Genomic DNA, 121,896 nt, shown 5'->3' with positions numbered 1-121,896 from the left:
TAAGGGAAGAGAAGCTATTTCCTTAACATCACATTCTTTTTTTTTTTTTAATTCCCCTCAACACCTAAGAACTTCTGGAGTGAGCTTGTTTAGGGAACCCAGCTGGACTCAGCTTGCTACATGAGAAAGCTGGGGGACCTATGGAGATCAGGTTGGGTGTCTTGAGCTGCTTGGCTTTCAAGCTGATGTTTTAGCAACTTTTTCTGATCACAATTAGACTAGGAAAAAAAAACATGCCTGAGAAAAGCTGGAGATGTTTGTTTTATATTTTTCCCAAAAGATTTCTTTGAAAGGGAAGCAGCCTGACACGATAAAAAGAACACTGAAATTGATTTTTAAGGATGTAGGTTCTACTGCAGATTGCCATGAAGTGCCTTTGTAATTCTATAAACTAGGCTCTTTTCCAGGGCACTCTTAAGATGGAGGAGTCTCCAAAAAGCCCTTCCAGCTCTGAACTTGTGACCTGCTATTTCAAACAATTGGACTTGTCAGGTATCATGGGAGCTTCTAGCCCTTAGATCTCCATTTGCCAGCTATCCAGGCAAATAGAGCCTCTCAATTTTGAATTTCCTACCTGGAATAGATGTTTTTAATTTATTTGTGAAACAGCTTGGCTGGATTTGTACAATGGTACATTCAGTCCATTTGAAATTGGAGCTGACTTTCAAGAGCTTATCTTTTCTCATGTTGGGCACTTTTATTTGGAGTATCACCTACTCTTGTATCTTTACTCTTTCAGATTTTTTTTTTTTAACTATTCCCCTGTATAAGAAAGTAGGAGCAACTGATTTCACCATCAGGCGATGATCCGGCTCCCTTGTCTGTTGTTTCCTTTGGTTGTGAGGCAGCCAGCCCCATGCGCTGCTGTGTGTCATGGCCCACCTCCTCTTCCCCTTCACTTTGGTCCCTTATCTAAGTACTCAGTGCCTCACTGTCAGGGCCATGGATACTTTATATCATGTGGTCCGTCGAGATCTGCGCTTTAGGGAAGGCCTGTTTACTTAGATCTTTGAAAGGGAAACAAAAAAACAAAACATAGCATTGTATCACCCAAAGTGTCTTAAAGCAGTGTCATTCTTGACCACTTCCTCCTGGGTATCAGCTAGCTAGCACATACCCTTTGTAGGGAGTGGAACTCTGTCTGAGATGAGATACTTAGAAAATATAGCTCTTCCAAGTGCCTAAAATGAGAAGCCTTGCAAGGTCCATTGGGTAAGCTATATAACAAATGAAATGGGAGGGCATAGCCTGACACATGTTATGATTTAGGACACTAGGTCCTCCTTAAGACAAATCTAAACTTACTTCTCAGAAACTGCATTTACCCAGCTTTCATTGCACATGTATTAGACAATTTGGCATTTCAGTAGGAATGATTTTCAGGTTGTGCTATTTAACAGAAATGCCTTCACTAGACTGGGAAGGACTTGCAGCAGGTGGGGTAGAATATACTTCCTCCAGAAAGGTGGTCTTGCCAATCTCCATGAATTGACAGATAAAGCAGCAAGCCAGCTGTTGTGACTTTTAATAGATAAGTGACTTGTTTGGAATAGAACTAATGATCCTTACAATTCTCTACCTCATTGGAAGGGGGATATAGGAAAGTTTATGAACTAGCAGTGGCCTTAAGGAATATAGAGTTTTCTCAGAGCTACTTAGATGAATAATACTTGCAGCATTTCTCTACCTAGAAACTTGTTACTTTAAAGCCAGGGCTCACCCCATGGGATTTGACTACAGGAAGCTGTCATACTAGGGGAAGGTTTTCTTAGGTCTCTGCCTGACATACTGCTTCTCTCATGGCTATATCTCAACTAAAGAGATCATGTGTGATGCTTTATCTTTTATTGAGTGTTTGCTCTGTTCCAGGCACCTTGAAGAGCTCCAGAAGTATTAAAGAAAAATAGAGAGGGTGGGCCAGAAAACAATGGCTATTTAAACTTGGCTGGGATGTTAATGTTCCAATGGAGAAGTAGCTTAAGGCCAGTCTTTGGGTGAAGGCTAGGGGACTCTCATATTCTTTCTGGTTCTCTCCTTTTAAAATCTTGAGTCTCATGTTGAAGTTTCTGAGCTGATCTAGATCTTAATCCTGAACCCAGAGGTTAAGTCTGGCATAAAATCTCCCTCTGAGACTCATAGTCTGTTGGCTCTCTCCAAATAAGGGACTATTAATCATTGATTTTCTGTCCCTTCTGTCCCATTCTTTTAGGGGGAATTCTCCTGTGGCTAGGGACAAGAGTAACTTTGGCATTTCTTTCTAAACTTCAGTGATTATTACACATCTTGGCTAAGAGAATAGCAGAATCATGCCAGATGAAATAAAATTTATGTGATTCTTTTTTATACACTAGTAGTGAGCTTCAGCAGCTATGTAATGACCCTAAATTCTTTCTCCCTGAGGTAGCTATAAGACTTGTATAAGCTTGATTTCCTCTTTCCTGTCCATTATGATAGGAAGCACAACACATTCTCACTTCTGATTTTTATGTTGTTTTGGACATATGTCCTCCCCCATTTAAATTATCAGCATATCTAGTATCACTCAGGGGATTTCATTTCTTGGATTCATTTCTTTTGTATTTTATAACAGGTCATGGTCATCCTTTTCAGTGTTTGCCATATTGTATGACCTTGGGCAGAATCACTCACCTCAGTCTTTTCATCATTAAAAGGCAGGGGTTGGACTAAGAGTCCTTCCAGGACCTTCCCAGCTTTAGATCTCTGCGCCTATGAGCCCATTCCTGCATCGGCTTCTCAGCTTCCCGGCATCCACTGCTATTGTCAACGTCAGCCACCAAAAATGCCAAGGTCCTAGTTCTTTCCCATCATCTAGGCGACCTCCCTTCTCAAGGTCCTCGTCTGAACTCATCAGACTCATATTATACATATTCAAGGTCGTGGCCCTTTATTTAAGCCCTGCATGAAATAATGACATTCCCAATTTTGCTAGCCAATTTATCTAGCCATTCCTGGCCTTTTAGTAATTGCTTAACTTCACCTTTTTGTTTTATATCTTCTTCTCTTCTCCCCCCAAAACAAAATAAAACCCAAACCATTCTTTGCATCTAGAGTATTGTTTTTCTTGAACAGCTAGCTACTCTAAAATTCTCACACTTCAATTTGGGGAACCCCCCCCTCATTTACTTTTTCATATGTGGTTAGAGATGGAGGGAGAAAGGGAGTGGGTTTAGAAATATTTATTCCAATCCCTGTACCCTATGAAATGATACTTTGTATTGTAAACACTTAAGCTATTAGCAATTTTACCAAATAAAAGGGGAAACCGGGAAGCAAACTACAAACAAGTTAATGAAAACACAATAAACGTGAAATAATCATAAATGAATGTATCTTTTGTTTCTTCAGAATTTGTGAGCTGTTTGAGGGTAGAGACTACTTAGCTCCTTAGCAAAATGTGGGTTTGCACTAGTTTCATGGCGATAAAGAAAAAACCTGTTGGAAAAAAAATCTCCACAGTACACAGTGGGAGATAATGTCTCCTCTCTAGTTTGGTCTGTGAGCTGATAATTTGGGTCACCTTCTCTGTAAGTCAATCAGAAGACTAACATCATAATCTTTTAATACCAGCTTTTATTGCTCCCTCAACCAGAACAGGAAACTGAGCACTCTTGTACATGGGTATGTTTATTTAGGGATTTTAGACCAGAGCTTCATATTCGTTTTTTGTCTCACCCTTTCTCAGGATGTTCTATTAAAAACAAGTCCACAGACTTCGTAGAAGACAAATAAACCAGAATCCTCACTTTTAGCCATTTAGAGTAGCAGTACGTACCAGAAGAGTTCTGTGTGGGCCCATCTCCAGCACCAAAGCCAGAAGTATAGTGTGAGCTGACTAACTCAGGCCTTACATTGAAATTTTATTTGAATTACATGAGGAACTGAAGCATAAGTAGGTTTTTAGTCTGTTAAACAGATCTTTGTCTCGGCTCTCTCCTTTCAGGCCTGGCCTACATACACTGCTCTGGTCTTTGGCTAAAGTAAGCTGTTCTTGGGCCCTGAAACCTCTCACTAATAGCCATCCAATAGAAAGAGAACCATCCTAGAAGGGCACTCTCCTACCTCGTCCTTTTGTCTAAGTTGCTTAGTGGGGTTGAACAGGAATAAGATTTTTTAAATTTTCTCTCAAAATCTCCATCACCAGCATCATTCTAGGCTTGGAAATTGAGGTCATTCTTCCCTGGAACATGACCCAGATAAGCCTGTTTGAGCTCCGGTGGCATTTGGCAGTTTGGGGAACGCTGTTGAAAGCCTGTGGGCATCCTAAAGGCATCGTTTCTCCTCCGGGGAAGCAGCACCCCCTCAATCAGTCCTGCTACCTTCCCTCAGCTCCTGTGCTGTTACACTGCAATTCTGCTCCTCTCTGATGTCCGTTAAGAAGTGAGAAACCAAGAAGACACTTTAAAATTGAGGGGATGAGGTTTTAATACCACCTTTTTTCAAATGACACTATAGAAAGCTGCTACATGAACTAATGAACAGTACAATTCATGAGGGGGCGGTCACAGAGGGGTGAATGATGTGTCGGGTCCTGCTCTAGCTGCCTTCACCTGATAAAAGTTGAAAACCAAACAACGTGAGAAATTGGTTTTTATTGGGTTGGTCAGGTATCACATTGCTCAGTATCTTGACCCACTGGCATGATTACTTGGCTGTACTAGTATCCCAGTGGTGGAATAGGTAGAGGAAAAAATGGTCCTTTTTTATGGGAATTTGGGGAAGTGAATTTCTCCACATTCTAACGGGGCTGCTTTTTTGGGGGAGAGGGGGAGTAATTCAAAGATTACAGCAGGCTGATGGCATACTTGTTGAATGCAGTGGATAGTTTCCATCTTAACAGATTCTTAGTTTGTAGCTAGAGCTCATGGTAAGGGAAGAGCAGAACACAGGCAGGGGTATTCCGGCCAGCCGAAGGAAGCCTCTGGTGGTGGGCACACGCCAGTGTGAGAGAGAGGTGCCGGTACATCTGCCGACTGGCGACACGCCAAACTACTGAGCATGTGGGAAGTGCTCCTGAAATCGGGCCCTCGGCTTTCTCCCATCCCTGGCATATCCAGGAAGCGCAAGGGCAGGAACCAGGGCTACTTCTTGCTTGCTGTTCCCACAGTAGTTAGCATAGCGCCCTGCACCTACAGGTGTTCAGAGATTTGATTCCACCTGTTGGAAGAACCTATTGTGTATCTGTACCAGGAGCTTAAATGGAAACAGGAAAATGGTGGATGGTCCCCATGGTCTATGGTTCAAGTGAAAAAGTGAGTTTGGATCCTGTTTTAAAACCATTCTTTGACACGGTATCAATCCTTGGTGCCAGTCTGTAACCCTGTTTCCATGACGTTTGATACAAAGGAATTTGAATATTGTAGCGGTCAAGAAGAAGCCTCTTTCAATGGAAGAGATCTCAGCTCTTCAGCACTTCTAGGTTATTTCCCCCCTCTCCTAAACCGCAGCTGGCGAGAAACTTATCTTGAAAGTCCATCCTCTGGGCAGACCCAGAAGCCACCGCTGGGAAAAGTGGTCCCTGCTTCTTTGGGGGACACCAAGCCAGACAGAACCTTATGGAGGCCAGCGGCCTGGGGGCAGGGGAGAGGCAGCCGCAGGCTCAAAGCTACTTTAGGTACCATGTGTTTATGTGAGATTAACTAGAGATGAGGACTGGAAATCCATGTTATGAAAATAACCCCTTAAGGAGGTTGTGGGGGTGGGAAGGGGGAGCCTCTCGTGAGCCTCTTTTCCTCCCCCCACCTTAGTCGTTTCAGGGAGGGGCCGTGGTTCCGTAGGCAGTTTTGGCATTATTTGGTGTTCTGAGCAAGGTAGGAAATAGAAGAGTCCCCTCAGCCTTCAGGTGGCCGAGGGAAAGCCCGGCCCAGGGGTCACAAAGGGTCTAGGTGACAAAGCTGGTCCAGCACTCGGCTCTCCAAGGAAGGGCTTTGGGGGTGGATGGGTGGGAGGAGAAAACAGGAGCAGAAGAGTGGCGAGAATTAGGTGGGTGTGGACGTCTTCAGAAGCCAATTCCCTGCCCTTGGCAGCCTCCAAAGGGCCAGCACAGAGGCAGCTTCCCTTCGCTACTAATGGAAACGCTCAGGATTCTGAACTCAGCCACTTGTGGGGGAAATGGGGACCTCAAGGCCACCCATTTCGCCTAGAGATAAACAGGTAAAGTGAGTGTTACCAGTGAACTGGCTCCTGCTCTTCAGCCTTTCCCAGGACCATTTTAGAGCTGGACAGCACCAGTTCTGAAAAGGGGAACTTTCCAGAAGTGTTTAAAGCAGAGAATCTGGGTCCCTTTAACCGGCACACGGATGTCGGAGAAGTGGCCACCATTAGCGTCCCTCCCACCCCTGACCCCTGTAACCCCCGGGGACCCTTCCAGAGTTTGCTGGGGTTTTGCTGGGTGCCAGGCAGACCCCCATTGAGAGCTAAGCTTCTGATCAGGCGAGAGGTACAGTTAGTGTCCCGGTGTCTGAGCGATAGAATCCCACAGGAGACGCAGGTCTTGATCCCATGCACAGAGAAGAAGATGGAAGGCCACTGGAAAGGAAACTGTGCTTATTCTAAAGATGGCAGAAGAAGCCCCGTGCCGGGCGGTGCTTTGTCTCATAGCACTGGCTTAGAAGACTTCCTTCCTCTCCTCCGACATCTCTCCAGAATGTGGGGTTCAAGGCAAATGTGGCCTACACCTTCTCCGGCAATGACTGCGGCCCAGTGGGCGGAGCAAGGAGTGCTCAAGCTGCCGAGATTCCTGCCACTTCCTTCCAACCCACCCTTCTCCTGGCACCCTGGCAGCCTGAGGGATCGTGGCAAGCTGGCGCCGCCTCTGGGAAATGGGACTGAAGGAAGCAAAGCAGTTGGGGCAGAGATGAAGGAGGGGCTCGGTCATGAACTTTGACCCACGGGGCATTGCCGAGTCTCTCAGGTCAAGGTTATTGTCAGCATCACAAACCGGCTGAATCTGTGATTAGTGCAACTGTGGCCGTCCCGTCTTGTCCCTCGACGGCTCCCCGGGCAGGCTGCAGGAGAAGCTAGTTCTCCTTGGGCCTCTCTATTGTGAGAAAAGTGTCCACGATCCCAGCCTGCAGCTCGGAGTCACTGAGGTGCTTTTTTTCTCTGTTTTGTTCAGCTTTGGTTCGGGTCCAGGATGGGGAGCGCAGGTAGCCGGCCCGGGGGAGCGGGTGTGTGTGCAAACCTGGCAGAGAGAGGAGGGAACAGAGCGGGGTCAGTGAGCTGCCAGTGAGAGCCCCTGCTAGGGGCTGGGGCTGGGAGCCGCTGCTGCTACCCGAGAGGCAATTCAGACAATGAATGGGGGGGAGGGGAGAGACAGAGAGAGGAAGGGAGAGAGGGAGAGAGACAGAGAGACAGAGAGAAGAGAGGAAGAGAGAGGGAGAGAGAGACAGAGAGACAGAGAGAGAGAGAGAGAGAGAGAGAGAGAGAGAGAGAGAGAGACAGAGAGAGAGAGGACAGAGAGACAGAGAGACAGAGAGAGAGTGTGACAGAGAGACAGAGAGAGGAAGGGAGAGAGGGAGAGAGACAGAGAGACAGAGAGACAGAGAGAGAGAGAGAGAGAGAGAGAGAGAGAGAGAGACAGAGAGACAGAGAGACAGAGAGAGAGAGAGAGACAGAGAGAGAGAGAGAGAGAGAGAGAGAGAGAGAGAGAGAAGAGAGGAAGAGAGAGAGAGAGAGACAGAGACAGAGAGAGGAAGGGAGAGAGAGAGACAGAGAGAGGAAGGAGAGAGAGGGAGAGAGACAGAGAGAGAGACAGAGAGAGAGAGAGAGAGACAGAGAGAGAGACAGAGAGAGGAAGGGAGAGAGGGAGAGAGACAGAGACAGAGAGAGAGAGAGACAGAGAGAGAGACAGAGAGAGGAAGGGAGAGAGGAGAGAGAGACAGAGAGAGAGACAGAGAGAGAGAGAGAGGAAGGAGAGAGGGAGAGAGAGGGAGGGAGAGAGAGAGAGAGAGAGAGAGAGAGAGAGAGAGAGAGAGAGAGAGAGAGAGAGAGAGAGAGAGAGAGAGAAAGAGAGAGAGAGAGAGAAAGAGAGAAAGAGAGAGAGAAGAGAGAGAGAGAGAGAGAGAGAGAGAGAGAGAGAGAGAGAGAGAGAGGGAGAGAGACAGAAAGACAGAGAGAAGAGAGGAAGAGAGAGAGAGAGAGAGAGAGAGAGAGACAGAGACAGAGACAGAGACAGAGAGAGACAGAGAGAGGAAGAGAGAGAGGGAGAGAGACAGAAAGACAGAGAGAGAGAGAGGAAGAGAGAGAGAGAGAGACAGAGAGAGAGAGAGAGAGAGAGAGAGAGAGAGAGAGACAGAGAGAGACAGAGAGAGACAGAGAGACAGTGAGAGAGACAGAGACAGAGACAGAGAGAGACAGAGAGAGGAAGAGAGAGAGGGAGAGAGACAGAAAGACAGAGAGAAGAGAGAAGAGGAGAGAGAGAGAGACAGAGAGAGAGAGAGAGAGGAGAGAGAGGAGAGAGAGAGAGACAGAGAGACAGAGAGAGACAGAGAGAGGAAGAGAGAGAGACAGAGACAGAGAGAGAGGAGAGGAAGAGAGAGAGACAGAGACAAGAGAGACAGAGAGGAGAGAGAGAGCAGAGAGAGATCAGAGACAGAGAGAGGAAGGGAAAAAGGGAGAGAGAAAGAGACAGAGACAGAGACAGAGAGACAGAGAGAGGAAGGAAGAGGGAAGAGACAGAGACAGAGAGAGAGAAGAGAGGAAGAGAGAGAGACAGAGACAGACAGAGACAGAGAGAGGAAGGGAAAGAGGGAGAGAGACAGAGGACAGAGAGAGGAAGGAAGAGGAGGGAGAGAGAGAGAGAGAGACAGAAGCAGAGACAGAGACAGAGAGACAGAGAGAGGAAGGGAGAGGGAGAGAGAGGAGGGAGAGAGACAGAGAGAGAGGGAGGAGAGACAGAGAGAGAGAGAAAAGAGGACAGAGAGACAGAGAGAGAGAGAGAGACAGAGAGAGAGAGACAGAGACAGAGACAGAGACAGAGAGACAGACACAGAGAGAGAGGAGACAGAGTGTGTATATGTGTGTGTGCGTGTTTGTGGGGGGAGTGGTGGGGGGGGAGTGTGGGGTACAGTGTGTATGTGTGTATGTGTCCCGGTCATGCTCAGGTTTGTCCTGCACAAGCTCCAAGGTGATCTCTCTGTAACCTCAGTTCCATGGGAACTGATTGATGCTTCCCTAGAGGGGAAACCAGGCGCCCTGGGCACTGACCTCCTAACCCGAGACCACAGCCAGAGAATCCCCCTGCCCCCGGGCCTTTTGCTGGAGCTGGAAGGGGGAGGGGCCGCATCAGACTCATGCACAGACAAGGGGCGGCGCCCGCCTGGCCGCAGAGAGACCCGCAGCCCCTGCCCCGGGTTGGGAACCTGCTGGTTCCGGAGCCGGCCCTTCCCTGCAGCCTCTCATTTGAGGACACTCCCGAGAGCAGCTCATCATTTATACGGAGCACACGGCGGCTCCTGGGAGGGATGCATTTACATACTTATTCTATTGGATCCACCAGTGAGTGCAGCAGACTGGCTAGGCCATGGGGGTGGGGGGTGGGGAGAACCGCACCATCCACAAGCCAGATTAATCAAAGCCGTGTCAAACCCGAAGGCTGCTTTGCTACCTGAAGGCCGGAGGAGCGGGAGAAGGGGGAGCTGGGCGGGTTTCCCAGGGCCGGCCCCCCTCCTGTGGCTAACTGCTCCCCACAGCCCAGCCGCGGCTAAAAGCTTTCTCACACCTTGAGGGAATGTGTGTGTGTTACTTGGTGTGAATCAAAGGAGACATGCCCCCCCCCATCCTGACCCCTCTCCGGAGCTCCTGAGGAGTAAAGTCAAGGCTCCGTGCGCCCACAGCCCCCCTCCAGAAGGCGGCCCCTGTTCCACAGCCCTGCGTGACTGGGTCATTGTCTCTGCTTCCTGGCCTGACCCCACCCGAGCTTGGACGTCCCAAGGACCACAAAAAGCGCAGACTGGGAGCGGTTTGTCCCTTTTTGAGCTCCCTGTCAGGCGTGATTGATTCCTGCCAGGGCTGTTGCCCTTAATGAGGCCCCTGGGGGGCCCCAATCAGCAGAACCCAGCTCTACAGCCCCTAATAGGAACATGGCAAGAGAAGGGGTGGGAGGGAGGGAGAAGGCCCTGAGGGGCTGGCTGGGGGGAGGGAGGCTGGATTCTCTGGAGAAAAAAAAAAAGCTCATTTTGGCTCTCCCTGTAGGGTTCTCTGCAGCCCCCCCCCCCCCACAGCTTCAGAGGCCCCCGGAGACCACGGCTGGTACCATAGAGGGGTCCTCACTGTTGAGGGTCAGTTTGGAAGGTGCGTGAATGGGGGGGGCAAGTAGAAAAGTCCCCACCCATAGGCAGGCAGAGCCGGGACACCCTGCCTGACTGCTCCAAGCAGGCCATCCCGTGGTCAGGGCAGTAAGGAGCTGGCCTTGCACATAAGGGCCAAAACCTTACCTGCGCAGGAATGTCCCCCAGGAGCCCTAGGAACTGAAGAATGAGTGAGATTTGTTTTTACTGCTCATGAAGCAAAAACGGTTTCTTTTCCTTGGCAAGAACCTTCTCTGAAGTCCAGTATAACTCAAGCTCTAACACTTGAAGTCTTGGGGACCTGAAATTTAGCCCATCTAGTCCTATCACCTCATTTAACAAGTAGGGAAACCGAGGCCCAGAGAAATCCAGTGTTTTGCTGATTTGTCGATGGTTCTATAAATAGTAACAGTTACAACTTTGGAAACAGGATTCTCAAGCTCCAGACCTTTCACTATATTATCCTTCCATTACATATCAATAAGCAAATCCTTAAGTAATTATGGATCCATTGATTCATAAATGGCCAAAGGAGAAGCAGCAGCAAAAATAGGCCTTTGGGATCTCCCATCACTCAACAGTGCTTCTTCGAGGGCCTTTAATGCCGGGCAAGAGAACAAATCAAGTCACGGTGATCACCAAATCATGACTCCAGGGAAATCCCCCTCCTCCCCTGCTTTCCAGGGTCATTATGCTTCTGGAGGAAGCTAGACTCCCTGTTTCCTGAAATCCTATTCCTCTTACCTGCTGGAGACTCATTTGCCGCATTCTCATCATCCGAGTCTGCAAAGACTTCAGCCAGTTCTTGGTCAGACATATCTGTCAGTTCCGTAAGGTCCAGGAGATCGAAATGGACCTCCAGTGAGGAGACGCTGCTCAGAGGTTCTAGGAGAAAGACAGAGAGGAAACAGAGATGGCAGAGCTCGTGGTCTCCCTGCCCTGCCCTGGCTGAAACTGTCTCTGGGAACAGCATGAAGTCCAGACTCAAGCTGACCTTCCTCGGCCAAGGACTGAGCAGGATGAAAACTAGACAAGGAGCCGGGATCACGGGAAAACCCCATGGTCAGAATCCTGACACCAGCCATCCTCCTCCTCCCTGATGACCAGATTATTACTTCAAAGGGCTACGGTTCTGTCAGCGTGGGCCCTCCCACCTTGGCCACGGAGCACTTGTCCCCTTCCCCCTTATCATTTAAGGTTGCTGCTGGCACCAGAAATTTCATTCTCCTGCAGCCAAGCTGGCGATAAGTCTTTCCAGATCTGGCTAGCTTGGCGGGATCACAGATGGTGAGTCTGGCACTAGGTCTGTCCTTGAAGTCTTTCCTAGTGTCAAGGCTGAAGGGCCTGGGGGAGCCTACGTCTTTCCAATATAGTCTGCAAGAGGATTTTAACGGAGGCGACTGGTGCTTCCTGGTAGCTCGGGCCTTGGCCGAGGATGCCTCCTGGCTGAGTCTATAATAGAAATTGAAGAATTGTTTGGAGTTACCGAGTTTCCCGTTTTACAGACGGGAGAAATCCCAGAGCCCCATAAGAATCACTCCTGCTGAGTCAGTCAGGGAGAACCAAACTTGAGTTTACTAATTCTTAACCCAATGCCAGATTTGCCACGTCACCCACGTCGTTCAGCAGTCTGTGTAATGAGCGATCCCAGGAGTCTAAAATGCGCTGGGCCCAAGACTGAGACCAGGGAGGCCTTATGACAACTTGCTAGAGAAGCAAGAACCGTTCCATACTCACGCCTTCTCTCGGTGACCTGCAGCAGCCCAGGGGCAGGGATGGGAATCCCTCCCTCCTCCTCTTCTCCCAGGGAAGTGCTGGAGCCTTCTCCCGTCCCATGGCCCGGCACTACCAGAGCTGTCTGTGGTGACTGGATTTCTTTAGACAGTTCTGAAATCAAAGGCATCCAAAGGCATTAAACCGAGAACCAAAGCAACGCTGAGCTGCCCACACCTGAATCCTTATATAGCCAGAGACCCAAGGGTGGTGAGGAACTGGAACTAAGAGCCAGTGTCCTTTCTGAATAGGGCTGGAAGTAACCATCATCATCATCATCCCCATCACCACCGTCATCATCCTCATCATCATCACAGTAATAGCTCCCATTTCTGTAACACCTTGAAGGTTTGAAGAGCACTTTGCCTATGTTTGTTATTTCCTTTGATCCTCACAATTCCCTATGTTGCTGTTGAAGATATCCAGGCCAGGAGCTGGCTGGGAAGTGTCTGAGGATCGCAATTCTTGCTTTCCCAAGTCCAGCCCTGTACTCACAGCACCCGTAAGGGCCCAAGAGACCCAGAGGCTGGATTCCCAGCCTACTTCAGACTCCTTCTAGTAGTCACAAAGTCTTTGAAGAAATAGCTTCAATGGGGTAGTCATACGTCTCCCTCCAGTTCTTTGTATTTCCCCTTTTTTTTTTTTTCCCTCAAGATTCACAAAATTGGTCACTTCTTTCCCAGTCTCCTCCCTTCATCCCTGGGAGTTGGGCAGGGCAATAAGACACCACAAGGGTTCGGGGCAGGGCCTAAAACTTAAGGACCAGAGGAAGATGAGTTATCCAGGAAGGGCTCTGGGTGAGCCAAGAAGGGCTAGGGTCAAACGCTCAGGCCATGTGATGTCTTCTCAGCTCGTTAAAGAAAAGTTACCAGTCCCCGAGGGGCAGGAATCAGCTGGGACCGGCCAGTGGTGAGAGCCAAACTTGCACTTGGGGGCATCTTGCCTCAAAAATGCATTTTACCTCTCTCTGCCTCAATTTCAAAATGGCAGCATGACATGTCACAATACAACCACAACACTTGCCAGAGGAGTTGAGAGGATCAAAAGTGATAAAATCTCTAAATCTCTGCAAACCTGAAATATAAATGTTAGCAATTATTACTGACTTTAGTTATGGGTGATTCTTAATATACAGTTAGATCAAGGACCTAGTGGCTGTCAGCCTCTGGCCCTTGGGTTCCTCCAGACTCAGATCACTCCACGGGCTGCTAGGACCTCTGGTCCTAGAGTTGCTAGAGTTTGGGGAATGAGAAGCTGCCCTCTCCACCTGGCCCCTTGGAATCCATGCCCTTGGAGGTTCTTCCAGGCCCACTGCCCATCCCCACCAGACAGAGCCCTCACAGGCCCCTCCCGGGGTCACCTTATTCGCTGACTCCATCTCCAGAACCCGCCCCCCAAAATGGAGAGGAATGGACTCCCCAAGAACATCCGGTTGCTGACTTCTCCCTGAAAAAGGACTCTGCAGGTTGGTTCTCAGAATTCATTTTCAAACCCAAGGAGTCAATCTCTGCCTCCAACACTGTGCCCCAGGCCACCCTCCTCCCCCTCACTATTCCTCCAGTCTGCTTTCAGTTGCCTTAGCAATGTCTGTCAATCTGAAGCTTCAGGGCAAACAACCTGGTTGGGTCTGGAAGGAAAATTAATGGGTAGGAGATGAGATGTGGGGGTGAACAAGTACTTTACTAACCAGGCAGAGCCTCCTGCTTTGGGGCAAACCATAACAGGGCCTGCTCCAGGGTAACAAGAGGACACTGAAAGGGGAGAGGGCTATCCTTGGATTGGGAAGGATCAGGGTACGAATTCTGCTCAAGCTGTATGATCCTGCAAGTCACTTGATCTGTTTCCTCTCTTATAAGATGGGGGTGATGATCACGCCCATCAAATGAGATGAATCCGTGTAAAGTCCCTTGTAACTCTTTTAGAAAATTACACTAAATATTAACTGTTCATAAGGAAAGGGCGTAGATTTGGAAACTTTTGTGCACAGTCATCTCCCTCTCCCCCAGAGGAACAATCATCCTGGTGAGCAGATCTGAGTTTGACACATTCCCATGAATGGGCCAGAATAAGAAGAACCAGGCCCCACTATGTGGAGCATATTTCACAATTCATAGTGGAATGGGGCAGGTGTTTGCACAGCACGGAGTTCAGTTCTTGTGATCAGTCACAGAATTGAAAAGGGTGTTGAGGTGTCTAACCTGTAACTGAACAAAAATCTTCTCCATACCCTCTGCCTAAAGAGCTCCCCCAGGGACCCTGCACTGCCCCCCAAGGCAGCTCGACAGCTCCAACCCTGAGGAAGAGAGCCCTCACCCGAAGCAAAAATCTGCCCCTGCTCTGCCCTCCAGACACAAGCAGGATAAATGGAGCTCTTCTCCTCTAGGACAACCTCGAAGTCAGCTGGGCATCCCATCCCTTACCCATCTACTCTCCTTCCCTTCTTCCTACTTCCTTCTGCTAGGCTCTGCTCTGGGCTCCATACACGGCCATAAGCCTCCTCCCCTTGGAAGTTTTTCCTTTCTTTCTTTTTTCCTTCCTTCTTTCACTCTCTCCTTCCTCCTTTCCTCCCTCCCTTCTTTCCTTTGTCCCTTCTTTTTTTCCCCTCCCTTTCTTCCCTCCCTCCTTCTTTCATTTTCCTTTCTTTCTTCTCTTCTTTCTTCCTTCTTCCCTTCCTCCTTTCTTCCTTTTTTCTTTCCTTCCTTCTTTCTTCCCTTCTTGCATCTCTTTTCTTCTTTCTTTCCTTCCTTCCTTCTTTCTTTTTTTTCCCTTACTTCTTTCTTTCTTCTCTCTTTCTTTCTTCCTCTTTTCTTTCTTTCCTTCCTTCCTGCTTCCCTCTTTCTTTTCTTTCTTTCCCTTCTCTCTTTCCATCTTTCTTTCCTCATTATAAGGGATAACTTTCTGGGACAAGGGAAGAGAAGGGATATAAGGAGGAAATCTAAGCAATGTAGAAAAGGGGTATTAATAGAAAGATATTTAAATAGAAATGTATTTATTAAATAAAAAGGACAGGATCCAAGTGAAAACTGTCTCAAACCTTAACTCCCCGAGTACCATTATGCCTGCCCTTTGTGTGAACAAAGAAAGCAGAGGTATAAATGAGTGCAGCCTGAAAGGGAGCTTTGCCTGGGCGGTATGGCCTTTCCCAAGATAGCTCAAAGAAATCCCTAGGAATCCAAGCTCATCTCCCCTGACCATGGAGTGAGGATTTCAGCCCTCCCTCCCTCCCTCTCCATCTCACCCTCCCCCAGCTGCTACAGCATCAAGTAAAAGTAGACTTCACAGAGGTGTATTGGCCATCCTCCCCTCCCCATGAGGTTAGCTTTCTGGTGCCCTGGCAGCTGTGCCCACTGGGCAGGCTGCTGCCAGATGCCAGGCCCCTCTCCTCACCAGAAGGGCCTGGCAATCACAGAGGGGAGACTGGGGGAGCATGTTTCAGATCCAGGGACACAGGGACCATTTGTGCTTCCGGAGGCACTGACGTTCCCTCGTGATTTTCAATGATACCCTCACCTGGGAGCATTTGTGAGACACCTTGCACACACAGGCAAGTGCACATGTGTAAAAGCCTGCACCCTGCTGGGGGAGGGGACAAAGAATATTTTTAGCAGCCCCGAGCTGGTTAATAATTAAATACTCTGGGTGTGAACAGAGACCCATTATGAGCAGCTGCCAGATACACCCGGTCTGAAAGAGACAAATGCACATCTGGTGTTTCCCAGACAGCCCCCCCACCATGCTGGAACATCCCAGAGCCGGTCCTTGGAGCTGCATCAGCTAGCCAGAGGTACACAGCTGTCTCCTGAAGCGTCTCTTTGGATTTCCTTAGCATTATCTTAAACGGTCGGCAGGTCCTTTAAAACGGGCCCCTTTGGCAGAGTACGGCTTTCAGATCCCAAAAGGCCCAACATTTGCCCAAAAGGCCCAACATTTGCCCAAGAGGGCACACATTTGGACTGTGACTTTTTCAGTGGCGGGCCCAGCTCCCAATGCTCCATACCCATGCACAGCTAATAAGATCAATACCAACTCCTATTGTTGCCTGGGAAACTTTACCCATGGCATGGAGGAGCTAGCCATATGAGGACCCAGCTCCCTTCCCTCTTTTGAATGTCTGAATCTCAGGATTGTTGCATTAGAGAAATGGAGGAGGGAAAGCAGGTTGGGATAAGTCTCAGACAGAAGCCCTATTGCAAAATCACCCAGCCGGAGAAACCCAAAAGGTGAAGGGAAAACTGGAGGAAGAGTGGGGCTGAGAGTGCAGATAGGGCAGGAAGAGGCAACATATGTGTCTATTTGGGGAAGAATGAGATTCTGTTATTAAAAAATCATGGCACTAAAGGACTGTTAACTTTTTCTTTTTTAGTATGGTCAATTTTAATTAAATTTAGGAAATCATACTTAGCAAGGGGGAAATTGGGATGTGAATTGAGGGTAACAGATAAGAAAAATGGTTTCTTCTTTGGCTTCCCCTAGTCTCCTGGGTATTTTAGAATATGAGATGCAGAAAGTTCGACAGTGTAGAATTACCCCCAAACAGGCTATGTAGGCGACCGGCCAGCCAGGGACACCTTTCAGTGTGAAGGGCAGGGAGAGCCAGGAGGAGAATACGGCTGCAGAGGAGTGCTTTGTTCACCCTTGCTTGTTAGGGTACCCTCTCCGGATGATAATAGCTTCATAGATCTGGAGCTGGAGGAACCATCTAGTACAACCCCTTCAGTTACAGATGGAGAAACTGAGCCTCAGGGAGGAAAGTGTCTTGCCCAAAGACATCTGGGTAGGCATGGGATAGGATAGGGACCCAGGTCATTTGACATTAGAGTTGGCATTGGGCCACACTGCCTCCCTCACTATCATCATTAATGAAACTTAAGGTCTTCCTTTTCAATTTGTTTCCCCAACGCCTAACACATTGCCTGGGATGTGGAAAAGGCTTACTAGATGTTTATTGACTGATTGGCTGATCAAAAATCAGTATCCAAAAATGAGTGGATGTCCATCAATTGGAGAATGGTTGAGTAAATTATGGTATATGAATGTTATGGAATATTATTGTTCTGTAAGAAATGGCCAGCTGGAGGAATACAGAGAGGTTTGGAGAGACTTACATGACCTGATGCTGAGTGAAATGAGCAGAACCAGGAGATCATTATACACTTCAACAGCAATACTGTATGAGGATGTATTCTGATGGAAGTGGATTTCTTCAACATAGAGAAGAGCTAATCCAATTCCAATTGATCAATTTCTTTAGTTTTCTTGGCACTGTTCTGTCTATCTCTGTCTTTGTCTCTGTCTCTCCTTGTTTTTTTCCAGTATCTCTGACTCTGTGCCTTTTTCTCTTTCTCCCCTTCCACCCCCCCATCTGCATACTCCTTTTCATTCTCCTTTGCTGGACATTGATTCATGTCCCACCCCTGAACCACAGGTATCCCTCAAGGTTCTTTGCTGAATCCCTTTCTCTCGAAGAACTCAACTCTCATATTCAATGATTATGATCCCACCGATGGGACCCTTGCATCCATATATTGGGTCTCACATCACCAACACTAAACATTTCAAACAGGAGACCCCACAGACATCTCAAACTCAAAGTGTCCAAAATAGGACTTGACCTTTCCCCCCGACCTCTTCCTCTCCTATTTCTATTTTCCCACTTATTGTGTCCATCCTTCTACAGAATGTCAATCAATCACAACATCCGACCTCTTCCTCTCCTATTTCTATTTTCCCACTTATTGTGTCCATCCTTCTACAGAATGTCAATCACAACATCTAACTTTCATTCACTCCATATATCCAATCAGTTGTCAAGTCTTATTGAATCTGCCTCTCCCATACCTCTCTCATCTGTTCTCTTTTCCTCCACCTAATTCAAGTCTTCATGAACTCTTCCCTAACTATTGCAATGGCCTTCTAAGTGGTCATTCTATCTCCAAGGTCTCCATTCTCCAATCCACTCTCTCCATGTGGCCACCAAATTGATATTCTGAAAGCACAAGCCTGACCAAGGAAGTCTCCTCCCTCAGAAAGATTCAGTGGCTCTTTATCAGACTCCTGTTGGCATGGAAAACTCTTCCAAATTTGGCTCTAGCCTATGTTTCAGAACTAATTTCACATCACTTGCCTTCACACACTCTTTGCTCCAAACAAACTGATATACATAGTGTATCCTCCTACACAAAAACCCCACCTCCAAGACTTTGCCCAAGTTGTCCTCCATGCCTGAAATGCTCTCTTCCCTCATTGTCACCTTTTAGAATCCCTAACTTCCTTCAAGCCTCAGTTTAAATATTGCCTCATAAACATGGTCTTTCCTGCAATTGCTAGCTGTTCCCCTCCCCATGGTCATTTCCAGTTGCTTCATCCATAGTTTGCATTGACCATGTACATATATGTCTTTTTTTAAATTAATTATAGTTTTTATTTACCAAATATATTCATGGGTAATTTTACAGCATTGACAATTGCCAAACCTTTTGTTCCAATTTTTCCCCTCCTTCCCCCACCCCAGATGTCAGGTTGACCAATACATGTTAAATATGTTAAAGTGTAAATTAAATACAATATATGTATATATGTCCAAACAGTTGTTTGCTGTACAAAAAGAATCGGACTTTGAAACAGTGTCATGTACATATATTCTACCCTAGTAGAATATAAGTTCTTTGAGGACAGGGGCTATTTTATTTTTTGTCTGTATTCCCACGCAAAGAGCTGGCAAGTAATGGGTATTTAAATGCTTAACAGATGAATTTATGAAAAGAAGCCCTTTCCATGCCTAAGACAGGCATGATGGGGGAAGGGTGGACATCAGCTGTGTTAAATAATCCCTGCCTCCAAGGAGCCAGAGAGGAGATACAGCAGAATATTCTGCCCCTCCCTTTAAAAAAAAAAAAAAAAAGATTTTCCTGGAGCAAATATCTAAGAGTCTAATGCCCTTGTCTCTAACAATATTTTATTTGTGGCAGACAGCTCCCTGAAGGTCAGGGTCAGCAAGCTAATATAAGATTCTTTCTTTCTCCCCTTTCCCCTTCGCCTATGATAGCTCTCACAGACTCAAACCGTAATCAGGGTTGGCATTTTTTCAAAGCACATTATTGTCCAAAGATCAGGGCAGGGGACCAGAGGGCATGAAACAACCATTTCAAGTGACTCCCTGAGCCTGGAGATGTTCAAGGCCCTGATTATAAGGGATTCTAGCCTATAAAAAAACTGTTCCTTCTTTAGAAAAGATCCAAACAATGAGCTGGATTCAGTTGGCCTTCCTGGGTTCCAATCCCAGTTCTGACTCCAGCTGGGTAATGGTGAGCGAGTCACTTGACTTTTGCTTTTGCTCCTCTAAAAATTAATTTTTATGCTATCTGCATAAAGTGGCCATGGTACAGAGGAAAGAGCATTGACTTAGAGGAAATGAACTCAGCACCTGGGGAGGATGACAGTTGAGGAGTTAAATCTCACCAGGGATGTTCCTCATCATCCGTATGATTTTGAGCAAGTGCCTTAACCTTTCCTGGACTCAGTATTATAATCTGTAAAATGAGAGAGTCAGACAAGATGACATCTGAGCTCCCTCCTTGTTCTTGATCTATGATCCAAGACCTTAAAACACTACAGACATATTACAATGCTATTAACTGACACTATTTGGACATTCCACTTGCCATAATATAAATGGCTAGCGTCCTGGGGATTCTTCACGTTGTTAGTGAGGAGCTGGTAATAACCCTGGTTTCTCCTTACTAAATATAGAGCTCCTGAGCTGTGGTCATAACGCAAGTTATTATACAGGCAGATAATAATAGCTGACATTCATATAGGTGGAAGGGAGAAGGAAACAAGCATTTGTTAAGCGTCTACTACGAGCCCAGTACTGTGCTAAGTGATTGATAAATATCTTATTTGATCCTCACAACAACCCTGGGAGTTAAATGTCATTATTATTCCCATTTTACAACTGTGGAAACTGAGGCTGGCAGCATTAAGTGACTGCCCAGGGTCACACATTGAGGCAGAATTTGAATTCAAGTCTTCTTGACTCAGGACCTGACATTCTATCTATCTGCTATGCCACTTAAATGCCATTATAGTTCTAATGCTCCCCATTGTGTTATTAAAAACAATAATAAAGACACAATTCCTCTATTAGACATTTTAAAACCTTTCTGATCTGACTCCAACCCACCTTTCCGGATTTATACCCATCTCTCCCCTCCATGCACTCTGTATTCTGGATAAGCTGCTCCCATGCTAGCATTCTCTGTGTTTTTCCTGGCTTCCAAGGCTCAGGTTGTCCCTTACAGCTAAAATGCCACTTCTTCCTCACATCTGTGTTTTCTCTGTGTTTTTCCTGGCTTTCAAGACTCAGGTTGTCCCTTACAGCTGAAACGGCACTTCTTCCTCACATCAGCCTCCAAGAATTTCAAGCTTCTTTCAAAGCTTGTACCTCTTACAAGGAGAAAGTCTTGGATGTTTCCCCCTCCAGCTGCCATGTTACTTTGTATTTACTTTACTTTGCTTTGTGTTTGCTTTACACAGATTGTATAGATTTGTATACAAACATACATATGTGAGAGAGGGAAGGAGATAGAGGAAAAAAGATGGAGAGGAGAGTCAGAGAAAGAGATGGAGAACGAGGAGAAAGAGAGGAAGGGGGGAGGGAAAAGGAGAGGAGGGAGAGAAGGGAAAAGGGGGAGACAAGAGACAGAAAGAGAGAGGTAGAGATGGGGAAGGAAGGAGGAGGAGGAGGAAGGGAGAGACAGAGGGAAAAGGGAGAGACAGACAGATACAGACAGAGAGACAGAGACAGAGAGAAATAGACAGTTTATTCATCTAGGATCTTCTAGACCAAGCAAGATCCTCTAGAACCATACACTTAGGACCAGAGCAGCCTCTGAGAGGGTAACGTTTGGAATGAAGCTGTCAGGCACACTCTACCCACTGTGGGACTTCACAGAATATCTTCCCCATCAGCCCTGGAGACATATTTTCCATTTTAGATGAGGTGAGTGAGATGTGAGAGTCTCACCTTTCTCTGATGAAAGGAGAAAGCTTTCTATGTGGGCAATGGCGGAGCAGGGAGACCCCGAACAGGAAATTCATACTTGAAGCCCCTGGCTATCTGCAGCCCCTCTGGTTGCATTATGGCCGCGTCTCTGGAGCTTTGTGCACCATCGGTAAGGCTGGAAGCCAAGGCTTCCCCCCTCCCCGCCAGCTCCTCATTAACACCCCACTCAGTCTCACCAGCAGCACTTGGAGAGCTGCAGACACAAGCCCTTTGAGAGAAGAGCTAGCGGCTGGTTTCTCAGGGTTGGGGCTTGTTTTTGCCCATCCTACCCAGTTAATGGGATAGAAAGGAAGTTAACTGCGCAAAGAGGGACATCTGGAGAAACTGATTCTGAAAATACAGAGAAGAGGGGGGCTGGGAAGTGACCCCAGGCGATTAACACCAGAAAGGGATAGCAGAAGGAAGGGAGGAATTCAGGGTAGTGGAACAAAAGCAGAAACGGTGCCTGAACCACTGGGAAATGGATCCTAAAGCGAAAATAAGCAAGTCTTACTGGGGGAGGGAGCTGGGAAATGGAAGTGTTGGGGGAAGGAAGCACCAGACTGACCAGGCTTCCTTCCCGCTTCAAACCTTCAAACCAAAGGCCCCCTCCTTGCCAGCACAGGGTTTGAAGAATATACTAATGCAATAAACTATAATTAGTGGCAACTGTGGGCTGAGCACTGGGCCAGGCGCTGGGAGAGACACCAAGTTGAGAAAAGATAAGATCTTAGAGCCTTACTCTAGCACTTACTCTCACAGGCTGCACAGAGAGAGACTGGTTGGTTATCAGTGGTTCAGGGTCAACCATGATGAAAGTTCCTCCTCCTTTTTGCCACCCTGAGCTGGGAAACCCAGCTAGACTGGGGGGAAACAAAACTCTTCCTGTCCAAAGAGTCTGAAGTTTCTTTGAATTGAATAGTTTTCCCCGAGGCTTCCCAGGCTCATTCATCTGCACTCCCCCACCCCAGGATTTGGCTTTCTGGAGGAGGACTTACTAGGGCTCTGTCCTAAAAGTGAAGCTTTCAGCAAAACAAAGATCCATCAATAGGAAAGAGGTTCCTGCTTTGACAGTAGGGTCATAGCAACGAAGATAGGTTTAGAGCTACAAAAGAACTTTAAAGGTCAATTAATCCTTGTTCCTCATTTTACTGAAGAAGAAACAGAGGGAGGGAGGCAAAAGGATTTTCTCAGGGTCATGCAGGAATCAAGTGGCAGAATCAAGACTTAAAACCAGTCTCTGAATTCATATTTGTCACTCTTTGCACTGCGGGGGAGAGCAGTAATAATTCAGGTCCATGTCATAGCATTCTAGAAAGGGCCCCCATCCCCATTTGCCAATGACCATTCTTTATCCTTAGACCAAACTAAGATCATTAGACTTCCTCCTGGCCCGTTCTGTCACCAAAAAAGCATTCCCAAGCATTATTTCTCAGTCACAAAACCTTATTCCTGTAGTCCTCTGTAAAGAGGCAAGCTTTGTAGAGACTTTTTGAACCCTGGTCTTTACCCCTGTTGTTGGAAGAGAAATTACCCAAGTTCAAGGACAGCGCTGAAGGAGTAGGGCTGAAAGCCTCTTTGCTCAACTATTTTGCTGATTTCAGAGCCATTTAAGTCAGAGGACCATCTCGTAGGAAGCAGCAAGCACCTTCTTCTAAATCCAGCACAATCGCCCACCCTCCGGTCTATGCAAATAGAAGAAGAAGGAAGAGCTGTTTCATGGGCCAGACAGCCACCCTGGGCGGCTCCCAACTTGGTGCTCTGTGCTGACAAAAATGCTTTCCATCGCCAACCATCCTCAGCCTCTGGGGAGGAGGCCGGGGAAGAGATAGATTTCACCAGAGGCTTGATTTCTGATAGGAACGTATTAGTTACATTTGTGCCCGTGACGCTGTCCTATTTTCTGTGTCCTCTGTGCCGGGGTGGAAGGGGACAGGGGCCAGCTGGGTTGGCCACTTAGGAACATCACGGTTTTGTGGAGAGGGAGGTGGTCTTAAGAAAGAACCTTTTGAGGTGGAAGCTGTAAACATCATTACACAAGAAGAATTAAGAAGAAGATTCCTTTTCCAAGGGCTATCTCCTATATTCAGGTCAACAGGCATTCTCACCCACATCTTCAGCCTCCTCCTCCCTTTTGCCAGGGAGGAGGCCTGGGAAACCCAGCTAGAAGAGGGGAAAATGAAAGTCTTCCTGTCCAATTCTCTCTGTTATTAGATTCTCATTTCTTCTTGTCTTTCCAATTAGACTAAAAGCTTCCTGAGAGCAAGAATAGTATCCTAGACTAAGGTCAGGACCAATTACAGGCACATAACTGATGCTCCCTATACCTACTTCATGGGTACATGATATTTAGGCATTTATTGAATGCTTATTAGACACTGCACTAGAAAAGGTTTTAAAGAATCTAGTCCTAGTCCAGATGAGGGAACTGAGACCAAAGCTACACAAGCAGGATGGATTCTAGCCTGGAGCCTCATGATTGCCGATCCCGTGATCTTTCTATTTCACTTTTCCCTAACTCCCTTAACCTTTCCCTGGCCCTCCACTTCCCACCTCTCCACTTTTACTGATGTTGTTCTCATCTGAATTATGCCCCCTTGTCCTCTCCCCCTTCTCGAAGGTGCCAAATACAAAGAAGGAGACACAGTTCTGCTTTCAGGGAGTTTATAGTCTAAGAAAGAGATCATGATAGGTTGTCACAAATTAGCAGATACACGCTAGAATAGATAAGGGCAAAGGAGAAATCCAGACAAAATACACCAAAGAAACTTGAATAGATCACTGTCTTTTCTACCTAGCTAGACTTTGTTGAGGCAGGGACTATGCCTTCTTCTTCCTTGTATCCCTTAGCAATGCCTAGAGAACACTTACACACACACACACACACACACAAGCTGTTGATTTGACAGATGGGAGAGGTCAGCGTTATGGCCAGTTGCTGAAAAGTACCCAACCTTTGCCCTTGGTAGTAATCTGGAGCCATGAACAAGTGAGGGGTGATGAACAGCCTTTCAAGACTGGCCTTGCTCTTTCTTCCAGACTACATGATCCCGTGAGTCATTTGAGGAATGCAAAGGATACAGTGGATAGGGTTGGACTGGGGAGAAATATCTCTTATTAGCTGTGTAACCCTGGCCAAGTCAGCCTCAGTTTCTTCATCTGTAAAAATTAGGCATGATGATGGCAACTCATTCATAGGGTAGTGGTGAGGATCAAATGAGATAACTTAAGAGAAGTGCTTCATTAGCTTTAAAATGCTATATAAATTCTAGCTATTGTTATGGTCAAACCTGGACCTGAGGCACTGTAGAGAGGCATATGGGGGACTGGGAATTTTGAGCAATGCCCACAGTCCAGTGACCATCTCTCCCCTACCCCTTTGGGTCCTAAAGAAAGCTACTTTTAAATAATACATCAGTCACAGGTACATCCAGGGCACAGCAAAGATGAAAAGGATTTCTAACCACAGTCTCTCCCATCACCTCAAGATACCTGGTGGCTTTATGGGATGGGATCTCAAAGATATTCATCTTTTACCTATGGAACCAGGCAGACCTGAATCCAAGCTTCTCAAAGTGAGACTGAACACAACTTCCAACCCGAGGCTAAGGGTTCACAGACGTAAAATAGAGAGCTCTTTTTAAGCCACAGAAGCTTCCACCCTCCCACCCACCCACCCACTTTGGAACATGCCAGTGGATGCCTTATGGTACCAAAAGCTGCCAGACTTAGGTTGGGGTGGGGAGAGGGTACACAGATGCGTCCTAGATGATGTTAAGCCCCCGGGGTCTGAAGTAGTTAATAAATCCTAAATTTGAGGGGACTAAGCTTTTGTGGGAGGTGTATTCTTCTGCAACTTCCCAACTTTTCAGAAGGCCAGAGGGCCAGGCTGTCCTCCTTTGGCCTCCCTGTGGGAGCTCTGGGGGCACCCGCTTTTTCTCCCTGAGCCCCACCCTGTGCTCATGCACCTCCCCCAGAACAGACACATGGGAAAGTAGTAGTCACCCTCGAGGCCTACCTGAGCCTACAAATTCCTCCCCCCACACACACACACACATACTCTGAAGGCCCAAAACACAAGCAGGGTCCTGGCACTGGAGATCCAACCAGGTCCTTTCCCCTTCGCTTGGGAGAGTCTCTTTCCAGCCTGTCAATATGGTTTCTAAGCAGCTAATGGGCTCCAGAGCTTTTTCCCTCACCCTTTCCTCTTCCCCAAGGCTTCTTGCTCTGCTCTGTCGAGTTGAAAATAAAACAGCCGATGGGAAGGGGAGCTGTCAAGTTTGGCAGCTTTGCCCAGCAGACCTTGAAGGCCCCTGACGTCCCAGTGGCCCTTCCTGCCAGGACTCTCGTCCAGCCCCGCCAGCTCTCCCTTGCCCATACTGAGCACCAGACAGGCCCATCAAAGATTTGTGAATTCCCTGATGAACAACCTGGAGATGGAGGAAAGGGTCCCCAACTCCCCGGCCACTGGATACTAGGTGGGTCTGGGGTACCAACATCGCGGCTCTGCCTGAGCTTCGCCCTGCAAGCTGCCCAGGTCTTGCGGGGAGAGGGCGGAAGAGTCGGGAAGTCGCAGAAGCGGCAGCGGGCTTGCTCGGGGCCTCGGAGTCCCTGGTCCAAGCATCGTCCCTGTCTCGTGTCCCGAGGGCCACGTAGTTAGAGACGGGCTAATTTCACACCTGGGGGCGGGGGGGAGCTTTGGAGTATGATTCAGTGAAAGCAGAGCAAGGCAGCACAGGACGGACCTACCTAGAGGAAAATGGCATTGTCCTTGGAAGCAGGGTGGCCTCTGACCACATTCCCAGGCACGTCGCCCCCACCCTGGACACTCGGCCAGCCGGGGTGGGAGCCCGGCCCCGCGTGCTCTCCAGGCTGGGCGGGTCACCACCTCCCTGCGGGGGGACGAAGGGATGCGGGGAAGGAATGGATGCCGGGGGAAAGCGCTGGGGGAAAGAACCCGTCCCGGGCCACGGGGAGGGCGGAGGAGAAGGACCGCCCGTCCGGCCCCAGCCGGGCTCTGCGCTCCCTGCGGCACCACCGCGGGCTCCGGGCGAGTTGCCCCGCAGAGGCAGAACTTTTGGGAGCTGCGGGTGCTGCCTCGGGCGGGGAAGCCCTGCCCCAGCCGTCTCCCTCCGGAGCATCCGGGCCGCGGGCCGGCGCCGGCCGAGCGGCGAAGTGCGGAGCCCCGCGCACTCACCTAGGATGCCGGCCCCGTCTTGCGCCTCCATTCGGCCGGCCGGTGTGGGGATGGGTTCCGCCCCTCGGCTCTAACTCAGCGGCAGGAGGAGCCCAGGGCGGCGGCAGCGGCGGCTCGAGCCTCCTCCCTCGGGCGGCCGGCCCCAGCCTCCGCGTCCCTGCAGCGGGCGGCGACTGCGCCAGCGGCAGGAGCGCACATCGCCGTGCCCAAGGAGACGGAGCGCGGCCGGCCGATCACTCTCCGGCTCCTCCGCGGCAAAGTAAGCATCGCATTGCAAATGAGCTAGGCGCGGTGCTGGGGAGCGAGCCCGAGCTCGCGAGCCGGAGCGGAGACACTGCGGAGACGGCGGAGAGCGGGGCGCCGCGAGCGAGAGAAAGTGAGAGGGACGGGGGTGTGCGTGCGGGGCTGGCGCGCGCGCGCGCGTGGCTGGGAGCGCGCGGGAGACGGCCACGTTGGCAGGCTGCCCGGGCGGGGGGCGGAGGGGACGGCGGCAGCCCCGCGCCGGGCCCTTCCCCTGGTTGCTAGGACTGGCGTAACCCGGCCCCCAGAGCGGCGGGGGAGAGCGCGCTCAGCCCCTGGAGACAGGTGGCGGCTGCAGGTGGAGAGGCCCGGAGCGCCGGCCCCGCCGCCCTCCTCTCTGCGAGCGAGCGTAAGGAGACCAAGCCGGCCCGGCTGCCGCACCGGCCGGCCGGCTCTGGGCAGCGGCCTCGGCCCTAAGCCCTGGGCGCTTCTCACCCGTTTTGCAGCCCCCACCCACCTTTGCAGTTCTCCCAGGGCCGTCTTCATAGCTCCCAGCTCCTAGCCGGTTCCCCTCTTAAAACCCGGTCCTCCTCCCCTCCCTCTCCCCTTTCTCCCACAGCCTCCTTGTTTTTGCACATGGAAGGCAGTTCTGTGGCCGGCTCGGACCGTCCGGACCAATCCTGGGAGGCAGCACATAGTGGAGGAGAGGCAGAAGAGCATGGCTGCCCTGGTGTGTGTCTGGGCCCGTGGTTCAGGCTGCGCTGGCAGAAGCTGCTGAGGGGAGAGGGGGCTGGGGAGGCAGAGGGCAGGTGCCCGGCGGAACCCGAGCAGGAGATAGCAGAGGCACAGGGAAGCCTGGCATGGGCTCCCCCGGATTACGAGAGCTGTTAGAAGTGCACCTTTCCTCCCTGCCCCCCCTTGGAGTCCAGAACCGAGGGCTCTGGTCTCTGCCATCCCTGGTGCCAGTCACGCAGTTGTTGCATGCTTCATAACACCCTCTGGAAATATAGCGATTCCATATATTGTATCTAGGTTATACTGTAACACATGTAAAATGTATGGGATTGCCTGTCATCTAGGGGAGGGAATAGAGGGAGGGAGGGGAAAATTTGGAAAAATGAATACAAGGGAGAATGTTGTAAAAAAAAAAAAATTACTCATGCATATGTACTGTCAAAATTTTTATAATTATAAAATTAAAAAAAATAATAAAATAAAAAAAAAAAAAGGAAATATAGTGATTCTCTCACGCCTTGGATTCAAATGGGAGCAAGAAAGGATATTATGTATAATCCAAGACTGAATGGAGGGAGGGAGAGAAGGAGGGAAAGAGAGAGAAAAAAACAGAGGAGCGGGGTGGATAGATAAATGGATGAATAGACAGACATACAGACAGGATGATAGATAGTACCAAGTTCTGTGCTGGTGTAGGATTCCAAGTCAGAGAGCTTGGTTTTTGGTCTAATTACAACTAGGCCATATACTGGTCACTCTGGTCAAATTACCTTCTCTGAGCCTCATTTTTCTCATCTATAAATGGGATAGTAATTCCTGCCCTATCTGGAAAGTTTCAAAGAGGCAAAATATAGACTTGAATTCAGAAAAATTTCCTAACAATTACAACTTCCTCGAAGTGGAATGGGTTGCCTAGAGATGTGATCAGTTTCCCCTTCTTGAAGGTCTTAAGGCAGAAGTTGTAGAATCACATTTCAGTGTGTTATAGCATATTTATTCCTTCTGTGTACAGGTCGGGTCTAGATGCCCTCTGAGGTTAATTCCAGCTCTTCAGTTCTATAAAACTGTCCCCTTCTCTCTTCCTCCTGCCCCCTCTAAAAATGTCCCTAGGGCAGAATTACTTTAATAAATAAAGGTCATGTCAGAGAGCAAGGTCCTTGGGGAAAACTACAGAATTTGATGTGAAATGAGGACAAGTAGGAAAGGAATAGAAGAGCAAGAAAGTATATTCTAGATTTCCTAAATTCCTGCTCTAGTTCAGGAAACATCCTGTAGTATCTTCTTAGGTGGAAACCAGAGTCTAAAAGCAAATCCCTGTGTACTAGATAGACCAGCTGCTGGTAAGGTGCTTTTCCTTCTTTTCACATGCTCTGTGAAACCTAACCCTAAATGCACCTTCTTGTGCGATCTCCTCCCTTTTTCTTCCCTCTTGGGGTCATCCTTGACATTCATTTCATTTTGATTTCATTAGGATACACATGTTAGGATCCACTCAATGTACCACACCCATTCACCAGGAAGGTCCCGACTGCTGCTGACAACATCCCCAAAGAGAACCACATATCAAGTGATCTTTAGCACTGGGTTCCAACTACCCAGCCAAAAACTTCTCAGGTTTTACCAGGCGTTCCACAAAAGGAGGGAACTGTTTTCTTTTACTCAATAGTATTTCATTTTTTGAATTAGTAGAAATAGTTTTCAACATTCATTTTTGTTAGATTTTAAATTCCAAATATTTTCTCCCTCCTATCCTTACTTTCCCCCCTCCCCAATCAGGAAAGCAATCTTATATAGGTTATGCATATACAATCATTTTAAACATATTTTCATATTATGTTGTGAAAGAAAAATCAGAACAAAAGGGGAAAATCATGAAAAAGAAAAAGCAAACACAAAATTGAAAACAGAATACTTCTATCTGTATTCAGTCACTATAGTTCTCCCTCTGGACAAATATATATATATGGATATTTTTCATTCCAAGTCTGTTGGAATTGTGTTGGATCATTATATTACTAAGAAGAGCTAAGAATATCATAGTTGATCATCACATAACCTTTCTGTTATTATGTACAGTATTTTCTTGGTTCTGCTCACTTCACTCAGTATCCATTCATGTTAAGTCTTTCCAGGCTTTTCTGAAATCATACTGCTTATCATTTTTATAGAACAATAATGTTCCATTACTTTCATATACTATAATTTATTCAACCCTTCCTCAATTGATGGGCATCCACTCAATTGCCAGTTCCTTGCCACAGAAAAAAAAGTTGCTACAGGCATTTTTGCACATATGGGCCTTTTTAAAAGGAGGGAATTTTTGATGAGTTGTGGACTGTACAAGACCTTCTTGGAACCTTTCTATTATTCTGAAATTGTGCCTCACCAGGACAAATGTGGCCAGGAAGAAACCTTACCTTTCACAGGTACATATCCTTTACCTGGGTGCAGCAATAGCAGCTAACAAAGTTAAGGAAAATCCAGTGCTTCTGAAACTCCCTAACTTCTGTCTCCCATGCCTGAAATATAATCTCTCTTTATCAATCCATCAGATTAGATTTTGTATCCTTCCTCCTTCAAGGTTCAGGTTGGGTCCGTTTCTTCTATGAAACCTTCCTTAAAGTTCTTCCTCTTCAAGTTCTTGGTGCGTTCTTCATTCTCAGATTATTTCTATATTCCCAGTAATTTAAAAGCTTCTTGAGAATGGAGAAATGTTCATTTTTGTCCTTGAACTTCCAGTTCCTTGCATAGTACCCTGCACAAAATAGGTATGGAAATGTTTGTGGAAATGAATTTTTTAATAAAGGAAGAAAACTGGCCATGCTAGGAAATCCCAGTTCCTGGGATACTGGAGGCATCCAGGAACAACCACCATGCTGTCACAGTTGGGAAGGGGATGGGCAGTAAAATAAGACTTTAAATCCACAGTTCCTCTGAGTTTAAAGATGTCTAAAGCTGGGCTCTTATTTATCTTAGTAAATTTATTCTAAGGTTTCTGTGCCCCCCCCCCAATTCAACATTCTACAACAGAGATGAATATTTAGCTAGTTTGGTTCTTGGACAATAGATTCACTCAACCAGAGTACAGTAATCAAACCTTTTTTAGGCTGACAAGACTTGCCAGAATTTATCCTTCAAGGATCCAAGGAATAGCAAGAAGGCCAGTGCCTCTGGATCACAGAGGATATGGGGGATGCGGTATTAATGTATAAGAAGTATGGAAAGGTGGGAGGAAGACAGGTTGTGAAGGAATTTGAATACCATTAGAGGTTTTTATATTTGATCCTGGAGGTTTATAGGGAACTACTTGAGTTTATGGAAAATATTTCTGCTCTCAATAAAACAAATATTTGTTTACTGTGTTTTGTGCAAAGCCCTGGACCAGGCTCTAAGGCATAAAAATGACACAAAATACACACACACACACACACACACACACACACACACACACACACCCCCCAAACCTATAGTCTAGTGTGTGCTGAAATACCTTTACTTCAGTAAGGATCAATAATTTTATCAGTGTTGATACTCCTTCCAGTAGCTCAGACCCTAGTCTCCCTCTAGTTCAATAGACGGGTATTCTAAGGTTTCTGTGCCCCCAAAATTCATCATTCTGCAACAGAGATGAATATTTAGCTAGTTTGGTTCTTGGACAATAGATTCACTCAACCAAAGTACAGTAATCAAAGCTTTTCTAGGCTGACAAGACTTGCCAGAATTTACCTTTCAAGGATCCAGGATCACTTCATTATGATAAGGTATCACAAGAGGCAGTTAGTTGGTACTGTGGATAGAGCAATGAACCTAGACTCAGGAAGAGATGAATTCAAATCTCCCCTTATATATTTATGAGCTATATGATCCTGGGCAAGTCATATAACCACTAACTGCCTCAGTTTCCTCATCTGTAAATTGGGAATGATAATAGTATCCACCATCCAGGGTTATTGTGAGGACAAGATCATATATATACATATATATATATATATATATATATATATATATATATGTAATATATGGATCTGTCCAGTGAGTTTTTGTTTTTTAGTTATATTTATAGATTTTTACCATATAGAAATAAAAGCTATTTTTGGATTTGTAGATCCTCTGAAAGAGAGACTCCTGGGATCCATACCACTCTGGCTATCCTGCTTTTCCTATCCCCAATCTCTTTCCAGTTCTTTTACTAGATGTAAGTGAAGCAGAAGAGATGTGGTCACAAAACCCCAGTATGACAGAGGGAGTAGTTTTCCTCTGTGTCAGAAACTAAGCCAGACAGAGGACATCTAAGAAATGGATGGAGTGTCTGGCCTGAGGGATTGAGAAACAAGCTAACTGGTTTGTGTGCTTTTATTTCATTCATGTTGTCTCTTAGTGAGTTTTTTTTTAATCTTTGTAGCCTATTCTTAGCACATAAGTAGGTATGTAATAAATGTGTCCTGATTTGAATGGAATTGAAATAGGAAAATTTGGCATTTATGTGGATTTCTGGACACTAATGTGTAATCATCCCAGTTATATTCTAAATAAAATTTCCTGATCTCTACAAGTATGGATAGTGTTTCTTTAACATTCTGAACCAAAATCCAATATTAAAAGCAGAGAGGTCCCTGTGGGATCCCCATCTGCATCCAAGGGGAACCTCAGAGCTAGGCTTGCCTAAACTCCTTGATATAATAATCTCTATAATCCACATTGATATTAACAAAATAAACCTCTCCAACTGTTCTATGATAACATTAATTCAGAACGCTAGCTTTCCTGAAGCTGAAGAGTCAGTTATCATAGGATGAACGGGTGGGGGGGGGGGTTATTTTTCATTGTCCTTATCATTTAAATAGGGACTACAAAGGCAGATTTTTTGAAACAAAAAGCCAATTCTTTGTACATCAGTCTCAAAGCACCTAACACATTGTGGATGCTAAGTCAGTGTTAAATAATAATAATAATTAGCTCCCTGAGATTTCCAGCTGCACCATCTCTCTTGCCACCAATCCTCCAGAGAGAGGGAGCTACTCCCTTTACCGTGCCAAGTAGACCCTGGCATCCAGAAGTTGGCACAGTGACAGCCCCTTGTTTAGGTTTCTGACTGCATAAGACATAGTGACACGATCAGACATCACAAAGACCAAGTTGCCCCTTATAAATGAATCACTACTGCTTAAAAGGGGACCCATCAGGGTGAAACTACATGAATAAAGCCAGTTTGACTGATATAACCTTTCCAACTAACTCCTCCTCTTTTTTCTCCTCTACCTCCTCCTCCCCCCCTTTTCTCCTCCTTCTCCTCCCCCCTCTTTCAAGGCTAAGCTTTCAGATCAATGTTTAGAAGGGAGAACAGAAGACTGATTTTTAGATCCATCGCATTTTAGATCCATCGCACTCACTTACCAAAGGCCCAGCTTTAGTTTGGCAACTCTGCCCTTAAAAAAAAGCATTTCTCTGAGCATACACTGGAGGACTACCAACCCCAACTCTCAGGTGGTGAAGAACCCAGTATTTGTCCAAAGTGCTTTTATGACTCAGTAGTAGGGTCAACTAACCAGAGGATCTCCTTCCAAGCCATGATTGAAGAGCACACCAAAGAAGATCACAAATGGTGTGTACACACACTTGCCTATTTTTCATGGGAATGATTTGGTTTGTGATGAAATCCAGTTAGCTGGCACATTGTATTTCTCTGTGATATGTACAATGTGTTGTTGCTCCTGGAGTCCTAAAGAACTTGGTTCACATTCTGTCTCTGACACTTCTTAGCTGTGTAACCATGGGCAAGTCAAGTTAGAGATGGAGTTATTTGGGTGGAGGGAGTTCCCACCACTGATAAAATCATAGATCTGGTTTGTCAGTTAATCAATTCTAACAAGCATTTATTAATCACCTGCTATGTTCCAGGCACAGTGCTAAATACTGGGAATATAAAGGCAAAAGACATTCTGTGCTTTCACAGAGTTTATAATATGCAAGCCAAAATATACAGACAAGCTATAGAAAAGATAAATTGCAGGATAAATTGGAGATAATCATCAAAAGAAATCCATTCTGATTTGAGAGGATCAGGAAAGGCTTATTATAGAAAGGATTATTGGTATTGAAGGAAGTCAGAGAAGCCAGGAGCTGGAGGGGAGGAGGGGAGAATCCATGCATGAAGGACAGCCAGTGAAAAAAATTCATTGAATTGGGAAATGGAACATCTTGTTTAAGGAATAGCAAGAAGGCCAGTGCCTCTGGATCACAGAGGATATGGGGGAATGTGGTATTAATGTATAAGAAGTCTGGAAAGGTGGGAGGAAGACAGGTTGTGAAGGATTTTGAATACCATTAGAGGTTTTTATATTTGATCCTGGAGGTTTATAGGGAACCACTTGAGTTTATGGAAAATATTTCTGCTCTTAAGAAGTTTTCAGTTTAAGAGGGGAGACAAGATGTTAACCATATATATGTACAAATCATAAACAGGATAAATTGTAGAGTTGTTAGTCAAAGAGAAGGCCCTAACATTAAAGGAGAGCCAGAAAGCTTTGCTTTAGAAGGTGGCATTTTAACTGGGTCTTGAGAAATCCAGGATAAAGATGAAGAGAACAGAAAATGATCTAGGGTTGAGGGGAGGTAGTTTAGAAAAATACCCAGTATTAAGAATGGGGGGGTATGTCCCATCTATCACCCAGGGGTGCCATAGGGATTTGATATGAGCTTTGGAAATTTAGTTCTGGTCCAAATAAAGATGTTTATGCTGCACAGTGTCACATGCCAATGCCATGGTTGGTGCACTGTAATGTAAAAAGAACACACCCCCTCCCATTGAGAGCAGCTTATTTTGCCTTACCCAAGTGAGCCACCAGCAGAGTTTGGGTCAACGTGATATCGCTTTGCTGACGTCTCCCGATTGGTGACATTTGCCTTCTGAGCCGTCCCTGCTGGGCTGTCCTTTTGACAGTTGGTAGAATGAGGGTAACTTTAGGCCTGATATCAGGAAAAGAGAATTTCTGATTTAAAATCTAGGTCAGACACCAGAAGCAAGGAAAGAGAATTTCTGATTCCAAGTATCAGGGGAGACTAATTAGGGATGATGAGGATATGCTGTTTTTTTTTTTTTTTTAAAGACACATAGACCCCCTTACTTAGATGTTACAGTAGGTCTTCTGGCTCTTTCCATCATCTCTCTGATTTAATTCTGTGACAGCCACAGGCACGAATCTTCAAAGAACGAGCAGGGTTATTTATCATCTCATTGTGTTCTGGAGAAAAGGAAAGCAGATCCTTGTGTCAGCCTTCAAGTTATATAACAGGCAGCTGTCTGCAGGTGAGCAGAGCCAAGACTTTAGATCTAATTTGAGGAACTATCTCTGGCCTGTCATCATTTATAATGTGACCGGGCTAACCAACCTCAGGGGAATGGTGCAAACTGGTCCACAAAATGCTAGGGTCCTCAAGGGCAATTACCCCTCCAGACTCACACAGAGACATTATATATATACATAGCAAATTTTGGAGCAGAAAGATTATTATTAGATCTAGAGAGTCAGAAGACCTGGATTTGAGTCTTGGCTTTGTCACTTTTTAGCTCTACGATGTTGGGCAAAATACTTAAGCTTTTGGAGTCTCAGTTTCCCCCACTGTAAAATGGAAAAGGAAACTCGAGATAGCGGCAAGTGCACTACCGGGTTGGGTTTTGCTTGTGTTTTACCCCGGGGGAGTCAATTAATTCACAAGCATTTAATTCTATGTTAAGCACGGACGGGACCTGGGCATGCAAGTATAGAGAATGAAAACACTCCCCATTCCCAAGGAGTTGAGATTGAGATCATTTCTTGCCCCGAGTTTTTTTTTCCACTCTACAAAATGACTTGGTTGGACTATCCAAGGCCCCTTCCAGATCTGTGTTCCTTCTGGGCTTGCATTTTATTGGACCATGTATCTCACATGGTTTTGAAGTTCAAAGGAAACCATAGAAAAGACTGTAAGCCAGAAAGTGCACCGGGGCAGACATTCCCCCAGAGGCAGCCATGCCAGCCCTGATAAGTCACCTGCGGTCCTGGCAGGGCTTGGACCCAAATCTCGGGATCTCAGGCCTCTTGGACCCCCTGCACGGCAGGGGCGCCCTTAGCGCGACATGCAACGAATCCGTTTGGAGAGGGGCGCTGGGCGAGAGCAGTGAGAGCCGCTGAGTTTGAATCCGGATTCTGGCACCTGGAGCCAAATAACAGCCCGCTGCTCTCGGTGAGGTGAGGGTCCTGGCAGTGACTGGAGGACTTAAATCTCGAGTTCCGTTCATGTATGAACATCGTTTTGTGGTGCCCCCCAAACCTTAGCAATTTACTCCGTGAGTCTGGGGACGCCCGGAATATGGACTCAATTTCAAGCTATTACATGTGCATTTCTTTGTGTGAATATCATGGGGACCCCTGAAATAGATCATATCAATGCACATATACGGGGACAAAGGAAGTCCTAAGGCGGCGTCCCCCTCAGCCCCCACTCCCGCCACCAAGAACGTCGGCGAGCAGCCCCGGACCCCTCGGAGGGAGGCGCAGGGGTCTTGCATGGGGTCTGCGAGAGCAGCTTCCGCGTGGACCGCAGGCGGCCGCTCGCCCGTCGTCAGGCCACGCCCAGTCTCAGGCCTCCGTTGTTAGGGACTCGATCTCAGGCGTTGCCAGGGCCGCCTCCTCCTGGGAGTCGCTGGGGCTAGGAGGAGGGAGGCACGAGAGAGATCTCGCGAATTCCGGCGAGATCTCGGAGGGCGACTCCGGCGGCGGTTGCTAGGAGACGGAATTCATTTTCCAGGCGGGGAGCGGAGGACCGGGGTGGATTTTGCGCGTGTGTGACCGCGGGGGGGCCGATTCGGAAGCAAGATGGTAAGGATGGAATCGGGTGGGGAGCCGGGGAGAAGAGGAAGAGCCCCGAAGAGGGGCAGGCCCAGAGCCAGGTGGGGGGAGCAGGCGAGACTCGAACCCCAGGCCTTCTCCCTCCCATGTGACACCCCCATCCCCCGCCGGAAGCCTACTCTCGCGCTCGAGTAGACAATAATTAAAGTTGTCCAGCCGCCCTCTAGATGGCGCTTTGTTTCCTCCGATGTCCTGGGGAGAGGGGCTGGAGCATTCCCCAAGTGTAACTGACGAGGAAACCGAGGCACGGAGGGGTCACGCGGCTGAGGAGGCCCAGGAGGCAGGATCCGAGGCGGGCTGTTCCTGGGCCCTGCAGCCGTCCGGCGCAGTCCCGGGCCACGGATAATTATCCATCCACATGTCCTCGTAAATATCAATACGCTCACAGGCAACTCTGCTCTTAGCACCCACCCGTGCGTGTGTATATCTAAATATGCTCATGCGCAAATGGACATATATGCACTCATGTACACGCATGTAAATAAAATGTCCTCAGCGAACTGACACAGCTAAATGCCCAGGTGCACGTGCCCTCACGTGGGCACACGATATATACATATAGATTATATGTGGTATGTTGTGTGTACATGTCCATGTATTGTGTGTGCACGTGTACACTATATGTATATCTATAGATAGGTATATCTCTCCATAGATATATCAATCTATACATCTAATCTCTAGATACTAGAGAGATGATACAGACAGATCTCGAGATATAACTAGATATAGAGATGTATATAGCTTCAGATATACGTACTAAGATAATAGGAATCTAAATGTAGATATATCTAGTTAAAGAGATGTATAGATTTAAATATATGTAAATATTTAGCTGTAGATACACATAAGTGTGTGGCATTTAGATAGCTATAGATAGATGGATGAAAAGAAAGAAAGAATGAATGAAAGAAAAAGAGAGAAAGAAAGAAAGAAAAAGAGAGAAAGAAAGAGAAAAAGAAAGAGAAAGGGAAAGAAAGAAAGAAACAGAAAGAAAGAAAGATAGATGGAAAGAAAGAAGGATGGATGGATGGATGGATAGATAGAAAGATAAAAGAAAAAGATATACCTATAGATATCTATTGAGATATGTGGATATATAGCTGTAGAAATACACACGAGTATATGATATGACATCTAGATAGAAGCAGATCTGTATTTCTAGATATCTATGTAACATAGCCATAGATATACACTGTATATAATATGAAATCTAAATATAGAGATAGCTAGATAGAAATAGAGATAGATATATCTTACTATATATATAGCTATAGTTATACATATTTATATGAAATTATAGCTAGAGAGGAATAGAGACAGATATGTATCCCTACCTAGATAAATATAGCCATAGATATATACATATGTATATAATGACATTTAGATAGACATAGATAAAGCAGTTAAATTTCTATAACTAGATATCTATATGACTGAATACACATGTAGATAATATGACATTTAGATAGAATTAGACAGATATATAAACATAATATGACATCGAAATAGATATGGATTATAGCTAGATAGAGATAGACACATTTTATTATATACATCTTTGCCCGTTAGGAGTCAGAGGGCTGTCCCCTGTCACATCATCTTCTCTGTCAGCAGCATCACTTCTGGGGCAAGGGACACTCTGGGCTTGATTGGGTTCTTAGGCATCCTCAGATGAATGACAGACTCCAGAAAAATCCCCAAGTCACTAGCATCTCAGACCGAGGTTCAGGGTATCCAGGACCTGCCACCACCTTTTTAAACAAAGACGTATTGTAGAAGTCTTCCCGAATTTGTCACTGGATTCAGAATCAAAAACATTTTTCCTATCTTGGCTTTACCTCTGATCCAGCTCAGAGACCCGGGGTCAGATGAGGTCATTCCCTTCAGCCTTAACTTTCTGTGACTCTTTGGTACCCTAAGTGGAATAGACACAATGAGGAATTCAAAAGAGGGAGACAGTAATTGAGGTGAAGGGAACTTCTGTGGTGTTTAAGAGATAGACTATAAGCACCTTCCAAGGAAGCAGGTTTGAATTCAGTGGAAGCAAGTTTAAAAAAAAAAAAAAAAAAAAAAGGAAAGAGATCCCATTCTTCTGTTATTTAAATCATTGATAAACTCTGGTTTTCCTGACATTATGCTATGGGTGATAATCTACCAGTTCTAGAGGTCTGTCATTTCCTTCAGATTCAACAAGTGAAGTCAACAGACTTTTATTATGTAGTTACTATGTATCTCTGATATTCATGGCACTTGTGGGGGCCCAGGGGATTGGAGACATAAAATTTAGATACAGAGTTTGCAATGTAATAGGAGAATAAGACACATTCTTTCATAGGTAACCTTGTGTCAAAATGTTGCAAAACAAATTACTTTCTAAGTTCTAAACTTCTTCAGAGTAGTACTCTTAGAATCTCTTTTAATAGTTGTTCTCCCTTTCTTTTCTTTGGAGAAGTAGAGTGATCCTAGATACAGAGTATTGCATTTACTTTGTGATTTGCATTATATTGTTAGATGAGCCTGTTAGGTTTTGTTTGTTATCATTTTAATATTGCCTTTTCCTTGACCTATTAAAATTCCTCTTGCAGTTTTCCTGCCTTGGTAACCAAGCTTTCTATGCTCATTAACTCTTCCTGGTAGTGATTACTCAAAGTGAATTAGTTGTTAGGTCCTCAAGCATAACTTTGCACTGATTCCAGATAGACATTTGCCATCCATCATGGCCCCAGTCTGGAGTCACTCTCCTTTCATTGGTTCTCACACTTGGCTGTTATATTTATAACAATAAGATCATTGTCTTCCTGTCTAAAAGCAGACTTCTCAATATTTGCTCATGATTTCCTTATTAAAATCATAATGCATTTCTGCTTTATGTGCTTCTGAAATTAACAATGATCACTTAGTCTTCAAATCAAATCCTTTTTTTTCCCAAAAAAATTCTTAGTTTTTTGTTATTCTGAACTTAAAATACTGACAAATATCACAAACTCACATAAATTTAGAATGTTTAGAATTTAAAATGCAACAACAAAAAAAAATTTTTTTTAATTGTAACAAATAAGCAAAGACAAGTAAAACGACAGTCCCGACAATTGGCCAGGCCCCAAATGTTCTATTCTGTACTTCACTAAGTCCATCACTTTTCTTTTGGGAGGCAGGTAGCATCACTGGTCTGCTGGAGTTATAGTTGGTAATGCTGTATTCATCAAAATTTGGAAGTCTTTACAGTGTTGTAATTATCGTATACATTGTTCTTCTGGTTCTACTTACTTCAATCTCTTGTCATACAAGATTTCCCAGGTTTCTCTGAAATTGTCCCTTTCATCATTTCTGATGGCACAATAATATATTCTCTTACATCCATGTGACATTAATTTGATTCATGTCCCTACTGATGGGCACCTCTTCTATCACCTCTCTGTCAGCAGTGGGTAATACATTTCATCATGAATACCTTGGAACTGTAGTTTGGCCATTCAAAATTATTTGTCTTTACCATATTGCTGTCTTTGGATAAATTGTTCTTTTCCATTCACTTCCTTTTGCATCAGTTCATACAAGTCTTCATAAGTTTCACTGAAACTACCGGTTGTTTTTTACAGCATGAATGGTATTCTATCACATTTATGTACCATGACTTTTCAGCCATTCCCCAATTTATAGGAACCCTTTTAGATTAACATACTTTCCTATCTCAAAAGATACATATACACACATCTACATCTATATCTTTATATACCTATATACATATATCAGTAGAGTTTATTTTGCCTAGGATGAATCCCTCCCTTAATTTACCTTCCCTTTCCCCACTTCCTCCTATTTTCCTAATAAGTGAAAATAATTTTTGACTCTATCTCTTTGTGTGTATTCTTCCCTCTTTTGATCTATTAAGATGAGAATGAGGTTCAAGTATTAGCCACTCCCCCACTGAAGTAAGGTTGGAAGGATGTCATTGACTTCTTTTTGGTCCATTTTAATTTTCAGGGAGTTTGTTGTTTGGATAAGGTTTTGTACCTGTTGTGCCATGCTGATAATTCAGTTTCCGATTCCTTCTTCCATAGCTCTCATTTCTAATATTCTCATTTATAAGAATATTTTTAAACTTTAAAAAAAAAAGTTCTGTTTTATCTGTTCTAGGAATTCTAATTTAATTCATGCCCAAATTGTTTTTGTTTTGAGGCTTTCCTTGCAGATATTTTGGAGTCATTCTCTTCCTCTGAGTTTGTCTTGAGTAATCCTATCTCATCATAGTTGTTTTGTTTTGTTTTGTTTTTTATCATAGGACTCCTTTTTTTTTGTTTGCTAATTCTTCCAGTCTTATTTCCTGACTTCACACTTGATGTTAAGACTGAGTTCTATGTACTCATCTAGGGAAAGTCTGGTCTGTTTTCATTTGCTCCTTTCTTAGAGCATTGAGTGTTCTACTGTTCCACAATCCCAGGGACATATCTGGCTTGGGATCTGCAAGCTTTCAGTGTTCCCAGACCAGAGTGGTCAATCCCAAGGTAAAGTCTGATTGCTGCCTCTGGTCTCAGTTTTGCAAATTATCAACAGTAGACTGCTGCTGGACTCAACCTCAACCAAGCCTGTTGAAATGCTTTCCTAATTCAGATTTCCAGGTCCCACTTTGGTGTAGGATTACCTCTCTAGGAATTCTTCTGCAGGGCTTAAGACCTCCAATGATGGAGGAAGGAAGGGAGCAACAGATCCTCTTTCAGTCTACCCTGAGCTGTGGGCATCAATACTGTCACTTTACATCCATCCCCATTGTTGTACCTGCTGCAGAATAAGTCTGTCATTATCTCATATGGGGTTGGGACCACCTCTCCCAGGTTTCCAGCCCTTCTCTGGGCCCTGTTGTGATCTGGAGGGTATAGAGGGCAATAACACCATAAGGCTGGAAAGATAGCTTGGGGCCAAGTTGTATAAGGAGATCAAGTGAGAGGGAGCAGGAATAAGATCTGGAAACTTAAGTGGACATTTGAGATGACTGCAAGAGTAAAGATGAAGATGATTGAGGTTGTGGACCATGATAATTAGAAGGATGGTGGTATCCTCCACAGAAACATGGGAGGTCAGAAGTGGAGGGAGTCTGGGAGGAAGATAAATTAATTCTGGTTTAGAAGTATTGAGCTTGAGGTAGCCATGGAACATATGATTTGAAAAAGAACTCAGAAGAAAGACTAGGGCTGGATCTGGGAATCATCTACCTAAAAATTATCATTAAACTAAAGGAAGTTGACAAGATTACAGAAAATATGGAGAGGAATGGAGAGGGGAGGGCAATGGAAGGGAGAAGAGAAGAGGGGAGGGGACTGGAAGGATAAGGAGAAGAAAGGAGGGAAGAGGAGAGGAAAGGAGGGAAAAGGAGAGGGAAGAGGAAAAGAGAAAAGGAGAGGAGGGAAGAGGTGAGAAAAGGAAAGGGGAGAGGAGAAAAGAGGAGGGAAGAGAAAGAAGAGGAGAGGGAAAGGAGGGGAGGAAAGAGGAAAGGCAAGGAAGGGAAGAGGAGAAAAAAGAAGGGGAGGGAAGAGGAAAAGAAAGGGGGGAAGCAAGAGAAGAAAAAAGGAGGTGAGGGAAGAAGAAAGGGGAAGGAGGAGAGGGAAATTAGGGAAAAGGAGAAGAGGGAAGAAAAGAGTAGAGGAAAGGAGAGGAGAAATGGGGAGAGAAAAAAGGAGGGAAGAGCAGAGGAGAAAAGAGAAGGACAAGAGAAAAGGAGGGGAAGAAAGAAAAGGAGGGAAGAGGAGAGGAGAGGAGAGGTTTAGGGAACCTTTTATGTCTTGGGACATACCCATGGTGAAAGGATATGACATGGATGGAAATTGGAAAGCTAGCAAAAGATAATTAAAAAGTCAGGTAGAAAGAAAACCAAAAGAGAGCAGTGTCACAAAAAAAGAAACCCAAAATAAAACAAAAAAACAAAAACAAAAACAAAACAAAACAAAGAGAAGAAAATATAAAGGGAGAGCAAATGGTTTCACTCCCCCTCCCTTCCCCCCTTTTCCTTCCCCCCTTTTCCTCTCCTCTTTTCTTCCCTTCCTCTCTTCTCTCTCTCCTTTCTCCATCCCTGGCTGCCAGAGCCCCTCTTTCTTTTTGTATCTCCTTTCTAAAACCATATTCTGCAGAGACAGGGATGGGTGTCTGATGCCTCCCCTCACAGAATAGACTGCTGGTTCCTTGAAGGACAGGCCCTTTTCCCTTATTGCCTTTTTATCCCACATGCCTGGCACACGGTAATGGGTTAATAAATGCGTGATTGATTAAGTGGCCCCATACATGTGATGAAGTATTTGGAATTGGCAGAATATTGTGTCAAATAACACTTGAAGTAGTCCATTCCTGGAGTGGACATTTCTTTTGGGAAGAAGGACAGCCTCAGTTCTGAGTAAGTGGATATCACCTTTCTCTTTGTGCCATATCAGAAAGCCTTTCCCTATATGTATGAATATATATATATGTATGAATCTATAGAACTTTTACCTTCAGTAGCATGACTGCCAATGATTTTTTTTTATGATTTATGATTTGTTTTGATATTTAATGGTCTTCTGTTTATTTCAGGCGCCCAAAAAGAAGGGAGGAGGAGGAGGAGGAAAGAAGGGGAAAGTCAAAGCTTCCCCCATTGTAGACGGCATTCCACCAGAAGAAATGAACAAGGAACAGGTAGGAGAGCTGGTCTTGGGCTGTCCTCCCCAGCCTCATCTGTGATTCCAGGGTTTGTGTGGGTGTTTGAGTCTCCCAAAAGTCTAGTGTGGAAGACAAAGCTCTAAACTCATTTAAAAATGGAACCTTTTTCCAAAACTCAGGGTATTTCTGCTCGTGCATTGTGAAATACAATGTCCTCATTGTATTTCATGCCAGCGAGCCAGGAAATCTCTGCTATTCTTCTCTTGAACCTTACTTCCTCACCTTGTTTGATTCTACAGGTGGAGGAGCACATTTTGCGAATCAGAGAGGAGCTGGACAGGGAAAGAGAGGAACGCAACTACTTTCAGCTGGAGCGAGACAAGATCCACACGTTCTGGGACATCACCCGGAGGCAGCTGGAGGAGAAGAAGGCTGAGCTACGGAACAAGGACCGAGAAATGGAGGAGGCTGAGGAGAGGCATCAAGTGGAGATTAAAGTGAGAGATGGCCCAGACTGCTTGTGCTTGGCTCCTATGTATCAGGAGCACTACCTCCAGGGGGTGGGGGAGGAGCCCTCCTCAGGGTGAGACCATGGCTCTCCTTCCTGGGCCAGAGAGAGCACTGCCCCCTGGGAGTTTAAATGCAAAGAGAAATGTCAAGGAGGGTTATTTTTGGGGTGTAGCCCAAGTATCCTCTGGAAGGGATCTTAGAGAGAGAGAGACAGACAGAGACAGAGAGACACGGAGAGACACAAGAGACAGAGACAGAGAGGAGAGACAGACAGACAAAAGGAAAAGAGGAGAAAAGAGGATTGGAGAAGGGGGAGAGAGGAGAAGAAAGAACGAATGTGGTCTTTGAAGGAGAAGCTCTTTGGCCATTCTTGGTCTATCTTTCTATCTTTGTAGGGCATAGAGAGCCCATGGGCCTGTGTTTTTCTCTGCATTTTATTTTAGGTTTACAAACAGAAAGTAAAGCACTTGCTGTATGAGCACCAGAACAACCTGACGGAGATGAAAGCTGAGGGAACCGTGTCCTTAAAGCTGGCTCAGAAGGAGCACCGGACACAGGAGAATGAGATGCGTAAGAACATGCGTTGTCTCAAGGTGGAGCTCAAGGAGCAGGAGCTGGCCAATGAGGTGGTGATGAAAAACCTGCGCCTGGTACGTGCAAAGGCTGGGATGCTGGAACGAGGGGAAAGTGTGAGTGGGCTGGGGACAGCTCCGAAGCTCCCAGTCTCTTCTTCCTCCAAACACTCTTTCCTTTCAGAAAAGAATAACAGGATGTGGCCAATGTGGGGAAGGCCAGTGCACGAGACCTGGCTTCTGAGTTTCTGCTGATAGGCATTTGATAGCATTTTTCTTTTGAGATTGTGGGTGGAGAAAGAGGGGGATAGGAAGTGTTCCTGTTTCAGACCTTTCTTGTTTGTGAGATGAAGGGTGTGTGGCAGTGGTGGTCCCTCTGATGGGTCTCCGGCCCACTTGAGGAGATGCAGGATGTGGCCTTTGTTAGAAAGGGCATTTCCTGTGGAACTGGACAGCTCCTCAGGAGGACTCACAGAGTGTCCATCCTACTACATCCATAAGCACACTCGATAACATTTTAAATCGCTGCCACTGGTGATTCTGAAGCGACATAGTGTGTGCAGGGTCAGAGCTGTAGTCAGGAGACAGGTTCTAATTTTGCCAGTGATGATTTTTAGCAGTGAAATAATAGGCAAGTCACTGAAATTCTTCTTAGAGTTAAGAAGAGCCTCAGTGTCTTTATCTGAAGCACAAATAATAACAAAGATTGCCCTCCCCTACCTCACAGAGCTGTCATGAGGAAAGCAATTTAGACCCCTTCAAATGCAGTCTGTGGAAGTGATTCACTGCAGCCAGATAGAGTGGAGGAGTATGATAAGGTCACTTGACACAGCATGTCATTTTATCACCACAGTTCTTGATTCTCTTAAAAGCATCCTATGGCACGTTGATGTAGAGTGGATTTTAGAATCCAGATCATGGACCTGATGTGACTGCAATCATCGCTTTGTAAATGGAGTCACGGGTCACCATGGGGTTTTCCAGGCAGCACAGGTGCCCAGTTGGCCTGTGTGTACCCACCCTGCACTGAGCGTCGGTTTTTTAGTGCTCTCATAACACTGTCATTCTTCTTGACAGAAACATGATGAGGAGATTACTCGGATGAGAAATGACTTTGAGAGACAAGTCCGAGGTTTGTATATTTTTGTAGCTCTCTACTCCTGCTGGGCCAAACCGTCCCAGCTACCCCAACTTCCCGCCTGTCCCGGGGGCGCCAAGCTTGTCATGAGCCACAGGGTGGGTTACATCTATGGCTATAAAACAATATGGAGACCTTGGGAGAAGCCAGAGGCCTCTGCGTTTGTGGCTGCGAGGTCCTTTTCCAGAGGCCTCAGACAGACTCCATAGAAGGTCCTCCTGCCCTTGGCCCTTTGCTTAGCTCGCTGACAAGGCTCCTGACCCAGTTCTCTGGGTGTGTCTGCATGACATTCAGTGCCGCCCATCTTGGCAGGAGCAGAGGGCCATGGGCCTGGTGTTCTGGAGTCCAGAAGAACCTCATGAGGCCTGGGCCATTGACTCCAATGCAGGCTGCTAACCTGCTCTGTGCACTGTGTCCTTTCAGAGATCGAGTCCAAATATGATAAGAAAATGAAAATGCTGAGAGATGAGCTGGATCTTCGGAGGAAGACAGAAATCCATGAGGTTGAGGAGAGAAAGAATGGGCAGATCAACACACTGATGAAGAACCACGAGAAGGCCTTCAGCGACATCAAGAACTACTACAATGACATCACCCTGAACAATCTGGCCCTCATTAACTCTCTCAAGGTAAGCTGCCCCCAGTAGCCACGAGCCCTCCCTGCCTCTGGTGAGCCTCCTTTGCTCCTGCCGGGAAAGTTGCCTTCAGAGTTGCCAGTCCTGAGCCCGAACTGAGCGTCATGGATGGGGAACTGAGCCTCATGGGCGGGACGCTGAGCCTGTCTTTGAGGGGTGCTGGGTAGCCTGGCAGTGCCGGCTTAGGGGGCCTTCAAGCCCCCAGCTCTGCAGCTGTGAATAGAAATCCTGATGCTGGCGCCCCCACAGGGGAGGAGCCATGGCTACAAAGTGCTGCTTGTGCACATTGAGGGCTTGATTTCTGCAGGCCAGCCCAGATCGCTGCCTCCCCTCTGTGGTGGTATGTCCGAGGCCAATCTCGGAGCCCAGCCCGAGGTGGCCTTTGTTGCCACGTGTTCAATACCACCCTGCCATGCCAGGCTATCTCTAGGCTTCCCCGCACACATCAGGGTTGAGACACCCAGTCAGAGGAGCAGTGAGTTCCCTCAAAGGTGCAGGCTGATTGGAAACATTTCACCTGGAAACAGATGCTTCTTTCCTGCATCTGCCCTCCATGCCATTCTTTTCTCTTGTTATCTGCAGGAGCAAATGGAGGACATGAAAAACAAGGAAGACCATTTAGAAAAAGAGATGGCGGAAGTGATGCTCCAGAATAAGAGGCTGGCGGAGCCACTGCAGAAGGCCCGAGAGGAGCTGATGGACCTCCACAAGAAACTAGTCAACTATGAGAAGGACCGACAGGCCCTGGCTGTGAGTGTCCTTCCAGGCTCGGAGTCCGGGGACCCCCCGTGATCCTAGGAGGTTCCCCAGAAAAGTGACCAGGAACCGGGCTGAGCCTAGGGCATGGCCCCCACGTGGGCTCCTCAAAGCTTGTGGATGAAGAGGAGGAGGGAAGCTGGGGATCCCCGGGCGCCCTTGAGGGGCCAGGAAGGAAGTCTGGGCATTATCTCAGGGACTTGAGGGGAAAAGCACTCCTGCCCTTCTCTGGCAGAGCTGCCTCGCCAGAGCTTCAGCTGCCCCAGCTTTGAGCCTTGATGCCAAGGGCCTGCTCTGCCCCTTCTCTTCTCCCAGAATACAAAAGCTCGCCTGAAAATCACCGAGAAAGAATTAAAAGACTTGCAGTGGGAGCATGAAGTGTTAGAGCAGCGGTTCATCAAGGTGAGAGAGTGTGGGTATGGGATGGTACGTGTGTCCTCAGGGACAGGGGAGGACCACAAGAGGGAGATCCAGAAGAGAAGAGGCCCAGGGGAGGACCAGAAGAGGGAGGCCTACAAAAGGGAAGACCAAGGGAGGATTGCAAGAGGGAAACCCAAAAGAGGGAGGCCCAGGGAGGGACTAGAAGAGGGAGGCACAACCTCTGGGTGGACTCAGCCTCAGCCTCACGGCTGTCAGGTAGCTGCCCTTTGTGTCTCCTCCCTCCCCATGCATCCATGGTTGTCTGGTCATGAATTAACCTCATGGGGGCTCTCCCTTGACCCATGCTAAGATGCTAAGTGGCTCTTACATTCCCTGAATGTGGCCTGGGTGGGGCTTGATGTGGGGCACTAGGCAGGAGCCATCAGGCCTCAGTCTCTCCATTTGTGGACCTGTTCCTCTGTAGATGCGCCCAATATTCAGAGATAGTTTCTTTCTCTCTCTCTCTGTATATATATATATGTGATGTTCTCTATAGAGTTCTCTATATTATATATATATATATATATATATATATATATATATATATATATATATATATGAGAAACTGTGGAGGGCCCTGAAAGTCCAAAGTATGCAGCAAATACTTGTGGTAGATGTTGTTGCTCAGTTGCTTAAATTGTGTCCAACTCTTTCTGATCTATTTGGGGTTTTTTTGGCAGAGATACAGGAGTGGTTTGTTATTCCCGTTTCCAGTCCATTTTACAGAGGAGGAAACTGGGGTAAACAGGGTGAAGTGACTGGCCCAGAGTCACTCAGCTAGGAAGTATCTGAGGCCAGATTTGAACTCCTAATTCCAGGCCCCATACTGTATATACTATGGCACCTCTGAGCTGCCCCATGGTTGAAATGATGTTCTGGTTCTGATGTTAGCTGGGAAATAAGGTATGGGACTGTCCACTGACTAGTCCAAAACATATCTAAACAGTGGTGAAGACTCCACGTCTTCTCTGAGATAGGGCCTAGGCCCCCATTCCCCTTTGCCACTTGTCTTTTCAGTGTGGTTCTGTTGGTTTTCACCATCTTGTTCTTTTCACAATGTCCATGTGAAAGAGAAGGACTTCCTGCTGATTCTCTGTGTTAGAAACTACTATATATATATCCTACCTCAAAGGCAGTTGGGTGTCATTGGCAACTAAACACTGGGATGAAATCTAAGATTTGGTTAGCATGTTTACAATTAGAAACTATGAGTCATCTGGTTTGCTATAGTCATCACCCATTATCATTAGAGAGGTGACAAAAATATATGTCATTCTCTCTCCATCAAATCATTTTGTGAGTCTTGTTAATGAAATTTCCTTGAGAAATGACTTGGTTTCTCCCCATGTCCCTTTCTCCTGAGCCAGGTTCAAGAAGAACGAGATGATTTATATTCCAAATTTAGCAAGGCCATCCTAGAAGTGCAGCAGAAAACAGGCTTTAAGAATTTGCTCCTGGAACGCAAGCTGATGACCCTCTCAAATGTGATGGAGAGGAAGGAGGTGCAGATGAACGAGATCCTTTCTGCCTCCAACCTTGACCCTGAAGCCCTTGCGGTGGTCTCCCGAAAGCTGGAGGTACAGGCTCTTCAGAAGGGTTTCTTGTTAATATAGCAGGACACGGGTTCGATCATTGTGCTTTCCCCTAAGATTGGGGAATTTAGGCAATCTAATAGCAATTCCCGTGGCCCTGTTTTTGAGGGCTCTAACTCAGTCCTGCTCTAGGTATTGTTTTCCTGATCGTATCCATGGGAACTTCTTAACCAACTGTGCCTTTTTGACAGTTAGAAAAGAAGGTCTTAAAAGTCTCTTTGATGATCTGCTTTTTTCTTGGCTCCACCATGGACAGGCACCAGGTCTTGGTACATAACTAGTGCCTGGAGAAGAGAGCTGTCAACTGGCTTTCTGTTAGGTTCAGTGCCCCATCTGTGCCATATTGGCGTGGTGAGCTGATCACACAACTAGCCACATAGTGAGACAGCAAATGACATGACTCAGATAGGAGTCTAAGGAAACCCAGTGTCCGGCTTGCTGCTGAGCAGGCTCATGGCACTGTGGGAAAAATCGAGGTGGGCAGCAAGCTGACAGCTTAGCAACAGCTGCCACAATCCATGTAGGGCATTCATTACAGGGTTTGGTCTTGAGTTTCGAGTTGCTTATCCCAGAGGTAGATCCAGAACGAGAAGCAGAAGAGTAGTGACTTTCCCTGCACGTCTTCCCACACTTGACACTTTGAATTTGTATTGCTTCCCATGAATACAGAAGAAGCCTTTACTCCTTTGTGGAGGTGCTTTTCTGTCATCATAACCCTTAGAGTTTCCATTTTAGGGTCACTCCTTGATGTAAAATTAACTTGCATGTGTTTGTTTAACTTTAGTATTCTGTGGGTTTGCTGCTGTGAAAAATGCCCTCAATTTCCTCTGTGGTTACCTACAAGTGGGCAGGATATCTGCCGTCTTCCTGTACTCATGTACTTTCCACTAGCCTTGCCCTTGAACCTTTGAAGCTTCCAAAAGTGATGAAGGCAGAGGAAGACTCAGCATATTGATCATTATTCTATGGGTCTCATTTGCTGGTCTCTCTCTGCCTCTTCACAAGCTTTACCAACTGTGCATAAGGCTAAACAACGTTTGCATTGGGTTAGCTGAGTAACATGCAGGACAAGAGGAGAACTTTCCCCTCTGGAGGACATGTTCTGGCTCCTTTCCATGTTTAGAAAGCAGAATGGAGCTGGTTCTGATGGGAACTTAGAGGCCCTGTGTAGAGCAAAACTATTTGTTTCCTTTGGAATCGATATAAAACATATCTGACTAAATAGATTCTAATGTTTGATCCTAATCCATTTATTGATAAAGATAGCCCTGTGTGATGAAAATCTGAATGGAGGCAGAAAAGGGCAATGTACCTCTATTGAAACTCTACTCAGAAAACCTGGAATATACTAAGTAACAGAGGAAGGAGGAACCTCAAGGGATTAATTGATTATTCCTCACCCTCCAGGGATTAGGTTGGTGCTTTATTATCATTTGAGAGAAGAACCATTTTGAAATGATTTGTCTAAACTCTATTATTCAATTCAATGCCTTGAACCTAGAACAGTTCTGCACTTTCCATTTTCAGGACTCCTTTCCTGGCCCATGCTACTCTCAAAGTGAAGAGAGCTGGTGGACTAATTAGCTAAAGGAAGCTATCAGAAATAGCATTAGACCAACAAGTGTTGGTATGTAGAGCACATTTACATTTCTGTCTCAGAGAGGAATACAAGCAAGAGGCAAGTGCTGTTCTTGCTAGGACAAGAAAGACACCACCCCCTCCTCTTTATTCTGAAACCAATAAACTCAGTCACAGCAGCTGTGGGCCAGAGGACAGAGGCTTCCTAGGCATTGCCCGCTGTTCTTGATTGCCCATCCATGTCCAAAGCTCTCTTTTTAGTGTATATTTGGGGCTTAGCAGCTCTCCGCTTGTCTCAAGTCTCATCGTGGACTTCTTTGATTTCTCTCTTCAGGATGTCCTGGATTCTAAAAACAGCACTATCAAGGACCTGCAGTATGAGCTCGCCCGTGTTTGCAAGGTGAGATAGTGACTGGTAAGGGCCTTGGGCAAACAGGAGGGAAGGGACTTGAGTGCTGACTGGCTATAAAGCATTTGGACCTTCTCAGCTGGTACCTTCCCATACTTCCTTCTTAGTCTTACCCAGAATTAGGACTGAGAGCCCTGGTGCCCATGGAGGGCATGCTTACAGGGTCTTTGCACACTTCCCATGCCACTTTTTGTGTAGGTACTCTGACTTCAGACTATAGGTCTTGTCATTTAATAATACCTGGATGACTCCAGGCAAGTCACATGGCCCATGGGGAAGCATTCTCCTTGTCTAGATCCATCACTTCCCTTTCACTTTCACATGACCTTCCCTTTCAGGGAGATGTGTATCATATCTGCTAAAACTCTATGGTCTCCATGTACTTATGGGATGGTCACTTGCTCTCCTTGAGAGGGGGGGACCAGTTCTTCTGGAGTCTCATTTGTGGCCAGTGGCCCTCTAGAGGCCCTTTTGCCAAAAGAGATTTACCAGAAATGGACGATTTTTAATTTTTTGGATTGTAGTAAGTGTCATTTATCTATTAATCTTTATTTCCAAGTTTTGTCTAGTTGCCTCATGCACAGAGATATCAGTAAATAATGATTTAAAATAATCATTTTTATAGGGTTCTGTGTCATTTTCCTTCTGACTAATCAGCTCCCATGAGAGATTCTTCATCTCATCCACATCATTGATTTGGGCTTCTTTGGTGCCTACCTTAATTAAGTTTCTGGATTTTCTTTTACTTCTACTGCCTCAGTCAGGATGTCCTGGCTTATGGTCATGTCTCTAGGGGACCTTTATCCTTTGGTTTTTCTTTTGGAAATGTGCTCTTTAAACCTTATCACCTTTGATTCTCTTCCTGGTCACTTCGGGCCTTAAGCTCTCTCTTCAGGTCATATCCAAATTTGGGGTCTTCTTCCATATCACACTTTAGGAATTGCTCTAGACTTAAAATAATTGGATACAGCTGCTCCAGATGCTTTTAACCACTGTTAGTTGGTCCACCGTTTTTTCTAACTCTGTTCTTTAGCAGTCAGTGACTTAAGCCCTGGAAATACCAGGCTCAGGGGGTTGCCTCCTTGCAGCTATGATGGGAGAGTAGCCTACAGAAGTAATTTAGCTCAGATTAAATGCTTAATTCTCTTGGAGCGATGGTGACAGAGGGAGCTTCCCTCTTCTGGGGTTTGTATGACACCCAATGAAACAACAAATTATAGAAACAATTGATAATTTCATCCAAGAGAATGACAATAATGAGAGAATATACTGAAACTTATGAGATGCAGCCAAATAGTTCTTAGAGGAAATTTTATATCTTTAGATGCTTACATTAATGAGATTAGAGAAAGAGAAGATCAATGATTTGGACATGCAACTAAAAAGGCTAGGAAAAAAGAACAAATTAAAAGCCCCCAATTAAATACCAAATTAGAAATTCTGAAAGTCAAAGAGATTGATAAAACTGAAAGTAAGAAAACTATTGAATTAATAAATGAAACTAAGAGTTGGTTTTATGAAAAGACTAACAACATAGATAAGTCTGAACCAAATTTGATTAAAAAAAGAAAAGAAAACCAACTTACTAGTATCAAAAATGAAAAAGATGAATATGGCACCAATGAAGAGGAAATTAAAGCAATAATTAAGAGCTATTTTCCCCAACTGTATGCCAATAAATCTGATAATTAAATGAAATTAATTCCAGTACCATATAAATTATTTGGAAAAATAGGTAAAAGAGGAGTCCTGCCAAATTATTTTTATAACCCAGGTAAGGTGCTGATACCTAAACCAGGAAGGGCCAAAACAGAGAAAGAAAATTGTAGACCAATTTCTCTCATGAATATTGGTGCAAAAATCTTAAATAAAATCTTAACAAAGAGATTACAGCAACTTATTACTAGGATAATACATTATGACCAAGTGGGATTTATACCAGGAATGCAGAGCTGGTTCAATATCAGGAAAACTATTGGCATAATTGATTATATCAATAACTAAACTAACAAATCATATGATTATATTAATAGATGCAGAAAAAGCATTTGACAAAATAACATCCATTCCTATTAAAAAGACTAGAGAGCATAGGAGTAATTGGCATTTCCTTTAAAATGATAAGTAGCTTCTGTCTAATGGGTATAAATTAGAAGCATTCCCAGTAAGATCAGGGGCGAAACAAAATTGTCTCCTATCATCATTACTGTTTAAAATTGTGCTAGACATGATAGTTTTAGTAATAAGAAAAAAAAAAAGAAATTAAAAGAATTAGAGTAAGTAATGAGGAAACAAAATGATCACTCTTTGCAGATATGATGATATACTTAGAGAATCCTAGAGAGTCAATTAATAAGCCCACATAAATCATCAGCATTTCTAAATATTGTATGACACCCACTGGGTATGACCTTGTCATGATGTTTAAAGGACTCTTGTGGGGTTAAAATGGGCACCAGCATCCGAGTGCAGCATGAGAAGTCTTTGCTCAGGCATTAGTCCCCCAGAGTTAGAAAGTCTTGGTTTAAAAGCGTGTGATGGAGAGTGTGTCTGATGTGTGAGGACCATCCTGGATCAATCAGAGAGGCCCATGACCTTTGTACCTTTGGGAGGGCTTGCAGTCTGAACTGATGAAGGCAGTTAACCACATCGATGGAATCTTAGGCCCTAGACATGAAGTCGAAGTGCCCCATGCCAGCCTTTTCCCCTGCCATAATTGGGGCTGCACTTGCTGGCTCATTCCCTGCCAGATCCCTCTCATGCCCGCCTTGGTTTTGCCAGTTCTGTGCTCACATTGCTTCTGTATCTATGGCTCCATCTCAGCCTTCTTTCTTTGCCCCCATTCTAACCTCTTTGCCCACCATAGCACTACCAGCCACGGTCTTTATTCTCCCAAACCCTTTTCTCAGCCCCTAATGTTTCCCTGACCCTTTCTTTGTCTTTGTGCATATGCACTTGATTATCAAACTGTGTCACTTTGGGTAGGTAAGGGCCAGTGGGTCTAGCTTGGTCCCTGGAAGCTCCCACTCTATCTTGACCTTGAGGTCTCATTCCTTAAGGCCACATTGTACATAAATCCAAAGGGAAACTTGGGGGGAAATCTGGAACAATCATGTTCTAATGAAGCTGGAGAGCCACTGCTCCTCCTTAGTTCCTCCATTTTGGCCACGTCATCCTTCACTTTCTCCATGCCCCAAGTACCCCTAAGACCTGGGGGAAAATAAGATAAACATCTACATGAGATTTTTTGACAATCTGATAAAAAGTGCAGTAGAGAGAAGGTTGGAATACTGACCAGGGTTTGGGATTACCTGGATTTCAATAATCCAACCTTCCTGTCACATGAGCATTGACAAATGAACATTAGCTCTGTTGCGTTTGAGAGCACGCCATCCCTGGTTGAAACAGAAATGTCAGAAATGCCAGTTGACAACAACTATATGAACAAATATTCCAAGTCACTCATAATAAGAGAGATGTCAGTGGAAACAGTTCAGAGATGTCTCCTCTTCCCCAGAGGTGACAAAAGCTGGAAATAGGCACATTGTAGGGACTGTGGGGAGATGGAAACAATACTCAGGACCGGTGGCACTGTGAATTGGGCCTCCATTCCAGAAAATGATTTTAAAATGGCCCTGAACCACACACACCACTGCTGGGAAAAGACCTCAAGGGGGATTAGAGATGGAAAGGCCAATACATACAAAAGTCTTGATAGGAGCACATTGGGAGTAAGTGATTTGGAAAGGCCAATACATACAAAAGTCTTGACAGCAGCACATTGGGAGTAAGTGATTTGGAAAGGCCAATACATACAAAAGTCTTGACAGCAGCACATTGGGAGTAAGTGATTTGCCCAAGGACACACAGCTAGTGTGTGTGTGTGTGAAGTGTCTGAGGCTGGATTGAACTCAGGTCCTCCTGATCCCAGCCTGTCATTCAGCTGTCTCAGCACATCCTAGAGTAGCAAAAAATTGGGGCAAAAGTGAGTATCCGAGGAATAAATTGTGGTGATTGAATATAATGGAATATTAGTGCAACAGATGGAGTCTGCTTTGCTTGGCTAAGTATCTTTGAAACAAGGGTTTTTCTTTTTTTTCTTTAAATGGGTGTGGGGGTGAGAGGATGAGAAAGTACATCTTTGTCAAATGAAAATTAATATTGAAGCAGAAGCATCTGGAGAATTCAGAGAAACTTGGAAAGGTTTGTCTGAACTGTTGTAAAGTGAAGTTAGAACGGCTTGTGTGATATCCTTAATAACGTAAAGAAAACAGTAAAAAAGGAAAAAGGTTTTTGCAAATTAAAAAAAAGGAGTTCCTAGCTGCTCAGTGCAGTCCCTGACAGTAACTCTGTCCCTGGCCTGGGAGACAGAGGGGCAGGAGATGGCGGGAGCTCGGCACAAGAGCTGCTTCTTCAGGCTGGGCCCGGTACCCGGGGGACCCGAGGGAGGGTTCTTTTAGGTTGGGATGGAGGAGCCATTGAGAGCAGAGAGTAATGTTTAAACAGAGAGGAATGACGGGTTGGTGCCGGCCTCCCCGGGCCATTCTGGGCCTTCTGCTGACCTCCTCCTCTGCCTTTCCTTCCCTGTAGGCACACAATGACTTGCTGAGAACCTATGAAGCCAAGCTCACAGCCTTTGGGATCCCCCTGGACAACATGGGGTTCAGACCTCTGGAGACCTCGGTTATAGGACAGACCCTGGGGCATGGCCCCGCCGGGCTGGTCTCCATGCCAACGTAACCTGGACGGAGCACGGCCTGCCCTCCCCTCCCCCCCTCCACCACAGACCCAGGGGCTGAGGCCTGGCAACACCTCCAGAGACGATGGCGTTAGAGCACACCCCTTTCATAAACTTAAGGTCGGTTATTTTTCTAAAACTGTGTCCTCAGCAGATGAAAAGTTTTTAACTTGTCTCTGTCTGCCTTGTTCTGTCTCAAGGCTGCATTAAAGTGGGCCTGGGTATGGGAGTGAAACCATGCTGCGTGTTCTTGTGCCTGCCCCTGCCCCAGGGTCTGCCCCCTCAGACTCACCTCAGACCCCCCCAGTGCCAGGAGAGCCTGGCCGGCCTGCCGCCCCCCTTCTCTGTGACTGTGCCCCAACCCCAGGATCCTGGCCCTCCACAGCCCCCATCTGCCCACGGCGGGCCCGTCTTCAGGGGCACTGTGGGCAGTTTTCGGCTCCCTGGGGAGGCAGTGAAGGAACAAGCGGCCCCTGCCGAGAGAGCAGCACAGAATTTATTGATATGTTGGGTCGCCCGCTCTCAGCGGCTCGTTGGCAGGGAGGCGGACGGCTTCGGACAGAGCTGGGCCTCCCCGGCTCACTCTGGTGCTTGGCTGTCTAGCTTCCTCTGTAGGTGGTGTAGGAGAATGGACTCAGCAGCAGGGGCACGTGGAGCTTGTGGGCCTCGTTTGTGATGGTGAAAACAACCTGAGAGACAGAAGCAGTGGGCGGGCGGGACTCAGGCAGGTGAGTGAGCCCAGGCCCCCAGAGGGCAGATCCTGAGAGATCGCAGCCCCCCCAGGGAGCAGGAAGCTCCCTCCGGAAAGCTCCGGACATGGAGAACCCTTCTCACGAGGAGGGAGGATTTTGATGGGCTCTGGGTAATCAGGAGCGGGCCCTAGACAGCTGGAGGCAGGCCAGGGGGCAGTCTGGGCTCTGCCCTGCATAGGGGAGTAAGAGGTAGAGCAACCCCCAGAAGACTAGGGCGTGGAGAATCAGGTTATCTCCATGGGGGGAGGGAGGGGGCACCCCGCCTAACTGTAGCTCAGCGTCCCGGCCTCTGCCTTTCTTCTGGGAGTTCAGAGGCAGACAGGCTTTTAAATGCCCCTCTGGCAGATTTTTTCCTTTTTCCAGTCTGCCAAGGGAAAGTAAGGCAGGCTTCCAGTCCATGAGGTACTTTTGGACAAGGGTCACTGGGGGCAGGAAAGTCTGGAGAGCTCCAGGGGTTTTTAGAGTCATGCAGGGGATGCTGTGAGGCCTGGAGTCAGGGAAATGAATTCTAGACTAACCAGCAGATCCCCGGGCAAGTCCCTGCCTCAGTTCCTTCATCTGTAAAATGGGTATGATAAGAGCCCCTAGCTGCTGGGGTGATCATGAGGATAAGGTGAGATTTAAGGGCCGCATGAGTGACAGCAACTCCACAATTGCAGGACCGAGCTTGGCGCCCACCAGCAACTCCCCCCCAGCCCGACCCCTGCTCCTTTCACCTTCCCCATCAGCCCTTACCTCCACATAGGGGTAGAAGCTGGTTTGCCCCATCTTTTTCCAATAACCTTCCGTGTCAAAGAAGAGCTTGTAGGTGCCGGCCGTCATTTGTTCAGGAGTCAGAAGCCCAGGGCAGCGGCCATCAGCATTGGTGTAACTAGGGAAGGGAGAGCAGGAGGGCTCAGAAAAGGCAGGGGCTCCCGCCGGGCTCAGGCCGAGGCTCTCCCCCTCCAGCAGGGACCCTGGGGAGGGGCCCTGAGGGCAGTGGGCAGAGACCAGCCTCCCGGCCCCAGGGGGAGGGGGGAAGCTGTCTGAAGTGGCACACACTGTCACACCTCCCCTGGCACCCCAAGCAGCAGCGTTAGCCACACCAACCCCCCAGAAACGGTCATGGATGCTTCAGCCCTTAATGGTTGACACCTGACCCAAAAAATAATTTTTTATAAAGTTGAAACCAGATCAAAGCATTCCCCAAAATGGTGAAGTTAGACTCTCTTTTTGAAACCAGAGAGTCAGAATTCAGTTGAGTCTCTGTCCCTCCCCCCTTAGCCAAGGACGCTTCCCTCTCTGTCCTGATCACGCTGGGCAGGGCAAGGGGCCGGGCCTGTGGAGGCCCTGCTGGAGCCTTGTGCCAGCCATGCCCCTGGTCCCTCAGAAATGACCACTAGAGGGAGACAGCTCACAGATGAATAAAAGCCCAGAGCACCCACGTTAGCTCCGGCCCTGTCCTGTGACCATGGGGCCTGAGCAATGGTGAGGGCAGGGATGCACCGGGAATGCTGGGTCCTCCTTCAGTGACAGGAGTCCTGAAGGGGGGCTTGGGCCCCTGAGCTCCCTTCCCAGCTCTCTAGCCAAGCTTCCAGTTGTCCCAAGCCCACGTTGCTGCCCCTCAGGCTCTGAAATGGGCTCAGAAAACAGCAGTGCCCCCGAGACCCAAGCTCTCAGCCCCCCACCCCGGGAGATCCCCACCTGGGGGCTCATACAGAAAAAAGCCAGGGAGGAGCATGGTCACCTCCTGCCCCCGGCACAGTTTCCTTTCTCTCCTGTCCCCCTCCTCACACGGGGCAGGTCCCGCTCGCCCCCTCACCTTTTCCTCAGCTCGGTCCAGTGCTGATTCCCCTCTCCAAGCCTGAAGAGGCGCAGGCAGAGACCCTGGGCCGGAAGGCCCGAGGCAGTGTCCAGTACATGTGTGGTCAGGGGGCTGCTCTTCACCTCCATGGTTTGGCTCTGTGTGGGGATCAGGGGATGTAGGGAGCAGCCGGGAATGACCGCACTTCCTGCTCCACCCCCAGCCTGCTTGTCCTGTGCAGGGTGTTTGCTGAGAAGGGCCGGGGCTGCACCATTGCCATGATTAGGCATCTCTTTACAGGGCAAACAAGTGCCTCCCCCCACTCCCGGCTTTGTGCACCACCACCCCCAGGGCCATAGAAAACATGACACAGTGAGAGTGTTTGCTAAACTCTGGCTAGAAGGGGAGAGAGCCGCCTCCTGAGCTCAGAGCCAGGCAGGAGATGGAGCCAGGAGAGATTGGAAACCCACCTCTGCCTTTGGCTGTCTCCGGGACCCTGGCCAGCCACTTCACCTTTAATCCTCAGTATCCCCTCTGTAAAATGGGGATAATAGCACCTGCCTCACAGGGCTGTTGGGAGGAGCAAATGAGGTGATGTCCAGAAAGCATTCGTAGACTTTAAAGTGCTCTGAAAAGGGCTTGGGCCCCTGAGTTCCCTTCCTGGGCTCACACGGGAGGCGCCTTCTCTGAGAACTGCGTGCCCTGGGCTGTGGGCGGACTTTGAGGTTTTATGGAGCTGGTTTATGCTCCTGGAGGAGAAGCAGAGCCCAGGAGGGGTGGCTGTCTTAGGTGACAGGTTTACAAGGAGCTACAGAAAGAGGCCCCCCGGCCAGGGGCTGGACTAGCCTAGCCCAGGCGGGAGCCTTCCTCCAGCCCCTTGCCCGTGCCAACCCCCAGGCTACCTGGGAATCTCCTCTGGTCCTGGGAGTCCCCCTTACCTCTCTGGAGTGGAGATGTTGCTGGACCAGGAGCAGCCGGCGAGTACTCATGGGACAGCCTATCTATAGGAAGCTAGGGGGGGGGGAGGATCCCTAGGGTTCTGTCTGGATCCAGCCTGGCTCTGAATCACCCGGGCTCAGAGAGTTCAACTTGGAGGTGGTGCCCCAGCAGCCTGAGGGCCAGAGGCCAGAGGTCATCTCTCCTGAACCTTGGCTCTCAGAGAGGAGAAGGGGGAGGAAAAGCCTTGACTGGGCTGGGCTTCCCACACGTGGGAGATTAAAGCATTTCCTCCCCCTTGTGCCATATAAGAGGGAACCCTGCCCTAAGCAGCTAAGGCCCCTGAGTTATTCCTGACAGGCAGCTCCCCCTGAGTCCAAGTCCCTCTCTCCCTTCCCTCCAGCCCAGTCCCTGACATCCTGGCAGCAAGAACCCCTGTTCTACCCACCCAGGTGTAGATTGCCCTGATGGGGCCCAGTGCAGAGGGAGGCAGAAGCTTGCAGTGCCCTTGGCCCAGCGGAAGAAAACCTCTCCAGGGGGAGGCCCCAGGTCAACAGGAGCTGGCTCCTCCCCAGCTTAGGGCCTGTGGAGGCCAGGGGAGGGATGTGGCCCAGCCAGTCAGATACGGGCTGAGTCAGGCGGGGAGGAGGCTGGGAGAGGAGCCAGGTTGGAGGCCCAGCCCATCCCGGCTGCCTCCTCCCCTGCCCCTTCTCTTGGGGACTTCTCCTTCAGCTGGTAGTTCTGAGGGGCCCTCTGATAGCCCCTACAGGCACCCTCTTCCTGCTCCAGGTCTTGTGTGCGGTTGGTGGTGAGTGGTTGGTGGAGGCTGGAGATTCTGAGGAAAAAGGAGAGAATGAGGGACAAACAATGAGAAGATAGCCCAGAGGGGCATCTGGGAGAAGGGAAGCTTTGGAGAGAATAACAAAGTCGAGAGAGGGGACCCAGAGCCATTGACTCTTGGCTGATAGCTTAGACTGGCTGGGGACCCAATCATTGGAAAGAGGAAGGGCTTTCCCCAAAATGGTCTCAGATATGAAGGGAACCATTTAGAAATCAGAACTGGCCAGAACAATAGTTCCCATAGACAATGTCCGTTTTTCCCACCTGTTTCCTCTTCCCCAAAGAGGAAGGTATCTTTTGATCTACTCCAGTTGGTCTGAAATTATGTGTCCCATGGGATATCCTCTAGGGCCTTTCTGGGTCTCCCTTTTCCATGTCTCTCAGTGATAGCGTGCCTCAGTTTAAAATCATGGCGAGGAAGGAGCATCCCCGATAACAGCACCAATACTGTATCTTCGTCCGTTGCCCCAAGTTATCATTTTCAAATTTCCTGCTATAGACTGAGAACACTTTGGCCTTTTCCTCTCTGTCCCCGTCTGTCTCTGTCTCTCTCTCTCTGCCTACTGGCAGATACCCAAAGGCCAGTACATGTCACAAATGAAGACTGTACTTCAAAACCCAGCAATAATTGATAAAAAGAGACAATATAATGGTTTCCCTTTTCTCCAACCTTCTACCCTCCAATTAAGTGAGTGCCCCTGGCTCAGAATTATAATTCAATTACACCTTGAATTGCCCTGAGTTGTAAATGTTCGCTGTGCCTGCGAGGGAGAGGTATTGGAAGGTCCATCTGAGGTTTGGATTTTCCAGCAGATGCCTCATTTTGGAGTTTCTGGTGTGAAATCATGATCATCCTATGAACGTGGTGAGAAGAAAGTGAACAAAGACAAGGTAATTGTTTGGCATGGGGTTGGGTGGGAGACAGAGATGTTTGCTCTTGAGTCCTACTTAATATTTTTCTTAATATTTAATCAGCAACCATGAAGCTGAATTTATCCGGAGTAGTTCTTCCCATGGAGAGAGAGACAGAGAGAGAGACAGAGAGAGAGAGACAGAGAACCTCATTACCTTTGGTGATTAAAGGTGTCAAATTCTGGCTTGTATAAACCTGTGGTAGTGGTTTACTAATAGTTCATTTTTATATAGCACTTTTCTTACAAGATGAGGTGGAACCAGCCTCAGAGACTTTCTTACAGTTACGTAGGATTTCTTACCATGGATTCCTTACCGTGGACATGATACTGGTTGGTAGAGATCTTACCAAATTCCTTTTTCCATGAACGGGTCTTAGAATTTGGGCTAGAGTTCTCCTAAAGGGGAAAGAGGATCTGAAAGATTTAATAGAATAATAAAACTTTTCCTGGAAATTATACATATTCACTCACAAGCTAAATATAGGCTTGATCACATTCAAATTAACTGTCCGTGGTTCTCTAGTGTCCGAGTTAGTCTGTTGTAGGCTTTGCATATTTTTGTGTATCTGTTCTCTATTCAGAATGTCCAGCATAGACTCTGACCACTTTTTCCAGATTAATGTCTAGCCAGTTGTCTTATAAAATTTCATTTCCAGTAGAATGTAAGCTCTTTGAGGGCAAGGAATGATTTGATTTGTTTTTAAAGTCCTTGTATCTCTCATTCCCAGAACAGTGCCTTGAACATGTATTTAATAAATGCTTATTGAATTAAAATGATTTGAGTTTTATCCTTCTGTACCTGAAAAACCACAAGTTAGCTTAGGGTAACAATAGTGAGTTATCAGTACATGGTAAATGCATATTTCCATTAATCTCAACACAAATTTTAACCAAACTGAACTTCTCATTCCCCCATCTTCCCTTGTGTTTTCCCGCCCTTGTATCTTTGCTTGCACAATTTCCCCCATCTGGAACACCATCTACCACAGTGACGCCCATCCCTCATAGTCCAGCTCAGATGGCACCCCCCTCTCCATGAAACATACCTAAATTCCATCTGCTGGAAATGACCTTTCTTTCCTCTGAAATATCTAGTAATTCCATTATCAACCTGGGGCCCAGCATATGTGCCTCCGCTGGCCTCTGGGTGACTATTTTTGGAAGATTGTGGTACTCTCTGATTCATAGCTGAAGAGAATTCGTGTTAGGTATCCCATAGGCATCTCAAGACGCAACGTGCCCAGATCAGAACTCATTTTTTCCCTCCCAAACCATCCGATATCACCATTCTTCCAGTCTCCTAACTAACCCTAACCCCACAGAGCTAACCAGTTGCCAAATCTTAACACTGCTTTCCCCATCTCTTGCATCTGGCTGCTTTTTTGTACTCACATGGTCTCCTATCGTAGTTCAGAACCTCCTCATCCTTTCCCGTCTCCCTGCCTCATCTCTCCAATCTGCCCACTCTACAGCTGCCATATTTTCTCTAAGGTGCAGATCTGAGCATGCTACTTTATACTCTGCAAGCTTGAGTGGCTCCCAATTTCTCTAGAGCTAAATATATAATACTCCAGCATATAAAGGAACATATAAAATAGTATATGTAAACATATAAATGAAGACATGAAATAATATATACACACATATTAAAAAAAAAAAAAAAAACCTATAAATGCTCATATCCCTTCCCAACCTGCCTTTCTCATCCAATCTCCACTCCAGCCAAACTGGATGGCACTCCTCCTGGGCCACTTCCCCTTACCTGAAATTCACTCCATCTTAGCATCCTTCTTTTCCTTCAGGGTTCACTTTCAACAGCCTTTCTTCATCTCCTCTAGTGCTTGCCCCCTCAAAATTACCTTATATTTATTTTATACCTATTTTATCCTGACCCAAGTATGTGTTTCTTCTGACAAAAAGTGTTGGGCTTCTTGAGGGTAGGAGGGATTTCCACTTTTTCTTTGTTTCTTCATTACCCAGTACATGACAGATACTTAGTAAATTTTCTCTCCAGATGTCCGTCAATTGGGGAATGGCTGAACAAATTGTTGTATATAATTGGGATGGAATACTCTTATGCTGTAAGAAATGATGGGCCAGGATGCTCTAAGAAAACCTGGACTTAACATGAACTGATGCAAAGGGAAATGAACAGAACTAAGAGAATGCTGTATACAATAACAGCAATATTGTATGATGATCAACTGTGAATGACTTAGCTATTTTTCAGCAATACAATGATCCAAGACAGTTCTGAAAGACTTATGATGAAAAATGCTATCCATCTCTAAAGAATGTTCTTCATCCAACTGATGGAGTCTGAGTACAAATTGAAGCATGTTTTTTTTTTTTAATTTTTCTTGAGGCTTTTTGGATCATGTTATACAACATGAATAATGTGAAATATGTTTACATGACTGTACATATATAACCTATATCAAATTGCTTGTCTTCTCAGGGATGAGAGAGGAGAGGAAGGGAAGGCGAAAATATGGAATGCAAAAAAAAATTTAAAGCGAATGTTAAAATTTGTTTTTACATGTAATCTGGGAAAAACACGTTAATGAAAAATTCTTTCCAGTTTTTGTATTTTATGAAATGATGCTGTTCATAAATATCCCTAATAATTTGCAAAAAGTTTTGATATTTAAAGCAATCCTTGTCCTACCATATTTTTAGCAAGAATATCAAATATTTGCAGGTTTAATTGATTTGTAGATTCTTTTTTCCCTATCAGACAATGGTTTGCATTATGTTAAGCCTCTTTTCAAAATGGTGATATTCCATGTGGATATCTGTTTCTTTATATATTTCCCATTTTTCAGCATCAGTAGCTTATTTAAATAGGTGTTGTCAAGGCTGTTTTAATTTCAAGCTTTATCTTTTTTAAAAACTTCTAATTTGACATTTATTTTGATCTTGCTCTCACTGAATAGAGCTGATTGATAAATGATACACTGATTATCAGACATTCCCCCCAAGATATAGTAAATTTCATTTTTAAAAAGTATATTATTCAATATTTGCCATGTCTAGCACCTTCTGATTCTCTTCTTGGAAAATAATATTCATGATAAAAAAAAGGTAAGTGACAGATATTGGAAGTGCTGTGAGAAAATAGTCACATTAATGTTGGTTGAGTTGTGAATTTCCAATCATTTTGAAGATGAAACCATGTTCCCAAAGTCACTAAATTGTATATAATCTTTGATCCAGTGATACTACTAACACATCTAAGTACCCAGAGAGACTAAGGAAAAAGAAAACAAAGACCCATTTGTACAAAAAATAAAACAGCTTTGTTTTGTAGTGTCAAAGAACTGGAAACTTAAAGGGGTGCTGCTAATTGGGGGATGTTTTGAACAAATGTTATATGAATTAATGGAATACTTTTCTATTGTATGAAATGACAAAAATAGATTGTTTCAGAGAAACCTAGGAAGATTTGTAAATGGAGAACAATTTATGCAAGAATATTTTAAAGACATTTTCAAAACTTACGACTACAAAGAAAAACTGTGATTCAAAGGGATTGATGATGAAGATGCTACTCAATTAACAGAGAGGTCATAGATTCAGGATGCAGAATGAGAGAAATTTTTGGACATGGGCAAAGCAGAAATTTGTTTTGTTTGCATATTTTTTACAAAGGTTTTTTTCTGGTTGGGGCAGAGAAGGCTGGAAGAAGAAAAAAAATTATAAATCAAAAAAGAAAACTATTCATCATATGTAGACATGATTTCTATATCATTTTAAAGTCTATGAATTCACTTCTTGATCCTAAATCATGTTTCCCAAACTGGTTATTGTGGGGTGTTTTTTTTTTTTGAGGGAAGAAGCATCTTCTCCTATACTTACCTTTGCACTGAAGTCAAGAATTTATATATTATACATACATTCCTTCCAGATTAAGACTTTCCTTATCACGGTTTTGATATATTGCAAAAATTAGATGGGAATTTGGGGGGAGTTTGTGGAAGCCACAGATGACACATGCAAACCAGCAAATGACTCAGAAAAAGTTTAGAAACTCAGAAATTCATAAAATACATGTATAGTATTATATAATATCAACATGTTTTACCTTTTAATATCATTATAATTCAGACTTCTCTGGTACAAAAGAAAGATCAAAAATTGTATATAGATTTTCCAGATGATAAGGGTGCTGTACTCTTAAACCTAAGATATGGAAGGTTTAACTTGATTTAATTTGAAGATTCTTATTGGATCCTTTATAGAGTTTTTCTTCTGTCTTATATAAACTATAGTTATTGAGTGGGAGACTTGATTTTTCTTATATTTATTTTAAGCATTGTAAGACAAGATGACCCATGAAACTACTCTTGTTTTAGATTAGAAAGGAAGCAATAAACTGGGAAAACAGTTTTACATTCAAAGGTTCTATTTCTAAAATAGAGAATTGACTCAAATTTATAAGAAATCAAGCTATTCTCCAATTGATAAACAGTCGAAGAATATGAACAATTTTCAGATGAAGAAATTGAAACTATTTCTTGTCATATGTAAGGGTGTTCCAAATCATTATTGATCAAAGAAAGAAATGCAAATTAAGACAACTATGAGATACCACTACATACCTGTCAGATTACTAAGATGACAGGAAAAGGTAATGACAAATGTTGGAGGGGGATGCGGGAAAACTGGGACACTGATACATTGTTGGTGGAATTGTGAATACATCCAGCCATTCTGGAGAGCATTTGGGACTATGCTCCAAAAGTTATCAAACTCTACATATCCTTTGACCCATCAGTGTTACTACTGGGTTTATAATCCCAGAGATCATAAAGGAAGTAAAGGGACCCACATGTGCAAAAAATGTTTGTGGCAGCCCTTTTTGTAGTGGCAAGAAACTGGAAACTTAAGTGGATGTCCATCAGATGGAGAATGGCTGAGTAAGTTGTGGGATATTAATGTTAAGGAATATTATTATTCTGTAAGAAATGACCAACAGGATGAATACAGAGAGGCTTGGAGAGACTTCAACTGATGCTGAGTGAAACGAGCAGAACCAGGAGATAATTATATACTTCAATAACAATACTACATGATGATCAATTCTGATGGACGTGGCCCTCTTCAACAATGGAGAGGATTCAAACCAGTGATGAAGAAAGCCATCGACACCCAGAGAGAGGACTGTGGGAACTGAGTGTGGATCACAACATAGCATTTTCACTTTTTCTGTTGTTTGCTTGCATTTTTGTTGGGCTTCTCAGATTTTTTTTTTCTAGACCCTATTTTTCTTGTGTAGCAAGATAACATATAAATATGTATACATATATTGGATTTAAGATATATTTAAACATATTTAATATGTATGGGATTACCTGCCATCTAGGGGATGGGATGGAGGGAAGGAGTTGAAAATTTGGAACAGAAGGTTTTGCAAGGGTCAATGTTGAAAAATTACCCATGCATATGTTTTGTAAATAAAAAGCTTTAATAAAAAATTTTAAATGCTTCTTTAAAAAAAGAAAAAAGAAATTACTCTTGTCTTTAGATACATAGTTAAAAACCATTCCCTTTATTTGGTTGTACAAGAGAACCTTTCAGTCAGCAGCATCCTGTTTCATTTCTCATAAGAATATTTAAATACTAACAAATTAAGGAAAACCCTCACAGATTAAAGCAGGAACAAAAAATGTATCCCTGTAGAGGAAGCTTGATGTAATGGAGAGACCATTGAACTTAGATGATCTGGCCATCAGGTGCTGCCACTTAGTAAATATGGGGATATTGGTATAGATGTTATGTATATATGAATATTAGTGCAGAGATTATGTATATACTAATTTATTTGCTATTTAAGTCTTTAATATTTCATTTATTATGTATATATTGAGCGTATATATATATATATATATATACTTATTTACTATGTATGTATTTGGTATGTATACTACACATCACTTATTTAGTATTTAGTTTATTATGTACATATTTGGTTACACACATATACCAGTGTCTATATTTGAGATATATTCATATATATACATATGCCAGTTTGTTTAGGATTTAAGTATTATTTATGTATATATTTGGTATATATACTGTATATCACTTATTTAGTATTTAGTTTATTATATATATATTTGGTTACACATACATATATTGATTTATGTATGTATTTGAAACATATCCTTATATGTGGCCATATATTTAAGATTTAAGTATTTATTTAATTATATATATATTTGGTGTGTATATACTGCATATCACTTATTTAATATTTATGTATGTATGTATTTGGTTACATATACCAATGTAGGTTTATTTGAGCTATATCTTTATATATTCCTATGCCAGTTTATTTGAGATTTGTGTATTATTTAATTTATTATGTATCTATAGTTTTATGTATTTATTATGTATCTATTGTTTTATGTATTTATTATGTATCTATTGTTTTATGTATTTATTATGTATCTATTGTTTTATGTATTTATTATGTATCTATCTGAGTGTGTATAAAGTTTAGTGTGTTAGTATTTTAAAGGCTTCTCTCAACCACCAGGGGGAGGGATAAGGCAAGCAAGGAAGCTGGGTGAGCTCAGGCCTTGCATCTTTCCCAGCCATCTGCCAGCACTCAGGAGGAAGTTTAGAAGCGAACGTTAAATTCCAAGCTATTAGGTATTAGTTTTGTGTCTCATGCTCAGCCTTGACTCTGCTCTTGCAGACAGTTTGTCATCTACTCATCTGCAGCAGTTACCTAAATCCCCCCCGGGGAACAAGCCCTGATTCAACAGGGATGAAGTCAGTCTAACAATTTACAACTTGTTCCCACACATCTCGTACCTTTCCCAGAAGCTCCTGAGCCCAGGGCAGGGGATGCTGCTGCTTCCTGGTTCCCCTTCCTTCCGCATTCTTTCTAGGGAGGAGAAACCAAGAGCTAGAGCCCCTCCCTGCCGCCAGCCTCACGGTGCTCCAGTCTAATAAAGGCTTCTTTTTGAATTCTCCAATCTCCATGTCCCGTCCCAGTGTCTTCCTCTTAGAGAAAAGGACATGGGACTGTTTGGCTCATCAGGGACATCTGTCCCTTCTTGAGCATTTTCCTGTTCTTGAGTCTGGGGCTGGAGAAAAGCATGTCATCAGAATGACCTGATGATATTTAGAACCAATATGCATTTTCCTGTTGCTTGTTGGGATTGCTCAGAGTCTCTACTTTTCTTTGACGTATCCCTGATTCTTCTCTGACACTGTTCCCTATCTGGTCTCCCGCTTCCTCTATCCCATCCTCCATATAACTGCCAAAGTCATTTCCCCAAAGCACAGCACTCTTTCGTCACATTGAAAGGGTTTTTTTTTGCCAGTCAGGATGCACTTGTAGGCAAGGGACAGCTATCCTTGACTGGGAGGATAACCTTCAAAACAGTAAGCAGGCTCCTTGTCAAGAAATAACTGGGAAAGCCTTCTCCAAAATGGCTTCTGTCATTCCCAGTGATGCCGAAATTCTACTCTAGAAATTTATGGGATTATAGCATTTTAAGATTGCAGCTAGAGCCTTAGAAATAGGCTCTCAACTTTCTCATTTTGCAGAGAATAAAACAGGCTCAAAGAGATAGCATAATCATTCAGCTCATTACTTCGTAACTCTCTGAAGTAAGATTTGAAATCAGGGCCTCTGACTCCTAATCTAGCACTGCTACCCAAGATGCCATGCTGCCTCTAGCACAGATACAATGGAGAGTACTGGAAATGGAACAACACAAGTAGAGTTCAAATCCCAGCTCGGTCACTGCTTCTGGTGTGATCTGGGATGGTCATTCAGTCTCTCTGGGCCTCAAACTAAGACACGGGGTTAGGTGGTCTCTGAGCCCCAAATCCAAGATTCTGTGCAAAAGTCAAGTCTTGTGGGGCTAGATTGTTACCCATCATGGACTGCAAAAGGTCATCTTTGAACACCAGTATTCTCCTTGAATGCTCCATATTTGGGAATCACACAATACTATTTTAGAAGAATAAATGCATTGTTCTTCAGGTATTTTATTAAGCATTTACTATATACAAGGATTGTTTTACATATTGGAGATACAAAAAGATAAAGGTGAAATAGTTCCTTAACTCCAGAAGCTTTTGTTATAATGAAGGCAATATATATTTATATATAATACATTTAAAATGAACATAATAAAATAATTATGGGGGAGAGGTCATTAATGGGGGAGAAGAGCAGGGAGAGTTAGGAAAGGTTTCTATAAAATGTGACATTTCTGCTGAGTCTTTACTCAAAATGGGGCAGTTAAGTGGCACAGGGCATAAAGCACCAGCCCCAGGGTCAGGAGGGACCTAAATTTAAATGCAGCCTTAAGACACTTACCAACTGGGTGAGCCGAGGCAAGTCACTTAACCCTGATTGCCTCAAAAATGGAACTCAGATTCCTAGAGGTAGAGGTGAATTCCAGCATTCCAGGAATGGAGGATCACCAGAACAAAAAATACCAAGAGGGGAGCTAGAGTGTCCTGGGTACAGAGCAACAGGAAGCCAGTATGTCAGAATTGTGTTCTTAGAGTGGAGTAAAGTATAAGAAAACCACAAAGTAAAGAGGTGAAACTATAAACAAGCTTTAATGTTCAAAAGGGCTGATCCTTGAGGCAGTAGCTCCTGAACTTTGTTGAGCAAGGTGGCTACATAGTCAGACCTGTGCTTTGGGAAAATGACTTTGGCAGTTATATGGAGGATGGAATGGAGGAAGAGTTTGATGAAAGAGATCAAATAGATTATTCTAATAATCCAGGAGAATGGTATTAGGGTGAATGGATAATCAGGGATATATTAAAAAGAAATAGAAACCTCAAGGAAGCCCAACAACAATAGGAAAATACATTTTGCTTCTAAACTGGCTGCTCCATATTATTATATTGAAAGTACTCAAAGAAGAGCCTAAAAAGACACTATCAGATAATGTAATGTATGGTCACTAAAACTGGATCCATCATGTAGTGAAAGCAAAATATAATAGATGAACAGCCTGGGTACTACATAATAAATTTTAAAAATCAAACATAAACTATGGAGTATGGACAAGAATTGGAGAGGTATTATGAAAAAAAAAATATCGCATCAGGGTCAGAAAAGTCTTTGATTCATATCCTAGTTCAAATACTTCACAATCGCTTCAATTATTGGTATTTGTAAGTATCAGGGTATTAACCCTACCTTCCAGAGTTATTGTGAGCAAAGTACTTTATAAACCTTTAAAGTACTATGAGTTATTGTTGGGAAGGAATGACGATGCACCTCCATTCTTCTCATCGGGAGCAATAAGCCACAATTCTGCCCTTTGGATGACAGAAGTTAGTTTGAGGTAAAGTTTTAATTGGTTAAAATTCTTGGCCCAATTCATGAAGGCCATTGCTTTCAGTTTAGAAAGGCACAGAGAAAGCACCTGAGTTCAGCAATTATGGCTTGTCCTAGAGCTTGAGGGAAATCTGCTGTTCCTGCTATTTCCTTTCCCTCCTCACCTATTTCCAGCCCTTAGGGTTTTAAGATTCCCTTCCCAGATTCCAGAAGATGATTCAAATGGTCTGGCCTCTGGAAGATGGAGAGAGGTTCTATATAGCTCCATTTATGGAGTGTTCACTATGGGGAGAAGCGCATGGCCAATGGTTTCATTGTGAAGTGACCCTTGCCAGCCTTCTCTCCGCAAGAGGCTGGGTGTGTAAACGGGCACCTTGGGGTGATGGCACTAGGAGGACAGTGGGAGGGCAAAGTCACTCCCCCTGAAACCTGAGAGGGTTCCGTTCTCCAGGGAACACTGTAGCCACCATTGTCCTCAGCTCACTCCCAGCTCCTTTAGGGCCTGGGGGAAGAAAAGGGAGGAGAAAGGAAGGGATCTGAGTCATTCTATTTGTTTCAGTAATAACTGATTCTTTTCTTCCCAGAGCTGGTTTGGTTGAAATTGTAAATCTCCAGAGTTGGCCTATCTTCACTATAATTTATAGTGGGAGGAGTGTGGGATGGTGCAACACTAATCTTTGCTTCTAACTTTAGGAAGGTCACTTAGGCACTCTGGGTCTCAGTTTCCTCATGTGTAGATGATCACCGAGTACTTTTCAGCTCTGAGTTTGTGATTCTAAAGCCATATGGATGGCAAATCTTTGTCCCCCCCCCCATGTGGCAATGCCAAGGAAACACTTGGCACACTCCGTTCCCACTCCCATCCGCCTATTCCGATGGCACAGGAAGCAGCCTTGGTTAATCTGAAGAGCCAAATTCAGTTGGAAGCCAAGGCACTTTAGAGAGTCAGTAAAGTTTTATTAAGTCCTACCATGTACCAAGAACTGTGCTTAAGCACTGGGATAAAAATAAGAAAGGACAGCCCCTCTTGTCAAAGAATTTACGATGAAATGGAAGACATACAGAGACACGGTGGGTTATGGGTTTTAGGTTAAAGGATTGTAACAGCTGAACAGGGCCTCAAAGGCCATCTAGTCCAATGTTTTCATTCTACAATGAAACTGAAGACCAAAAAAATTGTGACTTGCCCAATATCACACAGGCTGGCAGAGGCAGCCCCCAACCCAGCTCCTCTGAGTCAGAGCCAGTAGTTATTTCCCTATAATGATTAAAAGTGCCAAATACAGACTCATGAATATTGGCTGAATACTGAGGGAGAGAGCCTGTAGGCTGTGGGACCATGCACTTGGTATTGATGTTGGATATATAGGGGCAGAATGTTTCTGGCTACTGGAAATGGTTCCTTTAAGGTGAGAGCTTAGCCCATCAGTAAATATTAAGCATAGTTATTTACCAGAAACTCTGCTAAATGCTGGGCAAAAAGCTAATATAATGGAGGTGAACAGAAATGGAACTCCAGGTAGAACTCCAGAATGGGCCCCCCCTCATTTGCCATTGCATTTGTACCTAGAGGCGGTAAGGTCTCCACAAGATAAGGGAACTCTGGAAGATATCCCATGGCTATGGGACTGACCCCTGAGTGGGACAGTTCTAAACCAAGAGGGGAAGAAGAAAGCCAATGATCTTCAGGCAGAACAACACTGAAGGACCAGTGGGTCTAGGAACCCTAAGGACACATGGCATCCCCTTGTCATCTTCTGGGAGAATGTAGGCAGACCAGAAGGTAATGGCTGGCTACAGAGCTGTCTGGGGGAGCGCCCGACAAAGAGTGATTATCTGCTCCTCAGTAGGAGATATTCTATGGGCAACAGGGTGGTTGAAGAGACTGAGACTTCTGGGAGAGCATTGACCATAAGTGGGTGCCATTGTTTTCCCGATACTCTGTGAGCTGGTTTGTTTTCTTTGACTTGTAAATAAAGCAATTCATTCTTTGAGTCTTGTGAACTTTGCTTGTGTAGGGGTCGAGAACAATATAGTGGTTGATACAGATAATAAAGTTCCAAGATTATCTAGATAGAGAAGTGAGAAATTCCTCAGAGTGAATTTAGAGGCTGCTGAGCTTTGGTGGAAGATGTGATCTTCAGCCATCCCCATCTCTGCTGGTCTTAGAGTAGCCACAGAACATGCTCTGGAGTCTAATGGAGAGTAATCCATTCACTTGCTCACTCCAAAGAACACTTCTAGAGTTTATTCTGTGCTAAACACTGTAGGGACATCAAGACACCTATAAATGATCTCTATCTTTGCTTTTACCTTTAAATTCTATGATTCCAAGATAGTGCAAACCTTATTCTGAAATATTCCACCACTGGGCAAAAGATATGCACCCCTAGGGTTTATTTGGTACAAAACACTGTAGGGACACCAAGACACTTATAAATGATCTCTAACTTTGCTTTTACCTTTAAATTCTATGATTTCAAGATGGTGGAGACCTATTCTCAAAGACGTGTACCCAAATAAGTATGATAAATGCAAAGAAGTCTGGAAAGACTAGTTGCACTTGGAAGAGTCAGGGAGGGCTTCTGGAAGAGATGGCATCTAGTTGAGCCATGAAGGAAGGAAAGAGTGTCAACAGATAGAGATGGGAGTGGTATGGAGGAGTCTGTCCCCATTGAGAGCAGAAGTTGGAGAGTTATCCAGTTTGGCTGACTGAAAAGTACACAGAGGGATAAAAGTATGGGATAAGGCTGTTAAGATAAAATTGAGCCAGATTGTGGAAGGCCTTAAATGCTAAGATTGGCTTATACTTTATTAGCAGAGGCTATCAGGAGCCACTGAAGGTTATTTACTAGAAAGGCAATATGGAAGATCACAGAGTAGCAGGAAGAATTACAGTGAGCTCCCCTCTACTCACTTGCTCCTAACTTCTCCAAACATATCTAGAAAATATTGCAGACTGAGTCCTGATGCAAGCAAGCAAGAGTCACATGAGTTATTAATCTGGGAAAGCTTCCGGATGCAGAGAAGTTTGTGGGCACCTGAGGATGGGCCACTTGAGGAGCATTCGAGTGCCCAGGAACTGTGCCCAAGGATAAAATGAGGTCCTGAATTCATAATGGGACACCACTGTAGGAACAGCTGGCAGTTACTACTACTGGGACATAGATACAGGATGGACAACAGAGGCAATCTAGAGTAAGAAGCAACAGGGGAGGACGGGGTCCTAGGTGAGGCAAGTCCAGAAGCAAACAGCAGCTGCGTGGCTCAGACCCCAGGAGCAGAGCAGGATCTCAGTTCTAGCTTCTAGCCCAATATGAAGAGGAAATAACCAAGGCAGAAATCCCAGACCAAAGGGGAACCTTCAGTTCTGTTACTTAGAACCAAGAGAACTTTCCAATTGGCTGACACATACTGAGTCTAGCAGCATCTAGGTGGCAAAGTGAATAGAGTATTAGACTTGGAACCAGAAAGACATCCTCCTGAGTTCAAATTAGCCTCACACACTTACTGGTTGTGGGACCCTGAGCAAGTCACTTAACCCTGTTTACCTCAGTTTCCTCATCTGTAAAATGAGCTGGAGAAAAAAATTGCAAATTACTCCATTGTCTCTGTCAAAAAAACCAAAACAAACAAACAAACAAAAAACCCAAAGAAGGGAGCTGCTCAGACCCAAACTTAGGACAGAAATTTGCAGAGATCAGAACAGGGGGACAACCATCAACTTTGCCCTGAAATAGACCACTGTGGAGTACTGAAAGCTTGCCAGAACCAAGCTAAAGCTGTCCCTAAGATCCTGGAATAACACAACACTCAATATCTCCAAGAAAACATCAACAGGGCTAGTCTAATACTTCTCTCCAGAAGGATACAGAGTCTAGCCCTAAAATAAGACTAAAGTCAAGAAGTAGGTTGGAAAAATGAGGGAACAAAAATAAAATTCTCCAAAGTTATTATGGTGATTCAAAACCTAAACCCAGAAGAAGAAAATGATTACAAATCATTCACAAGTAAAGCTTCAAGGCAAAACATATCTTGGGCACAAATTCAACCAGAATTCCTGTAAAGCAAGAGTAAAATATTTGCATATAAAGAATTAAGAGAAGACACCTTCAATCCAATTCTTTATAGAAATAGGGCGTCTATAGGTGTGGCACATTGCACATTTCCAGAGTTTTTCAATGTATTGATTGGTTGTATTGATTTCTTCCTATTTTTTTAATGTCTTTAAAAAATACTGCCTGTTATATGGGATGGCTCTGTGACAGAGGTAGAGGAAAAATACTGGGGGAAACTATGATGATGTAAAAAATATCATGAATTAAAATTATTTTTAATGTTTTTCCTAACGAAACACCACAACCTTTTATATTCTACTTTTCCCTTTTCTCTATCCCTAGGAACAAACAATGCCTTAGGGAAGCAGGATCCTTTCAGATAGCCCTGTGCCCCATTTTTAGTCATCGGGTATCCCCAGTGAGAAGTGGGCCATTGTCAGCAACTCACCCTTCACTAGCAGCCCCACTATTTGCAATTACACCTTTTTCCTACTGCCCTTGAGGTGGCCAAATTTGATGCCCCAAATGGCTACCGTTACATACAGTGAGAATATCAGTGGGCTCAGCTGTTGACCAAACTCTTGTTATATCATTACTGGGGGCTTCAGTGGTACAAATAACAATGAGCTTTCAAGGCCTGACATCACTTATCAGCAATCCCGAATAACCCAGACAGGGTACTACCAGCAACAGCAGTTCAACCCCTGATGTTACAAGATGAGGCAATTTTTAGAGTATATTCAGAACCAGGAAGATGTCAAGCTTTTTGAGATATTCAGTGAGATGCTGAACTAATATAAATTTGTAAGTGATTAAACTAAGACTTTCAAAAGGAAGAAATGGAAAAATCAACTCTGAAGATCATGCTAATGCATAACTGATAGTAAAATGATAAAGAAATCTGAAGCCACCAAAACAAAATTTAATAAATAAAATGAGAGGGTTAAATGAGAAAATTTAAAATGAAATGAGAGCTGTGAAAAAATTAGAAAGGGAATTAATAGGAAATGATTTGTGATGGAAATTGTCATCTACATCCAGAGAAAGAATTATGGAAGCTAAATGTAAATTGAAGCATATTATTTCCACCTTTTTGTTTTGTTTTTTCTTTCTCATGAGTTTTCTCTTTCTTTCACAACATGAATTATATAGAAATATGTTTAATCGTTTCTTACAGAACAACAATATTCCATAGCATTCATATATCACAACTTACTCAGCCATTCTCCCAATTGATGGGCATCCATTCCATTTCCAGTTTCTAGCCACTAATAAAAGGGCTGTCAGACATTTTTGCCCATGTGGGTCCCTTTCCCTCCTGTAAGATCTCTTTGGGATATAAGCCCAGTAGAAACACTGATGGATCAAAGGATAGTCACATTTTGATAGCCCTTTGGGAATAGTCCCAAATTGCTCTCCAGAATGGTTGGATCAGTTCACAACTCCACCAACAATGCATTAGTGTCCCAGTTTTTCTGCATCCTCTCCAACATTCATCATTATCTTTTCCTCTCATCTTAGCAATCTGAGAGGTATGTAATGGTACCTCAGAACTGTCTTAATTGCAAAGAAAAATTTAAAAAGGGAATTAATAGCTTGGTCCAAGAGGTATAAATCCTTACCCGAGCAACAAACTCCCTGAAAATTAGAATGGACCAAACAGAAATCAATGACTTCAAAAGACAGCAAGAAATATTAAAAACAAAATTAGAAATTAGAAAACCATGTAAGGCATCTTAAAACAAAAATGAGTGACCTGGAAAGCAGGAGAGAGAGAGAGAAAAGAATCATCAGGATACTTGAATGCCATGCCCATTCAATACCTGAATGTCAAAACAAGAAAAAAGGCATGCTATTTCAAGAAATCTTAAAACTGTCCACATCTCTTAGAACAGGAGGCAAAGAAGAAACAGAAGGAATTCACTGTTTACTCTAAAAAAGGAACCCCAAAATTAGAACTTCCAGGAACTTTAAGCCAAAATCCAGAGTCTCCAGGTCAACAGAAAAAATACTGCAAATAGCTAGAAGGAATTCAAGTTTTGAGGAGCTACAGGATTAACTACATGATCCTGAGATCATAAAAGATTTAGCAGCCATAAACCATAAAATCACAGAGAACCTTGAATATGATCTTGAAGCAGATAAAACATATGGGCTTATAGCCAAGAATAACTTATCCATCAAAACTGGATTTCCCCTGCTTGCAGGAAACAAAGAGAAAAATAAAAATGTAAGCACAAATGAACAATAATAAAGGATAACAAGAATAAACTGCTTATGTTCTAATATGGTAAGGTAATGTATGTATCCCCTTTGAACCCTACCTACCATCATCTGGGGTCCTAGAGGAAATCTAATTAGATTCAATACCTGAGGAATTATGTCTTGATGATTTTGAGGAAAGAATATAAAGAAAAGAAAGAGGAATAAGTTGAGGGAGGAAGGAAAAAGAAAAGGAAGGTTAGGAAACATTATCTCATATAATTAGGGGCAGCAAGTAGAAATTTAAATAAATGAGGAGGAGAGAGTAGAAGGGAAAAGCTGACACTTGAACCTCATTCTCATATAAACTGATCAAAGGAAGAAAGAATGCACATTTACACACAGTTGGGTTCAGAAATACTTTTCATTCAACAAAGAAATAGGAGGGAAAGAGGAGAAGGGAGGAGGGAAAATTAGTCAATGAGAATTTGTTTTAGAAAATGTCAAGCACTGTGTTAAACACTAGGGATACAAAAAATTAGGAGAATAGAGTGGGGAGGGATTAGTCTTAAGGAAAATAAATTCAAACTAAAGGTGTATAAAGATTTTTTTTAAGTAGGAAGAAAGGGAAACTGAATAGGAACCTATAAATTGGGGATCTGCTTAATGAGTTATGGTATATGAATGTGGTGGAATACATTATGCTATATGAAAGGAATATAAAGGGTATAGTTTCAGAGAAACTTGGGATGACTTATATGAAATAATATAGACTGAAATGAACAGAACCAGGAGAGTAATTTATAGAAAGAAAACAATGTGGTAAAGGCAAACAATTTTGAAAAAATTAGCAATTCTGTTCTCACAATTTCAGAAGATTAATACCTCCTGGTAAAGAGGCGGACTCATAATGCAGAATGACACATTTTTTTGGACAGCACCAATGCAGAAAATTTTTTTTTTTGGCTTAACTATGCTTGTTTATAACAGTATACAACAAAGGGCATTTGTTTTTGTTCTTAACTGGGAGTAGGAGGTTATTCTGGGAGGAAGAGAAAGTGAATTCTTGTTGATTAAAATTTTTTAATTTAATTTTTTAAAAAAAGAAATATGGTTAGAACAAATGCCTTAGGAAGGTTAGTCAGTGAAATTGTGGAGGCCAACAGGAGGTGGAGGGTGAAGGAGAGACTGGGTGAAAGAAACTGGAAATAGGCTTGGGTCTAAGTATGAAGGAAATCTGGAGTTTCTAAGATGATATTAGGATCAAAGACTTCTCTCATTGTGCCTGAAGGGTCTTTAGAGCCACCATCACTTTCACTGCTGAATTGAGTGGACTCTCAAATCAAGGAAAATTTTATTTACTTTTTTCCTTTTTTAAAAAGCTTTTTATTTTCAAAATTTATGCATGGATAATTTTTCAGCATTGAACCTTGCATAGCCTCATGTTTCAGATTTTCCCCTCTTTCCTCCTACCCCCTCCCCTAGATGGCAAGCAATCTGATATAGGTTATACATGTTAAAATATATGTTAAATCTGGGGCAGCTAGTGGATAGAAGCACCAGCCCTGAAGTCAGGAGAACATGAGTTCAAATCTGACCTCAGATACTTAATAATATGTGTGAACATATTTATACAATTCTCTTGCTGTACAAGAAAAATCAGATCAAAAAGAAAGCAAATGAGTAAGAAAACAAAATGCAAGCAAACAACAACCAAAAAAATGAAAATGCTATGTTGTGATCCACATTCAGTTCCCACAGTCCTTTCCTTGGGTGCAGATGGCTCTCTTCATCACAAGAACTTTGGAACTGGTATCAATCATCTCATTGTTGAAGAGGGCTATGTCCATCAGAATTGATCATCATATAGTATTGTTGTTGAGGTATATAATGATCTCCTGGTTCTGCTCATTTCACTTAGCATCAGTTCATGTAAGTCTCTCTGAGCCTCTCTGTATTCATCCTGCTGGTCATTTCTTACAGAACAATAATATTCCATAACATTCATACCACAATTTATTCAGTCATTCTCCAGCAGATGGACATCCACTCAGTTTCCAGTGTTTTGCCATTATAAAAATGGCTGCCACAAGCATTTTTTCATATGTGGATCCTCAAGAAAGTTTTATTCCCAAATCTACGTATTCACTAGAATTGACAAATTATAGACCCCAAACCAGGGCAGGACAGTCAGTAGAAAAAAGAAAGGACAGAAGGACATAGCCTAGCAATGTCAACTTTAGGTAGGTGTTTAATCTATGAGGGATTGGTATAAAAACAAAGGTGTGGAAGGAGGAAGGAGGAAGAGAAGGAGAAAAATTCTAAACAAAAAGCAAGGGTGAATGTCTAAAACTATCTCTACATATATTTTGAAAAATAAAAAGCTAATATTATTTAAACAAACACAAAAAACAAAGGTGTGCCCTGCTTCATACAACACTTACTCCCAAAAGAGTTGTTTGTAAATCTAATATCTTCCAAATGCACAGGAGGAGCATGCGATTGAAGAAAATCAATCCTCTTATAAAGTAAATAACGAACCCTTAATTTATCCCTGTTGTGTTTATTGTTTATGTGAATATTATGTGAATAAGGTACAGGTGTTGTAGACTGACTAACCTGCCTGTGCTAGGAAAGCAGGGATGAGTTCCCATCTCTTTCCGGTGCCAAGAATCTTCCATCTGCCCTCCAGGCACATAGGTTAGGTTGGTTGCCATCCTACTTTTTTGATCTCTACATCTAAAGAGAATTCCAGCTATGATCTCCTTAGAATTATCTTTCTCATTTTAGAAATAAAGAAATTAAGGCAGAGAGAAATCATGCCTCTGGCTTCTACTTCCAGTCCCAGTGACCCAGCATTGTAAAATCTGAGGGGCCCCAGTATCTGCCAAAACCTGGAATTACCTGATGCCCAGGAAAGGGAAAGGACATCCCTTGTGACATCTGTCAGACAAGCATTGTGAAGTTGTTGTTGTGGTTTTTTTTAATTTTTTAAAAAGTTTTTTTTAGGATCATTGATTTAGAACTGAAAGGTTCATCTAATTTTTACAGATTTTTACAGAAATTCTACAGAAAACAGACCAAAAAAAGTCATTTCTTTCCCAGTTACAAAATAGTAAGTGACGAGACAAGAGTATATTAAGTATTGGCCCTGGAATCAGGAGGATCTGACTTCAAATCCAATCTCAGAGACTTACTAGCTATGTGACTCTGGACAAGTGTGTTAACCCCAATTATCTCTAACAAAAAGTAATAAGTGACACAGGTGGAGTTTGGACCCAGGTCCTATAATTCTAAATCCCGAATCTTTCTGTTGTACTTCTTCACCTCTTCCTCAGGTCCCTTTTCCCTCGTTTCTCTTTAGGAACTTAAGGGAAAAAAAGTTTTATACTAAATGATATTAAAGATTATAGTATTTGCTGTAGAGTACTTTCTTTTATAATCAAATATTCCATTTGATTTGCATGGGTGATTTTTTTGAAAGTGTCATTCTTTATCTTTGCATGCCCATCATTTTTAAATTCCCCTCTCACTCTTTAGTAACCTTTAGCAAGCCTTCAGAAGGAGCATTGCTAGGGACAGACAGGAAGAGGGGCTGACTTTGGATAGAGGTGAACTGGGACTGAACCAGACCATCCACTCCCTGGACAATTCCTGCCTCCTCTAGTAGGGGAAAGTGACAGGCAGGCAAGAGACAAAATTCATCTTGGGGGATGAGAAGATGGGTGAACAGAGAGAATGTGAACATGCTTGGACCCCCCCTCCCTACTTTTGTTCTCCTGAAAGTAAAGTTACTGTTGTCTGATCTTTTAAATATTGAAAATACCCATCTACCCCTAGAAATTAAATGGGAGAAAGGAGGAAGAGAGGGTGGAGAAAGAAGTAAGAGAGGAGAGCAAGAGTGAGAGAGGAGAGAAAAGAAAAGAGGAAAGAAGAGAGGAGAGGAGAGGAAAGACAGAGGGACAGAGACTTAGAGAAAACAGGCAGAGAAGAGAGAGACAAAGAGAGAAACAAAGAGACAAAGAGACAAAGATAGAGACACAGAGAAACAAAGAGAAGACAGACAGAAGAGAGAGAGACAGAGACAAAGAAACAGAAACAGAGAGAATAAGAGAGAAACAGAGACAAGACAAAGAGAGAGAGAAGAGAGAGACAAAACATATGAAAAACAGAAAGAAAAAGAGACAGAGAGAAAGAGACAGAAACAGGGACAAAGAGAAATAAAGAGAGACAAAGACAGAAACACAGAGAAACAAAGAGAAGACAGGCGGAGGGGAGGGACAGAAAGAGAAAAAGAGGGAGGGGACAGAAACAGAGAAGAGAGAGACAAAACAGAGAGAGACAGAGACAAAGAGACAGACAGAGTCAGAAACAGAAACAGAGAGAGAAAAAGGTTTTCTGGTTTCCTGAACCAAGGGAAGAGTGAAAGAGTTAGACCGGGGACTTTTAGGATTTGGGAGGAGCTCAAAGAAACAGGTTGAGACTTTGCTCTGCTCTGCTATTCAACTTTTGCCCCAGGTAAAGAATGGGGTAGAGAGTCAAGTGTTCTCTTACCAGAAACAGGTAGATGGTATCTTGGCATTTCATGTTGATATGGTCTTGCTGCTTTCCTATCTTTTTTGGGGAACTGACAGTAAGGGAGGAGTCCTTTGAAACCCAAGAGAAAAGGGATCTTAGGATTTGTAGCTACAAGGGGACTTAGAGATTCCTTCATTTTACAGAGGAAAAACTGAGACCAAGAGTTTATTTTATTTTTCCTTTAGGCTCCAGATTCTCTCCTCTCTACCCCCCTACCCTTTGAGAAGACAGGAAATACAATATCCATTCTATATATGAAGTCATGTAATATTTATTTCTGTATTAGCCATGTTCCACTCACTCCCATTCTCACCTTCCCCAAAACAAGAAAAAATGTAAAGAAGAACAAACATGTTCCAATCTTCACTCTGAGTTCATCAGTTCTCTTCTCTTGAGATAGATTACATTTTTCATCATGAGTCCTTTGGAATTGTGGTAGATCTTTGTATTGATCAGTTCCTAATTCTTTCAGTTTTATGTCTTTTCCATATTGTTATCTTCGTGTAAATTGTTCTCCTGGTTCTGCTTACTTCATTTTGCATCAGTATACATAAGTCTTCAAGGTTCTTCTGAGACTATCCCTTCACCATTTCAGTGATGTCATTTTGGTCCTCCTCAGGAAGTATAACAACCATTCCATTTCATTCATGTATCATAACTTGTCAATCATTCCTCAATTGATGGGTATCTCTTTAGTTTATAATTCTTTACTATCACAAAAAGAGCTATCAATATTTTTGTCCTTTTCCTTTTTTTTTTTCCTTTTCCTATACTTTGGGGTTTGGACATAATAGTGATCCTCCTGGACCAAGTGATTTTTAAATGACTTGTCTAAGTTCACACAGATGGTAAGTAATAGAGCTAGATCTTCCCCTACTGTTTCCCATTCCCATTTATCAACAAACTCACTTCCCCAAGGAAACTGAATCAAGGTCATTCACCCAGATCCAATATTGTGGAAGGAGGGAAAAACTGAAAAGAGAAACCAGTTTGGAGAAGACTTGTATGAACTGATGCAAAGTGAAATAAGCAGAACCAAGAGAACAATCTACAAGGTAACAGCAATATTGTAAAGATAATCAACTGTGAAAATTTAATAACTCTGGTAACACAATCCCAAAGAACTCCCAAAGAAATATTCTACCCATTTCCAGATAGAGACCTGAAGGACTTTTCAGTGAAGATTGAAGCATAATTTTTTTCTTTCTTCTTGGTTATTTTTTGCAGAAAGGGGAAAACATGACTAATTCGAATATTTGTTTTTCATGACTATGCATATTTGAAATGGGTTTTGTTTTTCTTGCTTTCTCATTGAGTAGGAGAAAAGAATTTGGAACTGAAAATAAAATAAATTGAATTTTATTTAAAAGAGAGAGAGAGAACCCAACCTTCCTGACTCCCAGGGCCCAGCTCTCCTAGACCACAGGACCTCTCAAGCTAAGTATACCCCAGGACATGAATAATTCATGTTTAGCATTTCTACAGCTCTTCATATTTTCAAAGCACTTTTATCATCATTAATTAGTAAGAACTTGGCAAGAGCAGTTACTCAATAAAAAAAAAAGTGTTTTTGTTTTTTTTAATCTCTCTGCCACCTTTACTTAGGATCTCAATGTACTTTACCAACCTGGGGGCTTTTTTCCCTCCCCACCACTAGCCCAACCACTCCAGCTGGGACTGTGGGTTTACACTTAACTTTTGGAATTGAAGGCATTATCTGACAGCCTTTACAGCTACTCAAATAACTCATTTCTCTCCAACAACCACCCAATCCTCCCCCTCCCCTCTGCATCCTCCAGGGGAGCTAGTTAGCTTGTGGCCATACCCATTCTCCTGAGTCTATGCTATTCCCTGATTTACTTTGTAGGCTAGTCCAACCCTGAACCCCTTTTGATTTCCTTCCAAGAAAATCCTTGATGGTTGTTTGATCTTTACTTAGAGAACAGGACCCTACAGAACACCCAGGTGCAGCCTCCGTCCCTGCCCTCTGGGAGTGAAGACATCAGACTTGGGGAGCACACCTCCCAGGCTTGTGTCAACACGGATACCTCCTGATCCCCTTAAAGTGGCAGTTCCATCCCTTGACTTCTTTTGATTTTTAAGACATTATTATTGTTGTTGATGATGATGATGTTATTCAGTTGGCTTAAAGAAGATCCCATCTGGTGGTACAATATTTGGGCTAAGGTTTAGGTGAAATTCTGTCCTCCTTTCCAATTGCTTCCCCTCCCAACTCTCACTCCAGACATCTTTCCTCCAAACAGCTGTAACTGAGCCTTTGTTCCATAGTCCATGATCACCCACACTCCAGAACAGACTGATTTTGTATCATGAGCCTCTGAAATGAGGAAGGGGGAAGGGGGAATGGAGAAGAAGGGGAGGAAGAAAAGAGAACAACAGGCATCCAGATAGTGATTACCATGTGCCAAGTTCTGTGCTGAGTGCTTTAAATCATCTCATTTGATTCTCACAGGTGTTGTCATTATTCCTACTTTACAGATGTGGAAACTGAGGCATAGACAGAGATAAAATAACTTGCCCAAGTTCACACAGCTAAGAAGTATCTGACATTGAACTGCAACTCAGGTTTTCCTGATTCCAGGTCTAACTCTATTCACTGTGCCACCCAGCTGGCTAAGGGTTAAAAGAATAACAAGAAGCTAAATCAATGCAATGTTTTAGGACATCTCTTTGGGAATGGAAGTTTAGTTTGAACTCTCTGGCATCTGACCCCTTGTTTCCATCCATGATCAAGTCTGGATCTCTTCTTTGTTCCTAATCACTGGAATATCATATTATATTTTATTTTATTATATCATATTATATTACATTACATCAAATTATATTAAATTGTTATAATCTTAACTAAATTATCCTTTTTTGTGTATCTGTCTTTTTCCCCTACTAGAAAATAAACTATTTGATATGAGACTGATTTTTCATCTTTGTAGCCCAATAATAATTATAATAGCATTAATATAGCACTTTAAGGTTTGCAAAGAGCTTTACAAATATTCTCTCATGTGATCCTCATAACAACCCTGTGAGACAGGTGCTATTGCCCCCATTAAGAAATTAAGGCAAACTGGGGCTAATGATTTGCCCAGAAGTGTCTGAAGAAGGATTTAGATTCGGGTTTATAACCAGTGAGAGTTGGCTAGATCCCACAGGCCCTTTCTATAACTTATAGGTGTTGAATGAATGAATCCCAGGCTGCAGAATCAAATCAGTTTAGTGGGTAAACAGAGACAATTGTATGAAATTTCACCCCAAATAAGACACAAAGGGAGGTGATCCAAAGCAGACGACACACACAGACCCCAGTTACCAGAATCCTTACATTATTGGTACTCCAATGAACTCATCTCTAAATATGCGGTTCTGGGTTCCATGATCTCAGCCTGTGGCTATGTCCCCATGCCTTCTTTTCCTGTCTGATTCTTATGCATGGCCTTTCATAAACCCTCTCCCATGTATCTGCCTGGTATGCCCAAGGAGCTTCTTCTGGGTTTCTTCAATAAGCATTTATTAAGTACCTACTATGTACTACTATTAAGTACCTACTATTGTGCTGAGTTCTGGAGATTTAAAAAAAAAAGAGTCCCTCAACAGCTCACACTCTAATGAGGGAGAGACAGACAAACAAGTAGGTACAAACATGATACAGGATGAAGTGGAGAAGAGGGAAGGCACTAGAGTTAAGGAGGATCTGGGGGAAGAAGCCAGAGAAGCTGGGAAAGGGAGAGCATTCTGGACATAAGCCAGCCAGTGAAATGCCAGAGCTGGGGGATGGAAGGTCTTCTGGAGTCCATGGACCCCAGAATATGTGCGAGGTGGGGGGGAAGGGATATGGAGGAGGGTTTTGAATTTGTATTTGATTCTGAAAGTGGTAGACAGACACACCAGAGTTTGTTGGGGGGCATGGTCAGATCTGTGATTTAGGAAGATTAATTTGACAGCTGAGTGGAGGGTAGACTGCATGGGAAAACACTTAGGGAGGCAGACCAAGCAGGAGGTGAGCAGTTTGGCTCAAGGGCCAATTGTTCACCCCAAACCTCTTGTTCTTTGTTGCATGATCAGACCACTATCTTTTTTGATCCCATACTCCCAGGATGGTATTTCTCACCATTTCTTCCAGGTAAGTCATTGTTGGTAACAGTGGTACAGTGGGGGTCCTAGAATCAGGAAAACTCTTCCTGAGCAAGTTACTTAACCCTGTTTGCCTTGGTTTTAATGACCTGGAGAAGATATACAAAGCTATACTCCAGTAGCTTTTTAAAAATAATAATAACTTTTAATTTTTCAAAATACCTGCAAAGATATTTTCGACATTCACCCTTGAAACACCTTGTGTTCCAAATTTTTCTCCCTCCCTCCTCACCTTATATCCAGAATGAGGGAGATACATCCCTCCAGCAGTGAGACAGAGCCAAGAAATTATGATGAGGGGGTGGTAAGAAGGCACCCCTGCCCCATGGTTCCTGGTGCATGCTGGTTCCAGGGGCTGAGCTACTCTAAGCTCTGTATGTCTTTCTGTATCAGCAATTTGTACTTACTGCTGCTCTGGCCCATGTCCTGATTGATTGGGTCGGCTTAAAAGGCCGAGATGAATTTGAGAGCTCAATTCTAGAGCTTCCATAGGTCATCTGCAGAGACCAAAAGGCCTGGAATGCACATAAGGTTATAATTCACTTGACAAGACATTATAAACCACAACAGCACAACCCCAGCAGACAGTAATGGTAGCTGAGCTCCACAGACAAGCTCTGTCCTGTTACCCCCATACAGAGTGATTCATAATTAAAGCTTCCGGCAGCAGGCAGAGAACGTTGGAATTTTCTGTGAACCATCATCGGTCGCTGTCAAATTCATAGGGCTTTAAAAATAAGTCTTTGGCAAATCCTGATCTCTTTGCAGTGTTTAAACCCTGTCTCCTCCCCCTTATCGTGGGGCTACCCTGGAAAGAAGTCCCTAAGTGTGATGTGTTGTTGGGTCCTAGATATGAAATATAGTTGGACCAACCAATTAGGACACTCAGACCACTCCCTAGCACCCACCTGGGTTTCTGGTGAGAAGAGAGTCTCAAGATGATATGTGTAACTCTTGAGAACTGTATATTTGTCAGGGGTATACTTAGAGGGTGTAGGTTTAATGAGATGATATAAAAAAGAAACTAGGAGTGGAAAAGGGATTGTACTGAGAGGAAAGAGGAGGTAAAATGGAGTAAATTACATCACACGAAGAGGCAAAAAAGACCTATTACAATTGAGGGAAATAAAAAAAGAATAAGCATTGTTTGAACCTTAATCTCATTGGATTTGGCTCAAAGAGGGAATATCGTACATAGTTTGGTATGGAAACTTGTCTCACCCTATAAGGAAGTAGGAGGGGAAAGGAGATAGGAAAGGGGGAGGCTAATGGAAGGAGAAAGGGATAAGAAAGGGAGGAGGGACTGAAAAAAAAAGGGAGGAAAGATTTTCCTCTTCAGAGAAAAGAGTCCCAGAGAATTCCTTGAACCCAGATATAGAGCAAATAGAGCAAGTGTTGTTAAGCTGGAGCCTACAGCTTTTTTTTTTTTTTTTCTTAAGTATTCAGGTAAATGCATTTGACCATAATTGGTTTCCTTTGTGTTTTATTTAATGTCCTGAAGAACATTACTGTTTAAGATTCATTATGCAAAATCTATCAGTAACCTCTGGAATAGTAGTTTTTTGGTTTCCTAGTTGGTGACTACAAGCCAAATCTATGCCCTAGTCTTGGGCTCTAAACTTTGATTAATTAAATGATGGATTGAAAGATTTTGACAAGCTAGAGCAATGTATGGTACTTAATTGTAAGTCAAAAAATATTTATAAAGCATCTACTATGCTAAGTGGTGCAGTGGATAAACCGCCAAACCTGGAGTCAGGAAGATTTATCTCTCTGAGTTCAAATCTGGACAATTAGCTGTGCAAGTCACTTAGCTGTGCTTGCCTCAGTTTCCTCATCTATACATGAGCTGGAGAAGGAAATAGCAAACCACTCCCAAATCTCTACCAAGAAAACCCCAGATGAGGTCACAGAAAGTGAGACATGACTGGAACTGAAATGGAAACATATATTAAATGCTGTGCCAAGAGCTAGAGATACAGAGAAAGGCAAAAACATTCCCTGCACGAGGTCAATGGTGAAAAATTATCCTTGCACATGTTTTGAAAATAAAAAGCTTCAATTAAAAAAAAAATTCCCTGCACTCAAGGAGCTCACAGTCTCTTGAGGAATGGGGGGGACAACATGAAGTAACTAGGTATAGATGATATCTTGATAGGATAAATTGGAAATAATCATAGAAGGAAGGCACCAGGATAAAAGGGGAATCAGGAAAGGCTTCTAGTAGGATTCTAGCAGGGACTTGAAGGAAGCCAAGGAAGGCAGGAGGTGGAGATGAGAAGGGGGAGCATTCCAGACTGGGGAGACTAGAGAAAGTGCATAGAATCTGAAAATGGAGGGGCTTGTGGGAAGAAGAACAAGATGGCTGGTATCATTGGATCACAAAGAATATAGAGGGGCATGTAATATAAGAATACTGGTGGTTCAGGGCAATTGGGAAGGAAAGTGCCATCCATATTCAGAAAGAAAACTATAGAGACTGAATGTGAATCAAAACATAGTATTTTCACCTTTCTTTTGTTATTTGTTTGCTTGTTTTTTTTTTTCTTGTTTTTCCCCCTTTGGTCTGATTTTTCATGTACAGCATGACAAATATGGAAATATATTTAGAAGAATTTAACATATTTAATCTATTTCGATTGCTTGCCATCTTGGAGAGGAGGGAGGAGAGAGAGAAAAAAGTTTGGGACATAAGGTCTTGCAGAGATGAATGTGAAACCTATTTTTGCATGTATTTGAAAAAATAAAATACTACTTTAAAAAAAAACTGCTCACAACTGCCAAATGAGTTATCAGATCACTAGTAACTTTGGAGGAAGGGGTTTTGGTTGAATGATGAAGTCAGAAGCCAGTCTCTGAAGCTCAGATGGGAGAACCCATTGTGGATTGCCTTCTCCAGAGACCAAGGGCAGGAGCAATAGGGGACAACAGTTAACGGGGGTGGATAGATCAAGTGAAGAGTTTTTGAGGCTAGGGGAGAGACAGTCAGGTTTGTAAGCAGTAGGGAAGCAGTTACCAGCCAGGGAAAGACTGAGAACAAGTGGTGAGAGAATGAGGATGGTTCAGAATGAAATCTGTTGAAGAAGAATATCACTTGGGTTTGTAGAGGTATGAATAATTATAGGATGAAACTCAATAGGGATAAATATTTGGATTCACCAGAAGAGGATGGAAAAGGGTTGGTTTAGACAGTCTGGCAGTATGGGCAAATGGATTGCAAATTAACTTTGAGTCAATAGAGTGAAGAGGCAGCCAAAAAGGGGAATGCCATCTTGGGCTGCATTAAGAAAGGGAATAACTTCCAGAAATACGGACTTGATGGTCCTATTTTATACCATATGTCCTCTTCAGACAACCTAGAGTACTGTGCTCAGTTTTAGAACTGGGGTGGGAAGAAAGAAGTGATATCTGTCTTCACAAAGGAAGAAAAGAAGCATTCGTGTATAAGACCTACTATGTGCTAAGCACTGGGCTAAACACTATATAAAAATTGTTTTATTTGAGCATCACAATAACTCTTTGAGATAGGCACTATAAATATCCCCATTTTACAGATGAGGAAACTGAGATAGGCAGAGGTTAAGTGACTTGCCTAGGATCAAAGAACTAAAACCAGATGAGTTTCTGAGTTTAGACAAAGTACTCTATCCACTGAGCCACCTAATGGGGGAGGGAGGTGAATTTTCTATGTAAGAATTTGAAGGACTGTCATATGGAAGGGGAATAAGACGTGTTTGTTTCCAAAGCTCTTCCTAAGAGCTAAGAGAGAAATTTAGGCTCAACGTCATGAAAATCGTCTTAATAGAATCCCCAAAAGTGGAAGCATTTGCTTCTGCAGGTAATGAGCTGCCCATCATTGAAAGTCTTCCCGGCAATAGAACCTAGACCATCATTTCTAGGTAGGCTATAGTGGTGTTTCCTTTTTGGGGTGGGGGCTGGATCAGAAAGCTGCCGAGCTCCCCTCTGACTCCAAAACTCTGGGATTCTTGGGGAGGGCTCATGAGACCGTCTGTATCTAGAACTCAAATCTGGTGTCCAACCCAACGCTCCATCCCATACCACCGGCAAAAGGATTTTTTTTTTTTTATTATTCTGATGGAAAGCCCAGAATTTCTAGCTAAAGCCTCTTACTTAAGGACTAGGTTGGTAAAGAATTGTAACTGCTTCCAAGCTGTACCATTGGCAGGTGAGCTGGTATGGGCGTATCCAACATCAGCACCTGGTCCTTGTCCTGGAGCCAGGCCCTCTGCTTGAGTTTGGTGTCTTGCCTTCAGGCAGACTGATGGATCTGCCTCTTTTGATCCTCTACTCACTTGAAGGGCATCCGATAATTAATCTAATCCAGATAAAGATATTCTGCCTTCCCACCCTTCCCACTGGCAGACCTGGAATGAGTTCTCCTCACAAACAAACTTGTAATTGTAGTCCCTGGGGAAGGAAGAAAGGGGGAGGAATCCCTCACTACCAGCAATTTCCCTCCAGCCTATAAAGCTGGCTGGAGAAGCTAGAGCAAGCCCTTGAAGAACCCCATCTTCATTCTTCTTAAACAGAGGAGCCCCCAGAGGAAGTCCTACTGGCTCTGTCTTCTTGGAAATGGGAGAAGGCATAAAGAATGATTTAATAACTGCAGAGTAAAATGCCCCAAGTGCCAAAAAATGGAGTTCAATACTGGGCCCTCTTTAGAGAGATGTTCACTGATCTGTCCAACCTAATGGGGCCTGCCAGTAGCCCTGGGAGGTGGTGGTAGGAGAAGCAGTGACAAAGGGGCCTGGGGGCCCGCTGAGGAAGGGAGCCGTTACAGGGCTGAGGCTAGAATCCAGGTTTTCCCTTCCGCAGCTTCTTACACAGGGGACATCAGTCTCTACCTCCTGTAATAAGCACAAGGCTGGAACAGATAGCCTGGGGGCCTCATCATTACCAGCGTTCTTAAGCCTTTAACTTGGGAAATGTGCAATTATTTACATTGTACATTAATCTTTAATTAATTAAATTATTTTTAATTAATCTTTCTTTTTTTCTTAAGGTATGCCCTCTCTCCCCATCATGCTCTGTTGTTGTTCAGTCATTCCAGTCATGTGTTCCTGGTGACCCCATTTTCTTGTCAAAGATACTTCAGTGGCTTGCCATTTCTGCTCATTTTACAAATGAGGAAACTGAGGTAAAAACAGGGTGAGCACAAAGCTAGGAAGTGTCTGAGGCTGAATTTGAACTCAGTTCTCCCTGCCAGACCTGGCTCTCTATCCACTGCACTGCATCTGCCCCATCATGTTAGGGTCTCTCTAGTAATAGCATTCCTTTCTCCCCTTTTATTCTGGCCACAGCAGTTGGGCTGGGCTAAGAGTCCCCAGTGGTGAAAGCCTAAGTTCTGCACACCCCACCTGGAGAAAGCAGGGCTCCCCTAGACAGAGAGGGGTCCCAGGGTGCTGGTCCTCCACACTAACCTTGGGCTTGGTGCCCGACCCTCACCCCTGATCCTGGGGACTTAGCTCTGGTTTCCTCAGGGGTCCACTTTCTCTGAAAATGCCTGACTTGTAGAAATCCTGCTGGCTTGGCCCCCAAGTCTCTCTTATCACAAAAGTATTCCAGAGGCCTGATACCCTAATTCCTGCACCCTCTCAAGGACCCAGTGATACTGACCTCTTTACACAAGACATCATCGCCTGACTTTAAGCATGAGGAAGGAAGGAAAGAAGGAAGGAGGGAAGGAAGGAAGGAAGGAAGGAAGGAAGGAAGGAAGGAAGGAAGGAAGGAAGGAAGGAAGGAAGGAAGGAAGGAAGGAAGGAAGGAAGGAAGAGGGGAGGGAGGGGGAGGAAGAAAGGAAAATATGCTTCAATCTGTATTCTACAGTCCACTAGTTTTCTATCTGAAAGTGCATAGCATGCTTTATCATGAGATAAATTCAGAATTGTGCTTCATCATTGTATTGATTAGAAGTAATCCTGTCAAAGTTGATTATCTTTGTAATATTGCCTTTACTGTATAAATTGTTCTCCTGGTTATGTTCACTTGACTTCACAACAGTTCATCTAAGTTTTCTCAAGTTTTTCTGAAACAATCTCTTTCATTATTTCTTAAACCATAATAGTATTCCATCCTATCCATTTTTCTTTTTTAATTTTTTTATTTTTCTAGTTATACATGTATATTAACTGTTTAATACACACTTCCTTTTTTTTCCCCCTGAGGCTGGGGTTAAGTGACTTGCCCAGGGTCACACAGCTAGGAAGTGTTAAGTGTCTGAGACCAGATTTGAACTCAGGTCCTCCTGAATTCAGGGCTGGTGCTCCATCCACTGGGCCACCTAGCTGGCCCCTAATACATATTTTTTAATGAATCATGTTGGGAGAGAAAAAATCAGAACAAAAAAATAGAAAAAAAAAGTGAAAAACCATGTGTTGATTTATATTCAATCTCCAAAGTTCTTTTCCTGGATGCAGATATTCCATCATATTTATATTTCATAATTTCTTTAGTCATTCATTTCCAGTTGATAGGCATTTCTCAGGTTCCCAATTCTTTGCTACCACAAAAGGAAATGCAATAAATACTTTTGTATAGATTGGTCTTTTTCTTCTTTCTTTGATCTCTTTGGAGTTTAGACCTAGTAACATTAATACTGGGTCAAAGGGAATGTACAGTTTAATAACTTTTCAGGCATATTTCCAAATTGCTTTCCAGAATATCTGGATAGTACACAGTTCCATCAACAATACATTAGTATGTCTGTTTTCCACAGCTCCTCCAGTATTTGTCGTTTTCCTTATTTGTTATCTTAACCAACTCAACCTCAGAACTGTTTTAATTTGTATTTCTCTATTAATGATTTAGAGAATTTTTTCCTACATGCATTTAGGTGGTTTTCAGAGAAAGAAGTCCAAACTATTCACATGCATTTGAATAGTTTGGACTTCTTTCTCTGAAAACCACCTATTCATATCCTTTCACCATTTATCAATTGGGAAGTGGTTCTTATAGTAAATTTAACTCAATTCTCATGTTAAAAATGAAATGATGTCAGAAACTTTACAGTTTTTTCCCAGTTTCCTGCTTTTCTCCTAGTTTTAATAAAACCTTTTAAATGTTATATAATTTTAATTATATAAAATTACTTATTTAATTTTATGTGTTCTGCCTCTTATGAACTTCTCTATTTCTTGTTTGATAGTGAATTTTTCTCTGACAAGTAATTTCTTCCACACTCCATTAATTTGTTTACAATGTCAACCTCTTTACATCAAAATCATGTCTTGGTATATGGTATATGTTAGTCTATACTTAGTTTCTGTCAGAACTCTTTCAAGTTTTTCCAGCAGTTTTTGATGAATAATGAGTACTTGTCCCAGTTTCTCAGATCTTTTGAGCTTTTCAAATACTAAATTACTATATCCATTTGTTTCTTATATTAGGTATGTAATATGTTCCACTGAACATTTCTTATGCAGTACAATTTTTTTTTAACAATTACAGATTTTAGGATAGCTTGAAATGTAGTACTATAAGGCCTCTTTTCTTCTCTCCTCCCCCGGTTTTTCCCATTGTTTCCCTTGCTATTCTTAATCTTTTGCTCCTCCATATGAATGTTATTATATTTTTTCTAGCTCAATAAAGTAGTTCTTTGACAGTTTGCCATGAGCTGAATAAGTAAATTAGTTGAGATAGTATTGTCATTTTCATTACATTAGCTCAGCCAAACATGAGCAATTAATATTTATGCAATTATTTAGATCTTAATTCATGTGAAGAATATCTTGTAATCATATTTCTATAGTTCTTGTTTGTCTCTTGATGGATGAACTCTGAAGTACTTTATATTGTCCATAGTTACTTTATTTATTATTATTATTATTATTATTATTTTTTGCTGAGGCAATTGGGGTTAAGTGACTTGCCCAGGGTCACACAGCTAGGAAGTGTTAAGTGTCTGAGATCATATTTGAACTCAGGTCCTCCTGACTTCAGGGCTAGTGCTCTATCCACTGTGCCATTTAGATGCCCTCCATAGTTACTTTAAATTGAATTTTTCTCTTTTTCCTGTTAGATTTTGTTGAAAATATACAAAAATGATGATGATATATATGGTTGAATTTCATTTCCTGCAACTTTGTTAAAATTAGTTGTTTTCATAAGTTTTTAGTTGTTTCTCAAACATTCTTTAAGTAACCCATCATATCATTTGCAAAAAGTGATAATTTTCTTTTTCTTTTTCTTATACTTATTGTTTCAACTTCTTTTTCTTGTTTTATTGCCATAATTATCATTTCCAATATAATATTGAATAGAAATGATGATAACATACAATTTTGTTTCACTTCTGATCTTACTGGAAAGGCTTCCAGTTCATACCCATTACAGATAGAACTTACTCTTGGTTTTAGATAGATACTAATTCTTATTTTAGGGAATTCTCTAATTCATGGGTTTTCTAGGGTTTAGAAGTAATGGGGGAATAAAGCAATGGGTATTGTATTTTGTCAAAAGCGTTTTCTGGATCTATTGAAATAATCACATGCTTTTTGTGTTTTTGTTATTAATATGGTAAAATATGTTTACAGTTTTCCTAATATTGAACCACTTCTGCCTTCCTGGTATAAATCCAGCTTGGTCATGGCATATGATCTTTGAACTATTGCTGTAATATCCTTGCTTACATTTTATTTAAAATCTTTGCATTAATATTCATTAGGGAAATTGGCATGTATTTTTCTTTGTCTAATATGACTCTTCCTAGCTTATATATCAAAATTGTATTTGCGCCATAGAAGAAATTTTGTAGGAGTCTTTCTTTACCTATTTTTTTTTCAGTTTATGTATTGTAGGAATTGTTCTTCAAATTTTTGGTAGAATTCATTTGTAAATCAGGTACTGATTTCTTTTCTGTTGGGAATTCATTTATGACATTCAATTTCTGTGACTAAGATAGGATTATTTAATTACAGTTAGTAATCTGAGAAATTTAGATTTTTGTGAATATTCATCTATATTATTTAGGTTGTCAATTTATTGGTTGGGTGAAATAGCTCCTAATAATTGACATCGTTGTCATGGTCATCATCATCTTCCTTCATCTTCTTTCTTCTTCCTTCACCTTCTTCCTTCTTCCTTTGCCTTCTTCCTTCTTTTTCCTTTTCCTTCTTCCTTCTTCTTTCTTCATCTTTTTCATTTCCTCTCTCCTCCTCTTCCTTCTCATGATTCTTGTCTTCTTTCTTCTCTTTCTTCTCCACCTCCTTCTTCTCCTTCATCTTTTTTACAAACACCAGTCCCTTTTGTGGACTAAGATTTTTTTAGAAGCCAGGAGCTGGGTTCTCTTTTATGCCCATTTCCCCAGTCCTTGTCCAAATTATTCTAGGCAGCTGGATGGACATCGATCTTAGAAGGAACCTGAAGTTGGGTGAGGAATTTAATGGGAAGAGCATGATGGACTGAATTGCCTGTGGGGAACAGTGCCATATTCTTAATGTCTCCAAGCCTTTCCCAGATATATAAACCACCCCATTTTAACATCCCTATTCTTCCAGGAATGCTGATCATCAAATACCATTGTCTTTGAAGAATTAAAGTTGGGGGTCACCCAAAAGATTGTTGGAAGAACACGTGAGTGGCAGACACAAGCAGGTTCTGATGCATTGCCAGAAAACTGCTCAAGAGAATCAGCAAAAGAGAGATCATCAGAGAAGTATTTGCCAGGAAAGGATGTCAGTAAAAGGAACAAGGGATAATCGATGAGGGAGCCAGCATGAAACATTATTATCTTCACAATGTCAAGAGAATTAGAGGAAGGCTTACATAGCACATTGAAGAGTCAGAGTATGGAGAATTTACATTAGAACATAGACAGGAGTCTAAAACAATAAGAAGAAATAAATGGGTCTAGTAGAGCCAAAGTAACAAGTTGAGTGAAATAGGGGAGGGGGTATCACTGAAGTTCCTACTTTTTTGAGGGAATACCTGCTGCTGAGGATGGCGTGGTTATGAAGAGAAAATGTTCCCTGCTGCCCATCCCCAACCACACCCAATGTAGCACAGAGTCATTTCAATTCAAAATCCAATAATCATTTATTAAGCATCCACTATGTGCCAGTTGGGTGGCGCAGTGGACAGGGCATCAGGCTTGAAGTCAGGAGGACTCGAGTTCAAAAGTGACCTCAGACGATTACTGGCTGTGTGACCCTGGACAAGTCACTTAACCCTGTACCTCAGTTTCCTCATCTATCAAATGAGCTGGAGAAGCTCCAGTGTCTTTGCCAAGAAGTCCCAAATGTGGTCAGGAAATGTTAGATACCATTGAAACAATTGAAAGACAACAACAACAACATGTGTCAGGCACTTTGCTAAGCACTGGGGTTACAAATAAGAAAAAAACAGACCCTATCTTAAAATTGATAATCTATTTGGTCAGGTAGGGCAAGAGCCACATGTGGGTTGGGATATGAAAACTCAGGAAATCAATTTTTAAACTTTATGACTAGACTCTAGTTATTACTAGTAATTTCTGGAGTACTCTAAATTCTAAACTGTGCAGCACCACTACACTAATGGTCCCACCCTCGTTATGGCTGAGGTTGGAGGGAATCCCTACTCTTTGCATCCCTAGCATTGATGACGTTCAGAGGAACGGCATCATAAACATTTGTTGAATTTTAATTTGTCAGTTTCTCTGGGGCAATGATTTGCTGTCATTCTTGATTTTGATTCTGATCCGTGTATTTGCCCTGTCAATGGCCAGTGGGAGAGCTGATCATTAAATCATTTGCCTAGAAAACATTCCATTCTAGCCCTTGCTCCAAACGGCACTCAGATACTCCTTATACTAGGAAGGAAGATGATACACAGAAGAGGATTGGGAAAGATCTCTTCTTTGTCCCATGGCACCCCAGTACTCTTTCCTAGAAAAGTTGCAGATCAAAATGCTTAGGAAATGCTGATGTTTCTCTGAACATTTCTTCTCCACAGATGTGATGGGTTACTCATCTTGTTAGTGTAGGCTCTCCTACTAGACAGTTGATGGGACAACGGAAGCCCTGGACTTTATTGAGAGGTAGTGTGGTACAGAGGACTGGGACCTGAATCTAATTTCTGCCGTCACCAAAAGTTCTCACTGGCACCTTGCCAACTCCTGATGGAACAGATTCTGTGGTTCTCCTTTCCACTCACTTTTTTTCAATTTTTATTTTATTTTATTTTATTTTTATTTTAATAGTTTTTATTTACCAGATATTTGCATGGGTAATTTTACAACATTGACAATTGCCAAACCTTTTGTTCTAATTTTTCCCCTCCTAACCCCCCCCAGATAGCAGGTTGATCAATACATGTTCAATATGTTAAAGTATAAATTAAATACAATATATGTATACATGTCCAAAGAGTTGTTTTGCTGTATATAAAGAATCGGACTTTAAAATAGTGTACAATTAGCCTGTGAAGGAAATCCAAAATGCAGGCGGACTAAAATAGAGGGATTGGGAATTCTATGTAGTGGTTCATAGTCATCTCTCAGAGTTCTTTCGCTGGGTGTAACTGGTTGAGTTCATTACTGATCTATTGGAACTGATTTGGTTCATCTCATTGTTGAAAATGGCCATGTCCATCAGAATTGATCATCATACAATATTGTTGTTGAGTAAACAATGATCTCCTGGTCCTGCTCATTTCACTTAGCATCAGTTCATATAAGTCTCTCCAGGCCTTTCTGAAATCATTCCTCTGGTCATTTCTTACAGAACAATAATATTCCATAACATCCATATACCATAATTTACCCAACCATTCTCCAATTGATGGGCATTCACAGAGTTTCCAGTTTCTGGCCACTACAAAGAGGGCTGCCACAAACATTCTTGCACATACAGGTCCCTTTCCTTTCTTTAAGATCTCTTTGGGAGATAAGCCCAGTAGTAACACTGCTGGGTCAAAGGGTATGCACAGTTTGATACTCTCCACTCGTTTTTCACTCATTCCCCTCAACTCATTCTTGCCACTTTTAGGTTTTCCTCCTACCATCATCAATCTCCTCCTTTGAGATTCACCCAGTTTACATCACCCAAATCCTGGTAGTTGTTATTGATCTCCAAGACAGTCTTCCTTTTCTTCAATGAGTCCAGTACCTTACTCTTTTTACCTCCCTACCTCCTGCTCTCATACTAGGAGAAATGAACATATATATTGATTTAAATACCCTAATCTAAGTTTTTCAACATATTCATTTCCCATGATTTCTATTCCGCCTCTGCCACACACAAAGGTGATCAACTATTGATGGTTCACAAATGCCCCACTTCCACGTTCATAAACTCTGACATTCCCTTGGCTGATCATAGTTATTCCAATTCTCTGCCTTACCTCAAACCCTGTTCTTCAGCTCCACTGTGACCTCCGTTTCCTTGACCTTTCAGTTCTTTCTCAAGCCATAACCCCCTGCACTAACTACACTCCCTTCTCTTTCCCATTTTGACTCCTTGATGAACCAGTTCAACACTAAACTGACTTCTCTTGAGTCCTCTGACACATCATATACAGTACTGCCAATCTTGGCTTGGATCATTTACTGCCTTTGCTCCTATACATGAGCCACAGAATGGAGCTGGAAACACTCATGAAATCATGCTGAGTCCCCGATAGATTTATATTATACAACCTCACCTGCACCCTCACTATTGGCAGGGCAATCCTTTTCTACAAACAAATTTTCTATTCACCACAAGTCTTTTTATCCTTCCTTAAATCTCTCATGATTCTCCCTTTGTTCACCCTTTCAGTTGGGAGCCTTACCTCATATTTCACTGAAAAAATTGGGGCCATTTGCTGATGATCCCCCTTCTGTCTTCTTCCTCATCTCACATTACCTAGATACCTTTTGCCAGTATCTTCTTCACCCCGTCTCAATAAAGAAACAGTCCTTCTCCTTGCCAAGGCAAATGCTTCTATACATACGAGAGATCCCATTCCATCCTGTCTTTTCTAGCAGATTGCCTCACCCTAACTAATCACTCTCAATACTGACCTCAAATTTCTTGATGTCTCCTGGTTGCTTCCTTGCTGTCTATAAATGAATCCATGTCTTTTCCCACCTAAAAACAAAACAAAAAAAAACCTCCTGAATTTGGTCATTCCATACCCACCAGCTGTCCCATATTTTTCTATTTTGTTTCTCAACCCAGAAAGGCTGTCTACAATAGTTACCACCATTTTCTTTCCTCTCAGCCTCTCAACTCTTTGCAGTCTGACTCTTGACCTTATCATTCAACTGCAACTCCTCTCTGCTTGTCAGCAGACAAGCTTTCTGCTCCCTTTACAGAGAGCATTCCCTAACATTACCTCTGACCTCTTAATTACCCAATCTAATGGCTTTTCTTCAATCTGCATCCTTCCCCACATCTCTACAGCTGTTGTCAATCACCTTCTTCTTCTTGATACTTTTCATCTATCTATTTTGTGACCTTGTTCCCTCCTGGTTCTCCTCCTACCATCTGATCATTCCTTCTCAGCCTTCTTTGCTGGATCTTGATTCAGGTCTTACCCACTAACTGGATGTTAGTTAGATCTTTATTTTGGGACTTCTCTTCTCCTTCTACAGTATTTCCCTTGGTTATTTCATCAGGTCCGATGGCTTCATTTATTTTCAGATCTAATTATCCAACCCTAACCTCTCTCTTAACCTCCAATTTCATATCACTAAATGCTTATTTAACATTTCAAATTAGATGTGTCATAAACATCTTAAACTCAGCATGTCCAAAACTAAACTCATTATCTTTCCCCTCAAACCCTCCTCCTTTCTAAACTTCCCTATTACGTGAAGGGCAATGCCATCCTTGAAAGCTTCTATGGTGGATAGAATCTACAATCTAGGTATATCATTCTCAACTCCTCCCCTCTCCTTCTCCCTCTCCCCTCTCCCTCTCCTCTTTCCCTCTTTCCCTCTCTCCCTCTCCCTCTCCCCTCTCCCTTCTCCCCTTCCTCTACCTCTCCCTCTGCCTCTGCCTCTCCCTCTCCCTCTCCCTCTCCCTCTCCCTTTTCCTCTCTCTCTCCCTCTCCCCTCTCTCTTTCCCTCTCCCCACTAATCTGTTGCCAAGTCCTATGGATTTTACCTCCATAACTACAATAGCCTTGTAATTGATTACCCCCACTTCAAGTCTCTCCTCACTCTAATCCATCCTCCCCTCAGCTGTCAAAATGATCTTCCTAAAGTGTAGGTCTAACCACATCACCCCCTTTTCAGTAAACTTCTGTGGCTCCCTATTATCTCCAGGTTCAATTAAAAATTATCTCTCTCGGGGCAGCTAGGTGGTGCAGTGGTTAGAGCCTCAGGGGGGGGGGGATTCTCTCTCTCTCTCTCTCTCTCTCTCTCTCTCTCTCTCTCTCATCTCTCTCTCTCTCTCTCTCTCTCTCTCTGTCTCTGTCTCTCTCTCTCTCTCTCTCTCCTCTCTCTCTCTCTCTCTCTCCTCTCTCTCTCTCTCTCTCTCTCTCTCTCTCTCTCTCTCTCTCTCTCTCTCTTTTGGCATTTGAAGCCTTTTTTAACCTGGTCCATATATATGCCTTACACATTCCTACTACTCTGATAATTAGTGACACTGGTCTCTTTGATGCTCCTCACACAAGACACTGTCTGCAGACCGTGGACATTTTCTCTGGTTTGTGTCCTATGCCTAGAATGCTCTCCCTCCTCCTGTGCGCTAAAAAAAAAAAAACCCTAAAACAAACAAAAACTAAAAAAACAAATAAACAAAAACCAAAAAAAACAAAAACCCACATCTACAGGAACCTTTCCTAATCTTCCCTTAATGCTAGAACCTTTCCCCTATCAACTATGTGCGATTCCTCTCCTATATGTACAGTTTTTCTCTTTTACCTTTTTTTTTTTTTTTTTTTTTTTTGGTATCCCCAGCACTTAACCCAGTGTTTGGAACATAATAGGTGCTTAATAAGTGTTTATAGACATATGTGTTGTGTGATTTCTGATGATGGTAGGCATGGAGGAAGGAGTGATGTGGCCAAAAATGTGATTTTTCAATTTATTGGTGTGTTAAATGGACCTCCCATCTGACCGCTGGAAAGGATGCTAAGTGTCTGGGAGGAAATGAGAGCTCTGAATCTCTCTCCAGCAGGGTGTTTACTTAATGATGGCTATTTCACCAGGCTCAGTTTATGTTTAACTATCTAGCTAATGGCTTTAGCACCTCCCCCCCCCCCCAGAGGATGGAGGCAGGTTAGAAATAAGCAGAGAATAAGGAGCAGGGTCCTACTCCTGGGGAAAGCCTACTTGGGAGCATGGGGCTACTTTGCATTTATTTAACATCTTTCTCTGGCTCATAAAACTTCCCCCAGGTGGGGATGGGAAGCACACAAGTTTTCTGCTTCCTTTACATTCTGTGCTCAGACACCCTGCACAAACTTCATGCATTTAATGAGACTTCCTGCAAGCATCCAATTTTATCCCCTCCCCAGAAACAAGGATTTGTGGTCCTTTCTCCTAGGGGGCAGCTCAGAAGCTCAGAGCTGGATTTGGAGGAGACCCTGAAGGTCACCTAATTCAACTAGTGGCTTTCTAGGGATCCCCTCTATAATCCTCCCTCATACTGGCAAACATTTAGTTATCTAACAAGTGTTTAAATAGAAGCTTCAATGTGTTAAGTCTCCATTTACTTAACAAGTATTTATTAAATGCTGACTGTGTGCCAGGCACTAGGTATACAAAGAAAGGCAAGAATACAAATCTTGTTTTAAAGGGGTTCACATTCTAAGGGAAGAGACAAATTGTATAGATGTGTTTTTCTATTTGTGCAAATATGAATTATATACAGACTAGCTGAAAGTGAGCTGGAAAAGGAAAGCATTAGCAGTTCAGGGGCATCTGGAAAGGCCTCAGGGAGAAATTGAGATCTGATTAAAAGTGCATTGTGCTGTAAATTTCTTCATTAGATTGTAAACTCCTTGAGGACAAGGGCTAGCTTTTTCCCAGGTCTGTCTCCCACACTTTCTTAGACCAATGCCGGACACAGTAGGTTCTTAAATGTTTATTGTTTGATCGGCTTGAGTCAAATGAAAGCAAGGAAACTAAGGTCCCTATCACCTTTCCAACTCCAGGCAGTCGTTCTGCTCTCATTTATTAAGCACCTACTAGACAAGCAGCCAGGTGGCCCAAAGCATAGAGTGTCCTGCCTGGGGTCAGGAAAACTCATCTTCCACTCTCAGACACTTAACTAGTTGTGTGACTTCTGATCCAGTCACTTACCCATATTTGCTTCGATTTTCTTATCTGTAAAATGAGCTGGAGAAGGAAATCCCTCCAGTATCTTTGCCAAGAAAACTCCAAATGGGGTTAAAAGCAGTCAGACACGACTCAGCAACAACAAAATGTGGTAGGCACTGGGGATACAAAGAAACTCAAAGTAATCCCTTTTCTCCAGGAGCTCACAGTCTAAGGAGGAAGACGATTTATGACCAACCATGTACAAACAAGTTGTATAACATAAATTGGGGGTAATCTCAAAGTAAAACACTGAGATTAAGGAGCACTAAAGGCTTTTTGCAGAAGGAGGGAATTTAGGTGGGATTAGAAGGAAATGAGGAAAATAAACATTTCTATAAGGTCTTAAGGTTGGCAAAATATCTTATATAGATTATCTCATTCAGAGTAGGTGCTATTATTATCCCCGTTTTACTGCGGAGGAAATTGAAGGGACTTATCTAGGGTCTCAGTCAGTAAGAATATTAGGGAGGATTAAAATGCTTTGACTCTCCAGTCCAGCATTCTGTATACTATTCCACCTCCATGCTGTTTAAATCTACAGCTGATCTATGCAATATTGGGCCAATCAGGATTCATTCCAGAGAGAGTACCAAGGATAATGCATGCTATCCTCCTCCTGACAAAGAGGTGGTGGATTTAGGGTGCACAGACATTGGAACATGAGCCATGAGGGAATTTGTCTTGCTTGGGCACACATATTTGTTTCTAAGGCTTTGTTTTTCTTTTTTTCTCTTAAATTGGAGGTGGAGGAGGAGGGGGGAAAATGCATGCTTGTTCAGTGAAAAATAAAATGGAAAAATAAAGGGTCAAATATACAGATAACCAAAAAACTTAATGTCAGCCAGTACTTTAAAACTCTTCCCCAGAGAGCCATATAGATGAGGGGCTAGCTTTCCCCCTTATCTACCTCCTGATACTCCAGTATCTTTATGTACACACACACACACACACACACACACACACACACACACACACCATGAGCCCAAAATGTCTCCAGGAAGAGTCAGACTGAAACAAATGAACAACAATGAGGGCATGGATCCTGCTATAGCTACCTCCAACTTACCACATAGTAAATGCTTGTTGAATGAATCTAATGAGAACTTCCCATTTTTAAAGATGAGGGGGTGGCAGGGAACAGGAGCAAAAGGCAACCTCCCCCTCCTTTTACCACTCCCTTCACTCATTTAGGAAAGGGAGTTTCCTACAATCCTGACCACTTCATTCTTAGTAGTTAAAGGATTTTTAGAACTGAAAGTGACTCTCTTATTATAAGAATGAGGAAACTGAAGCCCAGAAAAGTGATGTAACTTGTAAATCACATAGGTAGCAAATTTCTGAGTAAATATCAAATTCAACACTGGGAATCTAATTGATTAATTTTATTCTTTAAAATAAAACTTCTCTCTCTAACAGCAAATAAAATTAGGAGTTCTATAGCCATAATAAACTGAAAAAAGAAGATTGTAAGTGAAACTAGAAATCCCTTATTACATAGTTTGTTTTTCTTCTAAAGTATCTAATATAAATATGAATATAAAATCATAAATAATTCATAATCTAAATTCAATATATAACCTTTAAATCTGTGCTGCTCATCTGTGATTCTTTCTGGCCTTCTGTTTTCTCCTGTGCAGTTAAAAAAAAAAATGCTTCAATGACCCTCTTTTCTTTCTTTCTTTCTTTTGTTTTGCAATCCTGATTCCTTCTTTCCCCTTTCCCTTTCTCTACTGAAATAAAGAAATAAATAAAACCCTTGTAAACTAATATGCACAATCCACCAAAACAAATTCCCACACCGGTCATGTCTGAAAAAATATATATATACTATATATGTGCACATCTTAAGTCTATCACTTCTCTGGCAGGAGGGAGGCGATATGTTTCATCATGCTTTGGAAATCCTGATTGATCCAGATCAGTTCTTAAGACCCTCAAAGCGTTATAACTAGCTAGCTTGCTCTGATTCTGCTCTCTTCACTCTGAAACCTTCCCTTTCGCAATTTCTTATAATACCATCAAATTCCTTCTATTCATATGTCATAGCTTGTTCAGCCGTTCTCCAATCAAAAGAATACTGGTTTTGAAGCCAGAAGGCCTAGATTCTAATCCCTTCTCTGCTATTAATTTTTTTCCCACTTAATTATTTGGTTTTTTCCAATTACATGTAAAGATAGTTCTCAACATTCATTTTTGTAAGATTTTGAGTTCCAAATTGTTTTTCTCCCTCCCTCTTCCCCTCTTTCCAAGACAGCAAGCAATGTGATACAGGTTATACAGATACAAACAATCATTCCAAACATATGTCCATATTAGGTTGTGAAAAAAAAAAAAAAAATCAGAACCAAGGGGAAAAGCAAACAAAGAAAAGTGAGAAGAGCATGCTTTGCTCCCCATTCGGTCTCTGGAGCTGTCTCATCCCGTCTCTTGGACTTGTCTTGGATCACTATTGCTGAGAAGAGCCCAGTCTATCCGTGGATCATCACACAATCTTGCAGTTATTGGGTATCTCCTGCCCTGCTCGCTTCACTCCGCAGCGCCTTTCTCTCCCGTTAACTAGCAAACGTCCGCCTCCGTGAGCCTCAGTTTACACCAGTGTGGGGTGGAAGGGGTGAAACTCAGCGGCTTCTCCACGACTGGCGCGGGGTTAATCTGACCTCGCTTCGGGGCTGGGGAGCCAGGGACTTTCAGTTAGTGGGAGGGGATGTGTGGGCAGGGGGTTGAGGACAAGCGGGGGCTCCTCGGAGCCCAGAATGGCTGCGACGCCGAGGGACAGCCGGGAGCTCACGGCCCGCGAGGGATGAAGGGGTCCGCTCCGTCGCCCAGCCGGCTCTCCCATCCCAGACGTCTCTCCGGGTTTAGTAGTCGAGGCTGCGGGGGACCAGGGGAAAGGCCGAGCATCCCGCTCCAGTCCCGGAGGACCCAGGTGGCGGCCCCTGCCCGCAGCCCAACGCCGGTCCCCGCCCCCAGGCCAACCCGCAAGCTGGGGCCCCACCTGCGGGCCCCTCCAGTAAGGAGGGGCGGGGCCTCGCGGGGCTGGGCCAATCGCCGCGCGCCTGGGCGCTTACCTGGTTCCCTCCTTCTCCCCCAGCCCGGGCTGGTGCAGAGAGCTGGAGCGCGGCGGCGGGGCGCGCAGCCTGACTCCTCAGCGGGGAGCGGAGCCTGAGATCCGAGCCCTCGGGGTGACTGCGGAGCGCCCTCCACGCCTCTCACCATGAGGCTCCTCGCCCGAGGTTGCTTTCTCCCGGTCTTCCTCCAGGTAAAGAAAGCTGCTGCCCCTTGGCCCGACTTGGGGGGCTCGTCCCTCGTGGGCTGGAGGGCCTCCCCCTCGAGGCGCCCGGCTCCTTCGGAAGCGGTCTTAGGAGCGAGGCTGGGGTCCGGGGCTCCCCAGAACTCCGGGAGGCTGAGGAAGGCCGGGGACCTCTGAGGGTGAGGGGGCAACCCAAAAGGGAGAGCGGAGGGGAGGAGCAGAGGCCGGGGGGCTATGGGAAGTCTATTTGGGGGGAGCCTGGCTCGGGCTCTAATTTCTGCCCTTCCCCCAAACAGTTTTGCGGACTTCTTTGCGCGGAGTCCGAGCCGTGCCGCGAGGTGTTCGGGGAGCCCGAGGTCACCTTCTCTGTTGGAAAAGCGGGTCTGGAGCCCGGCCAGGAGTTGGGGCAAGGTAAGACACCCCCCCCCCGCCTCGATCCACACCAGGACCGACACCCGGACTCCACCAGACGCAGTCTGAGGCTAGGGAGGGGAGAGGGGAGGCAGGGAGCGAGTGGGACCTCCTTCCCACCTGGCACAGGTGCCCCAGGGATGGGGGGACGAGGGAAGAACGCTAGTGTTGACTCCTCTCTAGTCCGGGACAAAGCCGGGACTCCGCCCCTGGGAGGTGGCTGCTGTCAGCCCCTTCCTGCCCCCTCTGCTGCTCAGGCTGGGGGGAGGAAGGGGAGCGAGAGCCAGACCTTAGAGAAAGTAGGCTCTGGGCCCAGCTCTCCCCGCCCCCCACAGTGGGGACCCCGGAGCCACGGAGTGGGCTCTGACCCCGGGGCCCTGCCTTTCTCCCCCAACGAGGGGAACAGCTCGGGGCCGCCAGGCTGCTTCCTTTGCTCCGTGCCTCTACCAGCTTGCAAGGTCTGTGCCCTCTCTTCCCGACCCCCGTAAGCTCCCCACCCCACCCCCATCTCTGGGTAGGTCTTCCAGGCATTGGCGCTAGCCCAGCATAGCCTGGCGTGGGCCTGGGCTGAACCTCCCCGGGCTTTGATCGCAGGGAAAGGAAACGGTTTATCTTTGCTTCGCCCTCGGGGTCTGGCTCGGGCAGCTCTGCCCAACATTCCTTTCGCAGCCTCCAGGGGCGGGCGCAGACCCAAAGTGCAGGTGTGGGGATGAGCACAGCCAGGCTCCCCTACTAGGCTCCTAATTGCCACAAATGGGGGCCAGGGCTTTGTGAAATGTGCATTGTGTTTGAAACAGAAGAGGTCTGTTTCTGCTCTCTGCACCCCCTCCTTCCCCAGCAGCTGGAATGCACTTTTAACCCTTCTCTTGCTGGAGTGACTTCTCGCCCAAAACCATCCCTGGAAACTTTTGCAATAGGACACCTCTCTCCCGTCCGGCAGCGAGCAATTACTCACCCAGCAGACCCCTGGAGTCACTTTAGTTTGGTCATGTAATGTAAATAACAAAGGGTCTGGAAGGTTTCTGGGGAGGCTTTGCCGGTAAGAGAGGTTAATGTAAAGAACTGGAGATCAAAGAACACTTTTGATCTCCCAATAATCACTGGTCACCCTTCCTTTGCACAAAGTTAGAATTGGGAGATGGAAGAAAATTGTGACCTAGGGGAGCTCATCTCTGATCCTGAGAGAGTCAGTGAGAAGTGTGAAGTCTTCAGATCACCCGAGAATTGAGGTTGTTCTTGCTTCTGATTTGGATTGATGGTGTCAGCTTCTTTGGGATCTAGTTAAATTTGTATTCATAGATTTAGAGCTGAAAGGGACCTTGGGAGCCGGCTCTAAACCAACTGCCTTATTTGACAGAGAAAGAAACCTTTAAGCTGGTGACTTGACCAAGATCATAGGGTTAGTAAGTGGCACAGTTGGTATTTCAACCCAGCTCGACTGATTCCAGAGCTAGAGATCTTGTTATTACACCACATCACCTTCCTGTCTCTCCCTTCCTGCACCTTGTTCCAGAGAAGCAACTTGCATAGGATTTTTCTAAGTTCCAAAAAACTGGAGGAAGCTTGACTTCCGAAACTAGCGCCTGCAGCTCCTTCATTTTAACAATAATACACAATTCTGAAGGTTTGACAACTGCTTCTCCCATAACAATGCTGAGTTTGGTTGAGGCCGTGGTGGCAGGCTGTGGTTCCATTTTACAGAAGAGCAAATTGAGGTCCAGATCACTCAAGGTCACACAGTAGCAAAGCAGCTAAAATATGACTGGATTTCGTGGGTGCCCTATGTAGGGAGAGATCAGAATGAATATATCCTTTGTCTTCTAAAGATCCAACTGCAAGCCTTTTGAGTCTTTGCAAAGGCTTTCTCTAAATAACTTAGCAGATTGTCAGAACAATTAACACCCTTGCTAGAAAAGTTCCCTAAACCTCCGCTGTGGGGTCCAGAGGAAAAGCATTAAGAGGCCATGCCTCATAAACTTTGAATTCTTGAGTGCAGGCTTATTACTGGCTGGCTAACAAACTGTAACCACGCCAACCTGTAAAATGTTAACTTGGGCAACGTCCCAAATCAAATTCCGGCTCCCCATGGAAGCTTTATTGCTCACCAGTCTAAGGCTTTGCCAAATCCCTGTTCCGAACTGCAGATTGGGTCCTTTCTGTGTGTGTGTGTGTGTGTGTGTGTGTGTGTGTGTGTGTGTGTCCATAGAAGTGCCCAGGAGTATGCTGGAATCTCTTAATGGAATCTCCTGATAGAAGCCCATGCTTTATCTCCCTCCTTATCTTCAGGAAGGCTTTGGAAGACTTGTCACCTCCTCAAACAGAGTTTGAGGCTACTCTAGGAGGACAAAGAGAAAGACAGAGGGGAATTTAGGTGTACATTTCACACTTGGTTTATAGAGGGAGGGAGAGGTTTGTACTGGTGACAGCTTCCCGATCACATCAGGCATTTTATACCTTTTGAGGAAATACAGTATTTTAATTGTCTGGTTTATGGCGGTGAAATGAGTACCAGCTGCCAGGAAAACAGCTTTATTATAAAACAAAGACTTGTCCAGCCAGTGAGCTGAATTCACTTCTCTTTATCCTTAACTTCTCCTAAATCCCCCTGCTGGGATTCTGAAGGAATCCTAGGAACAGCTTTGCCCCAACCTAATCTAACCTGAAAATGCATCATATGCTAGCCTTTTTGAGAAGGAAAGAACAACTACTCAGGATGATTGTGAAGAAAGAAGCTGCTTATTTGGTTAATTGAATAGGATTCTAAGTGTTTTTTTTTTTTTTTTTCATCAGAGCCCTTAGTCCTATATTAGGAACATAAACCAAAGATCTCTACATCTGTTTCTTAGTAGCTAGATCTTTGGGATTTGCTTGAGGCAAAGTAGGACCATCTCCAGTCATCCAGATCATGACACTAGATCCAGATGGCTCCAAAGGGGAAAGTGAGACTTTGTCTGCCCAGCCTGCCTCAATTAAGTCCAATTTACTTGCATGTCCTGGCTCACCTCCTCTTGAAGTTGTCCTCTTGGAGAATGAACAATGCTGTTAAATAACTTATTCCACGATCACACAGCTAGGAACAGGTCTTCCTGGGAGTCAAGTGTGCTACTCTGTTCATTAGACTACAATGCCTCTCTACCAGCCACAAAGTGGATATTTGATAGAGATCTTTGATCAATTTGTCCAAACTCTCTATTTCATAAAGAAAGGCAAATGAAGCCCTAGAGGAATGACTTTCTCAAATGTGCAGGCCTCTGGTCCTCTCAATTCTATGCCCATGTTCTTTTTACTCCCCTTATGTTGCCAACTTGTTAATCACCCACACTTGAATCCACTGTTAGGACAGCCTATTCCTAGTTGAAAGTGATCATGAAAGCACACAGAAAGCACTCAAAAGCTCACCTGTTACCCTTCTAGCTATGAGTTAGAATAAATTCTTTGGTTCTTGGTAGCCTGGAGGCTACACATGCCACCTTTGTTCCACAAATTGAGCTAAAAGCTTTCTGGAGTATAATAATACCTTGCATTCGGATGATGTTTCTTATTTTCCAAAGCCCTTTGACTGCTCTGATCCTGTTTTTTAATTTCTCCAACTTCACTCCCCCAAAATTCTTCTTCTCTTTGGTGGGAACCCCCCAAAAAAAGCCCAAAGCTAGGACATAGAAAGTAGAATTCAAAAAGCTTGGACTAGGTGCTAGCTAAAATCTTGTGCTGCAAGTCTTATGCTCCTGTGTAAGGAGTAAAGAGAACTTTCTCCCACTGACCTCCTGACAGAGCCCTGAACTTTTTAAATTAAAAGATTCTTTCCTTTGGCATTAAGTTTTGTTTTGCTAAAGCAGCAATTCTCAAACTTTGAGATCTCAACACCCCTTTACACTCTTAAAAATTACTGAGGACCCCAAAGAGCTTTTGTTTATGAGGGTTAGATCACTATTTATTAGAAAATAAAAGATAATTTTAGTTCTTTTTTTCCAATTACATGTAAAAATATTTTTCAGCATTCACTTTTGTAAGATTTTGAGTTCCAAATTTTTCACCTTCCCTCCTTTATCTCCCCCTCTCCCCAAGACAGTAAACAATCTGATATAGGCTATACATGTACATCATTTTAAACATATTTCCATATTAGTTATGTTGTGAAGGAAAAATCAGGACAAAAGGGAAAAACATGAAAGAGAAAAAACAAACAAAAAAAAGTAAAAATAGTATGCTTCAATCCGAATTCAGTCTCTATAATTCTCTCTCTGGATGCTGATGACATTTTCTATCCCAAGTCCATTGGAATTGTCTTCGATCACTCTATTGCTGAGAAGAATTAAGTCTATGATAGCTGATCGTCATACAGTCTTGCTGTTATCGAGTACAATGGTTCTGCTCATTTCACTCAGTATCAGCTCGTGTAAAGCTAAAAGAAAATGTTTTTAAAAGTCTATTAATTATTTAAAAATCACAATAATGAACTATTATATGTTAACATAACAATATTTTAAATAAAAATAACAATTTTCCACTTAAAATTAAGTGAAAAGAATGGTATAATTTTAGATATTTTTACAAATCTTTCTGATGTCTGGCTTAGTAGGAGGGATAACTGGATTTTCACATTTGCTTCTATATTAAATTTGAGTTTTTAAATGTAGTTTTGATTGAAGTATATGAAGAAAATCTGGCTTCACAGATATATGGTTGGAAAAGAGAGGGGTATTTTAGTTGACAAATAAGGTCTTAACATTATTATTGCTATTATTATTATTATTATTATTATGAAATTCATTTTGATCTTACCCTTCCAAGGGTCTTGGCAGACCACATTTTTAAGAATAGAACAACAGAAGTAAAATGGACAACCTACTATGAATGAATTTGTCTCTTTCTAAGGGTAGACTCTGGGAAGGGGAAGAGAGAGTCCCTGGATGCAGATGCTTGTGCTGCAATGGAAGAAAGCAGGCTTGGGAGGATGGCATATATGTGTGTGTATGTTTGTATGTGTGTGTGTATATATATATATATTAACAAGAGAGTCTCTAGAAATACTTCTCTCTTCTTAAATATGTAATTCTCACTGACCCAGATCAGGAATAATAAAACTCTTCCTAAATAGAAGAGGGGGCTGGAAATTTTAGATTCCACTTGTCAGAATGAGGGCTAGGATCAGGGTCCAAGTAAAACCACTTATTCCTAGAGTTTACGATAAACTAATGAATTGTCCTTCCTACACTACTGTCGAGTTACTGAGATGTGGTTGGTGAAATTAAGAACACTGACCTAGAGGAAAGTACTTTTCTCCACGCCAATGCAATGTCCCCACTTAGATGGTGAGAGCAGTGAATTCTGGTACACTGTTAAGGTAGATTTTAGAGTGACCTGTGCTATGTATTGGAGTCCTTGAAACAAGCCAGAAGGAGGAAAGCTGATATGAATTGATTAGTACTCTGATTGAGTAAATGTCTTTTGATAGACTCAAAATATTATTTCACCAAGACAGAGGGTAACTCTAGGGAAATTTTTCATAATGACAGTTTAAAAAAAAAAAAAGGCCTTTTATCGATGATGCTGAATCGTGGCTCCTGCCCCAGCTGGCCCGCCAGCTGCAGGTTAGTGCATTATCATTGAACAAGACTGTATTTGGCCAGAAGCCTCCAGTCCTAAGAAGAGGAAGGGAGCTTCCAAGTGGTTCTTCCAAAGCCCCTCTGGAATATGAAGTCTGCCTTCCAATGCTGGATGGCTTCGAGATGCAACTGCTGCCCAGTTTGAATTTTTTCCTAACACGAGAGTAACTCTGAGCCCCATAAATCTGCTGGGTAGAAAGCCACACCTTAGAAAGCATTGTTCTGTAGACTTGCCTTAGAAAAGGCACGCTTTTCAGCAGCAGCACTGCTGTTGATTGCTCTAAACTCCTTCCTGTCTCATCATGAGATTGGTGCCTCTGGGAATAGGTCTCAAACCACTGGTCTCCCTTCCCGCTCCATTGCAGGGTTTCCTGTTTCTAAGCTACAGAGTCCTGGGTGTCCTTCATTTCCCATTGGGAAAGAAAGGAAGGAGTTTCTCCGGAACTCCTGAAGCTGGAAGCTTAGTAGGAACCTATGTAAAAGAACCCCTGTGGTATTGTGGAATTAGAACGTTGGTTGGCCCCTATGGAAGAGGGTCCTTGGATTCGGATTGTATCTTTATAATGGAAAGGGTAGATTCTGGGACTCCCAAATCCCAATTCTACTTAATTTATTATTTATTTACAAAATTTTATTATTCTTTTGTTAAATAACATTTTTCCAATTACATGCAAATACATTTTTAAACAATTTTTTTAAATTTTGAATTCAAAGATTTATTATTCTTGATTAAGGTCAAGGAGACCTGGCTTTAGATCCCCTTATTGGACATTTTACTAGCTATGTGACCATAGGCAAGTTGATTGCCCTGTCAGAATCTTAAACAGAGGTAATGATGCCTTTCAACTATTTACCTTCCAGGGTGGTTCTGAGGTTCATATAAGAAACTGTAGCTAAAGTATTTTGCAAACTGTAAAAAATAATAATAATAATAATATTGGTTATTATCATAAGAGGTAGATAGGAAGATTGGAGGCTAGGAAAGTGCTGTTTATTCCATTTCAGAGTATTTGGTACTGAGGACAAATTGTCTCCATTCAGAGAGCTGCGGTCTGAATAGCAAAGGATGAATTTTTAATGTTTTTTTTTCTATGTACCTCCTGGCCTAGGGCCATGTGCTAAGAAGTAGTTTCAGGGTTTCTGTCCTCAGTCTGGCTGTGTATATTTATTTTTTTCCCAATTCTACAAAACATTCTCGTACCCTACCCCCATCTTCCCAAGGGTGTGCTCAGACCCCTATTTCCTCTGAAGGTGTCACCTTGTCTTTAGGAGAACTAATCCATTACTTCCAACTGGTGACTAGACTCGAAGAGCTCCTGGGACTTTCCCTAAAGAAGAAAAGTAATTCTCTTTTTCAAGTGTTCTTGGATATTTCTTTTCAGGGGAAAAACAATTTCTAAATGAGTTGTTATCTGGGGGGGAAAAAAGGGAGTTTTGCTAGTGTTTCTGGGAAGGTCACTGTTCTATCAACCATAACAACTGGAAGAAAAGATCTAATTCAAGGTTCAATGTCCATTGTTCCTTAATGTCCAAATTGAGAGTCAGAGGCGAAGGGAAGGGGAGACTGACATAGCTTTTCCTGGCCTTGGCCATTGAAGATGGGCCAGACAGCCTGGGTCAGAGTAAAGGACACTTTGCTGGATCGAAGAGACTTGGCTTCTAGGCTAAAATCTGTCGTTAACCCAGCTTGGTGACCTGGGAAAACATTCATTTCCCTGCCCTTCATTTTCCTTTTTTTGTGAAACAAAGGGTTAGATTGGATCAGAGGGTTTTAAACTTAGGGTCTGTGAATTAAAGAGAGACAGAGAGAGAGAGAGAGAGAGAGAGAGAGAGAGAGAGAGAGAGAGAGAGAGAGAGAGAGAGAGAGAGAGAGACAGAGAGAGAGACAGAGAGACAGAGACAGAGAGAGAGACAGAGAGAGAGACAGAGAGAGAGAGAGAGAGACAGAGACAGAGACAGAGACAGAGAGACAGAGAGACAGAGAGACAGAAACAGAGAGACAGAGAGAGACAGAGACAGAGACAGACAGAGAGAGACACAGAGAGAGAGACAGAGAGAAAGACAGACAGAGAAACAGAGAGAGAGACAGAGACAGAGACAGAGAAACAGAGAGAGAGACAGAGAGAGAGAGAGAGAGAGAGAGAGAGAGAGAGAGAGAGAGAGAGAGAGAGAAAGAGAGAGAGGAGAGAGAGAGAGAGAGAGAGAGAGAGAGAGAGAGAGAGAGAGAGAGAGAGAACTATTTCAATAAGACTGGTTTCCTTTGTATTCCTGTACATTGTATTTTGTGCATTTAAGCACATTAAGCATTTAAATCCCTGAGAAGGGGCTTTGCCATTCTCCCAAAGGGTTCTGTGACACACAAAGTTAAGAACAGGTCTCCCATTAAGATTCTCTAAGGAACATTTTTTAGGGTTAGAATTTAGATTTAAAATACAGGAATACCCTCTTTACTTTGGATTGTTCCTGGCTACTGGCAGGGAGAGCTTTGAAGTCGATAGCTTTGTGGTTTGGACAAGTGGAGAGATTAAACTGGTTCCCTGCAGTTATATGCTTTTCCCACACCATCTCTTAAGGTCTTTAATAGCACTAAACAGTCTTAATTGTCCTAGGCTAGCTTAGCTGGTGCTTTTTCTCTATACCCTCCCACTGATTTGTCCCTCGCTCCAGGCTAGTGTTTTCCTTCCTCTTCCCCCCTGATACTACTCTCCAAGTAGTGACAAAGGTTTTGGTACCCGTCCTGCATCCTCAGCTGCTTATGGTTCGAGGTGGAAGGGACCTGAGCTGCCACAGAGTCCATATTCTCTCATTTTACCAATGAGGAAACCAAAGCTATTGAGGTTAACTAACTATAAATTGTACATGTCAGGTGTGGAGACCTTCTAGGGGCCTTTGGAGAGTGGAAGGGGAGTTGGAAAAGAATAAAATCAAACTCTGTTATCCCTCTAAAACCAAGGCTGGGAAGGTGAGACTTCTGAAAGGTTGGAAATGGTTAACTTTTGACGTGTAATTCTAGCCCTCCTTGGCCCCCTGACTCCCATCATATCCCTTCCACTTAAAGCATGAAAGCCCCTGCATTCCAGTTTCTTGGGCCTGGGGATGGAGCTGGGGGGCCCTGCAGCCATTTTGTGCTTATCTTGGGAACCATCAGCTACAGGGATCAGATTGCTGGGGAGAACAGGTCAGCAGCTATTAACCTGGGGCTTACTATGGTACCTGGGGAGGAAGAGGGGGTAGGGTGAGAAGGGTAACTGGGCTATAACTTGACAACTATTTAAACTTGAATTTGTCATCCTTGCCAATATCTATCCCTCCTGAGTGGATTTGGAATGTAACCCCAAGGCTTCCTCCCACCTCTCCCTCCCCTCCACCCAAGGACACCGTGAGAGAGTTCTTGCTGACAGTGGAGGAGCAGAATTCTAGTGTGGGGGTGGGAGCCTGGGTAACGGAGAACGAGTCCAAGATCATTCTGTCATTAATTTCACTGATGGAACGGCCGTCAGACCTGGGGCGCAAGGCCTCTGATGGATTTGGAATCCAGCTAAGGATGCTTGGAGTTCTGTGGCCAACAAAAGGGGAACCAAATCCCTGTGCTCAGAATAAGAGTTAGATACAACTACACGGAGTCTAGTGGTTATTTCTATAAACTGCCATTTGTTTCTTGGGGTGTCTAGGTTTGAGGTCAGCTTTTTAACCAAGTCTGTTTCTAATTGTACCGTCCTGGGGAAATTAAGACCTGTCTCCTATGGGAAAAAAAAAAGTTTTAAACTAAGGAAGTGGTAAACTTGGTTATGATCATTTGGCCAAGGGCATTTTATTATTTTCTATGTTATATCATAATACATAACTAGTTTTATAACAGATCTTTTACATTATATATTTTTTCTTTTTTCTATTTATACATTAATAATGTGATTTTATGTTTGTTACATATTTATACTATTTTATACTTATATATTTATAATATGATTTAATTTTATCTATTTTATATATATTTACATTTAATATACATTATTTATATTTATTATATATTATTTATATTTAATATGTATTAAATTTTGTTTTATTTATATATTTCTAATATACTCTTGTCTGGTTTATATTTGAATCTTTATAGTATAATTTTGTTTTATGTTATATATTTATAATATAATTTTATACATGATAATATCAATTCACTGACTTGCACAATGGATCTTTTATAAGATTGTAGATTTAGGACTAGAAGGGACCTTAAAAGCCATCAAGTCCAATCCCCTCATTTTATAAACGAGGAAACTGAGGTAAACTGAATTTAAGTGACTTGCCCAGGGACCCCATTACTACTAAATAGGACTTGAACCCCGGTCCTCCTGACTTCAGGTCCAAAGCTTTGTAATAACAATATGTATAATGCTAAAGTAATAATATAGGTATAAGTGCTAATATCATAATTCATGTGTGTGATATTGATGTAATAATTTATGTATGCAATACCAATGTAATGCTGCCAGGGGCAGCTAGATGGCACAATAAATAAAACACCTGCCCTAGAGTCAGAAGGACCTGAGTTCAAATCCACCCTCAGATACTTACCACTTACTGAGTTGTCTGACCTTGAGCAAGTCACTTAAGCCCAATTGCCTCACCAAAATAATAATAATAATAATAATAAACATTTCCATAGCACTTAGAAGGTGCTTTATAATGATTATCTCATTTGATCCTAACAACAACTTCACTTTGATAACTTCAGGATATTACCTGTTCTTACAAGCACATGAAGTGACTTGCTCAGAATCATTAAGTGTCTGAGGTGGGATTTGAATTCAGGTCTTTCTGATTCTAGCTCCACTCTCTGGTGCAGGGGGAAGAATTTCGGATGAGCAGTGAGCAAAGACCTGTATGTGTTTTCTGGCTTCCACCACTTTCAAGATAGATGACCCCCTTAACAAAGTCCTTTGGCTCTTTAAATCTTAAGTTTACTCATCCATAAAATGGAGACGATAATTCTTGTATTTCCTACCTCACAGGGCTGTTAGTTATGAAGAAAGTGCTTGGTCAACCTTAAAATACTACAGCCAGTTCACAAGTACTTGTGCTAGGTCCTGAGCTAAGTACTAAGGGTACCAAGAAAGACCGAAAAAGAAAAAAAGAAAAAATAAATAAATCTGACTCCTTCCTTTAAGATGCTACTAGTGAAAGGAGGCAGGAAGAGGGCTACTAGTGGACAATGTACAAATAACTACAAACAGATATTAGCTAGCATCTACAAAAGGCTCACAGATTTGCAGGAAAAGATATATAGTTATCGATAATACAAACACAGGGTTATTTTAGAAGGAGAGGGCTGAGAAATGATTGGGAAAAGACCTCCTGAGAAATTGGAATTTGTTTTGAGTCTTGAAGGAAGCCAATGGTTGTACAGAGACCACGGTGGAGGCAGAGTCAGGGAGGACAAATCAGTCAGATTGTTGAAAGTGTGTGTAGAACTCTTTCTGGTATTGTTCACTGGCATTTTTTGTTTTCTTTCTCAGGTTATTTTTACCTTCTTTCTAAATTCGATTTTTCTTGTGTAGCAAGACAACTATACAAATATGTACACATATATTGTATTTAACATATACTTTAACATATTTAACATGTATTGGACTACCTGCCATCTAGGGGAAGAGGTGGGGGAAAGAGGGGAAAAGTTGGAACAGAAGTTTTTACAAGGGTTAATGTTGAAAAATTATCCATGCATATGTTTTGTATATAAAAAGCTATAATAAAAAAATATGTTGCTGATAAATAAAAATATAATAAAGAAAAAAAAAAGAAAAGAAAGTGTGTGTGGAAGTAAGTAAACAAAACACTGGAAAGGGAAGAAAGGGAAGGGTTAGGCTTGGGAAGAATATTAAATGCCAGAGGATTTGATCCAGAGAGTAACGGAAACTCTGGAGTTCAAGCTCTTTGTATCCCCAGTGCTTAGTACAGTGCCTGGCACACAGTAGGCGCTTTAAGGAGATAACCACTGTAAAATGCTTACCAGAATGCTTGGCATTTAGTAGGCACTTTGATGTAATTGATAATAATTGTAAAGTGCTTTAGCACAGTGCCTGGCCCACAGTAAACACTTCAAGGAGATAATCACTGTAAAGAGCTTAGAACTGTGGCTGGCACATAGTAGGCACTTTAATGAGAAAATGATTATACAAGGCTTAGCACATTGTAGAAACTTTAATGAGGTAATTATAACGTGCTTAGTACAGTGCCTGGCATATAGCAGGCATTTAAAGGAGATAATCAATCATTGTAAAGAGCTGAGAACAGTGGCACTTTAAGGAGATAATCATTATAAAGAGCTTTAGCACATGCTTGGCATGCAGTAGGTACTTTAAGAAGATAATCATTGTAAAGAGCTTAGAAGAGTGGCTGGCACACAATAGGCACTTTAAGGAGATAATCATTATAAGGAGCTTAGAAGAGTGGCTGGCACACAGTAGGCACTTTAAGGAGATAATAGTAGGTACTTTAAGAAGATAATCATTGTAAAGAGCTTAGAAGAGTGGCTGGCACACAGTAGGCATTTTAAGGAGATAATAGTAGGTACTTTAAGAAGATAATCATTGTAAAGAGCTTAGAAGAATGGCTGGCACACAGTAGGTACTTTAAGGAGATAAGAGCTTTAGCACAGTGCTTGTTATGTAGTAGGTCCTTTAAAAAGATAATTATAGCACAGAGCTTAGAACAGTGGCTGGCACATAGCAGACACTTTAATGAGAAAATAATTTTACAAGACTTAGCACAATCCTTGGCACATAGTAGGTGCTTTGATGGATTACTGTGAAGTGCTTCGCAGGGTGCCTGACACATAATAGACACTATATAAATGTTAACTATTATTGTGAGTAAATGTTTATTGAGTTGATTGACTAGCTATTGGGTAGGAATGACAAGGTCAGACCCGAGGTTTAGGAAAACTTAGAGAAATGTGAGCTCTTGTTATTGTTACTCTGATGTCAGAGACTGTGTCCTGAAGTGAACACTTGGAGAAATTTGTTTTTACTTCTCTGGTAACCCTCCCCAGCGCCCCATAATGTGAAACCAGAAGTATCTGGTATCTTTCTGCCACCCCCCACTCGCACTGTGACCACCCCCACCCCCCAGGGTATTGTCACCAACTCTCTTTGTAAGCCGGGAGATTCAGAAGAATAATTATAAGTCAGGGAAAGTGAATAGATTTGTGTCAGCCCTGGAAAATGATGGAGGGCTCTGGAACAAGCTTTATGCTTCTGACTTTGAGCCGCAATCTAGTGAGCTGGAGTTTCTGCAGCATATTTCCCCTACAGAGGTTTTTAGGGTCTTTCTTTGGGTTGTGTCCATTCCCATTACTCAGCCCACGCTCCTTAGCTCCTGACAAACTGGAGCCAGTACCCTTGCTCCTCCCAGTATGGGAAAAGGTCGCTTTGGTCTTTCTGAATTCTGCCGCCATTCTCTGAAGGGAATGCTTGAACCTCTGAGGTTTTGTTTGTGACAAAGACCCCTGGAGACATGCCCTGCCTTTCTGCAAGTACCCACAAGTGCCCCGTTCTGGGACCCCTCTCGTTTGCCCAAACCGGTCCAGTCAGCAAAAAAAAACCATACTTGTAGACCAGCGGGCCTGGGGCTAGAGAGTTTCCTTAGGGTCCATACCAACCTCTTATTGTACTGGATTCTGAATCAGGAAAAGCTGAATCCAAATCCCACCTTAGATATTCACTAGCAGAATAACTTTGCTCAATCTCAATCTCGTCCTCTGTAAAATGGAATCATAATAGCACCTACCTCCCAGGTTTTTAAGACTAAACAATAACATGTAAACCCCTTTGCTGACCTTAAAGCACTATATAAATGTTAGTTCTTATTATTGTTGTTAACAATATTATTATCTTCTCACAGCTTCTCCCAACCACCAGATCTAAGGACTGGTGGGAAAATCTAGGCAATCTGGGTATGTTTTCATGAAATCTGGCATAGCAGTGAGGAAGTCAAGTACTTCCCCTGCACAATTGAAGGAAATTTTGTAGTCCCTCTAACATTATTATTGTATAGTATTTTGAAAGTATACTATAAATATACATACTCATACACTTATACATGTATATATGTGTGTGTATACACACATATACATGCTGTACAATAGACATATATGTATATATACATGTATGTATAGACATATACACTTACATATATACACATGCATGTGTGCATGCACATATATACGTATATAAATACACACATATACACCTATATATAATTAAGGCTGTCTTAGGTCCCAAGTCCTATTATTCATAATTAACAAGAAATAGTCTTGGGAGGAGGGGGGAACGGAAGAGGCCTGATAATTATAAGGACTCAGCTGAGGTCTCGATGTTACATGTCCGTGGTAGGCTTTTAAAATCTTGGCCAGTGTTTCCAACCTTACTTCTTTCAAGCAAGACGGGTCTCATCATGTTTCTGCAGGCAGGGGGGCCCAAATCCCTTCTGTCTCTTTGGCCCATCCCACGCAGGCAATTAAGAGAAACACAGCTTCCTGCACCCTCACAACAGAGACAGTCAGGAGGAGAGGGAAGGTTCAGAGACCTTTCTGGAGCGAAGGGGAGGGGGGGAGTAGAGGGGGAAGAAGTGCCATAGCCTAAATTGAAAGTTGGACAAATTTAGACAGAAAGGCACAGTCCATGAGCTAGAATCTGATGTTCCCCTCCTTTTTTCTCTTCTTATTCTCCCCAGTTTTCCTGATTTCTCCTTTTTCTGCTCCATCCCTCCCCACTGCCTTCTTTCTTCCCCAGAATGCCATTCAAATGATTAAGAAAGGTATAAAAAGGAAGCTACCTACTTTAAAAGCCAGTTTAAAAGCCCCCTTTCCATTGCATGCATTTCAAAGATTAGTTATCCCCCCAAGTGGACAATGAGGCTCTCATCTTTTAACTCTTTTACCCCATGATACTACACTGAATAAATATAAGTAGGGAACTTTAGAGCTGGAGAGAATCTTAAATATTAAATTAAATATCCTTCATTTTTTTTCCTTCAAAGTTTCACTGAAAAGTTTTTTTTTAACCTCATAGTTATTTCTTATATACACCTTCTCCACATCCCCTCCAGCAGCCTTCCCTTATTTCAAAGAAAAAAAAAGTTAAACAAAACTTGAACAAAGTTGACCTCATCTGACAATATGCAATATTTCTCTGTCTTTTCAACAAAAACAATGCTGATTCTTCTCATTTTACAGGCTAGGAAGTTGTAAGGTCTGCCTCTGATGTCAGGAGGTGGGTTTTAAATCTCGCCACTTAGTTATCCCTTAGTGATCTGGAATCAGTTTTCTTATCTGTAAAATGGATGGTTTCATTTAGAAGATTTCTAAGCTTCTTTTTGAGCTCTGAATCCTACAAATTCAGAGAAAGGAAATTAGATCATCTAATTAGTGAGGTTAGAATTTAAATCCTTTGATACCTCCTCCAAGGTCCCCTTTTCATCCTTATCTACCAGGCTGCCTCTTGGCTAGCTAAAGAATGGCTCTGGTTCTCTCTAGAAGAGGCTGGAGCTCCTGGGTGTGGGCCTGGTATTGGAGAAGAGGCAGTTTCCAGACTTGACCCAGAGCTAGGAGACAGCAACAGTCCCACAGGGTATTGGCCCAGCTCTGCCTGTAAGTCTCCAAGGACCTAGGAACTACGTGGTTTAGTGTCTCTGTTGCTGTTTTGTCCCCATCAGGGAATAAGAGGGATGGCCCAGCTCTCTAGGGATGCTGCTCTGGAGAGAAGAGGCTTTTCCCAGGGAACTACCCTTCTCGTTCTCCCATTTTTCCTGTGGGTTATTCCAGCTCAGTTTTAATGCAGAAGAAATGCTAAGATCCTCTCTCCATTTAGTCTTTCCATCTCTTCCCTCCCCCTTCCCAATATACTCTGTGTTAGAGCAGATATTTCTGCTTGCCTGATAAGGAACTAAGGGGAGGTATCTATACAACACGGTGTAGTGGGGTGTAGAACACCAGCCTTGGAATCAAGCCAAGCTGTTCAACATGTCAGACACTCACAACCAGAGTTATACCTTCTCAGGACTCAGTTTCCCTATCTGTAAAATGAAAATAATCATCTCATATCTCACAGGACTGTTGTGAGGCTCAGAAAGATGGATGGAAAGGGTCTTTGTAAATGTGAGCTCTTCTATGAAAAAAAGTCTGTTTCCCCTTTGTGTCAAAGGGGACTTCTGCTCTTAAATACTCAACGTTTGCTGGGTTTAGCCCTAGGATTCAGAAACTGAAGGCCTGGGTGGCTGCTCTCTGAGTGGCCTTTTAGCAAGTTACTTAACCCCTCCAAGCCTCTGTTTACTTCTCTGTCAAATCAGAGGGCTCAAATCGTCTCTTAGTCTATATCTGTGAACCTCTTTGTCACAAGGAACATCTTTTCTTTTCCTCTCATGAGTTCAGGTGAGAATGCCCATTTTCTGGATGCGGCTCTTCTCAACCATGAGATGATCCAGACCAGTCCTGATGATCTTGTGATGGAGAGAGCCATCTGCACCCAGAGAGAGGACTGTGGGACTGACTGTGCATCACAACATAGCATTTTCACTCTTTTTGTTGCCATTTGCTTGCATTTTGTTTTCTTTCTCATTTTTTCCCCTCTTCAATCTGATTTTTCTTGTGCAGCAAAATAATTGTATAAATATGTACGCCTATATTGGATTTAACATATATTTTACCATGTTTAACATATATTGGATTATTTGCCATCTAAGGAAGGGGTGGAAATTGGAACACAAGGTTTTGCAAGGGTGAATGGTAGAAAATTATCCTTGCATATGTTTTGAAAATGAAAAGCTTCAATTAAAAAGAGAGAGAGAGAGAGAGAGACAGAGAGAGAGAGAGAGAAAGAGAGAGAGAGAGAGAGAAAGAGAGAGAGAGAGAAAGAGAGAGAGAGAGAGAGAGAGAGAGAGAGAGACAGAGAGAGAGAGAGAGAAAGAGAGAGAGAGAGAGAGAAAGAGAGAGAGAGAGAAAGAGAGAGAGAGAGAGAGAGAGAGAGAGAGAGAGAGAGAGAGAGAGAGAGAGAGAGAGAGAGAGAAAGCGCATCCATCTTCCAGCTGAGAAGATGGAGGTCCAGCTGCAGGAAGTGCCCAGGATCCCAGACTGGCCAAATTTCTAGCCCTCCCTGGAGGGAGCAGCGGAGGTGTTTTGCAATGCCAGGAGGAAAAATACATGGCCCCAGAGCAGAGAATATGGGTGAGGTCTCGCCCCCTGGTTCTCAGGCTTGATAAGCTCATGGGCACTTGGCACTTCCTCAGGGCTCTTTTCCTGCAGGGATTTGTACCATCTTGCCCAAGCTTCGTTCATGGCTCCTGTTCAAGATGGGGGGCCAAATTTCCCTGGATGGGGAAGGGAGCCTTGCATTATTTAGAGGGGAACTTTGAAAACCATCCAGGGCCTTTCAAATTCCTCTGACTTCCTCCTCATCTGGATACAAATGGGTGCGCTGATTGTCCGGTAAGCCCACCCAAGAATTTTAAATAGTTCAACTCTTCCCTACCACCAACAACTACATTTGGACAGGGACTCTGACTTTTCTCTAAATTCTACACTTTCATTTCATGCTATCATAAACTTGGGGCTGGAAGGGACCAATTGAGGTGACCAAGTCCAGCCCCATCAATTTACAGGCAAGGAAACTGAGGCCCTGAGAAGTTAAGTGA

General features: G+C 43.5%; 4 protein-coding genes and 1 long non-coding RNA gene across 15 annotated transcripts in view; 2 read left to right on the top strand and 3 right to left on the bottom strand.

Annotated features, from left to right (window-relative positions):
• Positions 1-4,425: 4,425 nt before the first annotated feature.
• DBNDD1 (dysbindin domain containing 1) lies at positions 4,426-26,748 on the bottom strand. The gene is made up of 4 exons (XM_074286146.1): positions 26,321-26,748; positions 12,045-12,194; positions 11,052-11,192; positions 4,426-7,201 (listed from the first exon to the last, which is right to left on the bottom strand). Exons 1-4 carry the CDS (start codon positions 26,349-26,351, stop codon positions 7,038-7,040), a joined length of 486 nt encoding a protein of 161 aa, XP_074142247.1. The 5' UTR covers positions 26,352-26,748; the 3' UTR covers positions 4,426-7,037.
• A 2,492-nt stretch (positions 26,749-29,240) lies between these two features.
• Positions 29,241-35,825, bottom strand: LOC141554347 (uncharacterized). Its single transcript, XR_012485844.1, has 4 exons — positions 35,326-35,825; positions 34,420-34,536; positions 34,125-34,261; positions 29,241-30,050 (listed from the first exon to the last, which is right to left on the bottom strand). It is a non-coding gene; the product is annotated as an uncharacterized LOC141554347 (long non-coding RNA).
• Positions 31,576-60,576, top strand: DRC4 (dynein regulatory complex subunit 4). Of its 9 annotated transcripts, none has more exons than XM_074286130.1 (15): positions 32,466-32,897; positions 34,482-34,601; positions 42,745-42,846; positions 43,110-43,307; positions 43,764-43,970; positions 44,970-45,024; positions 45,454-45,659; positions 46,248-46,415; positions 46,737-46,823; positions 48,209-48,418; positions 50,346-50,411; positions 55,011-55,278; positions 55,762-55,886; positions 60,283-60,360; positions 60,445-60,576. In XM_074286130.1, the coding sequence occupies exons 1-12, from the start codon at positions 32,895-32,897 to the stop codon at positions 55,158-55,160; spliced, it is 1,572 nt and encodes a 523-aa protein (XP_074142231.1). In that variant the 5' UTR covers positions 32,466-32,894; the 3' UTR covers positions 55,161-55,278; positions 55,762-55,886; positions 60,283-60,360; positions 60,445-60,576. The 9 variants fall into 9 exon arrangements, with proteins under 9 accessions (XP_074142239.1, XP_074142238.1, XP_074142231.1 ...); XM_074286132.1 differs by having other exon boundaries at positions 60,280-60,360; XM_074286134.1 differs by having other exon boundaries at positions 32,490-32,897; positions 34,488-34,601.
• Positions 55,633-59,228, bottom strand: LOC141554346 (5-hydroxyisourate hydrolase-like). Of its 3 annotated transcripts, none has more exons than XM_074286139.1 (5): positions 59,078-59,192; positions 58,632-58,804; positions 57,712-57,851; positions 56,646-56,781; positions 55,633-55,847 (listed from the first exon to the last, which is right to left on the bottom strand). In XM_074286139.1, exons 2-5 carry the CDS (start codon positions 58,680-58,682, stop codon positions 55,758-55,760), a joined length of 417 nt encoding a protein of 138 aa, XP_074142240.1. In that variant the 5' UTR covers positions 58,683-58,804; positions 59,078-59,192; the 3' UTR covers positions 55,633-55,757. The 3 variants fall into 3 exon arrangements, with proteins under 3 accessions (XP_074142240.1, XP_074142242.1, XP_074142241.1); XM_074286141.1 differs by lacking the exon at positions 58,632-58,804 and adding an exon at positions 58,164-58,263 and having other exon boundaries at positions 59,078-59,186; XM_074286140.1 differs by lacking the exon at positions 58,632-58,804 and having other exon boundaries at positions 59,078-59,228.
• Positions 60,577-104,038: 43,462 nt separating the features above from the next.
• The window catches only part of CDH3 (cadherin 3), a 49,049-nt gene continuing 31,191 nt past the window's right edge, over positions 104,039-121,896 (top strand). The window contains 2 exon segments of the mRNA XM_074286129.1: positions 104,039-104,203; positions 104,491-104,605. Of these exon segments, the coding sequence (XP_074142230.1) occupies positions 104,159-104,203; positions 104,491-104,605 (160 nt within the window). The 5' untranslated portion in view covers positions 104,039-104,158.

The sequence above is a fragment of the Sminthopsis crassicaudata genome, chromosome 2 (genome assembly GCF_048593235.1).
Source record: "Sminthopsis crassicaudata isolate SCR6 chromosome 2, ASM4859323v1, whole genome shotgun sequence".
NCBI lineage: Eukaryota > Metazoa > Chordata > Mammalia > Dasyuromorphia > Dasyuridae > Sminthopsis > Sminthopsis crassicaudata.
Note: the sequence above shows the minus strand (reverse complement) of the source record. Positions and strands in the feature narration are given on the sequence as shown.

Coding starts and splice junctions, on each gene's coding strand:
- LOC141554346 (XM_074286139.1), bottom strand. CDS start 58,682: ATGAGTACTCGCCGGCTGCTCCTGGTCCAGCAACATCTCCACTCCAGA. Junction 57,852..58,631: donor AACATCTCCACTCCAGAGAG/GTAAGGGGGACT, acceptor ATCCCCACACAG/AGCCAAACCATGGAGGTGAA. Junction 56,782..57,711: donor TGGACCGAGCTGAGGAAAAG/GTGAGGGGGCGA, acceptor TCCCTTCCCTAG/TTACACCAATGCTGATGGCC.
- DBNDD1 (XM_074286146.1), bottom strand. CDS start 26,351: ATGGAGGCGCAAGACGGGGCCGGCATCCTAG. Junction 11,193..12,044: donor GCAGGTCACCGAGAGAAGGC/GTGAGTATGGAA, acceptor TCTTTCTCCTAG/AACCTCTGAGCAGCGTCTCC. Junction 7,202..11,051: donor GGCAAATGAGTCTCCAGCAG/GTAAGAGGAATA, acceptor TCTCTCTGCCAG/GTTTGCACACACACCCGCTC.
- DRC4 (XM_074286133.1), top strand. Junction 43,308..43,763: donor GGCATCAAGTGGAGATTAAA/GTGAGAGATGGC, acceptor ATTTTATTTTAG/GTTTACAAACAGAAAGTAAA. Junction 48,419..50,345: donor TGGTCTCCCGAAAGCTGGAG/GTACAGGCTCTT, acceptor TTCTCTCTTCAG/GATGTCCTGGATTCTAAAAA.